The sequence below is a fragment of the Emydura macquarii genome, unplaced genomic scaffold (genome assembly GCF_026122565.2).
Source record: "Emydura macquarii macquarii isolate MOO-44397 ecotype Brisbane River unplaced genomic scaffold, CSIRO-AGI_Emac_v2 contig_75, whole genome shotgun sequence".
NCBI classification, from domain to species: domain Eukaryota; kingdom Metazoa; phylum Chordata; order Testudines; family Chelidae; genus Emydura; species Emydura macquarii.
Genome location: NW_027130212.1, coordinates 4493517 through 4637695, shown reverse-complemented (window position 1 = coordinate 4637695; position 144179 = coordinate 4493517). Strand labels below are relative to the sequence as shown.

The 144179-nt window shown below is 41.3% G+C and overlaps 1 protein-coding gene and 1 long non-coding RNA gene across 3 annotated transcripts; both read right to left on the bottom strand.

The window, feature by feature from the left end:
• Nucleotides 1–40254: 40254 nt before the first annotated feature.
• On the bottom strand, nucleotides 40255–71576 carry CUNH21orf91 (chromosome unknown C21orf91 homolog). Its single transcript, XM_067543133.1, has 5 exons — nucleotides 71270–71576; nucleotides 70273–70403; nucleotides 43509–44042; nucleotides 41858–41920; nucleotides 40255–41373 (listed from the first exon to the last, which is right to left on the bottom strand). Exons 2-5 carry the CDS (start codon nucleotides 70394–70396, stop codon nucleotides 41213–41215), a joined length of 882 nt encoding a protein of 293 aa, XP_067399234.1. The 5' UTR covers nucleotides 70397–70403; nucleotides 71270–71576; the 3' UTR covers nucleotides 40255–41212.
• Nucleotides 71577–79450: 7874 nt separating this feature from the next.
• On the bottom strand, nucleotides 79451–127710 carry LOC137149413 (uncharacterized). 2 transcript variants are annotated; one of them, XR_010918771.1, is made up of 5 exons: nucleotides 127645–127710; nucleotides 126585–126822; nucleotides 125021–125124; nucleotides 114695–114747; nucleotides 79451–79843 (listed from the first exon to the last, which is right to left on the bottom strand). It is a non-coding gene; the product is annotated as an uncharacterized lncRNA (long non-coding RNA). The 2 variants fall into 2 exon arrangements; XR_010918774.1 differs by lacking the exon at nucleotides 114695–114747.
• Nucleotides 127711–144179: the final 16469 nt, after the last annotated feature.

The following is a 144179-nucleotide window of genomic DNA, read 5'->3' as shown; positions in this document are numbered from 1 at the left end:
ATGTGAAGCTTTCATCTCAGGCAGTAGAGGCTTGTGCTTTAAGATCCTAATATCCACACTTTGGTTCCCACTGCTGATGACCCACCAAGGGGCATGGTATTACAAGTAGCGGACATACTGCACCACCTAATTGCTTGGCTTCTCCTTGTGTCTCACCACCCTTCATCTGTGTGTAGTTTGTTTAGTCTTTTATACTGCAAGCTGCTCTGTGCAGGTGGACACCTGTACCTGTATGTAGCTCCATTAACTTGAGTGGGACTGAGTCCATGGTGGTGCAGGCTTCTGCTCCTTCTAAAGAACTTGCAGGATCAGGGCCTTACAATGTGAACTTTCTGGGGCAGGGACCTTTTCTTACAAAACACTTGAGTGGAAGATCTGCTATTGTTAAGTAAGGGTGTGGGAGGTGGCTAGAGAATTTAGATAAATGCCCTTCACATAGTTGCAAGACTTCGGCTCAGTGGCGGCTGAGCAAAATGGAGGGCTGCCAGCTAGTTTCTGCACTGGTATATGGATGTAATGTTAAAATAAAGCAACATATTTGCTGAACATAGGCTCTCCTTGTAATAGTGTGAAGAGCAACGCAACACGTAGCATGCAATTGGCGCAAAATAAATCAGTAAATAATAATTATTCATTCTTAAATTTTAGAACTCTTAAGTATAAAGAGAGACTCCTCAATTATTGCACAAAGAATGTTATCATCAGTTTGGGTAACTATACAATTACTGAGGCCCAGATCCTGAAAAGTATTTGGGCACCTGGAAGTTAGGCACCCAAACACTTTTGAGGTTCTGGGTCATAGGCACTTCTGAAAATCAATCTGATGTCTGATATTTATTGTTGGAATTGTAGCTTGTAGCATGTTTCATATGTTTGAAACAGTTACATTTTCATTGTTTTTTATCACAGAATTGAAGCCATGCCAAATAATGAGAACAACTTCTTGCTTCAGTTCACTCTGAATGTCTATTTTTTTCTTTAATTCTGTTATTTGTTCAGTCTTGCGAACAGTACCAGTGTATAGTACTTTATATTGGTCAGTATAGAATTCCGCTTCATTGCTGTGATGAACTATGTTATTTTGGGATCATTAGTCAGATGCTGTATGTAATTTGTTTTAGTAAAAGATGCTATGATACATGCATCAGTTTCATCTTATGAGGTAACAAATATACACTTAAATCAAATCACTGTTAAAACCAATCATTTACCAATAAATCAAAAGATACACAGACTTCAGGAGGCCTAGGTTAAACAACTATGCCAACAGAGGTAATGGAAGGGTAAGCTAATCTGTCCAAGTAAAGTTGTGTGACAGAATGGGCTATGTCTATGTAAAATTGTGGCCTCCATTTTGTATTAGGCCCTTTTTGCGTTATGTGCTGAATTCATATTTAATCTTGCCCAAAGCAAGATTATGTTGTATTCCAATCAGCTACTCCGTGCAGAAAAGGTGCTTGACCCCTTTTTGAGGATTGATCTCTGAGTATCCATCAAAACCACAATGTAGTGCCCTTGAATCTGATTTTCTCTCAACTACTGGTCCATCCCTGTGGAACAATGGACTCTACACAGGAGTCCCAAGGGAGAAAGGGACAAGCATGTCAGTAGAGCACATGGCAAAAAGAGGCACAGACTGTATTTAAGAAAGAGGCATGACTACTGGCCAGGAGAAAGCGAGGAGGCAGGAGGGATCCGGTGTAGCTTGAAACACTGACAGACTCATACAGGCAGAACTCACGGAAGGGGTGAGATCAGACTAGAGACGGGGAGTGTCACAGAATTTTTATTACTTTGCAAAGATCTGGAATGCTCATGTTTTTTAAGAGTAAAATTTCTGTGATTAAGAAATTAGTTTCCTAAACCTGTGTCCCTTGTCCATCTTGCCACATTGTCCCCGAAGAGGTTAAACTAGAAGCCCAGGATTCCCAGAGCCTAAGTGGAGTATGCAAGCCACTGTGGGGCTTGGGAGCTCTGGGGTGGCTGGACTGCCGAGTCCCATGCCATAGAAATGACTCAGACAAGAGGGCCAAGCCTGGAAGTGCACACTAGAGATCCAGATGTAGGAAGAGTGACTAGACTCTGACCAGACCTAGATGGCTTAAAAGCACATGGGAACCAGCATTTGGGTTGACTGGTGACTGTCCAGAGGAGGACTGAGCCAGGTTGTAACAAGCTGTATTCATGGATCCACAGAATTTTTTTTTAAAATAGAAGATATTTTTAGATGATCTAATCTGACCTCCTTACTGGATGAAATTCTATGTTTTAGTTACTTCTGTATTGAGCCCAAGAACTTGTTTGACCACAGCATATCTTCCATATGATTTTGAATTTTCTGCCATATGACTAAATTTATTTGTTATACGAATCTGCTGTTGGTGCTTATAGAAGCATAATTGCATGAAGTCTGTCTTAAAAGTCAAAGAAGCATAAGGGACACTGGTTTCCAAAAATTTGGCCTGGGTTATTTCCTGCCACAAAACAACATCCATATTTAATAACCAGTGGAGGTAGTGTGCTAATGCAATATATAACATGACTAAACTATATATACTTTTGGGGAGTACTATGGAAATATGAACTCACAGGCACAGCTCATCCCTTGCCACAGGAGAAGGTTCAGTTGAAAGAAATTTTTGCAAGGAGTTCCTCATGGGTTCCTATCATCCCATCCAGGGATGCTCTCTCCGCTGCAGAAAAGACCTCTGGGACTGTCCTAAACCTCGTAAAACTCAAGGATCCAGGGCCATCTGTGTGGAGGCATGGTCTCTGCAGTGATTCTGGCTCCTGGCCTCCATCAGAGCTGTGTTACTAGGGACACACCCAGATGACAGAAGCCCTTTGTTCTCCCATGGCAAAATTTCGTGGAAAAGATCATACATTTTGGGGCTCAATTGTCTTCTATGAGGCATCTCTGTGGGCCTGAATGGGGAGATGATGTGCAATTCCTTGCTTTTCTTTTGACCTGGCCAGTCTCTGCTGTCTCTCAGTTTGGTGACCCTGCACCCTACAGAAATGGTGTGGCAGAGACAGATTGTGTAGAGGGTTCCCAGATCGGGGGGTGGGGTGGTGGTGGATGGGAGTGGGGAACAGACTGGACCATACTGTTTTGAATGCCCTCTCATGGTAAGTTAGTGTAAGAACACCTGTTTGACTACGCTACCCAGACTCCTTGATTGGCAGCTGGAGAAGGAGATAAACTGAGTACCTAACCTAACCTAACCTCATGGACATTCTTTTTGCTAACAGAAAAGCTACCACCAATATTCTACATTAGGAGATTTAAGCTGAAAGTATACACTGTGAGGGACTAGATTCTACTTACTTTACTCATGTGAGTAGTCTCATTCATTTCAAGGCACTCTTTGGGAAAGTAAGACAGATAGGATTTGACTGTGACTATCCTTTGTCAAATACTTTGAAATCTATGGGTGAAAACCTTTGCATCGGAACTAAATACTTGTACTCTTGTGTTACAATAAAATGTCTGGGCTAGGCAGACATTTTGGGCGTGTCAGCAGATATTTCCAGATATCCACACCCCATAAGTACACTGGGAAATGTAGACACAGTAATACAATATCTTGTAACAAGACTGTGCAGATGGATAGTGGTTGCTCATCCTTTGTGTGTTCCAAATGTATTCATTTGGCATTGCTCTTTCATGTAGAAGAGGATCATTTAGGAATAAGGATTAGGCTTTTCCATGTGTGAGGTGATTCATGTACACAAAATATACATTTTCAGGAAGGCTTATTTTCAAGAATAAATTACTGAAGGAAGGCTTGTAGCCAGAATGCTGTAATGCACAGAAATCTGAAGCACCCTAGAAATTGTGATTCATAGTGGTTAATGAAAGCCAGTGAAGATAGGTACCACTCACTGGGTTGAAAGCTGAAGCAATTCTGATTCATCGTCTAACCATTTGTGTTGAAGATATACCTCCTAATCTCCTTAAATATAAAAATAAAACGCTTATAAAGGCATATAGCATACAAAAAGTATTAAAAGAGAGACACGCTCTTTATATGTGATTTCTTTATGCATAATATTCAAATGCCCACTCCCTGCAGTGGTTTTCACATTTTTGTTGCATGATTTTGTTTTAGCAGTACAATGTAAAAACCTGCAATGATTGTATATTAGTAGTGACAGATTGGAGAGTCAAACCACTACTTCTAAAACTGGAAGTATCTAATGGAATGGCTAATGCTTAACAAAACTGAAGTCTTTTCCCATTTTGATCATTATAATATTTTTCTAAGGATGCTGATGTAACTTGATAATTAGTACAAATTCAGTCAAACAATGGGCGCCACAAGAAATTCTTGTTGCATTTGCAACTGTTGTACCTTATTTGGGTCCAGTGAAAATTTATAGTATGGAACAAGATTTGCATTTGTGTACATGTGATTTTTTTTAATGCATCTATTTACTGTGAAGGGAAGAGGAGAAATCATGATAAATGTGGTTTAAAATATTTCTTTTATGAATCAGAACTAATATATTCCATATTTGAACAAACTCTTCTAGGGTATGTTGATGCAAATGAAGTATTCAGTACAGAACTCATTATAAAGCACTTGGGACTAATCTGAAAGATTATTCAATTGATTGAACATTCCTAATTTTGCAAATGGGATGTTCTGTATGTAAATAGTAAATGGAAGTGTTCAGGGAATTTAACTCCAACATATACATTTAATTTTTCCCCAAAACTACTTATCAATATAAATATGTTCCTGGGAATCTTTATTCTATGGAAACAGTTATCCTGCTAGGATATCAACTTTCACCTGCATTGTTTGCAAGCTACACGTTGCAATATACTGCATGAGTCTCTAAAAATAAAATTTACAAGAAACAACTTTAGGCAAGCAATAAATTAAGGCACTAGACAGCTCGGAGGATTAGTAATTGACTAGTCTTCAGTCCATAGATTGTCAGTTTGAATTCAGCCCAAATTAATGATGACCATATGCTATTACTGACAGATGGCTGCATTGAGGCTTCTGTGAAATGAGTTGAATGTTCTCCTTTCAATTTCCAGTAGCCAAGTATCTTCCTCACAAGGATACCACAATCTCCTAACAGGACAGATCTCTCAATTTTGTCCTCACTTTGTAATTATAACTCAGTGAGAGTTCCAAGCATGGAGAGTGCTGCAGAGTGCTGTATAACTTTTGGTCATGGAACAGCAGGAGTCAGGGACTGATGAGAGGAGGTTTCTGGGGCAGGTAATTTTATGTGCTGAATAGGCCTATGTGTCTGCTGGGATTTTCATGGCTTTTTAGGTTGTGGAAATGTGGTAGTGGAATGCCTTGCATTCTTGTGTAATTAAACTAGCCAAAACAAAAACACTGTAATTTCAGGAGCAACTGTCCATCCGTTTATGTGTCAATGAGTTTTCTAGCTGGAAGTGGAATATGAATATGGTGTTCAATAAACAGCATATATTGAAGTATGTGGTTAGGATATCTGCCCATCTCGAAGGCGTGAGATGCCGTCCAAGGAATGTGGTTGTGCTTTTTAATAGCTTCACTTTTTGAAATGTTATTGTTTCTGTGAAATGAGGGTCATATGGCTAATGACTCAGGACCTGTGCAGGGATACCTGATAATTGCCTGATTAGAAGCACTCATTAGCCCATTACATGATGAGATAACCCTACTACATAGAACAACCAGAAGCTAGTCAAGAAGAATTGGCTGTGCAAAGCAATTGATATTATTTTCTTCATTTATATCCTAACTATCATAACAAGTATATGAAACAAAAACCCTTCTTAAATTAGGACAAATACTGCAATAGGAAATCTCATTTAGAATAACAGTTAATTTGTTTTTAATCTCTGCAAAGATACAGTTATTGGGCAAAATAGATTCTGAATTAAAGGAAGCAAAGACATTAAATGTGACTTAATTGCTGCTGAACTCAACAGAATATAGCTTTTTTATTGTTGTTGTCTCATTTGATCAAGTGGAACTGAACAACAAAAGCAATCCAAATCCAAAGGATTCATCTGCTCGGGCATCAGGCTGTAGTTGGGAATAAAAACTGTTGCTCCATTATGAATGCTATGAGAGATGAATGCTGGCGCTCTCGATGGGTATCAATGTTTCTCTGATTCTGAAACTGTCCTCAGGAGTGCTATGAAAAACATGCACTTCCGCAGAGTGAGAAATCCATCACACTCCATGTGGGTCTCTAGGAGGCTGTTAATTAAAGTCAAGGATTTATAGCAAGATGAATGTTAGATGGGGAAAAGAAAATGTTAATGGACTTCTTAAAAATGCCTATTATTTATTATGATATCACCTAGACACCCCAGTCATGGATCATCTTCCTGCTGTGCAAACTTGATATATATTACCCATTATATATATTTACCTATTCATTACTTAAAACTCCCTTTGAAACCTGAGAATATTTCTCCCCTCACCAGTCTTGTCCTCAATTTGTAATTCTCATTTGTACCATTTCTTCAAATGTAAGTAGAATTTCTTGGTTCTTTTCTATCTTCACTTATATGGAGCCAAATCATGCCATAAATTTTACCTATTTATTATTTTTCAATTTAAAAAGTCTGTTGATTCTAAAACCTAATATACAGAGGCATTTACACAGGATTGCCAGATCTTGCAATGGTATCATGTGTCTTGCCATAATTGGTGTTTTTTTGTTTTTGTTTTTTTTTAAGACCCCAGCTGCTAGAATTGAATGTGTGTGAGAATGGCAACTTTTATTTATTTTTTCTTTAAAAAGTCAACTTTTAGCCCTCATGAGGGTAAGGCAAAGAAAAAGAATCCAAAAAGTATTATTTAAAAAAAAAACTCATGGTTTTTAAGGCATTTTCATTATTTTGGGGGGGGGGCAACTCGTGATTTTTGAGCACTTGAAGTTTGCAATACTGTTTACATATACGTGCTGTGTAAGAGGAAGTATTTTCTAGCAGTAGGAGCAGGGAAGTAGAAGCAAGGAATCCTGAGTTTTGCTCCTGGATGCACTACTTGACTGACTTACTGCGTGGTCTTGCTCTAGTCATTGAGATTGGACTGAAGTCAATGGGCTTTGGGTAGGGCCTTAATTGTGCAAAGCAAACACAACTCCCTGTTAAACATCCATATTCTAGGGCTCTTTCTGTTTTGTTTGGAAGATTAGGAAGAGAAATACTGAAGTTTTCTGAGGCCATGTCTTGTCTACACTACAGAGTTAAGTCGACTCAAGGTACATCGACAATCAGAAACCCACTATACTTACATCGCTTGTGCATATTCACACAACACTCCTTGTGTCGGCAGAGTGTGTCCACAGTTGCTACTCTAGCATCAACAGAGAGAGAAGTGCACTGTAGGTAGCTATCCCACTGTGCAACTCGCTACCTTCAGCCACTAGGAGTTCTGGAAATGGCTCACAGTGCATCACGGGTGCGGGCTCACCATCCCATGATGCAGTTTCCTTGTCCCATCATTCCATGGGCTTCCAACTACATTTCATGCCATTTTTCAACAGCCCTTGTAAACTGTGCACCTGCCATCTCTATCTGAAAGCATGGATTCTGCATTATGAACACAATATGTCTGATCATGCAGTATTTCATGAGCTGTGAATCTGAAAATGAATCCTGGTGCCTGCCCTGGGATTGCCCATATTGCATTTGGCATTCACGGAGCAGTTGCATATGGTGGACCATTGCTACTGGGCTCAGGAAACAAGCACTGAGTGGTGGGATCACATCATTGTGCAGGTATGGGATGATTAACAGTAGCTGCAGAACTTTTGAATGTGCAAAACCATCTTCATGGATCTGTGTGTGGAGCTCACCCCTGCCCTGTGGTGCAAGAACACCAAAATGAGAGCTGCCCTCTCAATGGAGAAGCATGTGGTGATTGCTGCATGAAAGCTGGCAACTCCAGACTGCTACTGGTAAGTCGTTTATCAGTTTGGAGTTGGGAAGTCCACTCTAGGAGTTGCGGTCCCACAGGTGTGCAGGGCCATTAATCGCATCCTGCTACAAAGAACTGTGACTCTCTGGGCAATGTGCATGAAATAGTGGATGAGTTTGCAGCAAGAGGATTCCCTAACTGTGATCGGGCGATAGATGGCACGTATATCCCCATATTGGCCCCAGATCATCTTGCAATGGAGTACATCAGTAGAAAGGGGTACTGCTCTATGTTATTGCAGGTGGTTGTGGATCACTGTGGTTGTTTTAATGATATCAGTATGGGAGCATGACTCATGTATCTTTAGGAACACTGGCCTGTACAAAAAGCTGCAAGCAGGGACTTTCTTTCCAGACCAGAAAATTCCAATGGTGGATGTAGAAACGCCCATAGTGATCCTGGGAGACCCAGCCTATCCCTTACTCCTCTGGCTCATGAAGCCTGACACCAGAAACCTTGACAGCAGGAAAGAGCGCTTAAACAAGAGGCTCCTCAGGTGCAGAATTACCATTGAATGTGAATTTGGCAGATTAAAGGGTCGCTGGTGCTGCATTTTTGACAGGTCTGACCTAAATGAGGAAAATATTCCCATGGTCATAGCAGCCTTCTGTGCTCTGCATAACATTTGTGATGCTAAGGGGAAAAAGTTTCCACGGGGTGGTGCATTGAGGCAGGTCATCTGGCGGCTGATTTTGAGCAGCTAGATACCAGGGCTATTAGAGGGGCCCCTCTCAATGGGAGCTATTCGAATCAAGGAGGCTTTGAGACAGCATTTTAACAATAAGCCCTAGTAATGTGTCTTTCTGTAATGCATTCAGCCATGCTTTTACTTGCTGCCTGGAATGACCCTGGTAGTGATTGCTTCCTGAATTGTAGCTGCAACTGTGCCTATTGCCGCTGTGTATGAATTCCAGCAGCAACCACTGTGTGTAGGACACAAATAAAGACACATTTCCTTTCTATGAATACATTTTTATTAAACTGCAATAAGTGATACACAGAATTCAATTTCTTGCAAGGGACATGGCACTGAGGAGAACTCTTTTAACTGAGGCTCTTATAGTTGTGTCATTCTGGAACCTGTCCAAATGGGCAGAGTGCAAGGGGTACTGTGATGGGGCAGGAACATGCAAGGAATGTATGTGGGGGGGCAGTTTTGCGGAAGGCATGGCATGCAGTTCTGTATGGGCTGCAGGGGGAGGCGAGCAAGCATGTATTCTGCCTGCAGCTCAGTCAAGGACCTCAGCCTCTCTCTTTGGTCCTCCATCAGTTTTTTCATCTGCTCCTGGTCCTGTGATATACACTCTTGGCTCTGTTTCCTCTCCTGGCTATCGGTTTTTAATTTTTCATTAATTGTCTCCCTCCACACTCTGTGATCATTATCTGCAGCACTGTACCTCCCTAAACTGTACCTCCCTAAACATGTCCTCACTCTCCTGGTTTGCCCTCTTATCCAACGGAGGTGCTGTGCCAGAATGTAAGGCATTCTCCCAAGGGCGCATCTGCAGAAGCACAAGAAACAATAAACAGAGGCAGTATTGTGAGTGCACTCACAGCTTTGAATCATAATAGTTAAATACACCTTTTTCTCACTCTCCCTTGGCAAGCACACAGTTCAGCGAGTGCCCTAAACATGGTGAGTTTGGCATGGGGGCGGGGAAGGGACTGGGTGGCTTCCAAAGGGGATCACTGCAAGCACTTAGGGATACTGTTGTAAATTCTGGCACCATTTTCCACAGGCAAGGGTGATCGAAGCCAAAATCTCATTCCTGAGAGTGACCAAAGGTGCATCTCCTGCATGCATGCGGCTTCAGACCAGGACCGTATGCTGCTTGCCTGGGTGTTGTTTTGGTGCCTGCAGAAGTAATTGCCGATTGGCCCGGCAAAGTTCCCTACAGCAGGGGAAGAAACAAAGCAGCTCTGTCAAGGAACCTTCAGCAGAGGATTGGCGAGTACCTCTAGGAAAGTTTCCTAGAGATCTCTCTAGAGGATTCCTGTGAAATCTTGGTGTGCATTAACACACTTTTCCTCAGCGCTCCCCACTGTATATCTGCATAGGGGAATGGGAAGCGGACACAAACAGTGCTAATCTTCTAAATTTCTATCCCTTAACCCTGTGACTCTCAACCTTTCCAGACTACATACTCCTTTCAGGAGTCTGATTTGTCTTGCATACCCCAAGTTTCATGTCACTTAAAAACTACTTCCTTCTAAAATCAGACATAAAGATACAAGTGTCACAGCACACTATTAATGAAAAATTGCTTAGTCTTGCATTTTTACCATATTATTATGAAATAAATCAATTGGAATATAAAAAACGTACATTTCAGTGTATCATATGTACAGCAGTATAAACAAGTCATTGTTTTGAAATTTTAGTTTGTACTGACTTAGCTAGTGCTTTTAAATGTAGCCTGTTGTAAAACTAGGCAAATATCTAGATGAGTTGATGTACCTCCTGGAAGAACTCTGCATACCCCCTGCAGTACACGTACCCCTGGCTGAGAACCACTGCCTTAGCCCACTTCTAACGTAACAAAACAAAGGATAGTTCTACCTCAAGTAACCATGCAGTATCAAATTAAAATGAGCACTCACTGGAGCCCCCCTCTCCTGCATCATGGGCACCAGAACCGGAGTGCTATGATGGGCTTGATCCCTCTGGAGTCGAGAAGGGGTCCTGGCTTGCCATGCTACTGGACAAGCTTGTGCCACATCATCCTCCAACTCCACTTCCTCATCCACCACTTTGTCCGTGGGGTTGATTCCTCTATCTGCTGTCTCCAGCCCCCGCCAAAGTATCCGCAGGGCTCTTGGTGATGGAGGTGGGGTTGTGGCCGAGGATGGCATCCAGCTCCTTGTAGAAACAGCAGGTGCAGGGCAGCCTCCAGAGTGATGGTTCGCCTCCCTTGCCTTCTGGTACACCTGTCTCAGATACTTGATCTTCACACAGCACTGATGCATTTCCCATTCGTAGCCCTTCTCCAACATGCCATGAGCAATCTGCCCGTAGATATTGCAGTTCCTATGACTGAAGCAGAGCTGGGGCTGAACAGCCTCCTCTCCCCACAGACCCAGCAACTCTGGTGTACTCCAGGCAGGAGTGCATTTGCTGTGGGAAGCTGGCATGGTCAGCTGGGAAGATGCAATATGAGCTCTCCATGCCAAGCAAACAGGAAGAGGAATTTCAAAAATTCCCAGGCCTTTAAAGGGGAAGGATACATGCCTGTGTACCTGGCTGCAGGGCGACGGAGTTCAAACCGCTGACCAGAGTGGTTAGGATGGATGTTGTGGGATGATTCCTGGGGCCATTTATGGCAACATAAACAAGTGCAGTGTCTACACTGACACTACTGCACTCTAACGTTGTTGCAAAAAGCTTTATGCCTCTCGTGGAGGTGGTTTTATTTGTTGGCATAGCAGGAGAGTTACATCGGTGGGAGGAGGACTGTGCTGTGTACGCTTCCACTGTTTTGTCGATGAAAGCTAACTTTTGTCAACAAAAGTGTATAGTGTAGACAGGGCCTGAATCTCAAAGTGAGAAGATGAGTTATTCCCATCTCTTTTTGATGATGGACAAGAAATAAAAATTTAGTGGAATAGAACCATATACTTTTCTCTTTGAGGACCCAGTTCAGCTAAGCATTTAAACCTCTGCTTAACCTTAACATTTACTAATAATATTACAATTACCATTATTTCTGTTATGGTAGCGCCTAAAGGCGCCAGCTGAGACTGGGGTCCTGTTGTGCTATGTTTGGTACATACAGAATAAGAAAAAATCCGTGCTCTCTAGAATTTATAATCTAAATAAACAAGATTGACAAATGGCAGGAGAAAGGGAGTGAGTTCTATTATCCCCATTTTATGGATGGAGAACTGAGGTACAGGCAGATGAAGTGATTTGCCCAAGGTTGCAGAGAAAAGTCTGTGACAGAGCCAGGAGTTGACCGTAGATTGTCGAAGTCTCAGTCCAGTGCGCTTAACCACAAGTGCATCCTTCCTTCCTGATGTGGTGTGCTTTGTATACAGAAGAGGAAGAGAAAGGTATATGAAGAAATGTAGGCATCAGTTATACCAATGGACTGAATTATATAACTGAGTGGGGAGAGGAAGGAAACTGAAGCTTCATGAAGTGCAGGGCAGGATTATGGAATTGTAGCAACACTTTTAACCTATGAACTTTTCTTTCAGGACTGCCAAACTCTGCACTGAGAGGTGTTTATTATATTCTTTGGTTTAATTCCAAGGGAGAGTCTATAAATATGGTGTTGATGTCTCTTTGTTTGATTTAACCTGTGTTGTTGGAAAAAAAACAGTTGTAATCATTAGTTTCTGGAGATCAAAGTGTTTGTAGTGGAAAATAATGTACTGTGCCACTTTAGAACAATTCACAACAGCAGATATTTCCAGATGGTAAATTTCTGATCTGAAATTTGGATTAGAAGCAGGTACTTTGTATAACATAGCTTCAGTTTGAGCTGTCTGCTTATTTGCTATTTGAATATTTTTATTTAGAATCTTGTGTTCCTTCAGGAGTTGCCATTTGGTAGTTGATTTCACACACTAATTGAGACTATTTTGAGAGTATTTGTGGCTAGGCGACAGATTGTATGCTTTATAACCAAGCAACTGAAAATCAATAGCTAGTCTTAGGACTTGAAGTGGGAAGTAGCCCAATTTGTGATTTGGGTTTACAGTAGTTTTGTAGGTTTTTAAATACTTCTGCTATTTGGAAGTTACTGCATTGAATATCCATTGCAGTTTACATTGTCTTTTATCAGATGGTGAAAAAAGAATCTGATTCATTAATATGTCTCTGGCCAGTGTCCGTTACACTGGATCTTTCACTGTGAGCTATCTATGTGTTACCTGTATATGAAGAGGAGTTTTGTTACTGTAATTCTAGCAGTGCAGATTGCTAAATGAATCTGTGTCTACTTGGAAAGCATATGGTGGTGTTCCTGGCAGGGGGTTAGAAACACTATATATTCATATATGGTTGGTGTGTTCATTTTACTGGTCTAATGCCATTTAGATCATACCTATTGCTGTGGCACCAGGGGGTCATTATGCTACATATAAAAAACAAGTATCATTTGGGGCTAGCACTGTCTCATGAATAGCCCAGGATACATTGTGACCCTCCGAGCCATAATTCCTCCCTTACTTCCTCATTGTTTCCTGGGGGCAGTCATCTATTGCTACCTATATCAGCATTAAATTACTCCTCCAGCTCATGCTGGCTCAGGTACTCTGGCCATTGAATAGTGGAGATGAAGCCAAAACTCTACTCATTCTCTGGGGACTGTGCAGGTGAGCACTAGTGCCATTTAGTCCTAAGCACCCGGAACGAAGGTCTAAGTAGCTTGTGTAAGGAGGAATTAAAGACCCATGTTCACACTGTACTTTGAAAGTGTGGAGCTTTAAAGCTTCGGTGTAGAAGAGAGTGAGGCTCCCGGGGGAGTCTTAACTTTTGCAGCCTGTGTAGGATCCATGTGGTTTGAGAGCTGAATTTGGGCAGGAACGATGAAACTTGAAGATAGGCAAGAATTAAACCCCTGGATGCAAGCAGCCTTAAACTTAATGAAGTCCACATCTAAACTTCACTACTGGCCTTCCTCCAGAATGGGCTGACTCAAAATGTTGGGTACAAACATCCTTGCATTGTGGGCAAGCTTGAATCCAGGTAAAAACTTTGAGCCTAGGCCTGTTCTTTTTAAAATCCGTGATGATTGCCACTGAGTTCATCTGGAAGAATAATGGACTATTTGAAGCCTAGTCCCAAATTCAGTTAAAATGCAGTTGATTGTAGATTAAACTAATCTGCCTCTGAATCAAATGTACAAAAATTCTATGTCTCTTTTTCTGATGTCCCCAGCTAGAATGTGTTATCTGGGTTCTGCAGGAAGCTAATAATATATAAGAGGAAGAAAAGTACAGAATCAAGTTTAAAGCTATTATTGAAATAGGCAAAAAAATTGTTTCTCCATGTATGCTGTCCTAGGTGAAACATCCTTTTCAGCAATGAATAATGTAATATCAAAAGTGACAGGGAGACTTAGACCTCCAAATTGCTTAGATGGAATGAGGTCAAGTTTGGCAAAATGCATTAAAATCAATTGGGGAGGTCACTTTAAAAATAATCAATTATAATGTGCTACATGGTGTGTATTCTATCATTCCATTTTTGCAACCTTTACTAATGCCCTAACTCTAATTTGTATTTCTGATGCGATGACAGATACTGAGAGGTGTTTTCACTGTAGGCAATGTAAATATGTATTTTCACTCTCTCTATAATATAAACTCTGTGTGTTGTTACTGTCCAACAATTTGCTTCTCTTGGGAAGGTAGGGGGAATCAGTAATATTTTTGTCAAGAATGTAAAACAAAACCAGAGCATGAACATCAGCTTTTGTCTATTTTGGGTGCAGAAGGAGTTATACCCTTAAAGACATCAGAAAATGTGTTGGTGCAGGGCCTGATAAAAGGACGATGGGAGCCCAAGGCTATAGATATTTAGGGAGCCCTGAAATCCTAGCACACTACAGCTATATATTAAAAGTGAACTCCAGAGCTAGAATAAAAACTGAATTATTCACAGATTTGGTTTCCAAATGAGCCAGCCAGGCAGGCTCTATGTATGCACATGACACCTGGGCAGATATAAATAATCACCTGAACTTTTTTAAAACAAATTTTCTCTTCTTGAAATCCCCTGGCACTTTATGGTTTGCTAAAGACATCCTAAAATTGGCATGTGCAAATATTTGTAGAGAGCATCTAATAAATAATATAATGAATAACTTCCTTTATAAAGCCCTTTGGTCATCACTACTCCATTCCAAGGTGTTCAGGCACAGACCCAGGAAAGAACCTATGCACATACTGAACTTATGCATATGAGCAATTCCCCTGAAGTCACATGCTTAAAGTTAACCATGTGATTTGCTAGATCAGGTCTTGGTGTATTAGATAGACAAGTCAATTTAAACTATGCATGCAGCAGTACAAACAGAATGATTATATATATTCTATTTTCTGTGATAACTTATTGGGGCTATGATGAGTCCCTGAACTTGATTCAGTTTTGTACAGGATTCCAACCTCTCTGAGGCTCTTTGGAATTAGGTGTATCTTGACACACCAAAATGCACAATAGGATCATTTAAATTAACATGTGATTCTGCTTAGCACTGCACTCCCTTACATCATGGTTCACTACAGCTTGAAGACAGGAGGGTAAAGTGAATCTGGCCAACAGAATGCCTTATGGGGAGATGGTCATAGTATACATAGCATGTCTCCTGGTAGGGTTCATACATAATTGTATAATAGTCAACAAACATGCATGTACATACATGTGAGAGGACAATATTGATGTTCCAAGGCTTGGGTTGTGGCTTAGGAAAAAGGGGCTGATCCATAAAGGGACTTAGGCTGAGTGTTGCAACACCTAAAGTTTAGGCACCATGCTGCCTAGTGGAATTCACTGCCATGAGTTAGGTGCCCAGGCTCCCTATTCAATGCATGGGGAAAGATAGGTGCTTAAGAAAAGGATTCACAGAAGCCAGGCCGCTGAGCAGGGAGCTGCCTAAGATAGCCAACAGGAAATGCTGGGGAGAGACATGTGGCTTGGGCCCTACTCATCTCAGGGACTGAGGTGTCTATCTCTGCTTAGGATTCACAGCCATGAACCCTCTCCTGGTGTCTAAGCCAGGTCAGCCCTTTCACATGGAAAAACTGAGGAAGAAGCAGTGATGATGATGTGCTCCTACCCAACCCCTATGTGGTTAGACCGGTAACCTGGAACGTGGGAGACCAAGTAAGGTTCAAATCCCCACTCTGCCTGATTTGGAGCAGGAACTGGAACCTGGGTCTCCCAGATGAGTGTGCTAACCACTGGGCTATAGTCATTTTCTCTTTGGCCCAATGAGTATTTTATACACAGTGGAACATATCCAATGGGAGAGCCCCATCCCAGAAAACCTCATGGCCTAGGATGCTCAGCTGGGAGATGGGAGCCTTGGATTCAAATCCTAGTTCTCCTCAGACAGAATGGGTGCTTGAACCTGGGTCTCCCCCATCCTGGGTAAGTACTCCAGCACTCTATTATTGGTGATAAGGCACTGCCACCTTCAAGCAAAGCTTGGAACACCAAGTTTGGAGGTCTAATTGAGGCTTAGGCGTGAGTAAGGCACCAAGCTGCTCTGTGGCACCAGGACTTAGATCACAGAATCATAGAAGATTAGAGTTGGAAGGGACCTCAGGAGGTCATCTAGTCCAACTCCCTGTTCAAAGTAGGACCAACCTCAACTAAATCATCCCACCCAGGGCTTTGTCAAGCTACATCTTAAAAGCCTCTAAGGATGGAGATTTCATGACCTCCCTAGGTAACCCATTCCAGTGCTTCACCACTCTCCTAGGTCTCTTTGCACATGGCCATTGGCAGAAACATAGCTGCTTCCAGGGTTAGGCAATAGCTGAGTAGGGGCTTGGAGGGGCTAAATTTTGGATTTAAGTGACTAAAGTGGCAAGTAGGCACCTAAATCCTTTTGTGGGTCTAGCCCCAGCATGTTTTTGTAGTGTCATGCATTTGTGACGTTCAGTTAGGTAAAGCAGATGGTACGAAAGTATTTAATTATAATACATGGAAGGAAGGGAAGATAGATTTTCTTACGCATGATTACTAACTTCTATGTCACTATACACTACCATGGGAAATTTCCAGGGCTCCATTAAAATCAACAGAATGATGACAATTTGCTCCAGCGTCCCAGATCTTTAACTTCATCAGCTAGTTATGTGGCTCTGGCAGCCGTAGCTATGGATGGATCAGCAAACTCAGTTGGAAATCCTGATTTGATAGCTGCTCCAAACTCTATATTATGTGAAGCAAACCCAAGTAGTCTTTGGTCTTTAGCACTTTTTTGCTCCGAGCATCATCCTATAGAAGAAAATTTGGAAGACTGATATGTTGTTGTAATATATATATATATATATATATATATATATATATATAGTATTCCATGTGTCATTACTGTAGAAAACTTATTTCTTTAAAGGTGTGAGAAGGTTTCTGAAAGCCATGCTCCGACATATGTTAGTGCTTAATGTCTGCTCTGAACCAGTCAATAATGATAATCTATGGTCATCTTTTAGAAAATACTATTTTGAGTTGGCTACATCATAAATTTACAATGCTGCACTGCTTAACTGGTTAAAAATAAATTAAAACCCCCCAGTAAAATAAAATAAAATTGTAGTTACTGAAGTTTACCATTAGTGAGGGATTTTGCCCAAGTAAATGTTAATGGCTAAATGGCAAATATATCAAAAGGAAAGGTACAAAGAGAAGTGCTTACATTCTTCTGCTCTTATAAATATCAAATTGTGAGTTTAGGCAGTAGTTAAAATTGGATTTGGTCTTTATTATATTTATTCTACTTGTGATGATTGAATTGTTCTTCTTCAGATACCAAGAGGAAAATAATGCATTGAAATGTCAAGTGTTCATAACTGTAGAAAAAAATATAAGATTGAATCAAATCCTTTTTAATTGCACATAGTGTTGCTTCAAGGATAATTGTCAAGATAGTTTAGAAGATGGGCACAACTGAAATAAATTGGGGATAAACTATTCTACTGGGTAAATGACAGGAACCTAGTAAGGGCCAGATGCCGATAACCTTTAATTGAAGAGCAACTGACCCCACAGGTAGTCTTACTGGAGTCAATGGCGGTACTCATGGTGTAAGATGCTACTCACCATGGGCAGGGCTGTCAGAATGTGGCCCTACTGAACAGTGCACATCTCATCAATTGAGGCTGTATAAGATCAGGAGCTCTATGGCAGGGTTATAGACCTTTTTCTTTCCGAGGCCATCCCCCAGCATGCTATACAAATTCCAGGGCCCAGTGGGGGGTGGCTCTGGGCTTCAGCTATGTGTGTAAGGAGTGAGGGGGGCTGGGGTTCTGAACTTGAGCCATGGGGTGGAGGAGGGGGCTTGGGGCTTCAGTCCAGCGTGGTTTCAGGGCTCCAGGCTCCTGACTTTAGCCCCCTCAGGGTTGGGGGGGGGCTCAAGGGCTGCAGAGCCCGTGAAATGGCTGGTAGCCCCCGTGGGGGCAGGGGACCCCTGGTTGAGAACTGCTGTTCTATAGGGGATTACTAGGCCCAATTGATATTTCTTCTCCTCTCCATCAAGTGGCAAGTGGCACACTAACAAAAAATTGCTTAAATGCACAGCATTAGCCATCCTTCTTAGACTTCATTTAATTACCCAGGTCTCTGAAGGGTTGCTTAAACAAGAACTCACTTCCATACCTTGAGGCCTAGTTTTAAATTGACATAATACTAAGCATTTATAGATTCTGAAGATGGAACTGCACAGACTTCTTGTTTTGTTTTTCTTTGCCTAAAAATTTGGGGAGTGTCTGTAATATTTTTATATTTGATGCTTGTGTCCTTGAAATCATGCATCTGCTCTGCAGATTTCCAGTGGATGAGGAGGCCTGGTCCAGCAAATGCACAGGAATGCACCTTGGTTCATTTCTGTAGTCCCTTTGACTTCAGTGAAGAATACTCTTCTCAGAAGAATGCTTGGAAATTTGGAGTCAAATATGCTAGATCTCTGCTGATAAAAATGAAGGGATGAGTAGATGAAGCGAGCGTGGGAGGTCATTTTTCTAACATGGAGGCTATTATTTTAAACTATTTACTATGGAATAAATACATTCTACTGTGTAAAAACTGGGAGGTTTCCAGTCCTTTAGAGCCATTGGGCCTCATCCTGCCTTTCTTGCAAATTCAAAACTTCAGCAGAGTTTTGAACATACAAGGAATATAGATTCAGAGCCATAATGAAATCCTGCTCTAAATGTAGAGGTACACTAGTTAAACCCACTGCTATAATCTTCCCTAAATCCTCTGTCCTCAGATCTGAACTTCATAGTGTGTCCCATCCTGTTCGTCTGTCCTTTAGATAGTTCCCATGGCATAGACTGTCTTTAATACTGTGTATTTTGGAGCGCCCAGCACTAAACAAATCATTAACAGAAGAGCAATAACCTTGCCTTGGGAGCCACACCCATAGCACTTGTGACTTGGGCAGACTTCTGCACGAGTGCAGGTATCTGTGCCAGAGACTCCTAATGCGGAATCAGGCCATAAATTGTTTCAGTTCCTGAAAACAGCAATTCTGGAAACGTATCCCTTAAAATGTGTTTCAACAATACCTACATTTGGGAGCATTACATTAGCCATTGGGAGAGGGATTCGAGACCTATTATGACAGAAAATAGGGACCGACTTATTCACAGTTACGGATGATTGTTCAGATATATATTTGGTGCCAAGTACCCACAACTCCCATTGATTTCATCAGAGGTGGTAGATGCTTTGCATCTCTCAAGATTGTGCCACTAGAGAGATCCCTGAAAGGAGTCCAAATACTATGTGAAATAAAACTAGGCCCTACACTGTGAGAAGTTAAATGCCTCTGGCCAGAGGCTGCAGGTTTCTGTCTCCCATGCACTTCACATCGGATCAAGTCCTTTTATTTTTAAAGAACATTAAATAAATCTTTTCCCCTCTCTATGATATTCGCTTTATACTTTCCATGGTCTTTCCTCACCATTCTGATAATTGCTGGAATGTGTAAGACGGGTGGTGCAGAAGGCATTCTTTGCTTCTGTCATGCATTTCTCCGGAGTCATTCAGGACCCAGATCAGGAAAGCACTTAAGCACTTGCACCAGTTCATTTTTAGTCAGGAAAGTACCTCAAAATGTATTTATAACTTTGAGCATAGGCTAAGGCCTACTGACTTCAATGGGACTTGAGCACATGCTTAAAATTCCGCATGTGCTTATGTGTCAGAGGGCTGAGTGACTGCAATTTCTGCTTACAGGGTGAGTCAGTGCACTTGAGTGAGCAGCCCTGGTTTGGCTGCAGATTCGCCTCATGCAAGGTACGCTTTTCTGAAGCCTAAATGAACAAAGTGACATGTTTAAAAGGTTCAGGAGCCTGATTCTCCACCCATTTTCACTGTGACACTCAGGAGTTTTTTCATTGCTGTAAAACCAGGGTAAGTCAGAGGAGAATCAGATCCCAAATGCATATGAAGGCTCCAAATCTCAGGATGGCTTTTCAGTTATGCTTTCATTTCCTGACGCTTGAGAACTGTCTTCCATCAATTTCAACACTCTCCTCAGCATGGCACTCAGCCATTGTTTCACTATAATGTCAGAAAGGGCAGGGGAAGAAAGTGATGCACTAGAGCAGCTACTCTGCCCTCCCCAGTGACCGCTTTAAGGGATTACATTGGAAAATGCAGCTTTACAGTAAGTACCTTTAAAATGTTGGTTTTATTTCTCTGTTACTAATATTTTAAGACGGGGCTTCCCATTTCAGTGTTGTTAGTCCACAGCTTCCGCTAGGAAAAAAAGGAAGTTTGGATTCAAAGAAAGGCAGCTCAGTATAGGAGTGGTGTAAAGCTTGCTGTTTGCAAAATGTTTAGCTGGAATCCAATTCTGGGAGAAAGGTGTGAGTCTGAATTAAGTCTTTGCAGTGTCTGGAGCTTGAGGAAAGAGAATTCAAACCACAGATCAGAAATGGCCATGTCTCTCTTCTTAAAGCTGTGAACATCCATCCTGTTATGTGTGACAAGGCAGTCTCAGCTTCCCCTTCTGGCTTCTCTTCTGATTTGTCTCTCTGCCCCACCCTGGGCTCCACTCCCCTCCTACCCACCTCCATTTTCTGTACACATTGACTCCCGGCCTCAGTATCCTTCCCTGAACTTCTCATCCAGTCTGTGTTCCTTCCCTTCATGGCTTCTTGTTCCAGTCTCTTTGCCCAGCCATGCCTAGTTCTCTTCCTTGCACATCTGCTCCACACTATATCTGTCACTCCTCAACTCTTTCTCCCACCTTGCTGGGAGTCCAAGTCTCCTTACCCAGCCTGTCCAAGTCTCTACCTCTGGCTCCATATCTGTTCTCAGTCCCTACTGTTTCCTTTCCCAGCTTCCAGTCACTTTGCCCAGCCAGCTCCCTCAAACTCCCAGCCCCAGTTTCCCTCTCTCATCTCCCACCCTAGGATCCAATCCCAATTTGCTCCCCACTCAGCTTCTTGGGGTAGATCCACAAATGGACTTAGATGCCTAAGTCCAACATGAACGTGTTCTGAGACCATCAAAACCCTTGATCATCTGCCATCTAACCCTTGAGGTGCCTAAGATTCCAATGATAAAGCCCCAAAGGTGCCTACATTTCTGCTGGTGAACATGTACACAGTGACCTCAGTCCTGACGCTGCCGCTGCTTGGCACCTAGCTCACGCCTAAGTGCTGGCAACATTGTCAGACTAGATATCCCTCCACCTATCTTGCCAACATGGCTGGACCAAGTCGATGTGCTTAGAGCACACCTAATTGGCACAAATCACAGATGGTGGTGCCCACTTATACCCAATAGACCAGTGGTTAGACGCCTGGGCTGTAGGATGCTTAGGTTTGAATCCCCTGCTCTCACTTAGAGCAGGGACTTGGTCTGCCACCACACAGGTGAATGCCCTGTCACATGGTGGTTAGGGCATTCTGGAGTGAGTCTCTCTCAATCTCTCTTGTTGAAACTGCTGTTTTACTTGGTATAAAATAATTTACATCTTCATTGGAGCAGGGACCAGAACCCAGGTCTCCCAGGTGATTGCTGTAACCATGGGGCTGTGGAGTCAGTCTCGCACTCACTCTGCCCCTCTGACCACCAGCCCCAGTGTCTTTCTGGGTTAGACTTCTAACTCCAGGGGATGACTCATGGCTGTGAATCCTGACTGCAGGGAGACACCTAATTTCTCTTGAGGAGTGGGGCTTAGATCCCACCCCTTTCCTCAGCATTTCCTACTGGCTAATTTAGGCAGCTCCCTGATCTGCATACTGCCTTCTCAGAATGCCATTCCTCGATAGCTAACTCTCCCATGCATTGCATGGGGAGCCTGGGTGCCTATCTCAGGATTCCATTAGGTGGCCCGGTGCCTATTGTAACGATCTTGAGGGTTCATTAAAGACCATGCTATTGAATGAGTAAGGAATAGAACTTTAATAACACAGACAGGAGTGATTCCCAGGTGTGCAGCTGGGAGCAGCCATGTTAGATCTGATGCAGGGCACATCTCCCAACGCTGTCCCATGCTAGGGAGTGTGTCTAAATCACAATCTTCTACAAGCATATCTCTATACCTATGTCCCCTTGTGGATCTAGCCCCTTTGCCCAGTGTAATCCTTCTGCAGATCCAGCTCTTGTTTGATTTGAAAACAGAGGAAACAGCATCCTCTACCATGCTATGTGGTCCCAGCAAGGGGGTTGTTAAGAGCACAAGTGAGACAGGCTCTCTGCTTTCAGTTTCTGTATCTGGCCTGCAGCAGACCAGAGCTGCAATTGTAAGCAAAGTCCTGCTCAGTCCTCAGCTAGATGGAGCATGCTCAATGCAGACCAAATCTTTAGCAAATTTAGCTGCTAAAGCTTTAGAAGTCTCTGCTGAGCATGCATGAACTATGATTTTTCAAAGGCTTATAACTGGGCCAAATTTGAGTAGATTTTCATAGGAACAACAAAAGGCACATACCTGACACAAAGGCCACACCCCTTCCAAGTTTCAAGTTCCTGCTCCAAAACCCTGATGCGCCAGAGCTTTCAAAGAAAAGATCACTAGAATTTTTTTACATGGCCTTGTTTCTGGAAACAGCTGAACTGTTTTGGCTGAAATTTTCCAATCATAATTTATTATTATATTATTATTATTATCATCAGCCTAAAGCAGATACCCTAAGTGAAAAATTTCAAATGGTTAAAGTTTGACAAAGTTACAAGGAACTGAAAACAGCGTATTATAATGGGAGGTGTCCAGCAATCTTATTGATAGAGGCTACTAGCCCTGCTCATAAAATGTGTGTGAAATTTGGAGCTTGTATGGACTGATGTTGTTTAGCTAAAGGGAGCTAAAAGAAAATAAAAGTAAGATTGTTGAAGCCAAATTTTGAAAAGAGTATAATTTTAAATGTTTGCCTTGGAAAAGTTAGTAAAGTGTTGTTGCAAACAATATAGAAAATTCAATTTTCTTGTGAAGAGCTTGTGTGTTAAAATGAAGACTAAACTTAACCCTTAAAAGTTAGGCTGAGATTCGCACATAAAACAGAACTACAATCTATTATTTTACAATTTAAATACGGAGTCAGTAGGATTCGCCTCTGCAGTAACAATTTAAAGAATACTAAATGTGAGCAGATAAAAACAAGAGCTGACCTTCAGTATTAAGGCACAGTGAAACACAGGGCCTGATAGTGTCTTGTTAAAGATTAGTATGTACTGTGAATTCCTTGTTGCTATCAGCCTCTGCCACTACTGTAACATTTTTTAAAAGCAATTTTGGCTAATGAATACAGTTACTCTATGGCTGATGTCCATACTGCTTTATTCTATTCACATCCAAATGTTAACTATTAGTGAGTTTAAAATACTTTTTTTCTTAATGAGGTAGCAGAAGGTTTGTATCCCCTGTGTCTTATATAGTTTATGGCAGTAAGAGAAAAATCATATAATACAAAGCATAAAAAGAGTTGTGACTTCCATTTTGAAGAAAATGAATGTATAGGCTATATATGAACAAAGGAAACAAAATGAAATTAGATTAGCATATAATGTACCACTAGGCCCACACTGTTTATACCAAGAAGCACAAATTGTAGCTAAATTTTTGAAACCTTAGTAACCAATGTTAGGCAGCTAAATATTATATATGTAACATACAAAGGTATAACCAATTTCAGGACACAGCCAGACACAAAATCCAAGATTTCTGGCTACCACTCTTATGGTGCAACTGCTAAAAGACATACCATCAAGGTACTGGTACTGATGATGGGTAGGATTTTCATAAGCATCTAAGTGACTAAGGAGTACACATGCATTTGACTTTTAATGGGAGCTGTGCTCCAAAGTTACTTTGGCACTTTTGAAAATTCCACCTACTCTTCTGCTCTAACATGATTCCAGTTACCTACATGGATGTCCTTCTATTCAACAGACCAGTAAAACTTCTGCTACAAGAGTCTTTTCTGCATGGCAATATACCGGTGATCTGGAATTTGATATTATTTTCCTTTTGAATGAAACCTTTGCATAAATCATAAACCAAAACTCAACATCTTTTTAACTTTGATTTGTTCATTATTTTAACAAGTACAAAAATATATTCTTGGGTCTCACACAAAAATGAAATTTCTTTGAGTATCTGTCATAATGCAGGCAAAATGAGAATTGGCCCTGAACAATTGGGACAGTAGTCTCCATGGACAATCTAATGTGATTCAGCTGTTTCTTTGAACTGCTCAATTGTTGCATATTTGAGAGCTCAGATTCTGAGAGCTATTGTGTGGCTTTATTTTCACAGAAAAACATCTTTGTACATTGTAATCTATTTCTCCAGCCTTCCCCATGAGCAAATTCTTCAAAATGCAGCTAACGTTATTAGAGACCACACTTAAAGGAGATGAAAATTCTCTGTGTGCATGGCTCTCGCTTGGAAGGAATGTATGTATTTGTGTTTTTATTTTGAGACAATTGTTGTCAGGTATTGTGCAGGTTCTCTTTTTTTCTGTAGAGTTATTTCTTCTTAAGGTTATGTTTTCACTGCATAACAAGGTGTGTTTTACATCAGTATAGCTATCTCCATTTAAAATCCTATTGGAGACAAGGGACAGTAATTCTTTCCTTGATGTAGCTAGGAGAGGTCAACCCTACTCCCCCTACTTTCGGTTGACTGTGACAAGCTACATCAAGGTAAAACCTCTAAAGAGCTTTATCTCCATTAGGATTTGACATCAAAACAGCTATCTTGGGGTAAAAACACACTTTTTTTTTTTTTTTTTTGCCCTGAAGACACAAGTCTAACTGTTAAAAGAAGAGAGGGCTCTATCAAACTGTAGCTGAAGCCTCTTTTCTTTGCCTGTTACTACTGCACATGGCAGCTCAGAGCCTGCAGAATTGTAGCTGCCCTTTCTCTTTGGTTTTGGTTACTCAATGGGAATCAGTATTATGCACTAGGAGACAGGATTTCTCAAACTCCAGCACTCTGGCTAGAGCCGGTCAAAAAAACAGGAACATTTTACACAAAGCATTTCACACACAAAATATATATATATTTTATTCCCCAGCTCCACTGTGGACTCCTCAGTAATACAGGCTCTATGTTAATTCAAAAGCATCTTTTGGTGTCATTTATAAAATAAGTGGCCCCATATCATTCAGGCTGAGCATGAACTGCTGGACCTCAGCGTTGTCACATGCTGTAGGCAGCTTTGATTCTGCAGGACGACAGCTCAGCTATTTTAAAGCCTTTGCTTTTCGAATAACTAAGGGCATGTGACTTTCAAAGAGCTTGTCCATTATTCATATGGCTGTCGCTGTCAGCAGCCTGGAACAGTGAAAACTGGCAAGTCAGGAATATTCTTGGCTGTTGGAAATCGGGGTAGAATCTCTGCTCCAGCAGGCCAAACTGTGGGGAATTTGGTTGAGGACTGCAGCAGCTACTGAGAAGACTCAGCTACAGCCATCTCTTGTTAGATGACGGGGTTATCAAACAGATGGAACGTTCAGTTATTGCTTTATATTAGGGCATTTTCCAGATGTCATTGGGCGGGTTCTGACCTGAAGATCCAACAACATTGTTAAGACTAGTATTCTTTACCAAACTCCTCTAACTCTATGGGCCTGGGAATTTTGTATGTTCCAAGCTTAAGCACTAATTCAAACTGTTACACTGCTTTCCCTCATTGACAAAGATCTTGAAATTATTACCATCATTCCTAAGGCCCATCAGTAAAGCACTTAACCACAGGCAGAACTTTAAGCAATGGGACTGCTCATGTGCTTAAAGTTACACATATGTTTAACTGTTTTGCTAGATAAAGATGTGTTCAGTATTAGTCTCTGAAACCATCTTGACAAGGAAGTCTCGTATTTTTTTATTGCAGTCACTGCACAGCTATAAACACAGTAAATTGCACTCCATGCTGAACACTTTGATATTTGAATTCTAATTAAAATAGCTACTGGAGTCCCATAAACTGTTAGGAAAGAAATGCTAAAGCTGACTTTTAGTGAAAAATCTGATGTTCTGTACTAGACTTCTTATTTTAGCTAGACCAGATTAGTAAAAATAGCATAAAAGGTGGAAAAAATTGACTCTATTTCCCAAAAGTTTCTTCTTTCCTTAGAAGGAGGATTAAGAAATAGACTTATTTTATAAACTGATATTCACCTTTACAGTTTGTTTATTTTTTCTGCCGCATCAGAATGCTGGAGAAACGTTTTAAAATGAAATCATTATAGGGAGTGCTAGTCTGCAAAGGAATTTGTACTAAGCAAGAGTTACTAAAAGTAGAAGTTTGGCAAATAGCATCAACTCCTAGTCTGTTGAAATCCCAGATTAGCCACCTTTACTGCCAATATAATACAATATTTAATCCTTTGTAACTAAGTATCCTTTTAGGTGGCAATCACATATTAATTGTGCCCCTGGGAAGACAGCAGTATCAAGAATCGTTAGAAATATTGGCTTGCATATGTTCTTATTGGGACAACCCTCCAGATCCTGTAAGACATCAAAAACACTGAACTGTATGTTAATCTTGTGACTAAAATGGGGCGGGGGGAGGGAGCCTCACCTCACTCCAAACACATGGCTAAAAAGGGGAGGGAAGTGGCAACTATTAAAATAGTTTCAGAGTACTTCATTTAATAAAGAGGGTTCAGAAAGATATCTTTACTAGCTTGCTGTATTTTCTGGTATGCATGCACATATTTTCACATTGCTTATATATATATGCACACTCCTTCACATGCACACAAATATATTGGTAAGAGCCATGTATTAAAATATAGACCCCATAATCAGCACAAATTTAGCAGATGGCTCCAAAATTTATCATGCACCTTTACGGCATCATCTGCCTCTGTCCACTAATCTGTGTCCATGGGGCCTTCTTCTGGCATTCCACCACACCTTTGGAAAATAACAGCAACACCAAAACCGGGCAAAGGAATGATTCCTCTCTCCATCCCCCCTCCTAAATTCATAGGCCTGAGACCAAGGATGGGTAATATTAATTCTTACAACAATGTGTTCTTGACTGTGCCGGGCTTTGAACAAAAGCTTTCATGTAACTGGTGCAGAGTCTTGCTAGCTCTCTATTGCAGATCTGGCTCGTTAAACTCCATGATGGGTGTAAGGGATGTGGGAGAGGCTCTCTGCTCAGAGACACCTTGATCAGGAGCAGGGAGGATCTAAGGTGAACAGTCCTATCACCACACCTAGGAGCAGTCAACCTGGGGAGAAGGCTTGAACTTAATCTTATTGTAAACTTTTTTTTTTCATAATGAAACCAAACAATAGGAAGCGGGTGAGGTTTTTACTCTGCCAAAGTGCATGGATTGTATTTTAGAGGAGATTGGGAAGGGCTTCTGCTGACACGGCATCATTCAGGTTTTGGACCTGACCAGAAACCATGATCATGTGGGAAGAGTCGGATCTAAAGACTGCAAGTGGTTTGTATTCATGGTGCCCAGTGTGTGACCCATGTCTGGGATTAGTGTCTTTTGCTGTAGGTTATACAGGCAATTTTAAGGAAAGAAAAGCTTTCAGCAATACTTATCAGGAATATAAATTTGAGGTTCTCTAGCCTTATATTAACTCAGCTACAATTAACCTAGTATAGCAGTGATGCTGCTACTGTTGTAAGATTTCAAACTTTAAAATCAGCCTAAATTGAAACAGCATTAGTTCCTGTAATGTATATCTGTGATGGACTAAAGATCTGTAGACCAGATGCATTTTAGAGGATGACATCATGAGGTTGTCCAGGTAACCCAATAGGGTGCAAGTCTGTTGGGGTTTCAGCTGAAAGGCAGAAATCATTTGGAAACCAGGGATGTGGTAGGACTGTGTTTGGGGATCTAAAACTTGGAGCCTCTTGGGAGGACAAATGGAGTTCTACAGGGTGTTCTGTCAGGTGTAAGTCCAGAAGGTAGAGTCTGGGAGGAAAATAAAAACAGGTTATTAGGAGACAACCAAATTTTGCTCAGTGGTAATGTTAATACTAGTTTTCATTTTCCCGTCTAGATATATTGTCCTTGAGTTTAGCATTTTCTCTTATTGCTTACATCCATTACCACTAGTTGTAGTAGTTTATATAAAGTCTTTTCTTCAACATTGTGATCTGTTGCACTTAACTGAAAGGCAAGACGTAGCCTAACTTTGATGTGCCCTTGAAATCCTGCTCTGATTAAATTAGCTCAGAAGGATCAGGGCACTCCCATGATGCCCTGAATAAAATAACTACAAATTTAAGAGTCTGGATGAGGGCACCATGAACTATTATTCCTTTTAAACCTTCTTTTATTAAAAATGGCACAAGAGCTTTAAGGCTGAATGGTTAAATACTCAAAAGTTAGCAAATGTAAAAGTTAAGCTCCTACACTACACTCACTCTTCCCTCTTGTGGAACTAAGGACATTGCCTTTAATTATATGATCACATGCTATTGCAGATGAAACATCGTAATTTTTCTGCAGCCTTAGATGCATGAGTAATATCTTGTAATTTTTATTCTTATATATTTACACAGTTTTCATTATAATAGTCCAGTGTATCTCTGCGGATAGATTTTTGAAGTAATTTCACATCTAGGATATATAGTATATTCAACTATGAACTAATACACATTTTCTCACCAGTTAGCAGCACAGCCTTCCCTTTTTAGTTAACAGTCTCAACAGCAAATTTAGTGGCCCTGTATATTCCAACAAATTTTCATTACTCTTTGCTGTTATATGTAACCTGTAGTAGTATGCAGGTACTATTTACTGTTTGGCTGGCATATGGTAGCACCATTATTAGATGCTATGTATGGATCTGTAAGTCTTGTGGCCTGAAGCCCTTAGACAACAGGGAACTCACTATTGACAACTGTTGGGGAACAGGGAGAAGTGTGGCCCAGAGTGCCAGATGGACAGATGACATAGGTGAAGGAGCTCTCTGCTGGCATCTGTTGGTGAGCAAGGGGAAATGACTGAATGGGCCAGGCCTCATTTGTGTGATAGTTTGGGGCATTTTGGTCAAAATTCTGTTAACTTTTTTTAAGTTTGGAGGTAATAGAACATTTATTGTTCCTGTTGTGTAATGAAAGGGCACGAAACCTGCATCAACTGTGCTGGGGGAGAGGGGACACCTTGATCAAAACTACAATCTGGTATGGTTGAGTAGTGGTGGGTTTGTTCCTGCCTTGTGGTAGGAGTGCATCCCTAGTGGTAAAGGGTCCTATATGCCACTGCTCTCTGTCTGAAGGCTGCACAGAGGTGTTTTCATGAACAGGAGATGGGTAATGATGCAGAGGCAGCTTTTGCTGACTTTGCAGGGGGTTGCAGCTCAACTCTGGTGTGGGTCCCCCTACCCAGCAATCAAAGTTGTAACCACTTCAGTTGGGCTAGGCCCAGGCAGCACTTGGGGCTGGAAATGGACCTGCCTGAAATCTGGAGTCTCCTAACCCTGGACAACAAACAGTAAGTGGCAATGCAGCAGAGGAGGGAAGTGACTATTTCAGAAACATATTGCCTTATTGGGCACTTACAGCATGAGAGGAGGACTGAGTTTAAAACTATTGTCTAGACACCATGGGGGGGAGTCTCTCTTACTCAGTAATTTCCCCCAAGCTTATTCTGTGCTCCTTCCTCCCCAATAACATTTACTTTGTTTGTACAATGGCCTCAGTGCTTGCGCAGGGAAGTGTTCCTTTCAAGGGTATCCAGGTAGTATATAACTTCCCAGGCTTATGAATGGGGCCATGAGCCAGTGACTTTACAGATCATACAGAGGTACGAGGGGGCAGGGTTAAATGTTCCACATGCAAACTCAGTGGTAGCATTTCCTAACTTCTGAGTAGCTAACTATGCAAATATCAGGTTTTTAAACATGGAATTTCCTACATTTTTTCCCCCTCCAGCAAAGGGTGCAGGTAAAAAGCGAGTACCAGATGTATCAAACCCTTAGTTATTATGTTTAGGAATAAACATATTTAAAAAATAGGCTCTACACCTGGAAAATTAAAAATGTAATTTGGAAATTTGTCACATTCCAGAATGCAATCCAGACCAGTGAGAGTTGTGTCACCACTTGCACTGCAACCTTACGTGCCTTACAATGCTTTGCTGTGTAGCTCCCAACCCGGGCCTCTCACAAACAGCCAAAGAGCACACAAGTCACACCCTGAAGTATCTGTGTATAGCTGTGGCTCTGGTCCAGCAGATCAGACCCCAGTAGCCTGTCAGCAACAGGGTCCACTCACACTCTGGCTTCCATTAGCCTTGGTTACTACTTGCAGGGTGACTGCAACACACTCCTAAGCCCAAGCTTTTCCACAAACCTGTGTTTTGCACTGTCCATCCCTCCCCTGGACAGTTCAGATATTAAAGGTCTGTTGCCCCTGTAAGGAGTCAATATTCAACAGTTTGCTACTTCAACTGGAGTTACCAAACAGTTCAGTTTAAACACAACACTATATTAGTTTATATTAAAAATAAAACAAGCTTATTTAACTACAAAGAGAGATTTTAAATGAATATAAGTATAAGGTATTCAAATCAGAAATGGTTACAAGACAAAGAAAGATAAAACACTTCCTAGTAGCTAAAACTTAACAAGGTGGACTTGGTTTAAGGTAAAATTCTTATCACATATTCCAAGCAACATGGCTGATCAAATTCTCCCCCCAAAATCAAAGGACTGGTTTCTTTGTCTTCTTAGGTGAGAGAGAGAGAGAATTAGATTGTGGTATTTTTGCCCGTCAATTTTATAGTCCAGTCACTCTTTGAAAAGCATTTTTCTGAGGGTCACCCCAGAAAAAGTTCTTTCCAGTGGTGAGGACAGAGACATGGAAACTTGTGGTGAAAGAGGTTCCATGTTGTTGTTTGCTAACAAATGATTACTTATGTAACTGGTTCTTTGAGATGTGATGCAATGTATTCCTCTTATAGGTGTGTGCGCCAGAGCTGTTGGCATAGTTAATCCACCTCCTTGAGGTGGGAGTTAAATCAGTCTAACTATGTCGCTCATGGGTGTGCATTTTCACACTCGAGTAGATGCAGCCATGTATTCCATTTATGCATGTGTGCTCCCAGTGCAACTGGAGCCAGAGAATTTTGCCTAGCAGGAGCTGTAGGGGGTGGTGCTCATGCATTGTGGCCATTGCCCCTCCCCTAGTTGTATGAGGTGGTGGCTCCGCCATCCCAACCACCCTCAGTTCCTTCTTCCTGCCCATGGCTGGAATCCGAGCTCTGAGCGGTTTTCAACCTCACAATCCTCTACTCAGTGACTTTTTTTCTAGTTGCATATGGTTCATTAGTATCCCTCGTATGTTAATAAGACTTAGTGTTCCCTGGGGATGCCCTCACCAGGGTTTAAACATGGTCCCCACACACAGTGCTTGGTATGTCTAGGCAAAGCCCACATCAAGGAGCATTGTTCGATTTACATAGAATTCACAAAACAGACTCAGGTGGCGAGGAATCCTCCTCCAAAGCAGCACCTGCTTGAACAGGCCACACGGCCTGCTTCAGCACTGAGACCCTCGTCAGATGAGATGTTCTGAGAGTGCTGCCACTTTGCATACTGAAGCTGGCGCCTCTCTGAAGAGATGGAGCAGTCATTCCCCATTGAGTGAGCTAAGGAAAAGGTCTCATAAGACGAACCGAGGCTGCTCCCAGGCCCATGGGTACTCATCTCCCTCATCCAGAAGGACCATGGAGCGGCACGTGGGGAAAGAGGTGTACTGGATGGAATAGGTCCTGTCAATCACTCCCTGTCACTGTGCAAGGATGTCAGGGACCCCGTTACACTGACTATGGTTCCGACCCCAGGGCATCTGTTGAGTTCAGGACTGACGAGGGCAATGCTGGCACTGGCTGCTTCAGTGCCATCAGTATATCAGGTAGCAGTGGACCTCTTCTGCCTTTCTGTCCCACCTCTCCCTTGGTCCAGGATTTTGCCAGGGCTTTATAGCTCCGTTGGGCAACTGAGCCGACGGGTCCGTTGGTGCCGCACCCAAGTGTTTCCTTTCCACACTCAGGGAAAACGGGGTTGGTACCAGACTCAGCACAAAGGATCTCCTCTGCACTGGGAACATCTTTGATACCCCAATGGCTGATGCTGCCAATATTGCCATGGTGGCACTCACTGACCTCCTCTTTGGCACTGTTAGTTACTTTGGTACCAATGCTGACTTCAGTGTCAACACCTCTCTCGGCACTGGAAACAATCGAGGCGTACTCAGTTACGGCGGTACCATTTCCACTGTTGGTGCCAGCCCCCCATTGTTCTGGGCTATGGACGAGTTGGACTAGCTGCTCACACCCTCAGGACTGGCCCCACTGCTATCCCCCAAAGCCTCGGATTCCTCAAAGTCTGAGTCAGGATCATACTCTTCCCGTTCTCCATCACCTGAGGTAAGGCTGTTCATGGAGCGCTATGGGTGCCAGGACTGGACTCATCTCATGGTCAGGACAGGGGCCTATGGTCTGATGCCTATCAGTGGTCTCCCATGGAATCTGTGGTCCGCTCCTCAGTCGCGAAGATCCCACTTTTCATCTTGACTGAAGTGGAGATTGCTGGCCAGGTATGTGGTGGTGACCGCTGATCTTCCATAAAGGTACCAATGAACTTTACCCTCAAGGAGCTTCCAGATTCATCCTGCCTGGGCCCATCAGCCCTGGAATAGGATCCGGCTCTGGCATAGTTAACTGCCTCATCCTCAACCCTGGACAATTCCACGATGCTGAGCTCTTCCTTCCCTTTGGTACTGGAGGATTTCAAGGCATTCTAGGACCTGTTGTGGTGCGTGGCTGCTTCTCTAGGTATTCAAGCAGAGTTTCTGTAGAAAAACACCTAAAGCTAGTGGATATCCTGCAGCTGTCAGCCCCTGGGAGAGTTGCCTTCCATATTAACGATATGCTCTTTGAGACCTGCTAAGGTCCTCTGGAAACACACCAGCTTCAGTACTACCTGCAGCTAAGCGCATGGACAAGCACTATTTTGTTCCCATGCAGAGATTTGAGAGTTTTAATTCCTATCTGGCCCCAAATTCCTTGGTAGTAATCGTGACGAATGAGAGAGTCTGACAGGGGAGGTTCAAGACCACTCCCAAGGAGAAGGGACTGGACCTGATGGGCAGGAAGATTTACACCACCTCCTCTTTGCAGATGCGAATTGCTAATCAAAAGGCACTGCTGTCCAAGAATGACTTTGTCAACTTGATGGCTGGCTAAGGCCTGAGGCCTCAAGGGAGGAATTTCGGCCAATTATCCCTGAAGACTGATGGCTTAGACTTCTTTGCAGTCCATGCTGGATGTCACAGATACTTCAGTCAGAGGGATAGCCTCTGCAGTAACCATGAGGTAGTCTTCCTGGCTGCAGAATTTGAGCATTACTCCCAACAACCAGAAGGTCATGGATTTATCCTTTAATGGCCAGGCACTGTTCTCAAATAAAACAGACAAGATTCTGCACTTCAAGGACTCTTTGGTCTTTGGGGGTGCATACACCGGCATTGCTGGGGTGCATACACTGGCATTGCAGAGGTTCCACTATGGCACTGAACAGCAACAACCATTGCAGTACCATCCACCGTGCACATTTAAGCAGCCTTTCCCTCCCCCCAAGACTGCAGGACTACCCCAGAAAGGGGCATAGATCCTAAAGGAGAAAGCAGTCGGATTCGGGGTTCAGACAGCTCACGTGCCCTGCCACGGTGCCCCCCAAGCACCCATTTTGACTCCTTGGTACAGACCAGTGTTCTAGTTATCACTTGCTTTCTCCAACCCCCTCCATTTGAGAACAGATCGGCCCACTTTCACAATGCTTGGGGCCTGATCACCACTGACACCTGGATCCTAAGCATTGTCAGATCGGGCTATACCATCAAGTTCCTCTCCATCACTCTCACCCTTTCTCCCTGTACCTCTTCAGGGACTCTTCTCAGGAGATACTGCTCCTTGAGCAGATTCGCTCTCTGCTTGTGTTGGGAGCAGTGAAGGAGGTTCCATCGGATCATCAGGGTCAGGGTTTCTATTTCTGGTACTTTGTTGCCCAATTCCAAGGGAGGGGGAATGTCCATTCTCAACCTCTGCGGCTGCAACAAGTATGTCAGGTACATGAAGTTCCAAATGGTCACTCTCTCAACTATCCTCCCCATGTTGTCTCAGAAAGACTGGTTTGCTGCCCTGGACCTTCAGGAGGGCTACTTTCATGTGGTGACTGCCAAGCCACAGAAAATTCCTTGGATTTGTTTAATAACTGTATACAGTGCTTCTCTTTGGCCTCTCTTCTGCCCCTTGGGTTTTTACCAAATGCATGGCCGTCGTCATGGAATATCTCAGAACGAAAGGGATCCGCATCTGGATGACTGGTTACTGAGGGGTTGGAGATCCAGAGAGGAAGTCCTTTCTCACATCAACACCACACTGCGCTTGCCCAACCATCTGGGTCTCATCCTAAACACTGGGAAATCAACTTTGGTACACACTCAGAACATAGAGTTGACTAGGGACCTAAGAGACTCTATAAGTTCGAGAGCTTTTTTGCCAACCAGTTGTTTTCAGGCAATTCTCCACCTCTGCCTCAGTTTGCATCCTTCCACATCAGTTCAGATATGCCTGAGGTTCTTGGGCCACATGTCCGCTTGCATGTGGGTGGTCCAGTTTGCAAGGCTGCATATTCGCCTCCTCCAAATGTGACTCAGGACAGTTTACCATCTGACTTTTCACTCCATGGTCAGATTAATTCAATGTCTTCGACTCCTTACAGTGAGGGATGCTTCTCAAGAATGTTTTTCAGGGCGTTCCTTTTGTCCGGCCCTTACTGACCAGGACTACTATCACCGACACCTCCCTCATGGGCTGGGGAGCACAACTGCAATCTCTGAAAGTCCAAGATCTGTGGTTGGAGCAGAAATTCTCTCTGCATATCAACGTGCTGGAGCTTTGAGCCATTTACAATGCGAGCCATGCCTTTCGGGTCCATATCAGGGGCTCAGTGGTTCATATATTTACTGATAATCCCATGCCACTGTATTATATGAACAAGCAAGGAGGAGCACATTCCAGGATGTTCTGCCAAGAGGCAATCCGGTTGTGACAGTTTTGCATCAAGGAGCGTATCACTCCTATATCTGACCACTTGCTCAGGGTTCAGAATCACCTTGCCGATCCATCTCAGCAGGAATTTTTCATTGAGTCATGAATGGTCTTTAAAGACAAGCATCCTCCAAATATCTCCGCAATCTGGGGGAATTCTGATGATCAACCTCTTTGCTACAAGGAACAACAGGAAATATCATCTGTTCTGCTCTTGATGGGGCCTCAGTTCAAGTTCCCTGTGTGATGCTTTCCATCTCAACTGGTATCTCAGTTTTCTATGCCTTTCTCCTGATCCTGATCATTCTACAGGTCATCCTCAAGCTGAAGGCAGATCAGGCCAAGCTCATCCTCATTGCCCGAGTGTGGGCAAGGCAGTGCTGGTTCTTCGACTTGCTTGCATTGTCAATTCAGCATCCAACGCCGCTTCCTTTCCATCCCAACCTACTCACTCAGAATCATGACCACATCTTGCATCTCATGCTCTGTTCCCTGCCTCTCAAGGCATGGCTGTTGAATGGCTGAATGAGGAGGAAGAGCAGTATTCAGTGGCTGTTCCGCAGGTTCTACTCATCAGTAGAAAGCCTTCTACCAGGGTGGCCTATTCAGCAAAATGGAAACTTTTCCATGTGATCACTTGGGCCACAGAATTCAACTGATACTGACTTCAATGCTTAGGGAATACCTGCTGCACCTTCAGTCATAAATACTTGTGCTTAGTTCATTGAAAGTGCATCTGGCAGTGATATCAGCATTTCATCCCCTTATTGAAGGAAGATCAGTCTTTTCCAATCCCCTGGAGGTAAGATTGTTTAAAAAATCTTCTTCATTTACATCCTCTGGTCTGAGAGCTGGTTCCTCTGTGGGACCTCAACATGGTCCTAGCAGCGCACTGATGGGATGCCCCTAGAATCTTGTTCCTTTCTGCTCTTGGGTCAGAAAGCTGCTTTCTTGGTGGTGACAACATCCACAAGGAGAGTGTCAGTTGCAGGGTCTGATGGCAGGACTTCCTTATTCTACAATTCTCCAAAGAAAAGGTGACTTTGCAACCATCTCCAAAATTTTTATCTAAAGTGGTTTCATTTGAACCAGGTGGTATACTTACCTGTAATCTTTCCTAAGATCCAATCATCTCTGGAGGAGCAGCGTCTCCATGCATTAGACATTGTAGTGATAAACAGAAATTAATGTTTTTTATACATACATTATACAATAATATTAATGATCAATGTTTTGTTAGTTTTTAAATGATACCTCACAAGCCATACTTTGCAGAGACATTATTACAATAATGTGTAGGGTGTGAAAATAGGGGTGCTTTCAGTCATATAGATCTGATTGTTTTTCGTAATGGGAAAACCGAGTTACCAAACATGAGATTAAGACAGACCGGATCTTGAAATAAACATTCATGCACAATGCAATATAGAGGCTGATGGCTCCTGGATGTTCCTTGCTGGTTTCACATATCTGTGGTGATGCATTACTAGAAGGTACCCCAATGTGGCCATCAGCCCTCTCACTAACTATAGCAGTGGCTGTAAGTTGACATAAAACACGTTAACTCATTTGTTTTAGTGTAAATGTTTTATTGTTGCAAACTGAAGTGACTAGACGAATATGCTTTCACAGCCCACAAGCAAGCAGTGAACAAAAACTGTAATGTTTAAATTAATTTTTAGTTAATGGCTTTTTCATTTCTAGTCTTTATTAAATTTACTTGTTTTTGGTTCTTATGGTGATCTAATTTTGGTAACCTAAGATGCATCATTTTTATACATTTAAGACTTTCCCTTAGGGGAAAGGGGGGGTGGGGCGGGTCGGGGACTATGGTCTCATCTCAGTTTTATGCTATGGGAGCCTGGAGTTGATGCCCTTGCAGGAGCTACAGCTGTCCTGAACCACGACATGTACCATTCGAGCCGCTTCAAACACGTGACCAAACTATATGTGAGTGTGTGTCTATTTTGCTCCCCTTCCTACTTCTACCATGGTTCAGTGGGGACAGATTTGATTTTGTAAAGTCTTTGGGCGTGAGACATAATTGTTGGTCAAAATTTGCTTCTTTAAATTCTCATATCATGCGTGAGAGAGATTTATTGCCAGATCTGTGGTAATTCTTTGGCAGGAGGGTGGTCATTGGAAACTCATGTAGCATAGTTGCCCACTTAACTTGTCTCAACTTTGAGGAGTCCTGGTACTTCAGGAAGTAGTACCACCAGGCTGACTTCTGAGCATGTGATGGATTTGAAAAGTTGCAAGTCACAGGGTAGTTGGATAGAAGTTAATAATTAGCTATATAGCATACTGCACTCCAGCTAGTTTTTCTATATTATCATAAAGAAATAATCCAAGGCAACTCTAGTGAAGGCTTTTTCAGCAGTTAGGCCCAAATTCTTAGAGGTATTAATTCCCCTTGAATCAAAGGTGCCTAAGTCTCTTTGAGCATCTATCAATTATGTTACCAAAGGTTCCTCTCAGTTGTACAATATTGCAATTGTATTGATTTGATAAATTTGTCCTGATTTAGGTATATAAAACTCTTTCCTGTCTGAAAGCAAGAGATGCAGCAAGTCTTTGCATCACAATTTATCAGTGACCTGCGCCTGTAACTTATACTATTGATGGGTTGCCAAGATGTATGGCCACAAAGCCTCTTCAAGGAATTCATTAAAGGCTGCCAGAGGGGCTGTGTGTATCTGCTGTGTGTAATTATGAATAAAAAAAATCTGGAATTCTTCTGGTGTATGCATTTTTGGGGCATCATTACATATTAAGGGTATTTTACCTGTGGATTTTTAGCTTAAGCCGGTATAGGAGGTGTTTGCCCACCCTTTCCCCTGGCCTTCAAAAATCTTGTTTAGGTAAAGATAGAGCTATCAATCTGATTTCTAGCAGGATTTTGTCAAGAGGGGGGTTCTTTGGCACAGTTTTGGTTTAAATTTGTTTTTCAGGGGGTGTTTGTTAGAGGTGGGAGACATCTGGGAGAGTTGAACTTGGGTCTGCCACATTCCTGGAAACTACTCTAACCATAAGGCTAAAGGTTATGAAGAGGGCCTCTCCCCCCTCCCCCAACATTTTGGATGGCCTTTTACCACTCTTCTTGTAGGAAAGGGTTCAGGGCTGTGAATCCCAAGCATTTAAGTCCCAGTGAGGAGCAAATCTTAGGATACACATCTCTCTCATCACTACTTGCTGTTGTAGATGACTTCCTGCTGTGTATGTGGACTTTTGTGGACCTTATTCTCAGGCACCCATGTATTGTAGGGGGAGCCTGTTCACCCACCTCTGGGTTTGTGAATACAAATTAGGTGTTGCAACAACACCTAGCCCTCTAGAGAAAAGATATGCCATGGCAAAGTGTGATTGCAGCTTGAGTTGACACAGCTGAGCTAGCTTGTTCCCAGCAGTGAAGTTGGTTTAATGCATGCTTGCTCTGCACCTACTTACACAGGGTGCAAGGTTATGGTGTACTGCTCATCGAGCCACAGCTTCACTGTTCTGGAACCCAAGGTAGCGAAGCAAGCTTTTGGTCTATCTATCTATATCAACTCAATCAGTGAGGACATATCCTAAATATAAGCCTGACATCCCGTGGGTAGGATGGGGAGGCTGTAAGTGGTTGGAGGCATAAGGCTAGCCACTTGCAGCATTAAGAAAGATACTAAGTGTGAGAGAGGAAAGAGAGACAGTGCAGCAGCCATCAAAAGTTTCTGGCAGGTGTGGATATCTACTTCACCTATTACCAACTCATAAATGAGGCTATACGTTACACTGCAGATTAAAAAGCTGCTTGGCTTCTAAACCAAAGACAACTTTTGTATGTAGTACTTTACCAACCACCTGTCAACTACATCACTAGCAATAGCCTACTTTTACAGTGGATAGTGACTGTTTTTAAATCCTCTTCATTTAATTGTTGGATTTAGTCCACCCTAAAAGGATAAATATTCCAAAATACCATCAAGTTAAGTAACCAGATTCCTTTACCACCACATTCTTCCCCCCCCCCCCCTTTATTTAACACTCTATTCATGTTTGTAGTTCATGTGATACTACATTTAACAAGGTTTAAAAGGTAGTCTTGCCTAGTGAGAATCCATATTCCCTGGCAGTTTGATACTCATGGATTAGCTAATGCACCTTTGTACTTCTAGACCTCCTTTTGCTTGCAAGCAATTTGATGATGTAGATCTCTCTCCCTTCAAATCACAAAATACCCTAGTGACAACAGACCATACATAAATTCCAAATGTGTGCTGCTCAGATTTTCCAGTCGTTCCTTTTCAGAAGGTGAAGGCCTTTGAACTACATGTGACAGTCACATTAGTTAATGAACTACTGGAAGGTCAGAAACTATGCATACAATATAGAGTAACCTCTATAGAACAGAATTTACTTAGATTATTTCTAAACTGAGCTCAAATTAGTGTAGGTGTCCGTTTTAATTGAGCTGCATGTTGTGCTTAATCCAGGCCCCCTTTGTTAGAAGATCTTAACTGCAGACTGCATCTAACTATGGAAGTATAGTTTGTCTGTCACACCTGTATAGCCTAAACCAATGTTTCTCAACCTGGGGGTTTAGAGGGGTTGCAAGTGCAGAGCTGGTATTGGGGGTGGCAAGAAAGGCAATTGCCTGGAGCCACAGGGGCGCCATGAAACTAAGTTACATGCCTCAGCCCCGTGGGGGTGGGACTCAGGCTTCAGGGGTACAGTAGTTTGGAAAGGTTAAGAACCACTGGCCTGAACACTCCCACAGACTAAAATCTTTGGAAATTGTAAAGATGGTTTTGAAGCTGACACCTAGTATTCTAACCCTAGAAAACAATAGTGCCCCAGAGTTTGTTTAAGCATCATTCTCTCCCACCACCTTCCTTCACACCAGTAGATTACTTCTGACTATGAAAATCAACACCATGCCATTTTAATCGAGTTTCCATCAGCTTTGTTTATTAGTAAAGGCTGTTCCTGGGTCTAATAAATTTGCTCATTCTGTTAATGCTGCAAAAACCGACATGGTTACATTTCTCAGAAAAGGGGATCTGATATGTTAAGTTTAGGTAAAGGGCGGAGACTGTGCCTTTTTAATATTGGTAAGCACACAGAATTATTAGTGCTCCCAGCACTAGTTGCTCTCCAACAGGCTTCAGATATACTGATATACTACAACCGAGTCTCTTCAATTGCAATTCTATTTAAAACACTAGTTGAGAGAGTTAATGAGGTATTACAAGTTTATTTAGTTTCTTTGAAGCCATATAACTTTTATTAAGCATTGAAAAATATTTCACACATACAAATCCAACTCCAGTCTATACACTAAAACCAAAATATGGAATTATTTCAAAAAGGAGGTGCTGTGCTTAAGTTTATTCTACAAGAAGATACAATCCATGCCTCATGAAATCAACTTCTTCAATTATAAAGTTGCTAAAAAGTGATGTATCATCACAACTGGTTTAATGGGAAATAAAATTGCCTTTAGAAAACAAGTTTTTTTAAACTGCATCATGAAAGACTCTTACACAAGGCATAAATGTTACACAGTATCATTCAAACGTTTTATAAAGAGATCTGAAAAAGTACCTAAAATAGCAACTTTTGTTCAGTATAAAATTTCAGTAATAAAATATTGCTCATAATAAATAAGGAATTTCATGAATACTGCTCTCCTTTTAAAGCTCTCTTCGATGTTGTTTGATTTGGCAGATTTACAGGCATCAAGTCATTCTTTGTTATTGAACACACACTTCAGTTTCACTAAGACATGACACCTGCTTCGGGGAACACTGTCAATTGTGTATGAAAAACTACTTCCAGCGTGAACAAAAACAACTCCTCCCGCCCATAGATTAACATCTAAACACTTGCATTTGTTAAATAAAACAAGTTATATGCAACAGCTTTTGGATTCCAAGTTTAAAGAAAAAAAAAGTCACCATTTCCCCAAAAGCTCCTAGAAGTCTGTGCAGCTTTGCTTAACCAAACTGTTAAAGAAAAGTTAATACTAGTAAGAGCCTCATCCCATTTATATGGGGATATTTGATTTCATTCCTGCTCGTCCCACTTGTAGACATGGCAATTTGGAACAGTTCTTAAGCAGCTGCTCGATGGCAATGTGGCGGACATTGAGTTCTGAGGCCAAAGAATCCTTTTCTTGCACTTGTCGAGTCAGCTCCTCAAAAACATCTGCAAGAAGGTTAACAGCAGCTTAATCCCCAATTCAAATGGACAGTCAGGTTTAAAAGCCATTCCCTGAAAACGTAGTATTAAACTTGGTTTTGGAATATGCCATGTGACACACATGTACACTGGAGAGCACATGAACTAACCAATATTGTTAGCTGCAATACTCCCTGGTATGCAACCTCTATTAGTGAGGTGCTTAAGGAAATCCCATTTATCTGTAATTTTATTTAAAGTTAAACTAGATAGATATGCTACTTTAAAATATAGTTTAAACTCGTACACAAATACCTTACCAGCAAATGAGTAGCACATCTTCTAGGAGTTGAGCTTACCCCTTGATAAAAGGTTACATTGTAAAAGTGTGTCTTTCATTTCTCTGCTCTGGAATTCTCAAGCTTATGTAGATTTCAAAACTATCATTTAAGCCAACCCAGCATTTCCTGTCAAATTAGATTTTCTGCACTATTTAAAAATGATCTCTCACCTTGGATTTGCTTGAGGAGTTTTTCATTCAGTTGCTCTACCTCTTCCAGTGTCATCATACTCACTGCAACATGAACAAAATCCATCACCACCAGCAAAACGCAGGATAACAAAAAAGCATTAGTGAAGTTCCCTATTCTTCTAAATATTTATTTGAGCTTTAATGTTAATGTTACTTAGCAGTGATTTGTCAATGTTTGAGATCTTCCTTCTAGCATGATAATTATGTTATTAAGATAAGCATGTATTTCATACAAAAACACTTAGTTCAATCTTAAAAGTTGAAGAGTCAAGCATTCAGTGTTAGGAAGTATCTGAATTAAAGCTGCAAGAGTGGATAAACAGTCTTTACCCACATGATCACATTAATACTCCCCACCTTTGAAAAACATGATTTTCATACTTTAAGGGGCCTCCAAAACTGGATTTTGAGATTCACTTATTAATCAGCGGGCACGAAGAGAAGGAGCTATGAACTTTGTGACTGCATAGACCGCCTCTGGCCATGCCTCCTTCAGGGTAGATAGCATCTGTCAAATGCCATGCTGGCTATGATGTACACACAAATAGCCCAGTAACAATACTTTTCTGAATGTTGGGGAAAAAAAAACAAAAAACCAAACACAAAGCCAAGTTTTTCTTCCTCTTGTCCAAAACACTGAACACAACCCCCGTACCACCCTACAACCCTCTAAAGTGCCAGAAGATGCTCCAGAAGGTTGTCAGTTTCCTATTCCCTCCCAGCCTGCTTCAACTGCCAGTTCCATGATCGTATGTCTCTTCTTCCCTATGAAACTTGACTGCCCTCAGAGAGAGAGGGCACTGAAAATAAAGGAAAGGATTTTCAGAAGTGCTCGGTGGTGCCGAACTCTGCTCCAACTGAAGTAAATGGAAGTAGAGTTAAGTCAAAGCTTAGACTTTTTTTTTTCAGAAATGTACTATGTTGTCACAAGTGCCGGGGAGGGCAGAGCAGGCTGGGTAGCGTATACTGCTGCAGCTTAGATTTCCCAGGCAGCACAGTGAAAGTGACAATTCCTGTCATTAGCACAGATGCCCATATGATGCTGCCTAGCAGCAGCAAAAACTTGAAGATCTTTGTAAGTTTTTACTGTGCTGCAGCTTGGCATAAGTATCCCAATCTCAACTATTTTATTTTGCACATTATTTTGGTTCTATGCAAAGTTTTCACTAGTTTCCCCAAATTCATTCTACCATTCAAGGCAGTTTGGTCTCTGAATTGCACTCTCTCAGGAACAAGCATGAGAAACAATAAGGTCACTGTCAGGAATCTGCTAAACCTCCACTGGCAGGATTGTGTGTCATTGCCATGTCTGAAACATGAAGGATAAGCAAAGAACTCTCCTCATGAGTTTAGGAGACACATGCTATGTGATAGACTCAGACCTCTAAGGTCAAAATGTTTAGCAGGGACATAAAGTGAACACATCACATTAAATTCACTTGGCTGTATGGACTCCTGAAAGTTATTTTAAATCTATAAGAACTGTTTCCAGTAATTATTTCAGCAGCTTAGCCACTTTTATCTAATATGTGGGAGAATTTAACAGTTAAGAGACTACAGATGGTTTTACAGAATATACAAAGGATAGTGAGAAGTAGAAGTGTACCCACCTAATTCCCCCTCTACTTACATTCTTCCCTGCTGTAATGGGAATGTTGTCTTTGGACACTGGCATCTGAATCACTTTTAGCTTTTTCTGTCTTCGGTGCTTGTTTGCAGCTAGACCACAAAACACTCTTGCAACAAAATGTAGCTCCTGTTTCTTGCAACATATCAAGTCTGAAATTGTTGGATTCTCTTTGTTCCAAAATACTTTGTGAACAGTTTGAGATACTCCCAGAACTTCCATCTATCCATTTTGCAGAGTACCTGGGTACTTGAGAATCAAATTGTGGAAGCAGTTTTCTGTCCGTGTGATGTCTGAAGTTAAAGAGCTGGTGTTGAGATGTTTTTGTGCTGTCAGAATCAGAATCCAAATCCTTGTTTTGCGCATATTGTATAATCCAGTTAATTTTTTTGCTCAAGATACTTTTTACATCTGCATAGGTACTTTTGGAGAGTTTTGATCGTGGGCAGTCCTGATTTGCTATTAAATGGAATTTTTCAAAGCAGTCTCTGTGCCCCCTTAATGATCTTGTGTGTAGAAGATTGGACTTTGGTACTCCTGTAAAGACAAATAACAGTGACTCTGTAAATTGTGTGTTATTCCATAGTACTTTTATAACTTAAAGTAAATGCTTAGATTTTAGAAGTTAAATTTGTGTTTTTATATATTGTTTCCAGGACTCTCATACAAAATGTGATTGGGAGTTTTTCATTTAAGTGGATCTGAAAACAACTGAGGCTTCAATGAGCACAAAAAGGCGACAAGTATACGCTGCATCAACACTTAAGCATCATGGTATTAAACTTACTGTTTTTGTTTTGGAGAGACAAGGTGGGTGGCAGAATATCTTATCGGACCGATGTCTGTTGGTGAAAGAGTCAAGCTTTCACACCACAGAGAACTCTTCTTTAAATAGTTTTTACCACAAGGTGTGAGAGATCTTATTACCTGGTCATCTTTGATGAGTGGAAAGGCTGAGTGACCTACATTAACTTCTGCAGAAGCCGAGCTTTTACGAAGGGTACGTCTACACTGCTGCAGCAGCAGGAATCGATGCAGTGGCATCAATCGAGCAGGTCTATGTAAACCCACTCTGTTGATCGGAGAGCACTCTTCATCAACTCAATTAGTACACCTCCTGGAAAGGAGTAAGGCTGCATTGACGGGAGAGTCTCTCCCCTCAATACAGTGCTGTGAAGACCTAGTGGCACGTCAATGAGAGATATGCAACCTATGTAATGCCACCAGTGTAGACCAGTCTTAAGGTTCTAGCAGTTGCAAAAATAAAGATACCTTACAGTTGCAAAGATAACCAAACAAACATGAAACTCATGCAAAACAATGCAGTGGCTTCACCCCAAGTGCCTCTAGTGCCAATTAAGAGATTCCCATGATGCAGCAGAATTAAATTAACAAGACTCTGGATAGTTTTATTTCTGATTTTGAATTCCCTGGACAGCAGCAAAACTCAAGGGTGTCAGTTTCATGTTGTGGCTTGGGAAAGCACTGAGCACTGAAACTATTAATGAGGCGAGAGGAACTGAAGGAACAGAAAGTGAGGGAGAAAGAAGAGTAATGGAGACATCTTCTCCCTCTTCTCTTCGCAGCAGCCAGGAGAGTGTGATGGAGAAGGAAGGTGATAAATTCTTCAGGAGCTACATGGATTAAAATATCCTACTAGCCAGATACATATGAAAGACTGACCTTCCAAGTAAGGTCCAAGGACAGAACCCTCCCCAGAAGCTACAGGTAGGGCTTCTCACCAAAATGCTGCCTTAGCTCTTCACTGACACTTTTCCACCTCCGTGTTTCATATCTATCACTGCCTAGTATGTGGCAGGCAGGATTTTTTTGCGCTCTGGTTTACCTACACTATAGTTTCAAAGACTACTTTTTTAACGCTCTATCCACAAAAGACTTTCAAAGCAATCTACAGGGATAAATATATACACATTTCTAGTGTAAATCAGGGGAAGGCAAATCATTTCTCTTTTCATGACTTTCCAGTATAACTTAAATATAGTAAATCTGCTTAACTCAAGAGGCAAGAAGCCTTTGCTGCAAACCATTAGATCTTTAAGCCATCTGGGAATAGAAAGATCTGTAAATCAAAGCTACAGTGAACAAATTACTTAAAAGCCTCCACAGATTTTTTTAGATGGATTTTCTCAGTACCATCCCCCTCCCCTGCCTGTCTTTTCAGCATGAAATGAAATGCTGCTCATGTTATCGTTTTATGCTTATAAAAACATCAGGTCTCTCATATCTTTAAGTGAAAGTATTACACAAGTTACTGTATTTTAAGACTCTCTGTCTCCCAGCAGTGCTACGCAGAAAAAAAAGCTACTGACGCTTTGCACAGAAAGCAGCACGCCCAATGAAGTCTGTTGCCTTTGTTGGTTGGACAAAAACCAGTCCAATGCAGCAGTAACTAAGGATGCCTTGAAGGCCTTGTGCAAGAAAATGGGGAGGGAGGGCGGGCACAGAAAATGTTTCATCACTAAGTTCAGAATAAATGTAAGTTTCAGTATACAATGTCTCTAAAGTTCTTGCCTAGTACACATACATGATTACTATAACATGGAATATTTCAGTTTAAAAGTTATGCCAATACTTAAAATTTACTCATTTGTTTCCTCCCATGCAAAATGAGGAAGTCATTAATCGAGACAGGATGAATTTCGTGCCCCCCCCAAAGTTAGTTTCTCCACTATAGTTGTTCAGAGGGGTAGAGGGGAACGACAAGAATTTCAAACACACCTCTAAACTGATGTCTCAAATCTATTTAGATCAGTGGTTCCCTAACTTTTTAGGTTGCCCCCCTACCCCTAATAGACGCTGTGTGCCTCCACTCCCGGGGAGGGGTCGGGAGCAGGGCCGACGCTAGGGCTGGAGCTGCAGCTGGCGTCGCATGCAGAGCTATGTCTAGGGGGAGCTGAGCCCAGGGCCGGAGCTGCAGCTGGGGCCACAACCAGAGTCTTGCATCTTGGGCTGTGGCCAGGAGCGGAGCCACATTCGGGAATGGGGCTGGTGCTGCGTCCGAGAGCAGAAGGCCAGGTCTGCAGTCAGATTTGCGGCTGGGGGTAGAGCCGGTGTGGAGCTGGGGCCAGAGTGGGGCTCCCTCCTCAACCCCTCTGGGGGCTGGATCATACCCCACAGCACCCCCCCCCCGCCAAATGTTCCTGCACGCCCACCTGGGGCGGGGGGTGCCCCACCATTTGGGGACCACTGAATTAGATAATGCTTTTTAAAAAATAATCCCCCCCCCACACAAAATAATCTTATCCAGTCCACACGATGCTTGACAAAAGTCTACCAGACACCAACTAGCCAGAGGATTTTTGAACAGGGACATCAGCCTTGCAAAGTAGATGGTGTTGCACTCTCTCACACAATATATTCCAGATTAGGCAGCAGATTCCATCAATTTGCTCACAGCTGGACACCATCCAGAAAAAGCTACTCCTCAGAACTACTCAAATATCTAAGTGAAAGGCTTATGTCCATGACGCCCAGAAATCCTCACAAGAGGGCTAAGAAGGCTGACATGAGAGCAGTCAAACATCTGCTGCAAATAGGGACAGAGTCCCTCACTCAGAAAAACCCAGGGAATATACTATTTTCTTTTACAAATGACTTGGAAGAAGTGTGGAGGGGGTGTGTATGAAGGGTTTGGTGAGAAAAGATTCTGCTGTTCCTAATTAAATTAATCCAGAATTCAAAAATCAAGATAGAGCCCTTAAAAATCTATGTTGGCAGCTGCCATCTCCAAGGGTTCTGAAAGCCATTTCTACCATAGATTTAAAAATGAAACATTTTCATATTCCAATCTGATTTGTGCATTGCAGTTTCCTTTCTTTTTGGTACTGCTCAAAGGATTTTCCTACATTTCAGAATCATCTCCGCTCCAATGGTTTTTTACAAAAAATACTGGTGGTCCTGATCGCTGCACTGAGGCGGAAGCAACAAATCTGCAAATCAAAAACAGATACAAAATGAGAGGGCCCCAGCTATCCATGGGCAACACCCTTAAGCCACTTGGAAATGGGACATTGCTGGGAATCCACTGGGATGTTGTCCACAGACCTTTCTGAGGGCCACATCTTCCATATCAGTTGCTCGCTAGCGGATGCCTAATGAACTTGAGATCCTCAATCTCCTTTGATTACAGAAAAAGAGTGCAATGGGGAGGATGCCCTCTACTATAGTGCTTTCCTCAGTCTCCTGTCTTGATTTCACTTTGGGAAACAGTGAGTAACAGAAGAGACTTGGAGTTGTCTGAAAACTCAGGAAGGCAGTGTGATGCTGGCTGGATTAGGGGGACCCTTGTGGTGTATTCAGGAGCTCTGATTACTCCTTTCTACACCAATCTCATGTTGGGGGTGCCACGCTGGCTAGATTGGGGGAGAGGGCATTTATTATGTTAACATCAATATGTCAAAATCATAGTAATTCATGTGAGATATGCCATCTCAGGTACTGTTAGAAAGGCTATAATGTGCTAAGTAAGATGATAATGTTTACGTTCATGTGTTGTGTGTGTAACGGAAGTTATGGATATGTTTAATATATCTGTATTTCAAATTGTGCTGTGTCAGGGTGACACCTCACACAGGATGGCTGCAGCAACAGCCTTCTTCATGGCCCATTAAAAAATTAACAGGTACAATGGGCCAGGGTGAGAAGCCAGGGATATACCTGGTGAGTCACCAGGATTTACTCATATGACTCTGGCCTCCATTTTATTCCTGTAAATTTCCACAAGCAGCATGGCAAAGCCCAAAAGACATAAAAGGCAGCTGTCCCACATACATTTTGTCTTTAGTCTCCAGTCTACCTCTGGATCAACTCATCTACAACAACTGAACTGAACTGAAGCTGTGAAACAAAGGACTGAGACCCATCCAGGTACTGGATGTACACCAGAGGGACTATACAAGCCTGCAAACTCCACAATTCTACTAGAAATTAGATATATATAGACTTTCAAATCATTTGTATGTATCTGATTGCTTTAATCCTTTAACATTTCTCTCATAGTTTGTTTCTTTTTATAATAAACCTTTTGTTTTAGTTACTAAAGGACTGGCTGGCAACGTGGTATTTTGGGTAAGATCTAAACTTATTGATCTCGTACTGTGGCTGACCCTTTGGGGTCAGGAGGAACCTTTTTGGTAAAGAGCATAGAGTTTAAACAACTGGTCTTTTTACTGGATCCTAGTGGCTGATTAGGAGCCGGAGACTGAAATGCACTAAAGGGGGCTGTGTATATTTTTGTTTTGGCTTCTTGATAACTAGTGTGGAGATTCAGAAGCACTGTTTGTGGCTGGTTGGGAAGTCTGACTTCACTGTCACCTACCAGTGCTGGGAGAATCTGCTCTTCTTTTACAGCCTGCCCTGACCTTGGCATTTTCAGGTGGCTACCCTAGGCACAGACGGGTCACAGGCAGTTGTGCTGATTTATGATGGGTTTACATTGACAGTTATAATCATAAGGGTTAGCAACCTTTTTTTTTTTTTTTTTTTTTTTTTTTTTTAAAACAAACAAACAAAAAAAAAAACCCAACCTTTACATTCTCCAGAAGCTCATAGTCCTCAGTCAGAAAACATAACCTATGGTTTTCCCTATACCCACCACCAAACTGTGTGTTTCAAAACCAGACAACTAACAGTTATGTTATGCAGGAACATAACGAGCAAACACCTACGTTTAAAAAAATGAAATGATTGAGTGTTCATGAAGAAGTGCTGATGCTGCATTTAAAGAGGCACCTCCAATGCTGCAATTAGAAGCAGCTCTCCCCCAATGCTGCTGCTGGCAGATCTTAAGCATGGGGTCAACAAACTAAAGTTCCCATTTGTACACATGGCATCCCCCAGGACAAATTATATTAGAAAAGCCTGCAAAACAGTCTTAGAGGATTATAAAACTAGTTTAGAAGAGGTATTTACAGTAATAACCCTTCAGTTAAAAAGTGTTTTTGCCAGATTATTTTCATTACAATGCCCAATTCTGATGTTCCCTTCTCCAGAAGCCATCTTAGCTATATTAAAGCCAACATTTATTAATAAAGTATATTAAAACATTGACAGATCCTCTAAGAACTCTAGATTGATAAATAAGGGCCACGTTATGCCCTCAAATATATGGCCATTAAACCCACCAACTTCAATGGGAGTTCCATGCATCTGATCATAAGCAGAATGTGTCGGAGGGCCAAAAGGTACAATCATACATTTCTACTTGTAAAACTGAGGTTGTGAATTACGTATTCAACTCAATCAACAATGAATGCATGGAACACAGTAAAAACACAAAACAGAGGGACAAGGCAATGCTCAGTTTATTTTTGATTCAACTGATAAAAACAAGAATAAGTCTCTGCCAATATTTTAACTGGCAATTTTCTCTTTTTTGTAAAGGGTGAAGGATCTGCACAGTGATAGACAATAAGCATTGAGCAAAGTTTGAGGTTTACTACCATGCTATTAATATATATATATATTTTAATATATATTGGATAGTTAATTACAGCTTACAACAAGCACTATGAAGATGTGATTCAGAGCAATGGACATTCACTGCCCCATTTTAAATCTTGTTTCTAACCAAAAATGTATATTAAAAAAAAAAAAGTATGAAAACAAGTCACATATTAGTTAAAAAGAATCCTGGGCAAAGTATTTTTCAGACATGCTCTGAGGTAACATTTTAAAATCCTTAACTCATCTACAGACTTGAGAGCCCAGTAGCATCAAATTCAGTTGTGAAAAAGGTCTTTAAGTTTCTGAGGGTATGTCTATACTACAAACACTACAGCAATGGAAAGGTTCTTTCCTATTGCTGTAGGCAATCCACCGCCTTGAGAGACAGAAGACTTCTTCTATCAACCTAGCTGTGTCTACTGTGGGGGTTAGGTTGGCCCAACTACTAAATTGGGGTGGCCAAGCATACTTACTGACTTTCTGAGCCCGCATACAACAATCTGCATTAGTTTGAGAGCTGGGGGACGCACCTGCTGGGCCTTAGGGCTTCAGCCCTGTGATGTGTGCCTGCCAGGCGTCGGGGCTATTGCCCCATGGGGCGCGTCTGCTGAAGCTCTGAGACCCAGGAGGCACCTCCCATGGGGCAGAAGCCTTGAGACCTCCCTCCCTGCAGTGCAGAAGCCTTGGCAGGCGCAACCCATCGGGCAGAAGCCTTGAGTCCTGGCAGGTGCCTCCTGGGGTCAGAAGTCCCTAGCCCTACCACAGGGCTGAAGCTAGTAGGGCTTCCACAGCACATGTGTGTGCGTGTGTGGAGGGCTCTGCAAGCCTCACTTTAACTGTAAAAGAGCCACATGTGGCTCCCGAGTCACTGTTTGGCCACACCGAACTAAATCATATATGGGGCTACATTCATAAAGTAATTTAGACATGGTCACCACACCCAACTTTCAGATGCCCGAGATGCACAAAGCCTGAGTTTGGCAACTAGATTACCTATACAATGAAGGGGCAGAGATGGGTGCCTTACAATGGGATTCACTAAAACCTGCACACTCGGTGATTCCCCACTTAAACTAGCCAGTGGGAGATCTCAAGCCAAGTGTGTGCACTAAACCCTTGGCCTGTCTCAGAGATAGGTGCCTACATCCAGGCTGCAGGGAGGTGCCTCCACCTGCTTACAATTAATTCTCAGCTGCAAACCCACTGTTCACATTAAACTGTTTTTGTAAGAAGCCAGAGAGGAGGAGGACTTTCCTTAATCCCCAACAATTGTGGTAAGAGTTATTTGCCTGGAATGTGGGAAATCTCTGGTTCAAAACCCACCTTGGCCTGAGGGACAGACAGGATCTGAACAGGGCCCTGCCACCTCTCAGGTCAGTGCCCTAGCTATTGGGCTATGGGATATTTGGAGGTAAGGCTCCTTCAGACTCCCCTGATGAAGCTGTTCCACTGTAGATATATAATTAAAACATTCACTGGAGCAGGGTACCTGGTCCTGGGTCCTCCCACCTTCCAAGTGAGTGTTCAAGCTACCAGGCTACAGGCTCAGTTTATGCTTGCTCTTTTTTCCTGGCCCAAGTATTTACCCAGTGGAACAGCTTCAACATTGGGCCACAGAGAATGAGAAAGCATGAGAATGACCCTAGCCCCATCATTTTATGTAGTCAATGAGGTCAGGCTATTGCAGGCTGATAACTTTACTATTCCAACAAATACAATTCTATGCATTGTTGATTTTCTTGTTCTGAACTTAAAATAAGCATCACATGGACCAAAAGCGTCTATTCTGAATCAGGGTCTGATACTAGAAGTTGTGAACTTCAGAGACAATTGTTATACAAGCAGAAATTAAGCAGAAAAGAAGAATTTAGGAACATGATCAGCACTATGCCAGTTGTGCCACCACATAATTTTAAACCATTTGATCATTTATTTCTGTAATAAATCCCAGAACTGGTGGCTTCTCACAATCACAATGTTGTCGATGGAAAAGACAACCAACGTTTAAAATTTCTTGTCAGTTAAAAAAAATCTGCCTTTTTAAAAATGTGGAATTATTTGAAGTAGTCTTTATACAACAAAGCAGCAAAAAAGGGTACACAAATCATTTGCATGTCACCTTTAAGCTACCATAAATGCTTTGTAATCTAAGATTTCACACATTTGCACTCCCAATCTTACTACATGGTTTTGGTGTAACAGTTTCTAATGACCTTTTTTAATGAGTTAAGTGACAAGTAGTGCTTTTCTTCACAGCAGTTCTCTCTAACTTCCAGAACTTGGCATTTTTGGCCTGAAAACTCAGAACTTATGATTGCAAGTGTAACACAGGCTAATAAACTGACACTTACGATATCAGGGCTAAGGGGAAAAGTACTCTCCTTGCAATAGGTATTGTAATCCAAAACATTGACCATCTGCTTTATAAGGCAACTGGAAAGCCACTCTTGGCAACACTAATGCTCCACACAAATTCTTAAAGACATTTATTTCCCCCCTACTTCACTCGTATTTTATCAAAACCTTTTGCAAACTGAAGAATGCCTGGACCAGGCAGCTTAGTCAGTTTTCAATCAAGAAAACAGGTACTCAGTCCAGGTAGCAATTAAATTAGTTCTTTGTCCATCCTGTGGAAAGGGACAAATAAGTAAGTAAAGCAAGGCTCATCAAGATTATGGTAAATTACTGCATAAATTTATTTTACAATGAATGATACAATACTCACTAACCAGCTTTGAACCAGAACTTCCATGACTAAACTTGTCCTCAGGTTTCCTTATTTTATTGTTTAAAATACTGGTCCTTGTACCTCAAAATTCCCATTTGTCAGCCCGCTGCATCTGTGCTCTCACAGGCCTTGGTTAATTTGTCTCTTTTAATCTTCAGTAGCTAGGCTTCCATCAATAGTTGCTTTTACAAGTGTATGCATACACTTGCCTATTTGCCCTTTCCCCTGTTTTCTGGGAAGGATGGAATGTTGCAGCAATTAACACAAACAATACTAGTAGCCAAACCCTTTGCTATCGCACATGTGTAAATCATAAATTTGTGTGCTTAAAAAAGTAAAAAAGGCGGAGAATTTAAAACCCAGGCAGTAACAGATCACTAACTCCAGTGATGATTAAACCTGATGATATTCTAAACAAACTGAGCTCTCAGCCATGTTTGCTGATGTTTCCATTATTTCACATGTACTCAGAGATACTGGAGGCTTCAGAGTGATGTTTAGGGTTATTGTGTGGCTCTGTGCAGGTGACAGGTGGGACAAGTAATCCATCATCTGTGCAGTCTCCTTTGTACAACTAATTAAATAGTTTCATGCAAATTAGCTGTAGAGTAAGAGTGATGACTTATATCGCAGGACTCTTGCCATGTACACTGATGTAATTCATAAAGTCAAAATGGCTGAGAATTTAAAAATTGGATGATAAACTGTGAAACACCAGGTTGAGTTACCATCTGGATATTTTAAACAAAGAGCCCTCAGCCATGCTTGTAGCTGTTTTCATTGCTTCACACTGTCTCTACAAATGTAACAGGCTTCAGAGTAATATTCAGAGCGACAATCTTGGAAATCTTATTATGTATACTTTATTCATATCATAAGACAAAAAAACCCAAAACAAAAAAAGAACTGAATCTAAGGGGTGACAAAACCAAACCAAAAAGATCTAGTCTCCTTGACAGACCCTTAGTAACACCAACCTAAAAAGAAGACAGATGCCCAGCAAAGACTACTAGCACACACAGGCAAGCAGCATTCACAGATCATTCCCCAATTCCACCAAGCCTCAAGAAGACAGGACATAAATGGTTCTTAGGCATTTACAATCCTCTTCTCCCCACCTTCCACGAGTGCAGATCCACTATGAAAAATATGAAAATGGCACCATCTTATTCAGCAATATTTTCTGCATGCTTAACAGCTTCAAGTCAGGTCACTTATTTAGGAGCCTAAAATTTTAGGCATGCAGGTTTGAATATTTTGCTCTCAGTCTGTAAGCTGTAAGGCAGGAAATCTTCATTTATGTTTGTACAGCATCCAACACACTGAGGCCCCCTGATCCCAACCTGCTACCACAATATAAGTTAATATAATGGGTTTTATTAAGAGAAGGAGGTGCAAGTAGAAAAAGAATCCAACAGATCAGCCCCAGAATTGCAGAACCAAGTCTGCAGGAAGAAAATAGCATTGCACTGGTACTAATGACTAAATTTGGCCTGCAGTCTGTGTTTCTGGTCATGAGCAAGAAGAACTAACTAGATCATTAGGTCAGGTTTGCAAGGCTAGAGTTCAGAAGAAAAGTGTTTTATTATCTGAAATAATTCTATTACTTTTTTTTCCAACTCAATCTTTTCAACAATATTAGAGACCATCTGGAAACAAATGTCACTTACATGCCATCTAGAAGGTGAGATATCTACAAAAGCAAGCTCATATGCCAAAAATTAAACCAAATCAAAAGATGCTTAAAATGGATGGTGGAGTCACTAAATACTGTTAATGAGGTGTGTAAATTCCTACCATTTTTAATGAAAGATTTACAATGTGCTCACTTCTGTGGTTATAAGAGAGGACATTCTCTGATTATTTATCATGCGCTCAGGTAAGCTTGGTCCCAATTTAACACATTCCTCATTGGTTAGCACTTCTTCTCTACTAACTAAGCACAACTGTGGAGAACATTCAGGCACTTAATTGTTAAAACAATATACAACAGCGTTCAGTTCAGTGTTCCTAGTTGCTGAAATCATCAACTCCAACACCTAACAGCTTCACACTGCCCACTTAGAATACTACTGTAGTAAGAACCAGAAAGGCATATTCATGTTTACATAATTGAGCTTAAGCATGGATTATTTTTTAAGGGAGGATGAGGGGGAATAGTTAGTTAATATTCGAAGTACATAAGACTGAATCCGCTCAACAGGAGCAAATATTGAACACTAAACAGGGTGCTCTTGAAGGCTATTTTACATGCCTACATGACCAAGTTTCAGTGTTCAGAAATCTGCTTGTTTAACTCCTGTTGCCTTTCACTTGGTTAGGTAGCTGTTAAGACACTTGGTCTTTCCACCCTAACAATTTAAATTAATGTAACAGAATAATCTACAGCCATTATCTTCAGATCTCACCAAGCATCTAATGTGACTTCTCAGTTCTAATTGCTATTACACCTGTGAACATCAATTTAAAGTTTTTTCCTTTCCAGCTACTGATGAAATAGTCATAAAATGTACTTTTCAGATACCTGAATGCTATAAAGCTCACTAATCTGGTTAATGAAGGTCTGTATTGCAATGTTCCTTCATTAAAATGTTTACTATACGGCTATTAAATTTCACACCCACCTCCACTGAAAATCTAAATTTACAGGTATAAATTAAAACAGATAATCCAGTTAAAAATCAAATTTAAGGATGTCCACTACTTTAACGGAGTCTGTTTAAAAGCACCCTATTAGTTAAAGTGGTGCAATTTTGCATGTCGACCAGGTCTAATATTTAAAAAGCAGGGAAAGGGAGTACAATACTCTGCTATTTGGGTGTAGTGCTAGTGCCTGTCCTATCCACAACTTCCATTAAATCAGGATTTTAGGGTGGGGCTACGTAGGAAGGAAACTGTGTTCTATGGTCTTCTGGATACCTTGGGGCCGTGCTGTGACAGATCTGTATTACCATACTATAAATCCAGTACTTTAGAGCACCCAATTCTTCCTACGTGGCCTATTAGGTGGCTGTAGGAGCTCCTAGTGCTTTTCCTCTCTGTCCCACAGCTGCTGAGAAGCTTCACTCACTTAGAAACTGGTCTGCTTCCACCTTCTTTGGGAGCTCTAGCCCTAGCTAGGACATCTGAAAGGGAGTGCACCATGCCAACAGAATATTAGTCCCTAAATCTTCCTCCAAACTTACATGTTTATAATTTTATACACACCCACTCACCATTAGAAGCTATAATTTGATCCTGACCCTCATTTTTATCTAGAGTAAGGGTTAGGGAAAGACTTTTTAGTTGCACTCAAGACTTTATTCCTGCTTGTTCAAACAGATATTCCAGGCACTCCACTTCCATAAAGGGCACACTCAAGACTTTATTCCTGCTTGTTCAAACAGATATTCCAGAAGATGGAGCCTAGCCTGGCCCCAAAAATTCTAAAGGACACTTTCTTCCCTGAACAGTGTGTGCGCACATTCAATTTACTAGTCAACAATAGTTAAGGGCCTCAATGGCTTAAGGAGACTAAGGGGGGAGGGGAAGGAGGATATCACTGCCATCCTGTATTCCCAAAAGCAGGCTTATTGTGTAGAGTTGGACTATCTTTTTCACATGTGTAAAATAGATAGCAAGTGCAGATGAGCAGAGAAGCGTTTGCTAAATCAATTTTTTTTCCATATAGGTGACAAATTCAGAGCAACAAAATGTCTCCTATTGTGTGTGTTTCTCTATTAGTTGGTTTGTATTGTTCATTATAGGGCAAAGTCATCCAGAATCCTGGATAGGTGCTTTATGTTCTGTATAAATAGATTGTGATATATTTTAATTGGATTGGCACCTCTCAACCTATATTCCCATATAAACTTGACTGCACAGTTAAAACAGCTTCAACGGTGTCATGGTTGTAGTTAGTTACAGCTCATGTATTCCAAAGAATGATGCAGCAAGAGGGTAGAGTTCAAGTCTTCTACAGTCTTCCAATTAACATGTTCCTTGAAGACACTACTAAAGATAAGGATAGAAAGAATAAAAATGGCACCATATCCAATTGCATTTGGATGAGTTAACAGTTTAAAAGACTGGGAGATGCAGCATATAATACTTAATAGTTTCACAAGCCTATTCAAGTCTATGGGAATGACTCATTCATTCAATTTCTGGACTGCAGATGCCACTTTAAAACTGACTATGAATGTCAAAACAAGTTTTTACTAGAATCATGCAAGGTTAGATGTACACCCAACTCAGTAGTTTAATCCTACAAATTCACAGAATACATAGGTTGAATGCTGAAAGTTTATAGTATAGTCTAAGCCTAAAACAACTTGAACTAGCTATCACTTGACCTACTTTTCACATCTTAAAAGTAATGTAAAATATTTCAATAATTTATTTTTGCTTGCTGCTCCTGGCTTTGCACAGCTATTAGTAAGCTACCCTACATCAAGAGTCCTCTGACCTTATAGCAGTCCTGAAAATCTCCTCTCTCCTCAGTGCATCTTTCAACCCTGGAGGTCTAGATATGAGGCAATCTTTCTAACTAATGAACTGAGTCCTTACAGACACGGTGAACATCCAATTACAGTGGGTTTGTTTATTGCTGATGGCTTAGCATTGACAAATGTTAAAGTTAATAAAGTTGACTCATTTCCTACTATACCACTTGGCCAAAATACTGCCACGACATCTATATATTACAAGATGAGCTATGAAGTTTGAATTGCCAAAGTTATGGCAACTAGATGCGGTCCTTCCTTACAGGATAGCCTTGTTCACATCTGTGCAACGATTCGAGGCAGCTAAACTTACAATTCCAAGATAAGGAAGAACAGTGAAGAATCTTGTAAGTCTTCACTCCACTATCTTTTGTTTTATGAAAAGATCGCAATGCTGATGCTTAATAATTGATAGCATCTCTCTTCTCTCTCCACTATCTTTGTCCAAGTTGCTAGCAGTGGAGCCAGAACAGCCGAAAGTCACATTTGTATTCTATACAAATTCTTTTCCGAGGGTAATGGCAACCAAACTGGCTGATAGGCTATAAACTCTTATTGCTCCTGCCAACAGCACTGGGGAAGATCTAATGAGCAGGACTGTACAGTCATGGACTTCTCTGCAGGATTCTCCTATTTGGATTGAAAAAGTGATCTCTTGTCTGACAGATTAATACTAATCAACCATTCATAATTAATTTGGAGAGAGAAAATACTGCAATTGATAAATTGCATGTTAGCAGCAAAATTCTGAGGCTATAGAACTACTTGCCTTAACATGTACTCCTTTGAGCACTGTATATGGCTAGTTGTTTATATTTATACACTGAACGGTTTCTGGTTCTATGCCCCAAATTAAGTTTTTCAGCATGAAGCAGTTAAAGCCCATCAAAATGTACTGATACCAAAGAATGGCACGACATATGGTAAACTCTGTACCTGCAATATTTTGTTTTAAGTTTGCTATTTACAGCTTTAGTAAAGCTTTAAATCAACCTTTTAAAAGTTTTCATTTACTCATTAGATGAAGACTGCCAGATGTTAGATGCAAATATTGAAGCTTCAAGCATTAAATATGTTGCTTGACATTCCTGCCTAGCAATCCTTTCTTAACATCATGGTTATCTGTTTTTGCACTGGATTATCTGCTGATTGCCACTCTCTTTTGACTATTACTTTTCCCTGACACTTTATTTAAGCGAGAGAAATTCTCCTATGGCAGGTAACAGAAAGATATAGTATTCTGAATTTTGAGACCTTGGAGCTTTAAAAGTTAGCTAAATACCCTCCTAAGAAGTCTGGCAAGTAGATAAAGGGTTAAGTCATTCCCTCCATACACAAAAGAGCCTTGCATGTACCTTTCTTCTTCTACAAAGTGAGACATTCCAGTTTATAACATTACTATGCCTAAATGTGGAGGCGAAGAGGTATCCCACAATCTGTTTTGAGAATTGTCCAGAATGCCATGTGGCTGGAAGCACTACACTGGACACTGGGATACTGAATAACACTGAATACAAAATCAATGCAGCACTGCACTACGTGGACATAACACCTGAAATGTGACTTTGAAAGTACAATTTTGTGAATACACTACTATTTTACTTAAACTGGTTTAACTATATCTATGTAAATACATCATTTATCCCCATCTAGCTTAAACAAGACCTAATGTGTTGAGCCCACGAAAGCCAATCATTACTCATTCTCTATTTATAACTTTACCACCTGCCCAGGTAAATTAACCTGCATAAAATTATTTTAGGCATAAAAGGAGGACAATGACTACAATGTCATAAAAATGTGAGAGACTACCTAGCCTTGGCTACCAGTTCAGGTCAATAGTGACTGAACGCAGTTATTATCCAACAGCTGTTCAGTGCCCTATAGCAAGCTGGTTTATGTCTAGTTCCAGTGGAATAGCGTCCACAATGAAGACTACAATCAGAATGAGCCTCTGCAGTAAAGAAAGAAAAATGAATGGCAACTGAACTATTTTAACCCCAACATATAGTCTTCTCTAGCAGGAGAAAAAACTGGTAAGAATACATGATGGAAACTTTTACTGCATGCATTCTATGGCTAAGTAATGAATTTCAGCCTGAAGCAGTCAGTTTTTATATTTTATCTATGTAATATGATACAGTTTCTATTTTAAGACATTTAGATGTCTGTATTAACCAGATTTTAAGTTAGTATGTCTTGGAACAGTTATTTTCCCTTCCACCAAAATATATCCAGTGATATTAGCATACTATGGATTACCTTGCTTGTAAAAAGTAAAAGCTTTCTTCAATTACACAAGAACCAAAACACTCCTTGAGTTATTTTTATATTAAAATATATAAAAAAGAAACATCCAACTTTTGGAGGAAAAATGCTGGACGAGACTTTTAGTGCCAAATTTGAGCTCCTAATAAGCGCATGCAAATGTCTTAACCTTCTGATATTAGAAGGTTCCCACAAGCACCCTTCAGAGAGGCATAGCAGAGCTCAGTAACAAAGTCCAGTTTCCAAACTAGTTTATAGAGGATGTGTCTGTTTGGATGAAAGCAATTTAGATGATACAAAATCTCTGCTAAAATTAAAGATCTAGATTAGCTACTAGTAATACTGAAAACAATTAAGTTAGTCTCCCTCCCCACCACAGACTCAACACAAAAGTTAATGAAGGAAAACCCAAAAGTGTAGAACTGAGATACATCATGTGATTTCCTAGCTTACTTAAGCAATCTAACCTTATAAATTAGAAACAGGAAATACATTTTAAACTCAGTCCAATCTACAAATCTTCTAACCTTTCCTGTAGTTGTGGAAAAGCAACTAAACTGTGTGCCTGTGGTTGAGCTGCTGGTTTTTTCTTCTTTCAAAAGGCACACACAAGTTGAAAATTACATCCAATGCTCAGTGAGAATCTACATGAACAGAACTGACCTTCTAAAGATTTTCTCGACATTGTTCAGCACAACTCTAAAACTTTACATGGTTTAAGAAGTTATCAGATGCCTATTTTGGACTAAGTTTTAAAGGTATATCATCAGCTAGTTTAGGTACAAAATTCAGAGTTTGTAAAAAATGTTTAATTAAAAATGGTTTATATATAGCTAAATTCACCCCCTTTCCTTCAAAAAAGAGTTTAGGATACAAAGATTCCCTTACAGAGCACATTAACGCCTAAGAACTAGAAAGTGAATCTGACTATACTCAAACATAGTGAAGTGTAGGACATGTGAACAAATGGTGTATTCTCACTTTAATATAATAATGTTTGAAGTTTACCAATACTTTTGAACAAGTTTTAGCTGTGATTTAATCCAATTTTTTCTTTTAAGAACGATGGTTTATACCCCTTCGCCTCCCCCAAAAGAAATTATATAGGTAGGTAACAAGAAACAGAAGGAATCTTAAAGCTGCAACTGTAATATTTTGCATATGTTGTGTGTCTATTCCTGTGTCTTCTGTATTTTGGACCAATCATGCCAAGACCCCCAAGCAGGTGGATCATCACTGATTTAGACAGGAAGCTTTTCAGGAGTGTGACCATGGATGAAATCCTGGTTCCCCTGAAGTTGATGGCAATAGGCATTTTGCCAACATGTGTGTTTATACAGCACCTCGGTCAATGGTCTGAGCCTGACTCAGTCCTTCGGATATTAACGCAATACGAATATTGAGCAACTAAGTTTAGACAAAGCGGGCACTTATCTCACTTAAAGGATAAAATCACTACTAGTTCAAAGGAATTATTTAAAATGAGCAAAAATGACATTTAATATGAACAAGAACAGTGATGGGTCAGTAGGAAAAGGGGGCAACGTGTAACTTGTCTCCTCACTCACAAAAGACTGTGAATCAGACATTTAAAACCTGAGTACAGATATCCTTGTGGCCACGTACTGCCATCTGAGCTAATGTCCCAACATGCTAATGAACATTTAACTCCTAAGAACAGCCTCAGAAAAACAGGGTTTCGGTGCGTTTCAACTTCTAACACCAATTCAGAAAGTAACCTAGTAGTGAATTATTAAGACTCGGATGTTCTCAACCTCAGAGCTAGAAGAAAACAAACTACATTTTAAATTCTATTTAACTACGGCCCAAAAAATGCAGTCATTATCCACATAAATGGACTTCAATAGTAGTTTGGAATCCTACTGAAGTTAGAGGGGCTCTGCCTGGGTATAAACATGCATCTGCACTAATCCAACTGAAAGATCAAGGTTTATGGTTAACTAAAAAATCAGCCTAGCTATCTGTGCTTCCTGCAATATTTAATCTACATATATTTGAAGCTCTAAAAATTTTTCTGGTTTTCATATTGTTTTAAATCTTATGCCAAATTTTGCTTAAGATGTCTAGAATTGGTACAGGCAGTTCTAGGAAAACATATTGTTAAATACTCCCCATGGAGGAAACCAGAACTCTGACCTTAAATGAGACTAAGTCAAGACAGAAAGCTTAGGCCCTTTGTGAAATATGAGGGAAATGAAAGCTCATTTCCAGAAAGTGTTCAATGGAAGCAGACATAGGCTACCATGGGCACTGGAAATGATTATTACCTTGGAAAGATACCAAGCACAATTACATGTATTGAAAGTTTGTTTTAAAATATAAATGGCTTTTTTATTTTATTGAGGGGGAACAGTTTGTTTATACATAAACTGCCTGCCTATCTAAAAATAAATTCAGATTCATATCCAATGGTTAGAAAAAATCTCTCTTTCCAAGCTATCAACTGTTTTGATGTTCTTCAGAAAGTGCTTGCTTACTTCACATGCTGAACAGATAGCACTCAAACAAACAGTGGGGAGGGATGGGGGGAAGACACAACCAAACCTACATTTGCAAGTTTAACAATCTGAATGCCTGAAGTCATCCAGTTCAAATAAGAAGCAGCAACTACTAATTTTAAATAGTCATGACATTTCTGATAAATATCTCATAATTTGTAACTATTCAGTGCAAGAAAGTCAGTAATTACAACTGATTTCTTGCGCAAGAAGTGGCTGATAACAGAATGATAGAAATGTAAAACTAGTAAGAAAATTCCTGCTGCATTTTATTTTATACAAGTTTGTGGATTACCAAATTTGTACCTCTCCCAAGTCTTGAATAACTGCAGACCACTACTACTTATCTACATACCAAATGGTAAACTGTTCTGTAGTCAATGGCCTCGGTAGGAAGTAGTAGTGAAAGGAAATTACATATCAGTTCAGGAGTAGAAAAAATGATCTAGTGATCAAGGCACTGGGCTGGGACTCAGGATTCATTACCTGGCTCAGTCATAGACTTTCTGTGAGACTTCATAAAAATCACTTAGTCTTATTCGTGCCTCACTTCCCCCATGTGTAAACACTTACAGTACTTCTAAACAGGGTGGATAAAAATATTGGATTTTTTTTTTTTTTCAAATCATCAATAAAATACTAAATTTCTCTCATTTAAAAAATAACAGTTACAATTAAATCTCATCAGAAACATGCTAAATCTACACTTACATTTGATAAAAATGAATTAATGGCTCTAGTCTGTCCAGCCTAACTACCAGCTCTTGCTTCTTGAAAGTTCTGGGCTTTCAGTTTCTGTTTCTCAGCAGACTAAAGTTACATGTGCAAAGAAAGACATAGGCTCAATAGCATTGTTGTTGTTCTGTGCTTATGTGGTGGTGGAGCTGGGCCAAGCAAGGCAGAGGAGTTAGCTAAGACATTGTCTAAAAGACAGAGAGACAAAGGACGGAGGCAGAGTATTAAAGAAAAGTGGAATGGACTGGAAAGAAAAAGGAAAGACATTATTCAGTACACACACAGCCTCCTATTTCCCCCACACTTTTGACACAGAAAAACTGTCATGGCTTCTGGGCATGAGAGAGAGCCTAGATGGGAATATTTTGAAGAAATTCCTTCCCTGAGTAAAAAAGGAAAACGTGTCAAGTATAAGCAGTGCAAGAATGAGATGCAGGGCCTAGCTGCAAGAATGAAACATCATAATGAAAACTGCTTATTGGGAGAAAATGATGTGGATGAAGATGTGAATATGTCTGAAGAACAATGTGGATCAACTGGTTAGTAACTTAAATAATTCACTTTACAATGCATCGTTCTTCAAGACTCTCTCTATACCTTTTAGTATAAGTGTGATTTAATAAGTAAATTCCCAAGATGTTTGCTCTATGTTGGATGTTGCTAGAAAAAAAAAGTTTAGCTTGGCAAATCCTTATGGCTTGTTTAATTAACTAGGTTTAGAATCTATCACCCAAGTATATGGTGCAGAAAGCTGTAAGAGAAATCTACAGTTGCCACTGGGTATCATTTTCTTATTTTATATTACATAATACATACCCCTTATTTTGGACCATCATGGCCACAGACCATAATCGTGATGCCATAAGTCTATTCCTTATTTTACTTCAGCATAGCTCAGTTTTCCCAAGGGAATCCCATCCTATACTTGTTTTCTCAAAAAAAAGAAAGTACCAGTGAGTTCTATGGGGCTTACTCCAAAATTAAGTGCACTCTAAATGCAGTCAGTCTTAGCTTTTTTGGTAATTTGGAATTGGACCTGCATCCTTGCTGAAAAAATGTAAACAATTAACTGAATAATAGAATGAGAAGAACTGAGAAGAATGACTATTCAAAACCATTTTTGAATTTTGTTTCAGGATCCCATTTAAGCATAAGAGACTGACTGTGACTGTCTAACTGCAACAGCTTCAGAGTCACCTGTTGGTACTTTTAGCAGCAATGCTGCAACTAATGTATTTCAGACAACAAAATATCAGTAGCAAGCAAAATATTTCCATCATCCAGTAAAACCACTGGATGGGTTTGTAGTAAGGACTAGCAAATACCAGCAAGACACCATAGATGAAAAGATTGTTCGGTTCATTTATGCCACAAATTCTCCTTTTCACATTGTTAACAATAAACACTTAATTGACATGGTTGAGTCCATACGAACAGGCTACACTCCATCTGGTAGAGCAGACATTGGTGGTAGGTTGCTAGATACAGTGTATGAGAAGGAACTTGAACAGTGTGCAGGAAATACTGAGGGGAAATTTGCCAGTTTAAGCCTTGATGCGTGGAGCAACGTACACAATGATCCAGTAATATGTGCCTGTGTGACAACAGAAGATGGGGTTGCATATCTTTCAGAAACAATAGATACATCGGGAAATGCCCACACAACAGAATATTTAAAAGTGGCAGTGAATGCTGTAATAAACTGTGAACAAAAATGCAACCGTCATGTGCGCAGTTTTGTCACAGACAATGCTGCAAATGTGGCAAAGATAAGAAGATACTTAGAAGAAGAAACGGAAGGATGCTCCTTAACAACATATGGCTGTAATTCCCATTTAATGCATCTTTTAGCCAAAGACTTAAGTACGTCTTCTCCAGGGATAAAAGAAAATGTTGTTGAAGTTGCAAAATACTTCCGTAACAACCATTTTGCCTCAGCTTCACTGAAGAGAAGAGGAAGATCCAAACTAATTCTCCCTCAAGATGTTCGATGGAATTCTGTGTTTGATTGATTTGAACAATTTATTAAGAACTGGCCTATTCACATAAAACTTTGTGAAGAAAACCGTGATAAAATAGATGGAAGTATCTCATCCAAAGTATTGGATCATATTGGATTAAAGAGGACTGTAGAGGAGATGCTTAGTATACGGAAGCCCATATCCATAGCCTTAAACAAACTTCAGAGAAATTGTTACTGCATTGCTGATGCTGTCGAAATTTGGAAGACACTTCAAGAGACAATGAAGAAAGAAATACCTCACCAGAAAGTTAAACTGCAGGCAATAAAGAAGCGAATGGATCAAGCACTAACTCCACCTCATTTTCTTGTGAACATTCTCAACCCGATATAAAGGTAGATGCCTAACTTCTGAAGAACATGATGCTGCCGTGGCCTGGGCATCTCAAAATCACTCCTCAGTTACGCCAGTCATAATAAATTTCAGGGCTGGAGCGTAACCATTTAAACAGAACATGTTCAATGATGATGTTTTGAACAAAGTCACTCCCCTGAACTGGTGGAAATCATTAGCCTGGCACCCTGAGACAGAGTTCCTTCAGTTGCTAAGTGAACTTTTCACAGTAGTAGCTTCCTCTGCAGGCACAGAGAGAATATTTTCATCGTTTGGTATTATTCAAAGCGAAGCAATTGACTGGGAGTTGAAAAAGCAGGAAAACTCGTATTTCTGTTTGTCTATGAATAAAATGACAACGGGAGTGCGGAAGATGAGAGCAAGTTGTAAACGTTTTAAGGACAGCGTACATTTAGTGTTGTGATGACTTGTCTGTTACAGTTAATAAAATTTGAAAAATAAAAATAAAAAGTTTAAGGACAGCCGGCAACTCAGGAGACTGGTGCAAATGCAAAACATTTATGTAACATTTAAGATTTAGTTTAATAAAAATATAAGTGTTATTGTGTTTGTGTGTGTGTGATTTAGTTCTTACCATTTCTAATGTACTGCTGATGCATCTGCAGCTTGACACAGGTAATGAATACTATGTACTATTTCCTAAATTAATAAAAATCATGTTATCTAAAAATTACACAAGTATACCCTTCTAGATGTTTTAAAATGCTGTACTGAGTTGTAAATTAACGTTTTAGTGATCAGATTTGCACCATTGTTTAAGATATATGTGAAGAAGTATCAGTGGGAAATTTGATTTAAATCAATTATTTTCTCTTGGTTATTTAAATCACGATTTAAGTCACCTTGATTTAAATCAATCCATCCTGCTTACAAAATTTCAAGATGGATAAGTATTATATGAACCTAATCACAACGCATTTCCCTTAAACAAAAGATAGTTTTAAGTAGCTATTTCTTTGGGCTTGTTGAAAAACAAATCTTAAAAATAAAGTCTATAAAGCAAGATTCTCAGTATCTTTAATACTATTAAAAATTACCAGAATTAAATGCATTCTGTTGCAATCATATTACATTTGAGCTTTTTATAAAGCCATATTTATCCACTACTGTATCAGATTCCAAGCTTTGTTTTGAGCAGGTGGGAGCTTGAGAGACAAATACGCACAGTAATTTCACAATAAAAGGAGAAATATTTTTAGATAAGAAACCAATGTCTAAATGTCAAAGTCATTTATATTCACAAGTTATGCACAACCACTGTACTGCAACAAGAGCATTTAATAGCAAATAAAAGCATACTATTTGGTGGATTTGGGCACTGTGGTATTTGGTGTTTTAAATCTTAAAGTGTAGGTGGCAGCATTAAAATATAACTAGAAAGAGAAATCTGTAAGTCTATCAGTTATTTTAAAATTATGAAAAAACCAAGGTTTAAAGCATGCTGACAGTATCCCTTAATTGAAAGCAAGTGTCCAGTGTCCATCATCAAAAGATGAAGCTATAGTAGGAAGCCCATCCTACATAAAAAGGGAAGACAGATGGTGCAGTACTACTGAAGTACTAAACACAACTGCTGTTAAAAAAACATAGTATACATTTTAATCTATTGAATGAGTGACAAAGTGAAAGGCTGTTCTATTTTAATTTTTACCAAAATGAGTTAGAGAGTCAGCACATGACAGTGATTCAGACTGACCAACACATTTTCTGGCTTCTATGAGATAGGAATACAACCACCCTTCTTTAGTATTACGTATGCACTAAAACTTTCAGTTAGAACTGGAAACAGGAGCATATATATATATTACAGACAGCAAGTATTCACACTAGCTTCACCCTTCTGGCATTCAATAAAGTTTGAGGAACAACAAAGGCATGGAGACCTTGATGTAATTCTCAGTGATGCTCTTTGACCCCTCCCAAAAAACCCTCTTTGACCGAGCTTGTGAAGGCCTTAAACTGAATGATATTTCTTTGTAATGTGGTAACTTTTGAATGTGGCAGCTGATCAATACCAACATTTCAGGGAATGGCCTATGCATAAATGGCCAGACTGATTTGGGGTAAACTGGAACACCAATGGGGAACACATAAAGCTGTTGCCAGCTCTTTGGTAAATCCTCAATCACCTCTGCAATTGTCTACATCAAAAAACTGAATCACAGCATCTATTTTCTTCCACTATAAAAATACCCTATCTCATCTATGCTTATCATCCTAACAGTTTTTAAACACACTGATACCATGAATGACTTATCACCCAGATAGAAATAAGAATGGTAGGAGGGAGGGGAATGGGTATGTGAACACAGTCCTTTACATAGGTGGAGAATGGGGACCCAGGTATGTGGCAGCAGAAAGCAACTCTCGCATGGAGGTAAGAGGGAAATAAGCATTTATTACATAAAGCACTTGCTATCTGAGGATGAGGAAATAGGAAACAAAACATCTGCCATGGTAGGGAGAATGGAGAACACACAGAACTCCTGGTAGAGGAAGGAACTGGGAGAGATGCAGGGAGTCCCTGAAAGAGTACAGGAGTGTGGCACACAGGGTTTTTTGCCTACACAAGCTACGAAGTTTACGACCCTCCATCCCTTCTGCATGCTAAATAATATTAGTTAGTTTTTTCCTATATCTGAAAGGAAGATAATGGTTACTACCTACACCAGCAGAAAGGGCACACTAACTTCAAACACTGCATATTATAGAACTTGTTCCCTTTCAGTCGCCCATGGTCAGCATAGGCCAGGTCTACATTCCAGACTTCTGCTGGCATAGCTATATTGGTCATTGATGTGGAGTGCTATGATCCCTGAGTGCCAGCAAAAGCCCACACTGCAGAAGCAGCTATATTGGCAAAGTTGGACTTTTTCAGATGCAACGTATTTCACACTCTCAGAGCGGTTTTATTATACCCGTACTGAGCACACCCTTGCCAGCATAGCTGCATCCACACCAGAAGCAATTTGCCAATATAGTATAATATACTGGTATTCCTTTACCAGTAAAGCACCTAATGTAGACGTAGCCTGGGATCACTCCCACTACACAAATCCATCTGGGGATGGGTAGATCTATCCATTATATAATCAGACTGGATTACTTTTGTTCTCTGAGTCTGGCAGCAGTGTGATGCTACAAAGCATTTATGCTGCATCAAAATGGAAAAGTTCTTATTTGCAGCACTCCCTTGTGAGGTGCAATTTAATTCACACACAGAAAAAGAGCAAGGTAAAGTAAAACTGACTTTAAAAACAAGGCCGTTTAATCCCACAAAAAGATCCAAATGGATGGACCCTTGAAGCTGCAGGCATTGCCTCTGCCCTCAATATTGTTTAGATTATTCCTCTGAAAACTGATGTTTTAACCTGACAGAGTATCAGGAAATGTGCTGTGCTTACACTTTACAATCTGATAATTATGTAAGTAAGTTAGTTCATTTGTAAACTCTTGGGGCAGAGATATCCTTTTGAAGTAAGCTTCTGTACAGTACCTAAGGGCATATCTACGCTACAAACTTAGATCAACCTATGTATGTTAAGTCAATTTAGAGCCACTGTGGTAATTACTGTGGCAATTCAAGTCCACACTACCCTTCTTCTGTCAATAGTGTGCATCCCCAACAGAAGAACTTCCACCAACTTAAGAGGGGCAGCTCCACACACAGCTCCTCCCAGGAGCCCAACTGCACCGAGACTCCCCGCTCCTGGCATGCAGCACAGATGCAGTCCTGGCTCCCCATTCCTGCTGTCATTCTTGTCAATTTCACAGCTGCCTCCTGGGCTCTTGGCTCCTCCAATCCCGCTGGGAGCATGGCATCTGCCTGGGAGCTCCCCGCTGGCAGTTCAGCTACAAGGAGGCTCCCTCTCCCAGGGCTCCCCAATCCCACTGTCACTCTTGTCAATTACACAACTTCATGCTGGAGCACTGAAACTAATAAGAAAGCAGGGGTGGGTGGGGGGCTTCAGCTAGAGCCCCCCTGCAAGGATACTCTGGGCTCCCCAGGAGCAGGGGCTTCCGAAATGGCTGTGAAATTGACAGCCAACAGCCGATGTAAGCAACCAGCAGTGTGTACACAGACCGTGCATCGCCCTAACTACATAAACATAAGCCCCACATCTCTCGTGCAGGTGGAGTTATTATGTCTGTGAGTGCCCTACTATACTTCGGCTGGACCAAGTCTGCAGTGTGTACACTGACATAATTAGGTCGATGTAAGGTGCCTTATGTTGACTTAACTCTGTAGTGTAGACCAAGCCTAACACAGAAGGTTGAAGAAATACTATTGCGATAGTTTGGACACCTGTCAGCAATGAACTTAGAAACGATAACATACATGGTGACCACATACCAGAGAGCAAGGAACTAGAAATAGAGGAAGACCAAAGATGTGTTGGATAGACATGGTGACCGATATAGAACAAAAAGGTTTAAAGAGGAAGAAAGCTGTGACGCCAACAAGACAGAGAAGTGGTGGAAAGACTTAGTTCAGACGATCATTACCGATCGGCCAGGAACCAAAGAAAATCAAAGAAAGGATGGTGCCTAGCATAAGGTGGCCACCTCTCTCTGACTGGGAACTTTAGGTACTACCATAGTAAAAATATACTTTCCCAAAATAAATACAAAAACATCCATTGCAGTTTCTTTTGGTATTCTGAAAAGCATTTCTTGTAATTAGATGTTATTCACCACTAGAAGTATACAACAGTTTTTGGAAAAGGTAATTGTCTACTCTTTTGTAAAATTCTGTTTAAACAAAAAAAACTCAGCCAAGGTGATTTTTATAGTACCTAAAAGGAAACAAACTGAAACATGCAAGACAAATTATATTAACTCCTAAAGACAAAGGGTTAGAATGGAAGTCATCTAGCCAGGAAGAAGTCAATATGATATTTAGAATGGCAAAACTAATTTAAATATTCAGTTGTTTTTAAACCTTGAGGAAGAACGTCCATACAATTACCACAGTTACTTAGAAATAGTGTTAAAATTATGTATTACAGTGACAAAATTGTTAATATAACTATTTGTGCACCAAGGGATACAGAGTTTGTCTCTTGCTGGCTTCAAGTCACTAAGTCAGTTTCTTTTTTAAATTTTGGTTTTAGAAGCTTCTTTTTTTCTTTAACTCAATGCAAGGCATTCTGTGATATTTTGAATGAAGTCCACTATCGAACTATTTCTTACCTTCAATGTTTAGCTCAAAACAGATGTGGCAAAATGAAAGTGTTTCTTTTTCTGTTCCCAGTTTACACACACTGCAAACATTATCATCATTCAAGTCAATGTTAACAAACTGCTCTTCATTCATAGTGCCCCTAGGAGAAAGGCAAAGGTAATAATATTATTGTATAACCCGATATTATCCCTGCTGTCAATACGAAGAAGTAACAAATGTATCCTGCATTTCTTGACAAGGTAACAAAACCCAATATTCAGCCAACATGCATCCACATTTACTAGAGACTGGCAACAAGGGTGTGCTTCTTCAAAGTGGTTTGAGTTCTCAACACAGAGGCACTGAAGAAAATAAGCCTACAGACTCATGTATGCATTATGCTTCTTTCATTCAACAGAGTGTATTTCTGAAGGCAATACCAGCAATCAGATGCTGATCCCCGATCCCTTTTTATATCTCGTGTTCACGTAACGGAAGCAACACAGACACACTGGAAGGATTAAAGCGGCGTCCCTATTTGACAGCTCTGGTAACTCCATCGCACGAACGTCTCAACGGAGCTAGGAAAGTTTGCCTGCACCACGTCCCGCTTTGCCACGCTCCAGTCGGACGCTAGACGAGACAAAGCAGCATTTCTGACCCGCTCACGCTGCTATCCGCCCCCCCCCCCCAGCGGACAACTGGCCAGGAACATGCCAGGAGCGGGGCCGGGACTTGCACAAGCCCCGTCTCGGAAACTTCCCCGAGATTCCCAGCCGGGAAAAACCCGACACGACGCGCACGTGACGACTGAGGGCGAGAAGCGCTGGCGGGGAACTCGCTCGGGGCAGCCTCCGCGGGCCTGACGGGAGTGAAGCGACCCCCCCACCGCGCGCAGTGGGTACCGGGCGCGCGCTAACTGCCGCCCGGCCAGACAGACAGACAGACGGACGGACACCAACCGCAACCCGCCGCCCCGCACGGATCGTGCCCGTGACCCCGCCCCGGCAGGCAGAACCCCCTCACCGCTACGTCGCTTCCTCGCGTCCCTCGGCGGCTCCCAGTCCCCAGCCCCAGCGGCCCCCCGCTTCCCTATTGTTAGCGGCGGCGGCGCCACTGGGCTCCCCGAGGCCCCGCCCGCGCGCTTCCGGACGAGACCATCGCTCCACAGAGAACGGGGAGGAGAGGGGAGGGGAAAGGTGGGAAGGTTCGTTAACCCTGCTCCCTGCCCTCTACTCGGCTCTCGTCATGCCCGCCCCGTGCGGGGGCCCGCGGAGATTCGGACTCAGTGAGAGGACAGATTGAGAACTCCGCTCCCTCGCCCTCCCGCACACGCTGGTCAGGTGGAATGTGGAATAAATCTTCCCCCATGTGCAGCAGTTGGACTCGCCCAGCGCATTGTGACGTTGCTTCCCGCGCATGGGAGAAACCACGGCGAAGGGGAGCGCAGACTGTACCATGGCCGTGGGTGGGAGTGCCATGATAGCTCAGTATAACCTTAACTCTGCCCACCAGTGCACATTGGTCAGTGGTCACATGCCTCCCATTTCCAGGGCTGGCAGCATTTTGGTCCCAGAGTTGCCTATGTACCACACCACAGCCATCCAGCCTCCCTTCACTTCAGTGATTGGATGTTGTTTACATCAGAACTAGCCACTGGTGAAGTTGAAGTTGCAAGAAAAGGACCACTCCCACAGCCTTCTCAGCTTCCTACATGTTTTGTGTCCCTCGTTCTGGAGTTTTGTCACATACTGTGTTTCACATTTGGGCCCTAGCAGGTTTAGCATTGGCAAGACAAAGTGGCTGAGATATTATCTTTTATTAGGCCAACTTCTATCTGTGAAAGAGAGAACACGGCTACAACATCACTGCAAACAGTGCATTGGGGTCATTCTTCTATAGTCTGAAATTACATAGTCATGTCTTATTTCCAGGGGACACAGTGTGCCCAGTGAACAGGTTGGATGGTGATTCGAATGGGGCCAGAATCCATATAATTTATGTCTCCAGTGGGGCCTAACTCCATATGCAATTACCAAAGTCTAAATTTGCATTTGGCTTATGGAAATCACTGCTATTATTCCAATGATACACCAGGATAACTGAGAGCACATTTGGGGCTTGCATTGACTAGCTTGCATTGACTAGGTTGTGTAGTAAATACAGCTGTTGTATGCAGGGAATGATGCAAGGGTCAACTTGTTGAACCGTGAGAAGAAAAATAAATAGAGCTCAGCTGCCTGTTTGTGAAATTGGCACCTACGTGCTTTATGCACGAGTTGTCCCATTGACTCCACTGAAGTCAACAATACTACTCACTTACTTAAATTTAGACATCTGTTAAGTGCTTTGGTGGATCAGGGGCAGTGTGCCCTACCACTTGCAGGATGAAGTTTGCTGAGAGCAAAATTTGATCCTTAACAGAGCTGTTATTTTCAACACAGCACCTCATGAAGTTAAGGAAGAGAGTTTCTACTAAAGAGGGATACAATTGATGTTTTTGCAGAACATGAAAAAGTGAGACAGAACAGAGAGGACAGTAAGGGTGAGAGAGAGTAGGAGGGTTAGATAAGTGTGTGTGTGAGTGTGACAGAGTGGAAAATGCCAAATGTGGGTTGTGAGCGTAATCCAAATAGAAAGGAAAACCACGACTGCTCTGTGATTGTACGTAATGTAAACGGTGAATAGTAGATTATATCTTTCTGAAGTTTCTGCAGTTCAGAAAAGCTATATACGTCACTGTGCCTGTATGTCAAAGGGGGATTTCCTTGGCACTCATAAGAGGCTTTTAAAAAAATTATTACAGGAAGAGATTTGCTGCCTCATACTTCCTCTGTAGAAACACTTGTTTCTACAGTACAGTACAGTATTATGTTCTATGTTTCTACAGTACAGTATTATGTTTATTATATTTTTTAACTGCATTTTTTGTGGGAAATCTGAGTCAATGCTGTCCAGAAATTTTTTTTACAAGGAACCTAAATACATACTGCCACATTAGATTATAATAGTAAAAGTTTTTTTAAAATGTCATTTATTTTATTGTATGTATAATTGGTAGTGTCACTGATAGTTGCTTATCACTTTCCACTATAAAACCCTGTATTCAGTTTCTCCTAACTTTGCTAATCTTAACCTGTTTTGGGACAAAATTTTCCTTGTAAATTGCCTGCCACAGGCTGAATTTTTCTTTTTTGTAAAGTTTTAGCAAAAACTTCATCTTAGCTGTTTGCAAGAATAAGGTTAAGGAACAATTGCCTATGTTAAATTCTTACAAGTGTTTTAGTGAAGTGCTCTAGCAACTCCATGTTTTGGAGCACACACTTGAAATTTGGTAGGGAGTTCACACTGCTGTCAGGAATGTGCTTTTTGCTGTTCCTGTGAACATCTACTCAATTTTGGTCATGTTATGAGCTCTGAAAAATTAGTTCATAGCTAATCAGTAGAGGTTAGTTAGAGGCTTGAGTATTATTCTTCAAAGATTTACTAAGTACACAGCATGCACCATCCCCTCACATCTCCTATGCACTAGCCAAACTTCACATGCACTAACCCCACAGTGTATGCTCCAGCCAAGGCCTGTAGCGAGTAAGCAGGACTTTTTTTATAATTGCTTTGCCTAGCTGGTAGGGGCTACTGTGGTTGCAGGCACTGGAACAGAGAAGGGAGACTGTCTCTCGGATGCTTTCAATCAATGTTCCTCTTGCTGACACCCATATAGCATGGTGGAAGAGGAGGAATTGCCTGGCTTGCATGCAAAGGGGATAGGACCAGAGGGGGACAGATATATTATCCAGGAGTGGGTGGGTGTAGGGGAGTTGAGAATGAGGGAATAGGCTGGGGAGAAAGGTGCAGAAGGGTCTATGAGTACTAGAGCATGTTCCACTCCAGAACCTGAAATAGGAAATAGGAACTAGGCTTCCACAGTCTCACCATTCCATGGGCATAGTGGCTCAACAGCTGTGAACTCTATTGGCAAAATATGTTTCTCTTCCACTGCTAGGTGCTGGTCCACATAGAGCAGCAGTTCCCAGCCTCTACCACATTTCATACCACCAACATAAAACACCACTACCTGTAGGGGCGGGAGGGGAGAGTGGTCACCGTGCTGCTTGGGTGTGGGACCAGTGCTGGAGCAGCTCCTGGCCAGCCACTTTGTATCCAGGAATAAGGGGAGCAGAACTGCTGGGCTGTCTTGCTGCTTGGGGGCGGGGCCAGTGTTCTGGGCAGCCCCCCCCCAGCAGCAGGTGGCCTGCGTACGACTGGGAGGTGGCCTGCGTACCACCCGTGGTACACGTACCACAGTTTGGGAACCACTGACCATATTGGATAGCAGTCTATTGTTGCAACCAGCTGCTCAGTTAGCTCAAACTGTAGGTGTGTTTCTGCTCTGGCTCTAAAGGATCAAACCCTCCTGATGAACCATGTGGGGGTCAATATGGTTGTGCATGATGTAATTTTTTTTTTCAGTTTTCTTTATTAAAAAAAATAGGAAATTACATTAAAAACTATTAGAAAGACAGGATGTGTGAGGTAGTGTCTTTTATTGGACCAACTTCTGTTGGTGAGATAGACAAGCTTTCAAGCCCCACAGAGCTCTTCTTTAGGTCTGGGAAAGGTACTCGGAGCATTACAGCTAAATACAAGGTGGAACAGATTGTTTAGCATAAGTAGTTAGCACATACTCAGAGGGACCATTCAAGATAGAATGGCCCATTAATAACTCTGCAGTCTTGGGACAAAAAGAGAGTTAGTAGGTTGTTGTAATAAGCTATAGTCCAGTGTCTCTGTTCAGTTCATGATTTTTAGTGTCCAGCAGAGTTATGAATTTAAGCTCCCAGGCTCATGTTTTGAAAGTGTTGTGTAGGTTTCCTTTGAGGATGAGGATTGATATAGGTCGGTCATAGAGTGATCGCTTTGTGAAAAGTGTTCCCTCTTTCTCAGATCTGAAGAAGAGTTCTGTGTGGCTCGAAAGCTTGTCTCTATCACCAATAGAAGTAGGTCCAATAAAAGATACTACCTCAGCCAACCTGTCTCTTTAATATCCTGGTACAAACATGACTACAACTACACTGCATTAAAAAACTATGTTAAAATAAAATTAAGATTACGAAGTCAAGCACTCAGAAGTTAGGAAATGCCAGAATTAAAGAAGACCATGCAACCTTAATTTAGCCTCCTGGTGTATATGCATTATAATATAGTCTTTAATGATCACATACTGTTTTTTCCATAGGACCCCTGCTTCATTCACTGCACCATGTTCTGTCTGCCTTATTCATTTCACTCAGCTTGGACAGTGATAGTAATAATACACTAGTCCGTTTCATCTTTGTTTCTATTCAGTTTCTCTTGAACGCTTGGGTTGCAAACACTGGAGGGAACTCTTTAAATGCAAATGTATGTGTTTGGTCACTGACATTTAAAATAAAATCATGAAAATTTGTATTATTAGGTTTTGTAACCTCCCCTCACACTTGTTAAAAACCAAACAACCTAAAAGTTGGGCAGAAAACACTTGTCAATCTCCCTTTAAAGGAGTATTATTATCAGATATAGCAAGCAGAGATATAGTAGTAATTTTTGAAGTAGTAGAGCTAAAGATGTCCTTAATGGAATATACAGTATTAATTGCAATATTGTGGTAGCTGTGTTGTTCCCAGGATATTAGTGAAACAAAGCGGATGAGAAAGTATCTTTTAAAGGATCAACTTCTATTGGTGAAAGAGAGAAGTTCAAAGCTTGTCTCCTTCACCAACAGATTTTAGTCCAATAAAGATATAACCTCACTTACCTTTTCTTTCTATACAATATTAAACAAGAGTTCAGGGAGAATGGGGGTTGAAGGCTGCTTGGGCCTTATCAGAATCTAGCAGCAAATAGCTGGTGGAGATTTATGAGCAGCATCAGCACCTTGACTGATTCCAAATGAAATTGGAGGAGGGAGGCAGGAAAGGAAATATGGTAAGGGAAGAAGTGGAATTTACTAGTGGATTTTAAACTCTTAATTTAGGCAAGGTCTCTCCCATGGAAATACTTGAAAAGCTGATGTGATGTAAAGTGGAAGCAATATAATTCCAAATAAGTGTAACACCTTTATTTTCCTACTTTCTTATTTTAACTTTGTCTGTCCCCCTCATTCCCCAATTGTAGATCAGGTGAATGGGCTCTTTTCTGTTGTTTTTGAAGTTCCCAATATTTTTGAGGCAGTACCTTCTGTCTTTGACTGGCAAACCGTAACAGATTTCCTTCAGCTGTCCCTTTTCTTTCCCCTCTGCCCTATTACCCTACCTGGTTCATCTTGTCTTTCATCCCTCTATTCACCCTCCTTCATTTCTTTTCTTTGTCACCTGCCATTTGTCTTTTTATTCTCCTCCCACCAATCTCATTCATTTTTCATCTGTTCCCTTGTCTGCAACTTGTTTTATATCCCCTCCACCTACAACCTTCCTCTTTGCTATCAGTATTATCCCCTTTATCCAGTCTTTTTGCTTTTTTACGCCCTCTTTTCCTTCCTTTTTCTTTCTCTGTTCTTATAGTCCCCTTTTTTTCTTGCCTTCTGCAGTCCCTTTCCTCCATGTTCCTCCTCTCCTCCTATACACACACACAAACACACGAATCCATGCAATTTCCCCTTCCCTTAGTCTTTAGATTCCAATCCCTATCCATGGTGTAGGAGTTCTCATGGTGCTGCCACACCAGGTCTGCTTCTATAGTGCCGCCTTTGCCACTTCATGCACTGGTTGAAACCTCAAGTCCTCATTAAACTGACGTCCCTCTCCTACCTTCAGATCAGTCTTTGTTCAGTGATAATCAACAAGGGCAAACCTGCCCTCCCTTCCTGGTCATTGCTAAATTCTGTAATGAACTGGAGGGACATTACAAAGGGAGAAATTAGCAGTTAACCTCATTGCCATTGACCTTATTGACAGGGTCATCATCTTGATATTATATACAAAATTTTAGGAGCAGAGATAGCTGAATGTCAGGGTTGGTTTTTTTTTGTTTGTTTTTTACTTTAGGATTGCATATGAATTTCAATATCCAGCTAGATTTAAAAAAATGTGTGTGGTAGCCTGGAAACAGATATTGTCTTGAGGCAAGAAGTGAATCCATAAACTTGTACAATACAGAAGTGAGGTAGCTGAGCCAATCTGCAATTACTCCTCTGAGTCATACAGGACCAGGGTGGAGCAGCAGCTACTCCATTGTGTCACAGTTGTGAGGGGGTAGCAACCAACAAGCAGCAGGTATTACAGTGGATTAGAGACATGATAAAGCAAAGTGGAATTATGGCTCCTCCAGCAGTTTAGCGGATGTGAGGCAGAGGAGTGAAATGATTCCACTTCCTTCCAAGTTCTGGTAAAATGTTGTTCCAGTAACCTAATTAATCTTTACTAGTTTATCCCGATTCTTTGTTTCCCAGGACACACTTAGAAAATTCCCGATTCCTATGAATAAGGTCCCAATATTTAATAATAATGATAAAAAGAGTCTTAGCTCTTAAGCAGTGCTTATGCAACTTTTTTCATCCATATATCTTAACGCCTTTTAAAAAGCCACTGCCTCTTCAATTACCATGCCATTTCCTTTCCCCTTCAAATGAATTGGATTTGTTGTCTACAACTGCTGCCTGGAGTTTCTCACTTCCAGCTCCATCCTTGACCCTCAACAATCTAGTTTCCACTCTGTCCAAAATAATGAAACTGCTTTTACTAAGGTCCAATGACCTTCTCCTGGCCAAATTCCAGGGCTTCTATTTTATCCTCATCCTCTTTGACCTTTTGGTAACTTTTGACATGATCAGCCACTCTCTGTTTCTTAAAACTATGTCCTCATATTGGCTTTTGTGACTGTGCTCTCCTGATTCACCTCTGACCTCTTGCCTATCTCTGCTTCAGCATCTGGTTTAGTGGGTCTTCCACCTCCTCAGTCCCTTTTTCAGTGTGCATTCTCTCAAAACTCTCTCCTCAGCCCTCTCTTCACCTCACTCTGTATCCTATTTGTAGATGCTCTTATCCATGAATTTGGCGCTGACTATTATCTTTATTCCAATGATTCACAAATCTTCCTCTCTACTGCTGATCTGTCTCCTCCAATCCAGCATTTCAGCCTGTCTTTCTGACATCTCCTAGTCATCCACTTAAATTTAGCTTGGCCATAAATAAGCTCCTATTCTTGCCCCCAGCAGCCTTCCCCATCACCATTTTCATTATCATTATGGATACCACTTCAACCTCCTAAACACTCAGGTCTGTGATCTGGTTATCATCTTCAGTTTGGTTCTCTCTCTAGATCTGCACATTCAAGCAGTATCTGAATCATGCTGCTTCTTCCTACATAACATTTCAAAGATCCAGCCTTCTCTGACTATCCAGAATGCCAAAACTTTTGTCCAGACCATCTTTTTTCATGCCTCCTGCTAACCATGATTATTGCAATTTTCCTAAAGATCATTCAAAATACTGCTGATAGGATCATCTTCTTAGCTTGTCATTCTCCTTCATCTTTGTGGCTTCTCTTGACAGACTTCTTCTTCTCCACAGCATCCAACACAAACTTGTCTTCTTCTTTAAGGCCCTTCATCATTCGGTTCTACCCTACCTATCAGCTTTATTGTTTTATTAAGCCATCAACTCCCATTTTCTCTCTGCCAGTAATGTTGGTCTTTACTCTGCTTCTCCCACAATCATCTTTGTGCTTTCTACTAGCCTGCTTCTTCCATATGGGAAAAACTGTAAAGCTATTTTTGTCCTCTTTAAATCCTTCCCTAAGTCTCATTTCTGCAATGCTGCCTACAGAACACTGTCAGCTGATGACTGGGCAATAGTGACCTGAAACTACTGCTTAGTCTGACATGCTAATTTTACTCTTACCTTGACCTCTCATGCACCCATTTGTCCATTTCATCGACCTGTTTTGTCTTATTGTAAACCTGCATTGCAAGCTCGAGTCTTTTTATCACTTGTGTATACAGAGCTTAGCACAATGGATCCCTGATCTCTGATTGGGAGCCTCTAACTGCTGTTGTAATACAAATTGATTATAACAACAACAGCAACAACAAGGTAGGGCTAAATTAAAATGTCACAGTCTTTCATTTCCAGCATTATGAAACTGCAGTGGCCTTTCAGAGATCCAAAAGAATTATGTGAACCAAATGCAAATCTTCTCCCTTCAGCCTGAAAATGCAAAACTAGATTCATATCCATTTTAATGAGCAAAGAGGTTTAATGACATATTCGTGTTTTTCCATGAGAAACATCTGAAAGCCTTTTTTTCTTTTATGTGCAGAATTCCCCTGAAACCACACACAAGTTTGAAAGAGCATTCAGACAGATGTGCCACTGCTGAAGTATGTGGGTGTCTAGGCTCTTAGCAAATGCTCTACACTTACCTAGAAAACTGATAACAAAAGCTGCACCAACGGAATATGAAGTAGACTGTGGCTGTATTTAGGGTACTGCCTCATGTGACAGGTTTCAAAGTTTGAATGTAGTTCTGATGTTAGTGTGCTCCCAGCTCCTTGTGTGCACACGTGCACATTGACATGGTATCAGCAGGAGTTGATCTGTTCCATTGTAATTATTTCATCTTTTCCTAAAGACAAAAAATCAGACAAGTCAACAATCCAAACAAATCTTAATACTTATTAACAATGTTTTAATTTGTTTACCCTGCAGAAAGAGAGAACCACATCCTCCGTGTGTCCTTATCTGAACTAGTGCTATTCTACACCCTTGACATCACACCAATAGTTAAGTTATTCTGACCCTCCAGTGTATCTCATGTTGAGGGGCCGGAGGTCACTGTGATGCTAGTACTGGCATCATGGTACATGTGCATGAGTCAACGTGCACTGATAGATCCTGTGGCACTGGTTCTGACTGCTAGCATCATGGCTTTTTGTTTATATATGTGCAGTCATCCTGTAGCACCAGCAGTCAGCACTTGTGCCATATCACAGTGTGACAGCCTGACAATATCCTGTAATATCCTGGACAAACCTTATGGATAAACTTTATTCAATTCAATTAAACCTTATTGAATTAGGGTTAATACCTTTGGTGGTCCATTGCATTAAAAATATTATTGTGTATGTGTTGTTGTGGAATTATATGTACTTTCTCCAGGAGGAGAGGAATGTTAATGTACTTCTCTGTTCCCAGTCCTTTGAAGATATCTCCTGGAGTGATGCACACATACTGGTTCAAAGTGGATTCTCCAGGGACCAACAGACAAAGAAAGGATTTTTTAATAAATAGCCAGGTTTTAAACTGGGTCAGGGTGTTCTTCCTGATACAGCAAATGAACAGGAGTTCTCATCGCCGGAAATCCCCAATCCTCAGGGAAGGATTGGAACATCTTGACCTGCTGAGGCCCCATGAGACTCTGTGCTTGTTCTGAGCTGGAGTGGTGATGGATTTGTGAGCACAAAGGAAACCCTGTAGGTGATGTATTAAAGGACTAGTCCTGCCAGAGCCCCTATTAGCATTGGAATGGGAAGCTTCTTAGCAATAAAAGAGCTTATTAGGCTCTTTTATTGTTTTAACACCTTTTCTCTTACCTTACAAATAAATTAGACTTGCATGGAAAGAATTGTGTGGTAACTTACAACTGTTGACAATCACTGTGTTATCAGTCTCTGAAGAGAAACAAGCCGGTGTGCTTAAGAAGCCTGTCTCTCCTGGGAATATCACAGTAAAGGCAGGGAACTGTGCAGCCCTGGAAATATCCTGATCAGAAGGAAAAGGGATGAGGGTCTGCTCCCAAGAAAGGCAACAGTTGGGGAACTGGAAGCCTGAGAGTGGGTGCCTTTGCTGGACAACTGAGGGTGAAATAAAGGAGCAGTTGCCCTGAGACAGTATTACCAGATGCCACTGTGAAGAAGCACAGTTTAGATGCTGAGTTGCAGTCGGCAATGGAGATTGAGAGAGAGAGATGCCTCATGAAGATGGACAGTTCCTATAAAATATGTTGGCTTGTTGACCTTGGGAACCCAAAGGGGCACAGAGATGATTTGTCTAAATACATACTGCAACCTTTCTAAATAAACACATGCTCGATTTCTAGCCATCTTCATATAGAACCAATTTTTCAGTCTGTAAAAGCCGCAGACAGTGCCATGTTCAGCTGTCAGATACACGTGTTTTCTATATTGAACTAAATGAAAAGTAAAGACTGTGTTTAGCTCTGCTTTTTACTTAATTAAAGCTAAAATGACACATCAATGTACGTGTAGGCTGAGCCTTAATCTTTAAAGACTGTCAACGAGTATTAGGCTTATTGTTGACAATGGCCTAGTTTCCACTGATGGGTTCATTAAAAGTTTTAGTCAGTAGAGTCAGGAAAAAGTAGTGACTGACAGTCCTGAATTCAATTCAGAAAGAGCCACCCTGTTTTTTTAATTCATTCCAGGTACTTAAAAACAACTCAGCAGGATGGGGAACTAATCCCATTTCATTTCAAATGCCTGCTGGTTCCATTTAATAAGCATCATGTCAGGTTTTTTTTTAACCCTAAATAACGTATCACTTTTAAAAAAATACTTTGAGTGACTTTTTTTGGAAAGTGAAAGTCTGACCTCTGGAGATACTTAGGGCCTGAATGTCACCTCCATTAGTGGAGGGGTCCCAAAGAAAGTGCAAAAGGGACATGTAGTGGGAGGGGAGAAACAAATAGTCTCCCCTTCTCCAGATCCTGTGGAAGCTCTGCTGCCAATACATTGTGGAGTTGGGGTTCTGCACTTTAGAATGGAGGCTGTGACTGAGTGAGGTATACAGGGAGATGACTGCTCTTCTCAGCATTACCCCACTTCATAGCAGAGGAGAATTTATCAGGTGGATTAATGCCGACTCTCATGTTGTTTATACCTTTGAACATTAGAATGCCCTCAGATGGAAAAAGAAGGCCGCAGCAGTTGTTGGCATGGAGCCCATCTCCTGAGGGAGCCATGCGGTCATGATGGGAGAGGGGTCCAGAGATGAAGCGGAGGCTGTTCACCTCTGTACAGATACTCTTGTCTCCCCTGGGAGATCTATGAAACTTCCTTTTGGGTCTCAGAACATATGAGGAATAGGTGGGTCACATCCTGCCAGTTCTAGAGGGCCCAAACCCCAGGCTCTTGTGACAGAGCAATCTGAAGGGACCTCTACATGTTTCACTGTGCTAAGTTTCACACAGTTTTCCTACAAAGCAGGTGATGGAGCCCTTAGGATGTCTCGTATTCTCCAGTCGATAAGGATTGAGGAAATCACAATAGATACCACAGTGAACTCAGTCTTGAGTTGAAGGGTGGGAAAGTCATAAGATACTACCACAAAGGCCAAACTTGGAAAAAAACAACATTAATAGGAAATGTAATAGTGTAGTCAGTATTTTCCTGTTAGCTTTGCAAGTATCAAAATTATTTGTGCTCCATTAAGTTCTCCCTCAATCATATTCCAGCCAACAGTGATGTCACAGTCTAGTGAGTGACATCATGATGCTATGGAAATTATTGTGAAGTCTCCATTTGAACATGATCTCTCTATAGGATCACCTAAGACAAAAAAAGGTGTTAAAAGAGAGAAAAATGTTCTTTAAAGACCAGAGACCAGATCTTTTAGTGTGGTAGTTATGATTACAAACCATGGTTGAAGCACTAAAGTATGCTGCACTGATTTTCCCCATTCATCTGGACAGCTCAGCAGACTGAGCGCTAAAAACATTACGGGCCCAATTCTACATTGCTCTGTCCCAAGTGTTGTCATTTATACCAGTGCACAGTGGGTGCAAATTACTACCATTCTGCTCTGGCAGTATTTTACACCTGTTTTGCACTGGTGCTGATGAATACACACAGCACAGAGAAATGAAGACTCAGGCCCCATTGCTATTCACATTAGTTTGCAAGAGAAGCTGCACCTGACCCTCACAGTGCAAGGGCTGGTCCTGCCCCAGAAACATCCTGGGATCCTGCCATTCCAGATCATATGCATCAAGATAGCAAATGAAAAGGACAGAGTCTCACATGCATGCCCAGCCCTGTCCTGCGACCCAGGGGCAAGCAGGCTCATCCCAGCAGTATCCAAGTGTGGAGTTGCTTAGTATGGAGGGATTCAGCTGTGGAGTGAGAGGGTTCTATGTGGGGCAATCTGGGTGTGGGCAGCTTGGTGGGGGATCTGGATGCAAAGGGTCATGTTGGGAGGTCCTGGGTGCAGGGGGAATGGGAATCTGCAGAGGGCTCCAGATGAAGGTGGTTAGCGCTCAGCAGGGGGATCTGGCCATGGGAAGGATGGGGCTCAGCAGGGGGGTCTGAATGTGGGGGTTTCAAGTGCTGGGAGACTGGGTCTTGGTTGGGGGGCGGGGTCCAGGTGCAGCTGGTTTTGTCTCAGTAGGATGGGGGTCTGGGTGCATGGGGCTTGTCAGGGTGGTCCAGTTGCAGAGAGATGGGGATCATCAGGGTGGGGGCTCAAGTGCAGGAGGCTTAATGGGGGTGGTCTGGGTGCAGGGGTGGGGATTGAGGTGGGGCTCTGCAGGGGTGTTGGAGTGCAGGGGGAGTCTGAATGCAGGGGGCAAGGATTGGCAGGGTGGGTGTTCGGTTGTGGGGGGTTTGGTGGGAGGGCATGAGGGGTGGTGAGGCCTGGCCGGGAGGGGGTGGGGTCTGTGTATGGGAGGGTCTGGCTACATGGGGGTTGGGAGTACTGGGGGACAGCTCCCCATACAGTGAACCCTTCCCCCCATAGTTGTGGAGAAAGGGGAAGCAAATAAATCTGTGGAGGACATGAATTCTGTGTAGGCGCAGTGGCACAAAACTCCCCTAGACGTACCTATTGCATACAGGTCTGTATGCCATTTGGCAGTGTAAATTCTACAAAAATCACATCAACTACGAAGAAAAGATGAAAGTTCTTACTCCAGACATAACATCACACTATTACTTATTGCATATCCATATTCATAAATAATAACAGATGGTTCAAATAATTAAGACATCAAATTTCTGATGTGCAAACCAAAAACATTCAAGCCATTACAGCAATCTACACCACTAACACACATATAGTATAACAGTCTGTTATGCCAGGCACCGCTGCTCACAGCTGCCTGCAGGTTCCGGATACCAGGTGAGGAATAAAAACGCCCACACCAGTTAGGTACACAGTTAGGTACTACAAACAGCAGAGGGAGACTCTAGCAAGCAACTCTGTGAAGCGGGCTGCAGGGGATTGGTGACACACAATCCAAGTGGATTCATGACCGAGTCTCCCTCTGCTATTTGGAGCGTAAACTGTGATTAAAGATAAGTGTACCTAACTGGTGTGGGCATGTTTTTATTCCTCACCTGGTATCCGGAACCTGCAGGCAGCTGTGAGCAGCGGTGCCTGGCATAACAATTGGCGTCACGAACAGGATACCGGGGAAGGAAGCATGCCCTTGTTTGGGACAAAGACACAAGAGGGGGTCGTGTCAGCCACGTCCCCGGGTGTCCCAGTTCTGGAATGTGGTCACCCGTGGCTGAACAGGTCGGTCGGTGGGCTGCGCTGACCGCATGGCCGGAGCTCGAGAGTTATGCCGGTTGGGCTGGCAAAGGCCATGGATGAGCTCCGGCTGGAAAAAAAAGGGTGGGCGAAGCGGAAGGCGGTGGGGGGGTGGCTCCTACTGATCGTGCTCCGTGCCCTAGAGGACCGACTCCGTGAAATGGAGAAGGGGGTGCAGGCACTCCGGGATGATCTGGACGCCACAAGGGAAAACCCTGGCTAATCACAGCCATTGTGAATTCCTGATTAAAGGGTTAAAGAATGTGGTGCTGTCAGCCTGGAATTTGAAATGATTTTTCAAGGTTAATTGGTTGCCCCCCCACACACACACACTTGCACTTCCGTTTTTTTGAGTTTGTTAACAGAAGGAATTTTGGATACATTTCAAATGTTAAAATTTATGGCAGCCAAGAATAATGTAATGAAGTTTAAGTATAGTAAATGAAAGGCAAAAAACTAAGTGATTCAAAAGAAAGAGAAGAGTTTAAAAAGTAGTTTTGGTAGAAGCTAATACTACAAAAGTTGAAGGGAATTAAACAGTTAAGAGATGTGGAAATGTTTAAAGGTAACAGTTGTGGAACTATTCAGAGGGTGATAGTGTTATCAAAAGAAAGTTCTTGGTTTAATTATTTGGTTTTGTGAGTAAATTAACTCTTTGGGTAATTCCATGCTTCATAAAATGCAATAGCTTTTAAAAACCAAAGTTATGGCTGTGAAAAAATCAGCCGGACACAGAAAAATATGGAGATAATTCCTTTGTTTTGCCTGTAATTAGTAAGAAAATTTGTAAAAGAAAGAGGTGTTTTAAGCAATGATTTGCCACCCCCAAAGGGGGGGTAAACTTCTTTTTTTTTTTTTTTTTTTTTTTTGTATTTTAGGATTTTAGGAAATGTGGGCAACCCAATGTGGTGCTGTTAGAATGCTAGAAAGAATTGAAGCAAAAAAAAAAAAAGGGGTGGGGGAGACGGGGACAGAGGAGGGGGAATCTACACCATTGGCCCTGCCCCCCGATGAGCCTAAGCAATTCTTGTACCCGGAGTTGACTTAATGAAAGATCCTGAGCCCACTGGCATGAAGGGGTGGCGGGTCCCCCCTCAGGCACTGCGGTATGAGCTTACATCATAGGGGACCAGCACCCTTACATACTGCTGATTATTTATTGGAAAAAAGGGAGAATCCCCCAGTGGGTGATGGCCCTCATGGACATGGGGCCCGAAATGATGCTGGTCCACGGGAACCCCAGCTGGTTCCCGGGGGCGCAGGTTGCAGTAGATGGATATGGGGGAACCCAGATGGAGGCTAAGACAGTTTGACTGTGGCTGGCCATAGGTGGTGGGCCCCCCCCTTGTTGGCTGTTGTTCTAGTGTTTACGATCCCAGAATATATTGTAGGAATAGATCTCCTGTTTGGAAGAGACGTGGATATAGATTTGGGGGGGGGGGGGGGGTGTTAGTTTTGGGCGGCCCATGGGCATCAGGGCTGTGAAGGTGGTCCTGAGGGGGCACGCCAAATGGACAATTCAGGGACGGCCAGTCTGGGGGTGGGGGGAGAGCTTTGGGAAGGACTGCGGCAAGCAGCACAAAAGAAACAGATTTTTATTGGACATGTCGACACCCACCAAAAGGGGGGCCGGTCAGCCCACCTGGCTAATCAAGAAGCTGATCAGCTGGCAGCAGTGAGGATGCTTGAGCCAGTTGCGGAAGCTCTGGCCCGCTGGGCACATGAACAAGGAGGCCACGCAGAGGGCCCATCAGCGAGGCATCCCAACAACCCGGGATGTGATTCAGACAGTGCTGGAGAACTGCCCAGTGTGCACAACTGTGCGAGTACAACCTTGGACGAAGCACCCCTCTGGGTCCCTAAAGCGAGGGACCCATCCGGGCCAAGTGTGGCAAGTGGAGTTCATCGGACCACTACCAGTGGAAAATCGGAAACAGTATGTGCCTTGACCATGGTAGACACCTTCTCAGGAGTCCTGCAAGTACATCCAGTGGCAAGGGCCGCCCAGCAAAGCATCATAGATGGCAGGAGCCAGTTGATTAAGATGAATGGAACCCCAGAGGAGGTACAAAGTGACCAAGGCTCCCATTTTATTGGACAGACAATACAACAGTGGGCTGAAGATTTGAAAATCCGGTGGGTGCAGCACATACCGTATCACCCCCAAGCAGCGGGCCTGATCGAGCGATACAACAGCCTACTGAAGGAGCAAATAAAGAAGTTGACTCCAGCCCACTCCTTGAAGGGGTGGACAAAAGTTCTTGATGAAGCAGTGTTTCTTTTGAATAATCGGCTGGTGCAGGGCACCACACCTTACTAAAGACATGTGAACCCACCCACAGTGCCCAAAGTGCATGCACTGTGGGTGTGGCATGTGTCCCCCATGGCAACTTCGTCCATTTGAGTAACAGAGGGCAGTGTAAGATTGGATTTAAGGAGCCCATTGCCGGAGATTTCGTTAACTCCAGGCTCGAGACACCTAATCCCCACTGGGTTGGATATGGAACTCCCCCATGGGTGCTATGGGCGCATAAGCACCCTGTTCAAGTTTGGCACTACAGGGTATTGTGGTGTTGGGTGGGGTGATTGACCCCGATTACAAGGGGGAAGTAAAGGTACTCTTACACAACCTCGGTCCCGTGACAGTTACCGTTCGCCAGGGGGACTGAATAGCCCAGTTGATTTGTGAGCGTGCCCTGACCCGAGGTACTGGTGAGTGAATGTCCAGGGCCCCCTACCAGAAGGGGACTCGGCGGCTTTGGGAGTATGGGGCGAAAGGTATGGGTTCATACCGCAGGGAATGCCCCAACAGAGGGGGAGATATTTGCTGAGGGCCCAGAGGATACAGTTGCAATTTTGTTGAAAAATGATAACCAGCCTGTTTATGTCCCTACCACCAGATTATTCTCACGAGCATGAACTGGGGAGAAACCCGCTCGTGGCAACAATGGTCAGCCTGCCAGCAGGATCCGCATCCCATCTATGCCATGTGCAGCCTGACGGCCTCCCATCTGAATGGTACAACAAACCCATGTGTCAACTGGACCACAATTTAAGGGGGCCACCGGGACTGGGGCATGTTGGTGGCAAACATCACCATGAACTGTAACAGGGACCACCAGATGGAACCAGGGGCATATTTGGGTGGTGGGTGGAGCGTAAACACTTCTGGTGCCAGCTCCACCTGTGCCAGGCCTGTCTGCACGTGGCAATTCTGTGGCGAGATGATATTTGGTGTCCAATTTTTATGCTTCCCACTCAGATGGGAGCAAGGTTTTTGGCTTCCCAAGTAGATTCCCGCATGATTGATTCACAGGATTTTACGGTAAACATGGCCCGTTGCACCCTTTGGCAGCGAGGCTGGGTGTGCCCCCTATCCGAACGAGAATTGACCCTGTGTCTTCACCCTGTGCCTGGAGAATGTATGTGGCATCAATATGTCATAAATGGCAGCGATGTCTATCAACGCAGCCCATTTTTGACCTGCGTGGTTACAGCCAGCACGGTGTGGTGGTCATCTGGGCCAATTTATGTTGGGCCAGGGGTAGACTGCAGGGACGAGGTTATCTCCCTGATGGATTTTGACACTGGGCGGAGCTATATGCTCACTGCTTATGAGACCCAGGTACAGAACCTAAAGGTTACCCAACCACACCCATGGCTTCAGGAATATCATATATTTCTTCCTCGAGCCCACGAACTATAATTAGAAGGGTGACCAGTGCAGCACCTGTTTGTCCAGCTGAGGCTTTGGCCGGGGTAGCAATAGTCAGGATGACGATTGACAGCCAAGGGGTGGTTCGCTCAGCATACCATGTCCAACAGTTAACAGTACATCATTGGTATGTTACATCCAATTGTACTCACGTGAGTGGTAATTGTATTGGTTAGTATAAGGTACAGAAGTGTTTTGTATTTGCAGTGCATCACTTACGGTCAGACCATACCCGCCTCGCCAAGGGGTGGATTGTAGGCTGCGGAAGATATTTGTGACGCGTTGGACAGAGATAGGGGCTTGACGGGTCTGGTCAGAACTGGTTTGATAAGGAGCGCTGCCTAGCTCGGAAAACAAGGTGCAGAGCTGGTTTTGCAAGCCGCTGTGTCGCTTGCTTTCTGTGCCAAAAAAGGGAGGAAAGTTAGGAAGCAAGGTCAGGTGCTGTAAATTTGCCAGTGCTAGCTGTTCCCTAGAATAAATATGTTATGCTGTAGATAAAAGCTTGTAATGCAAGTGTGCAATGAGACTCAGCCATGAATCCACTTGAATTGTGTGTCACCGATCCCCCGCAGCCCACTTCGCAGTGTTGCTTGCTAGAGTCTCTCTCTGCTGTTTGGAGCGTAAGCTGTGATTAAAGATAAGTGTACCTAACTGGTGTGGGCATGTTTTTATTCCTCACCTGGTATCTGAAACCTGCAGGCAGCTGTGAGCAGCAGTGCCTGGCATAAAACAGTCAGAAAAAAATCCAAAGCCTGTAAATACTGTCATATCATGGTTATCAAAACTATTTTCTCAAATGTAAACCAGATAGAAGAAAGGAAGACAGAATTCCAGCAGATTACTTCCCCAGTAGCAGATTGCAAACATATGTAATTTTAACATTAGCTTTCAGGAAACAAATACATAAAAACATGAATCTCCTGCTACTAAATTCCTTTTGAGTTAAAAAGTAAGGTACTCCCCCAATAAATGCATAATCTGAAATTTAAAATAAAAATGACCATATACCTGGTTTTGCAATTCAATTATTACGTACCATTAGATTTAACTACATCCAATGAGGCCACCTTTTATGAACCACAGAATGATGCTGTGACAAATGCTATATAATCATGGGATATTCAGACCTTATATTAACTTTATAAATGTTATATGTATCTGTAAGAGCTTGTTAGTGATGGTACTTCTGGTTAAAATGAGTAAGATAAACAATGCTTCCTGCAGGAACTAAAGACAATGGGTGTAATTAATGCAAATCCCCAATACTGGAACAATGCAAGTAACAAGTCTTTTTAAGTTTTAACCCCTTCCCTTTTCCCTCTCCCACGTTGCCTTCGGGGAAAAAGCACAGAGAATGCTTTGGTCTGGTTCAAAGAACTAAGGAAACAAAGGATTTCATGTTGTATAAAATGACAGCCTGGATCTGGGAGAGAGACTGTCTGAGAACGTATAGGCATGAAACAACGACCAATAGAAGCAGGCCCTATGGAAGGAACTGAAATATTTTAGGCCTGCCTGGGTCATCATGTGGCAGATGGGTAACCACTTTGATAAGCAGGTCATGCATATAAACCCTTTGTTGTTTTAAGACATGTTTCTCCGCAATTAAAATTCCTTCCTGGTATAAAGCACAGGAACAGTGATATCTGAGATTATTCTGTACTTTTCAGACATCTGCCAGACTTTGGGGAAATTTGGATCTTCATCTAGATCTGAACTTTGTGACTTTGGCTAATCTCTTAACGTTAGGTTATAATTCAGGCTTGGGTCCATCTCATTTTAAGGCTCTAATTGCAAATGTCTATGAAAATTGCATTTTCTACAGCCTTGTTACTGAACTTGAGGTCCTCTAAAGACCAAGTTCAGCAAGTGTAGTACTAACATAAAGCAGAGGCTGCACTGAATACTGAATGTTAATGAAACTGTGAGTTGTGTCATATTATCCTCATTTGCTTCCCATATATTTACTCTCATTTCCCCCTCAGAAGCAACAACTCCACATTTCACCTTCATTTGTATACCCCAAAATGCAACCAGCTTAATTACCAATTATAACGTTACTCATTTAAAAACTAAATCAACTGGAAACAACTCCAAAAAGCATCTCCCTTAAGGGGAACTAAAGACTTTGTGTTAATTTTCTTTGCATATTTTGATTCGTATAAAGCACTGCGTATCTTAGAAGTTCATCTCCCCAAATGGTGTTAATTTTTAAATCAAGGTGAAACATTCATCCTTCTAGGAAGATAGTGAGATCAACACTACCGCCTTCTCCTCCTCCACCTTTTCCTGATGTGAAAACACATTTCTCCACAGGACACTGAAAGAGCAGCATTATTGTAACCTGCTCAGCAGGCAGTCTTACTTATTTCTACCATTTGTTGACTTATTCCTTTCCTGCATGACCTTGGTTATTTCTTCAGGTTTAGAAGTCCCTGCAAATAGGATGCAATTTCTCCATCCTTTGTGAAACATGAGCTCCAGGGGAAGGAGAACTGGACTCTGTCAAATAATAGAAGGCATATTAGCTATTGGGTTTGATATATTTGAGACCTCCACAAAGCATTTTTCCACTAGTGCAAGTGAATTTTACAAAACATACCTAGTTCCTGGATGATTTTATACTGAGCTGTTCATAGTGAAGTTCTCTATTGCCATAATAAGGGCCAAAGTAAACAAAAGGTACTGAACAACAGACAGTCTGGACAGCTGCCATCATTTGTGATTTTCCTTTAATACATAATTTCTCAACCTTTGCGATTCTGGTCTGTGCTGCTTTTAGTGTAGGACCCTCTTCTGTAGAAGGTGTCATATCAATGATCATGATATGCTTCTTTCAAATCACAATTATTTAGGTTTTCAGAGGCTTTTTTCTTAATATTTCATTGTAAGTAATGAGAATGAATACAAGAGACTTGTGAGAGTGTATTATGTCATTTCTTTAACCACCCTATAAGCAAATAAAATTCCCCATTGTTCTGAACAGAATACAAACACACTCATTGTATATAGCTCAAATGTGATGAGGTGGGGTTTCAGTGATGACTCTTAACAATAACAAAACATAATCCTAAATCTAAAATTGCTGCATCTAAACTCTGTTTCTAGGGTAACCATGTAAGACCTCCTCTGGCCCCACCCCTTAGCTCCCTCTGAGAAAGAAAGTATCCAATCCTTCTTATATCCTGTTTAAAATGCTAACAAGGAGCACTTGTGACTCTGTCAGCTGGTGTGACTCATTCAGGTTCAAGCTTATGACTCAGCACAGGAATACTGGATCCCTGGTCTGAGTTTTAGAGTATGTTACACTTTCCCTGCCATATACGTATAAATTACTAAACATGACCTTACTGCATTATCAGAGCTATTTTTCTTTTTGGTTATTGAACTCTTTGAGTACACTAGTGGACCACTTGTCTGACCATGCAAGTGGACCACGAGGAAAATCCTGGCCCCATTGAAGTCAATGGATGTCTTTCTTACTTAGATTTCAATATGGCAGAATTTCACCCTATATTTATAGCTTTCCATCAATCATAATGGGTCTTCCTAAAACAATATTGGTAGCTGAGATTGTGACATTCAGAGTTACATACATTTAAAATATCCCCATCTTTTTCTTGACAATTTGTAAATTTCTCTCATATTTAAAAATATAAAAAGTGAGTTGTCTCAGAAACACCACATGTGATTAAACCAAGAACCTTATGTTAAAGTAACCTTTGATTTAAACCCTCAGAATGTAAGGAAATTCAGAGCTGAAGTTTAAGCCTACCAATACAATTTATTTATTAATCTTACTTTTGCCACAAGTGATAAATTCATATTAAATAACATGAGTAAAAGGCAAATAGACCCAGTAAAACAGATTTACTGCACAGTATAATAATTAAAAACAATGTACAAAAAAAGCAATCATTGTCAGGATCAGTCATTAATTTACAGTTCATGAGCATCCATCACACATCATACTGTAAATTATAGAAGCATCTGGAACAATCCCCATCACCATTTTACCTTCTAAATTGGGGTGTGGTCTAGTGAATAGAGATTGGGATTGAGAGACAAGAGGCCCAAAATCCTGTTCTGATTCATTGTGTGACCTTGGGCAAGACATCAAACCACTTTCCACCTCATCTTCCCCACCTGTAAAACAGGGATTTATGGGCCAAAGCATAGCCAAAGTACAAAGGACTTTGGGGATATGTTGGATGTGTAGCCAATCTGCTCCCTACACAGATGGCTGAGACCAGGCAATGGTGAAACCTTTATGCCAGTTCAAAAGAGCCAAGGAAGGTCCTCTCTGCAGGGGTTGTTGGCATGGGGGCCAATTCCTCCTTTGGGGATGCCACAGCATCATAAAGAGGTTTTAATATAAGTGAAAGTCAGGCCTACTTTTTCAAGCTGTCTCTTTCCAGAGGAAGGAGAATCAACACTTCATCCATTAATACTTGGTTCACAGTTTGAAGTCTTCACTGTCATAAGGGCTAGAAACTTAATTTCTTTTAGATGAAAGCTTAGATGCTGAGTCATGATTCTGTAGTAGGGAGTGAAGGCTTCAATAAACGTCATTGCTGCTGAATGATAGGAAATCTGGGGTCCTGTCTTTTTAAACAAAGGCTCAATCTGTTCTCCCCTGCCTCCCAATGGCAATGTAAAATTTATATTTCAGCAACTAATGAACTAGACCTTCCAGCTGACCCTTACCGTAGGGACTCCTTTTCATAGCTCCAGTGGTACTATTCCTTCCATCTGCTCAACATGGAGCTTGGATAAGCTATTCTTTGTATCTTAAGCAGATAGCCCTTTCTTGGAAGCAAATGCACTTATTTTCTGTTTCAAACAGGAAAGATTTTATTACTAGATAGAGAAGTCCAGGGACAGATGCTGGAATTTAAATTTTTGCTTTTGGAGGGGCATGTTCTGTGCCCCACCGCAGCCCCAGGGCTGGAAGAGCTCGATCTCCCTGCCCTGTCCTTGGGTCCAGAGGAGTGTTGGACTATTGGAAGGAGGGGGCCCATGTCCCTGCTTTCCCCTTCTGGTGCACACCCCTGCATCTGTCCTATCTTTTTGACTAGCAGTATCATTACTGTTACTTTTAACTGGCAGTTTATTAGTTTCCAAAATCAAATCAGGATTGTTGTGGTCTATGGACCCAGAGGAAGTTAGTTCCTGTTTCAGTTAGACCTTCTGAAGGTACTGTAGTCTTAGAAAAGGGTATTCACATTTCAGAAAAGCCCCTGAAAAGCACAAGATGGACTATCTTGCAATTAAAAATGGCTGCATGGTCAATTTTTTTTTATTTTAACAGCTACATTTATTTCCCGTTTCTCAGTTCATAAATACATTCCTAGTAGAGCATGAAATAAAACATCCAAGAGACATGTATTCTTTTTCTCACCCAGAGAGCTCCCCTAACTCAATCCCCCAGACTCCAGCAACATAAAGAATGTGTACAACATTCTTCAACTCTGTAAAACATTAGGATGACACCTTTATTAAAGGCTGTAACAGATCGCCCCTCCTCTTGGGGAAATAGGGTGGGTAAGAAATCAATGGCCTACAGCTGCATTGTCTGCTCAGGCTCAGAGGCCTCTCCAAGGTCCTGGGGATCCACAAGCAGGGAGGTGGCAGGAGCGGATACTACAGTGGAGGTGATCCTGACTGGGGCCTGTTAGCCCAAAGAAAATAAGTGATGAAATAGGTTGCAGTGATTCTTCATGCTTTGACACAAAGTCTTATAGCTCTTTGTTCTCTTTTAGAGAGGACACTTCCTTTTTAGGCCCATCCTAACCTTCCACCCACACTAGCATTAACTCATTTCTCTTACTGTAAATTACTTCTTTAAAATGCAGCATCATGGACCTGTGTGTGCAGAAAGTATGATTCACACAAAAGAAGTTTAATCCCCCCTTTTCATTTTTATATTCCTAGGAACCTACAAGGTTTACATACTGTATGCATTCAATGAGCCTGATCCAAAACCCATTCAAAGGGAGTTTTTCTAATGACTTGAGTGGGCTTTTAATCAGGTCATATGTAGGCAAGAAGCTTAAAGTTCATCATCACAAGATAGCACTTTCATTTACAAAACAGACTGCACTGATCAAATGTTGAATAGAAAATTATTTTCTATTTGCATTAAGGGCAAAAGTCCACTGAAATCAATGGGAGTCTGCCCAGTAACTTCAGTGGATTCTGGATCAGGCCCTAATTGCTTGTATGAGATTGGTCTTTTTATCCTGAAATATGAAAACAGTTCTGTGATTTTTAAATATAAATGTAGTGGCAACTAATGAGACATTGCAGCAAGGATGGATGTTGAGGAAAAGACATTTCATCCGAAGTGCTGGTGAGTGCTCCACTTACTATAATTTTTGTCATATTTGTTCCCCTTTTGAAACTGAAGTGGGAAGGGGAAAACCGAGAGCAAGGTTAAAACTCTTTCCTTATATCTACCACCTGATCCCATTGCCACAGTTTGGAGCTGAGGGGAGCATTTTACTCCAGAACTGGAAATGACACTGGAAACATGCATAGCATTATGCTACTGTAGATGGAAATGGAAGACACCTAATAGAAATCTTAGGCACGGGTACCTATCAGCAGTCAGTTGCAAGATCAGGGCCTGAGTGTATAACTTTCTGCAAGGGCAGGATAATGGGCCTGATTTTGCCAAGGATTTCAATAGCAGCAGGTCTAAGCTCATAGGGCCTCTGCAGAAATAGGTATTTCTATTGTTATCTCAGCCAAACAGCCTCATTAGTTTCTGATAGGGATAATATTTCATTCCAGAAAGGTTGTTGCATGAATACAAATATTTCTCCATGATATTTTAGTGGGGGAAAGCTTAATGATACATACAAAACTTCATTAATCTGTTTTTTTAAATAATAATTTAGCATAAGTGGTCTGCGTCTACTCTCACCTGTACTGGTGTAAATCAGGAGTTACACTATTGCAAAATTGCTATAAATGAGAGGTTGGATTTGATTCGCCTATTTACGGAATTATTTTACATAAAGCAGTGTATTTATAGTGTAATTATCATATTACTGAGCTGTAGGGTGCAATGTTATTCACCTGCTGCTGTTATAAAAGTTTGCCCTATCAGTTACTCAGGGTCATTATATCTGCACTGTAGGCTGTCATCCAGTAATGTAGTGAAGCTAATAATAACTAAAAACTTTACAATCTGGGGATTAATGTGCACTCTCTCTAAAAGGCATGGAGGATTGCGCAGTTGTTAAAAACAAATAGCTTTCTTACCAATAATAAGGGGATATGAGACAGCCTGTAGGGTCCCAAATTGCATTGGGCCTGACTCCTGTCTTGTGTGCCTATATAATTATTAATCTGTGGCACTATTGATAGAAATGGGCAGGAAGAAGCAGTTATAAAATTATGATATATTTACATCTAATTGTGTTCTTTGGATATTTCAGTTGAAAATGAACTTTGTATTTTTACGCTTGTGCCTACAGACCCCAGCCAAGGTTAAAGTCCCATTGTGATAAGTGCTGTAGAAACATAGGAGACTGTCCCTTCCCCAAAGAGTTTACAACCTAGACATGCAAGAGAGACATGGGAGGGTGAAAAGGGATGTATCTTCTTTGATACCATGGAGATCCACAGCATCTGCACACTGGAAGTGAAATCCTGAGCCTACTGAATGGCAAAACTCTTATTGGCTTCAGTGGTGTCAGTATTTCACCTCAGAAGCAGAAAGCCAGAGGAACATTGAAGAAAACTGAATATCCATTCTGGAGCAAGTGTAATTACACCAATGCAGGCTGGTTAGGCCATTGCTTACCTTGCACTGAAGCGGATATATTTGAAAATTTACCCACTGTACGTTGGGTCTGAATTCTTGTTGCTGTGTCATTTTTGGCCTGTCTATTTGCATATGTCACCAAGAATACTGTGTTCAGTGCTAGTCACCTCATCAAAAAACAAAAAAACTCAACAACACAGCCGAGATAGAAAGGTACCAAAAGAAATGATCAGAGGCATGATGGACACTAAAAAGATGGTTCACTTTACAGGGAAAATGAATTTGAGAGGTCAGAAAAGAGCTATATGAAATAATAATGCACAGTACAGAGAAAGTAAATCAGGCACGGCGATCTCTCCCTCTCAGAATTCAAGAAAGAGGGGACGATCAACTACATGCAAAGGCAAGAAATGTAAAACTAATAGAGGGAAATATGCCTCTCACACAATGCATAATTAACTTGTGAAACTCATTGCCGTAAGACAATTGTGGCCAAGAGCTTACCGGGATTCAACAAAGGAACAGACATTTACGTGAATTATGAGGAGAGCTACAGTGACACTGGCTAGGATGAAAAAAAAGCCCTTTCTATATGAGATATAAAAGCTCATGCTTCAGTGCTTAAACTACCACTAACTGCCTGGAGTTAGGAAGAAACTGCCCTTATGGAGAAGTTACTCATAACTGTCCATTACAGGGATTTCTCTGAAGTCTGTGGTACCAAGCACTATCAGAGAGAGGTCATTATACTAGATGGACACTAATCTGATCTAGGATGGCAGCTCTTATGTACCTGCAGCTAAGCACTGACGTTGTGATAAGACGCCTGTGAGGATTTTCGTTGGCTGTTTTGATGAAAGCGACAGCTTTGGATATGCCAGAGTGCACACTGAGTATTAGAAAACCAATCTTTGACATCTTTATGGACTAATTAAAAAGGCTCTTTACTCCTTAAGCTATGCTTGTTGCATTTCCCACTGTCAATGTACCTTCAAATGTTGTTGTCCAAACTAAGAAATATGTGTTGCCTCGATCTGGCTTTCTGCTTGTGAATGAAGATTCTTGTCAATGGATGGATGAGTTCTCCATATTCCAATTGAAGGTAATGATGATTTTATTCAAGGTCCAGCTGAATTATCAAGGTGCTGGAATTCTGCAGAATTTCTGACTCTTTTGGACATGACACTTTGAAAGTGACGTTAAGACCTGTACTGTGCAGGCCACACTTCAGTGCTGGGCTGGAATATGCTTTAAAAGTGGTAAATAAAACAAAGACCTTCAGCAGACATAAAAACCTTGGGGACTCTCTGTTTGCCATAAAGACAAAGAAATTCTGTCCTGGACTGTACTGAAACACTACAACCTAACAGAGTCCTGGATTGTAATTATAGTATAATAAGGGCATCTGAAAGCCCACAGCTCCTTTTCATTTACAGCTCCTCTATCCATTCCAGTCCACTCCACACTCACTTTAGAAGCATATTCTTGATACAGAACAATACTTCACTAGCAGCATTTGCTTTACTGTACACTTCCTGAGAAATGAGGTGTTTGGTAAAAGTGTGAAAAGTGAGGTATCAGTCTCTTCATGAAGAGGATTTCAGTACTGTAAAGTCTTTGCGATTCACAAGAGTGTGAGCTTCCTTTATACATTGGTATGGATGAGAGAGAACAATGCTTAAAAGCTGACCTTGCCACACTAAGGAATAGCCCACCACATCACAACCGAGCACAGTACATGATATTGTAATGAATTCTCCATTAAATGATACTACATAAAAACATAGTTATGTACAGTAGATGTTCACTAGAAGTTTGAACTGAATACATACAAATAAGAAAATATTAGACAGGCATGGGATTAAGTATATGGATTTAGACTAGAACCTTTTATAAGCCTGGAGAGGTGAAACTCTCAGCTGTGTTAACAATTAAGGAATGAGTTGTAAAGCAAATGCTAACAGATTGGAATTTATGCTGGGATTTTCAACTGACCATAAGGGAGTTAGACACCCAGCTCCCCGTCATTTTTAATTGGAGTTGTGCTTGTAAATCCCTTATGTGCTTTGGAAAATCTCCACACTATTGTCTGTAGCCTGCTTTCATCAGGGTGAATGCCCCTGCTGGCACAGCAGCCCCCCATAGCATGGGGTGAATCAGGCTCTGTGAGTTTAAACATTTTACTCAGACTTGAAGGTCACTACATTCTCGTTCTATTTATGAGAGGCTGGGGAAAAAAAAGACGAGGAAGAGAGGAGAGAAAAACGGACATGAAAAATAAAATCTAGTATATTTACTGTATACCAGGGTTTATTTATATCAGACTAGTTTTTTGGGAGGAAACATTTGGTTTGTTGCACCTAATTTGGAATATTTATTTTAGGATTGATTTTACATTAAACTGCATTTACCTGAGCTGTTGCAACCCCTCACTGAAGTTATAGTTCGGGTGTGTTGTGCTCCCATTGTCCTCTGTGGACTGTCCTCTGTCCTAGCTACATTACATCTCCTATGGTGTACCATGGTCTCTCCCCTGTGCTCAAAACCAGATGACGCCTCATGGGAGAAGTAGCTGAAGTGCTCAGCCCCTAGAAGAGAATGAGGACCTAATACATCTGAACTACAATTCCTAGGACCAGATGGTATTCATTCAAGAGTTCTGAAGGAATTCAAATGTGAAATGGCAGAACTCCTAACTGTGGTATGTAATCTATCATTTAAATCAGCTTCTGTACTAGATGACTGGAGGATAGGCTAATGTGACACTAATTTTTTAAAAAGCCTCCAGAGGCAATCCCAGCAATTACAGGTCAGTAAACCTAACTTCAGTACCAGGTAAACTGGTTGAAACTATAGTAAAAAGCAGAATTATCAGACACATAGATTAACACAACTTTTTGGGGGAAGAATCAACATGGTTTTTGTAAAGGGAAATCATGTCTCGCCAATTTACCAGAATTCTTTGAGGGGGGTCTACAAGCATGTGGACAAGGATGATCCAGTGGATATAGTGTACTTAGATTTTCAGAAAGCCTTTGATAAGGTTCCTCACCAAAGGCTCTTAAGAAAAGTGAGCTTTTGTGGGGTAAGAGAGAAGGTCCTTGCCTGGTTTAGTAACTGATTAAAGGATCAGAAACAAAGGGTAGGAATAAAAGGTTAACATTCATAATGGAGAGAGGTAATAGTGGTGTCCCCCTGGGGTACAGTACTGCTCAACATATTCTTAAATGATCTGGAAAAAGGGGTAAACAGTGAAGCAGCAAAATTTGCAGATGATGAAAACTACTTAAGGTAGTTAAGTCCAAAGCAACTGTGAAGAGTTACAAAAAGATCTCACAAGACTGGGTGACTGGGCAACAAAATGGCAGATGAAATTCATTGTTGATAAATGCAAAGTAATGCACATTGGAAAACATAATCCCAACTATACATATAAAATGATAGGATCTAACCTAGCTATTACCACACAAGAAAGAGATCTTGGAGTCACTGTGGATAGTTCTCTGAAAACATCCACTCAATATGCAGTGGCAGTCAAAAAAGTTAACAGAACGTTGGGAATCTTTAGGAAAGGGATAGATAATAAGACAGAAAATATCATATTGCATCTTTATAAATCCGTGGTACATCCACATCTTGAGTACTGTGTGCAGATCTACTCATCCCAAAAAGGTTATATTGGAATTGGAAGGGTACAGAAAAGGGCAACAAAAATTATTAGGGGTATGGAACAGCTTTCATATGAGGAGAGATTAATAAGACTGGCACTTTTCAGCTTGGAAAAGAGACGACCTGGGGGGAATAGGATAGAAGTCTATAAAATCCTGACTGGTGTGGAGAAAGTAAATAGGAAAGTGTTATTTACTCCTTCTCATAACACAAGAACTAGAGTTTGTTGGAGGCCTAAAATGGCTCGAGTTGCCTGATCACTGTTTGAAGCCTAGTCTCAGCAGCCTGACTGCTTTTTACATTTGGCAGAGACCAACAGAGTTCTGAGTAACCTTGTGATATCTCAGTTTCTGCACACCACAGCAAATAGTTTGTTAGTTTACAGTTGCACATAGATAAAGATGAACGAGGACAAGAGTTTATACATTTTACACTAAGGTGCATTCTTTCGCACTGCCTCTCCCACAATCAGATGTTGTTTTGACCAAATTATCATGGTGAGAACATAACGTAGATAATGAAGTATATAGAAATTAAAAAATAAGGGAACGTCACCCAAGATGAATGAATGAAAGGATGCTGTGCACAAAAGAGTATAGAAAGTCACTACCCAAGCAAGAGGGTGTGCTTCGTCACTGCCTGATTCTGCAGGAGATGCTGTTGGCTTAATCCTTGAAATAAGCCGTTCCTGTATACAGCCTCTTATGTGAACACATAAGTCTTTGGATCTAGTGAGTATGATATGTTGTACTTAATTTTTAGCTTTGTATTGAAGTAACTATCTAAGAAATCCTTACACATTAAACCTTACTGATCTGCAAATCAGGCATACCATGTCTCACTGGTAACTTCACACTGATCATAAAGAATGCCCGCAAAAAGGGTGAAATGAAATTAATAGGCAGCAGGTTTAAAATGAACATAAGGAAGGGTTTCTTCACACAACACACAGTCAACGTGTGGAACTCTTTGTCAGAGGATGTTGTGAAGGCCAAGACTATAACAGGGTTCAAAGAAGAACTAGATAAATTCATAGAGATAGATCCATAGATGACTATTAGCCAGGACAGGCAGGGATGCAAAACCCTAACCCTAGCCTCGGTTTGCCAGAAGCTGTGAATGGGAGACAGTGGATGGATCACTTGATGATTACCTGTTCTGTTCATTCCAGCTGAAAGCACCTGGCATTGGCCACTGTTGGAAGACAGGACACTGGGCTAGATGGACCATTGATCTGACCCAGTATGGCTGTTCTTATGGTCTATCTATATCATGATGGCTGCTTAAGGGGACCGTGCTAGGGTGTGCTCCCCACACTTGCCTGGAAAGGGTTAAAGTAGTTCAGCTGTGCCAATTAACCTATTAGGCTACAAACCAGGAGTATTTAAGCTGAGAGGAGAGCCCTAATTAAAAGAAGCTCACTTGTGTAGGAACAGGTGGGGCTTCTATAAAACCAGGGAGCAGAAAGTGGGCTGCAGTTATCTCCCTGGGACAAGGGAGAGAAAGGGTTTGGACCCAAGTGGAAGGGTTTGTCTAGCAGCCCCTAGGATAGCGAATGAGAGCCTGGGAGAGGCAACGTAGGAAACAGTCCAGGGGAATGGCAGAAAAGTGCATGGTAGTACAGACCTTCACGGCTAAAGATAGGGTCCCAGGCTGGAACCCAGTGTAGGGGGTGGGCCTGGATTCCCCTACCAGCTACTGAATGAGGGATATGATCTGGGCAGTGAAGTGGAAACTAGCTGGGACCATTTATTCTAGTCACTGAGGGACTGGCTCAGCCATGGCAATGGAATTAAGGACTGCCTGGGACAACGTGGAAGACTTTGACAATACTGCAGAAGGAGAGAGCTATTGTGAACAGGCTGGAGAGCTAATCCAGAAAAATTAGGTGCGGCAGCTACTGAGGAGCAAAAGAGGGGCTCCAGAGTGAGACGACAGGCTGAGGAACCATGAGGAGAAGGCATCAAGCTGGCAGAGCTAATACCCAGACCCGGCCAGGAGGCACTCCAGCAGTGAGTAGAGGACCCCATATCAGGGACAAAGATTAATGTTGAACCAAGACAAAATGAAATATTTCAACATTTCCAAACCAAACATTTTCCAGTTTCCATTCTGCAAAAAATGCCAATATTTCCAAATTTCAGTACTTTTCACTCTGATTTGAGCTCAGAGGGGGGTTGTGAAGTTATGTTTATAAAGTACTTTGAGAACTCCATATGAAAAGCAGTATAGAAATGCAAAGCTGGAAGTTGGGCCAAGTTGGTGGTCTTGTAGCAACACATTGCACTATGAGAGGCAGGCCTTAGCTCCTTGACTAGTAGGAGGTAGCAAGTAAAGCTCTGGGATGAAGGGAGTGCCTTAAAACTGCATTTTGGGGGCAGCACAGATGGATGCTGTAGGAGTTATTTTCAGTTCTCTTTTGCTGTCTTCATGACAGAGGATGGATGAGTGAATAAAAATACCTATACAGAAGGGGATCTGTAGAGCTCAGAAAGGAGATTGGAACACTTGTCACATCATCTCATCACCAATGGATGAAAGAAGAAAGCAAAAAAGCTGAAAGTTATGGGCCAAAACTAATAAAAACCAGAAAAATCAAATCCAGTTAAAGTGTTTACCACAAACAATATATCCTTGTTGTGAATAATCATTAATAATTATTTTTATGTAAACAATGAAGCACTTAACTCCCCAACCCTAATCTCCCATCCCCCAAAACCACATCCCTACATTTATTTCTCACCTTCCTTCGTGATACATCATGACAGGCAGCATCAATCACATTGTATTGCATTATGCAATGAGACAGGAATATCACATAACTGAATGATCTGTCGTAAAGTCTCACATCGCTACACAAGGCAGAACCTATGAAATTGAGAAGATTTTCCACAAAATTGTGATCATCCTCCCGCCCATGGAATAATAAGGAAGAGTTTCAAAAGGATCTAAGGGGTTTAGGAGTACAAGTCCCCCTAAAAGTCAATGCAACCTGTTCCCTAAATTTTTTGTGTGCTTTTGAGTCTCTCTTTCAAAGGGACATATTCTCAGCTGGTGTAAGTCAGAGATGACGCGTACATCTTGATGGGGGGAGGACACAATTTAAAGGTTGGGGGGCACATGACTGCCCCACACATCGCCTCTGGGTTCGAGGGAGATGTGGGGAAAGCTGAAACTTGCCCGTTGACTTTGGCTGGCTTTTTTCTGGCAGCCAGAGCAGAGCCATTCACAGGTGAGAAGCCCGGTCCCACGGAGTGCCAGCCATTGGGCTGGCAGGGAAAGCAGAAAGGCTGAGGTCAGGAGCTGTTTTGCCTGCAGGTGAGAGTTTAGGAATGGCAGTGGAAAAGGGCCTGGCCTGGGGAGCGAGGGGAAGAGGAGGGGAGCTCAGCGCCGACAGCGGTCCCATTAGACTGGCTGCTTCATGTCCTGGTAGAGAACGCAGAGGCAGGGGAAGGTGCTGATTTGTTAGAAGTCAAGTGTAAGTGAGCCCACCTAGCCCACTGTACCAAGAAGGGGCAGGGGACTCGGTGAGCTCTGACTTGCTACATCAGCACTTCAGGGAGCGGGGCGAAATGGGAGGCAGAAATCTAGGGGGTCGCATGACCCCACGTGCCCCATCCCACGCATCTCCTCTGGTGGAAGTTGATGTAGCTGCACTGAAGACAATGAAGCTACATCAGCTTAAATTAGCTGAAGATCTGGCCCAAGAACTTTAATGATCTGTTTTTAACAGAGATGGACCTGACATTAACCTAGGATCTGCACGGTTCCAAGGTGAAATTTGGATCCCATTGAAGTCCATGGGAATTTTATCATGGACTTCAGTGGGGCCAAGATTTCACCCCGATCTTTTGAAGTTCAGATCTAGAGCCCAACTGACTGATCCCTAGCACTGTATTGGGCTGATCCAAAGCTCAAGATCCAAACACCCAAATTCCAGAGAAGCTCAGCTCTGAAGCGTGTGGCTTGGGTTCATTTCTAGCATATAAAGACGCTTCTCTTTCTGGGGCTTCCTACGCAAGCAACAATACATACTCAATTGAGAAATGAGTGAACTCACAAGCTGTGGAGCAAAATAGAGTCATAAATGGGTGAGTCAGTATTATCTCAGACTTTCGTGCTGCATTAAAATCAAGTGCCATTCTTACCGGAGTTTCTCAGATATTTAATTGGGAGCCCACATACCCCATAAACATACCAAACTTTGTAAGGAAGATGAAAGAGAGATTTCCTATAATAGAGATAATAATGTGCAGCAAAGTCATTCTCTGGCTATTTTGGATGCCTAAAAGGATGGGATGCTACTTTCAGCCAAAAAGACACCTAAGGCAAAGGGACTACACTCAGGTGCTTAAAGTTAAGCTCATGCTTCAGAGCTTTGCTGGATCAGGGCTAGAGCATTCAGGACCTCACAGGAACAAGTCTATAAAGAGCCCGGTAAAGAAAAAAAGTATGCTGCTTGTAGATAATTAATTTGTCAAGTTAGTTGCTGTGTATTATTTTCCCAGCTGCAATATTTAGTGCACCCTTCTTCCTAAAGAGTTTAGAGATCCTCTGATGAAAGGTGTAATATCCTTAGACATTTTCTTAGTTACTATATAATGCCAATGCTGAGAATGGCATTTTAAGGATTGTCTACATAGTGCGTTAGTGAGCACAGGTAGGGTGTAAGTTCTAGTCTGCCCTAGCATGGTGTGCACTAACTGGGCTGTGTGCACAATGACATAGTACTGTTTTAGATTATGTTAACGTGCAGTAGGGAACTTCTTGTGTGCTCCAACAGGTTCCACAAGAGCCAGTAAGTGCACAACATGCTAGTGTGGACTAGAATTCAGACCCCACCGATATGGACTAATATTTTAAGTAGACAAGACCCTAGAGACAGGCAAGAAAACAAGGTTCCTGACTTCAGGAATTTTTCCATTGACTTTAGTGAGAGTTAGATTGGGATCCAGACAGAGTACCATACACATACAAAGAAATCACGGAGGCGGAGATAGGAGAATACAGCAAATAAGAGATAAGGAAAAACTGCACTTGGGTTTATGTTTGTCCCAAAGAATTAAGGTCAGGTATTGCATTAGAGTTTGATGGCTTTTCTGGGAGGGATTTTTTGCTTCGTATTTAGTAACTGGTCACTGTTGTTTCTCCTAAAAAAAAAATCAAGCATGTTTTTGGTCCTAAGGATTTCTTTAAAAAACAATTTTAAATACTATAACTCTATAGGACCACAAATTAACTGAAGCTGATCAGAAAAGAACATTAGAAAAAGACATGAGATGATCAATTGAATAGTTAAACACAGCCACTTGCACTCAAATTCATTCACTGTTGAGTGTGAGCCTTCATTTAATCTGATCAATATTTCTGCAACCAAATCACTGGTATTTAAAATAACACAGCTTCCTTCCCTCTTTCATTTCAATCCATTGTGGTCATTTTAAGCACACATCTGGCAGTTCAGTAAATGGCTAAAGTAGACTGTCATGTAGTTATTAAAGGGACAAAATTCTGAATGAGATAAGAGAGACCCAAACCCACAATAATGACCGCAACTAAATGTTGCAGGATTCACACATGGTTGGTTATTGCAGTTATGAGCCTTACCATAGGCTCTGCAAGCCGTGCTGTGCCCTCTGGTGGTTGCATGGGTAACAAGTACAGTTCATTATTTCACTCAAGCTAGAGTAAAAAAATTGATCCAATAGTTGTAGGTACTATAGCCGTTCACTTTCTGTAAAATTGAGATAAGTTCTTTCCATTTGATTCAGTCAACACAATAGTTTAGCAAACCTCTTGACATGAGATATTAATGACAAATTAACATTAGTGTTTAATATTTCTATTGTCGAGGTACTCTGTATTGGGTTCCTGTTGTGCCGACACCACACAAACACACAATCCCTGGCCTTTACAGTGTAAAGGCCCAATCTTTACACAGGTGAGTAAGTTTATCTAGCTAAGGTACTTATTTGGCCCCCATTACCATGTGACTGCCTCACAATCTCCAGTATAGTTATCCTCACAGTACCCCCGAGAGATGGGGAATTATTGTTATTTCCTTTTGCAGATGGGGAAATGAGCAACAGAGAGGCTAAGTGACTTGACTAACACCACACAGGAAATCTGTGGCAGAGCAAAGAATTGAACCCAGGTCTCAGGCTATCCCCTAGTTACTGGATCATCTTTCCTCTTTAGCCCAATGAAAACTATTAATAGATTCCCAGATTCCAAAGCCAGAAGGGACCATTGTTATTTAGCTTGATCTCCTGTATAACATATACCATAGAACTTCCCCAAAATAATTCCTAGAGCATCTCTTTAAAAAAAAAAAAAAATCCAATCTTGATTTAAAACTTGTCAGAGATGGAGACTTCACCATAACCCTTGGTAAACTGTTGCAACAGTTAATTCCTCTAATCATCAAAAAATTATGCCTTATTTCCATAAATTCACATACATAAAGTTACTCATTTGTTTGCAAGATTGGCCTCTTAGGTATCAAGTGGCACACTAAAGGTGCAGAGGAGGGATGAAATCAGATCTGTATATCTGTAACTTTTATTTTAAAAAAATAATGGACTAACCCCATCTGGCCCTTGGGCTATTGTCACTAGGCACACATCTTACAGGCATCACAGCAGGGACCAGTCAATTAATGCAGATTCACTGCAAATAGACAGAAGTTTTAGAGCTTCTGGGCTGATTCACAACTGTAATGGTGGTATAACTCCATGAAGTTCAGTGTTCAGATAAGCTTGGAACAGTTTCATTACTTATCCAGACATCTTTGGTGTGGAAGTCTCCTGAGAACAAAGTTATCTTGTGAGGTTTCCAGTGCCCAGCTCAAGATTATCAAGAGAACGGTTTCTCATGGTATTTCAGTATTGGTCCCACTTGGAGCCAGGAAACACAGAGGCACATGAACATTGAAAAAAAAGAAAAATGGAATTTTTCTGAGCCACCAACAATGTTGAAGTTTGAGTCTTACTTTATCTGCACTAGTTTTCCAACTTTTAGGATCTTCTTCAGAGCAGTAATCGGATTAGATATCTGGGCATGTGTTTTCCACACCATGGGGCAATCTCTACAGTCTATTCAGGCCAGATGCTTATTGAAGTCTGTGAAACTTCTGCCTGAGCAAGGCCTGTAGAATCAGATACCATGTCATTTAGAAGGACACCATTAGGATAACAATAGTTGTTACAGGAGAATATTTAACATTTGTTTTGTTATTAATATAATTAAATTGTCTTTTAATCATTATCCCAAATCACGTGTTAGCCCTGCAAATGTTCCAGGCTGTCTCACAATCTAGGATTACTATTAAAATGTGGCTTTCAGCTAAACTTAAATAACGGCCCAAACTAGAGAACTACCATAGAAAAATTTTAAGCATTGAAAATTTGCAGACAGGACCTAGAAGAGCGGGTCCTGGTCTATACTGACTTGTGCTAAAACTTCCATATGAAAATCTATTTGTTTTTTAAAGTGATGTTCTATGTAAGAATACATTTTTTTTTTTAAAAAGATACTTAAATACAGAAAACAGATCCCTCTGTTTCCTCTGTGTGGGGCATTACCAAACCCACTCATTAATTCATAGAGCTGAAAGAAATGATGTACTGCAGTAATGCCTATTTGTCACAAGAGGGTAGCAAGACTGCATATTTAGCTATAAAAGCTGTTAAAAATCACAGTCATTTGTAGTGGATCAAAAGTGTGTTTAATGATCTAGGGCCAGAGCCTTAGCTGGTGTGAATCAGCTTTCATTAACGCCATAGAATACATTAATGTACGCTAGTAAAGGATATTGCCCCTAATATTCTGAACTCATGGGGCAGTTATATTTTCAAAGTTTGGTGTGTACTCAGAAACTCAATTACTGCACACAGAGAGTGGTTAGTTAGGCACCTAAATGGCTGTGTGTATGTAGTTAATCTGCATGAACACCTGGGGTATTTGCACATGTAAATTAGGCATACACAGAAGTCTGCAATTGCACACATATAACTGCAAATCTGGCCCTAACTATCTGCAAACCCTGTATTTAAAAAAGTGTCAAGTTATTGCTATTGTAGCTTTAAAAGAATGCTTTCAAAGGGAAACTCTCTTAATGACCATAAACATTTTGGAAGGGATCATATTAAATCTCATGCTTCAGGTTTTCAGCCAATCTCAAATTAGCATAGACCAGGATGAGACCTGGATAGGGAGCAGATTATCCCACATCTGCCTCCTGCAGGGTTCTAACACCAGCCTCTGAAGTCTCTGGCCACTGTCAGGGTATATCTTCACTGCACAATTAAATCAGGTGATCCGCACTCAGGTAAACCTAGCCCAAGTATGAATATCCCCACTGCAAAGCTCTGCTCGCATTACCGTGTCCTTTTGGTTTCTGCACTTGCCCATGTGTAACCAGGGGCACATTGCATCGTTCTTTGTACTGAGCTACTTTATGATTCTTTCCTAGTCAATGTGTCAAGTGCGGGAGAACTTGTCTGTCCTTTGGGGGGAGTTGTCGGAAGAGGACCAGAGGACTATCAGCACTTGAGTGATTGTGCTTGTATCCTCATGGCGGGTGGGTTCTAGCTGAATTAAAGCAGAGCCTGGGTTCTAACCTGTGTACCCAGCCAGGTAGACTAGCTCAGGTTTTCAAGAGCTCCCAATCCAGCTCCAGTTTCAACAGCTCCAAACCCAGATCATTGGTTTTCCTGTGTGGATGGTGGGAGGGGGAATGAGAGTGGGGGAAGTGGTGGGATTATGCTACGATCTGGGTAAGAGCCTGGATTAACTATGCAATAAAGACATCCCCTTAGAGGCAGGATACTGGACTAGATGGATCTTGGGTCTGATCCTGTATGGCAGTCCCTATGTGTCTGTGTTCCATTACTGTGTTATACACTGATTTACAACACTGCTGCAGTGTAGGGGAACATAGACCATGCCAAGGTTTTGAAAAGCAGTCTGTAGTATGGCTCACTCCTGTCTGGGGAAACTGTAAGCAACCTGTTTAAATAGTGCTTCTGGCTAATACAGTTGCTGAGTTAGTTACTGGAGAGAACACTGGAGTGCATCAGCTCTCATGCTGGAATGATGGTGTGATGCTGTGTATAAGAACGGTGTCCATTTCTACCACCGTTACTTGTGCAACACTTATGGAAATTGCGTATCAATAGTAAAGTTATGGTAAGTAAGGTATCAATAGTGAAGTTATGATTTGCTAAATAGGATTATCCTGCTTATATGTATGTATCGACTTTGTATCTGAAGTTATAAATATTGGCAATGTACTTGTGTCTTAAATGTGTTGTATTACTGGGTGACACCCCCCCCCAGATAGATTTACATCAGGGCTAGACAGCTATGTTTTGATGGCCCATTAAGGACACTTAGCTCACACAACAGGCCATTGAAGAATCTCATCTGCTCAGTAGGTCTTCCTGCAGATGTCACAGACAGTAAGGAGCCAATGGCCATCCTCTGTGATTCAGCAAAACATGTAGGAGCCTGTGATATGCTCATGTGACCCTGGATTCCATCTTGGGCCAGTAACTTTCCATACACCGGGGCTGTGGGCATTTTTTGGGACAGTAAATTTCCATGCATATGGCAAAGGATATAAAAGATACCTGAGATATTTCCATTTTTGCCTCTTTCCTGCTTCAAATTATCTGGACTGTGGATTTACAACTGAAGGGAGTATCTTGAACTATGGACTGAGGACTTTCCAATCTTTCCGAAGTTACCAGAGAGACTTTTGCAAGCTAGCAGTCTGTTCCATCACTGCTACACAACTGATATAAGGACTTTGCAATCATTGTATGCATATGATCTATTACCAATTTATAACCCTCTTCTTTATTAATAAATCTTTAGTTAGTTTACTAAGGATTGACTGACAGCATGATATTTGGGTAAGATCTGAGATACATATTGACCTGGTGTGTCTGATCCCTTGGGATTAGTAAAATCCTCACATATGGTAAATTAGGTTTTCAATAACCCTTCACTATACTAGTCCTGTTTCTTCAGATGGGAGCCAATGGCTGGAATGCCTAAAGGGACCTGTGTTTGGCTTCTGATTAATCAGTGTAGTACTGCAGAAGCTCTTTTGTTACTGGCTTTGTGAATCTAATCATAGAATAAACCACCAATTTTTGGGTATTGTCCGCCCTATTTCTTGCAGTTTGCCCTGAATGTGGCATTCTCACTGTGGTCCACCTAGGCACAGATAGGACAGTGGAGTTCTTCTGCTCACATGCTGGAATAATGGATTACATGCCTCTTGTTTAAGAGACCAATATTCAAGCTGAAGGGAAGGCTGGGGTGATTTTGATGCCTTTGGTAGAGTTCACCTCCTTCTTATCATACCACCAAATCATTTTTCTCAGAGCTGATTTCTTGCCAGAGCTCATTTAAATACTTCCAAAGAGTATATTTTTGGTCTTTGGAAAGGATCAAATTGCATCAAATGGCAGGTATTTGAAATGTGATCCACTGTTACTCTGTGTGGTTTTTTTTAAAATGCACGCAAAGTCATAGAGTCTAAGGCTAGAAAGGACCAACAGATCATCTAGTCTAACCTCCTGTATCTCATAGCCCACTGAAACCAGCCTGTACCTGCACACTGAAGTGAACAACTGAAACAAGACCAAAATATAACAGCGCACAGGAGACTAAACTATTACGTGCCACAGTGAGAGAACAGTAGGGAATGAGGTGTACCAATGGCTGAGTCTTTTTACAATGTCAGGGAAATGATTAAGTGAGATATTTCCAGATAAGCCCGGCAAGTGATCCACACCCACATGCTCCAGAGGAATGCAAACACCCCGTAACCCCCCCCCCCCCCCATACACACAAGGTCACTGCTAATCTGACACAGGGGGAAATTCCTTCTCAACCCCACATATGGTGATCAGTTAGACCCAGCCAGCCAAGCACCTGAGAAAGAGAACACTGCATACCACCTCAGAGCCCTTGCCCACCCTTTCCAGTGTGCCATCTCCAATTGCATTTATCCCTAATGTTTCAAAGGAAATCAAACAAACACAACAGAATACATGGGAGGAGGTGGTGGGGGTTGAGAAATCCCTTCCTCACCCCTGCAAGTGGCTGGCTAAAGCCCTGGAGCATGATCTTAGGAACATAAACATAAACTGGAAGTGAGTGCCCAAGCTGTTGAACCCTGCCCCTTACCATCACAAGCAATACTGTCATATAATTGCACTCATACATTTTTCCAATGCTCTCTTAAAACTTAATGAATTGGTTTCCCCCACAACTACTATTGGGAGGCTGTTCCAGAACCACACCTCTCTGATGGTTAGAAACCTTCTAATTTCTAGCCTGAATTTATTCATGACCATTTGTATCCATTTGTTCTTGCACCAACATTGCCCATTAGCTCAAAGAGATTTTCACCCTCCCTGATATTTACCCCCTTATTCTATTTATGGAAAGCAATCATATGCCCTCTCTGCCTTCTTTTTGCTAAGCTAAACAAACCAAGCTCTTCCAGTGTCCTCTTATAAGATAGGTCCTCCATTTCTCTGATCTCCATTTCTAGTAGCTCTTTTCTACACCTGTTCCGATTTGAATGAATCTTTCTTGGACATGGGCGACCAGAATTGTGCACAATATTTCAGATGAGGTTTCACCAGTGCTTGTACAAGGCATTAATAATTCACTATATCTATTGGAAATGACTCACCTGAAACATCTTAATATTACATTTGCCTTTTTCACAGTTGCATCATGTTGGTGGGTCATTGTCATCCTGTGATCAACCCATATCCCCAGGTCTCTCTCCTCATCTGTCACTTCCAAGTGATGATCCCCCAGCTTGTGGCAGAAAATCTTATTATTGGAGCCAAAGCACATGACCTTGCACTTTGTACTATTGAATTTCATCCCATTTCTGTCACTCCAGTCTTCAAGCTCATCCAGATCTTCCTGTATAATATTCCTATCATCTTCTATATTGATGATGCCTCCCAACTTTGTATCATTAGCAACTTTCATTACACATTCCTACTTTTTATGTCAAGGTCATTAATAAAAATATTGAAAAAGATTGGTCCCAAGACCAATTCTTGAGGAACTCCACTGGTAACCTCCCTTTAGACCGATAGTTCAACTTCCAGCACAACCTGTTGCCTGTCCACCTTGCAGTTCTTGAACACATTGGACAAGGTTTTATCTCATCAGTGGATTCAGTGCATTTACCAGGGAAAAAAGTCTGAAGGCTTCCAGCAAGTATACACCATATCTCTTTGATTCTCAAGTGGTGCTGTAATCTGATTTTCAATGTGTGTCATGTGGTCCTCTCTACCTGAACCACAGAGGATAGGAGTCTATAACAGCTCCTCACCATGGGACTGAGTCTTTTAGTTCAATCTGTAGAGGCTCATGCTTTTAACAGTGGAGGTCTGCAGTTTAGTCCCCATTCATGACCAAGATAGCTGTCGTCACAGTGCTGACTTCTCTCATTGCTTATGCATTTTTGGCTAAATAGCATTTGGCTAAATAGGAAACCAGTTGAATAGATTCCTCAATCCCTTAGACTACCTATGTACTCATAAGTCCCTCATCACCACAGTATCTGAGCACCAACTTCCTCTGAAATCCTTCTTACTGCCAGCACACTCACCACAGGTGACAACAGTGATAGAATGAGAGGGAACCCCTCATTAGAATGTTGACAGCCCATCACTGCAATGGAGCCATTTCAAATCAGTACTGAACTTATTGCAGGAACAGACCTGTACAAAGGATTGTTTTTTACTGCAAGCTTATGTTTTTACAAGGTTTCTACATACATATTTATAGAAATAATTTAATGATTAAATGGATAAGTCCCATAACTCACAAGTTCCCAACCCAGATTTAATTTAAACTCACACTGTTTTTATATTTCATCCTTGATGAAATGGATCTGCTTTTAAAATTCTTTTTCGCACATCCTTCTTGTGAGAGCACAAAACCAAAATGGAAAAAAAAAAGGAAGCATGCATAGCAACAACTGTTATTTCATACACAGGGTTGGTGGAAAGGTACCTTTCTAATGAGCTGTGATTAGAATGGGAGTTTGTGGTGTGAAAGAGCATTTGGGAGAGACGGCAATGGAAAGTCAATTTCATTAGTTGCTAAATAGCTCTCTAGTTTTTCTTCCCCTTTGCTCTCTCCAGATTTTCACTGGAGATTGTTTTTCTGAATGTGTTTCCAAATTCTTATTCCCTTGTAAACTAGAAAAAAATTGTATGAAAAAGCCTTAAATTAGCATTTAATGAGATGATAATGTCATTTAAAAAACCTCTTCATGCTAGAAGGGGAGGGCTATAGTTTGCCATAGGTGGATCCGTCTTTGTATTTATACTGGAACTTGCTATCTTAAGGAGTAAGATTGAGAGACACTGGGTAAGATTGGAGTCCCAAAAAATCACTCTTCAACATGAAACACATTTCTCAAAATAACTGGGGATGTATAGAGTAATCCTGTATATACTTTTTGTATACACGGATAGCAGATTAAAAATAAAAAAATAGATGGATCCCTGAAAACCACAGCAAATTATCTGTCCAATTGAATGAATTGAGAAGAGGCTGTTAAAGCCAGGTAACACAGAAAAGGCTTCTGAAAACTCGTATATTTTGAGTTTCCTTCAAGCAGCCTATGTATGGGATTTTGGGAGCATCATCATAATCTTAGGGAAAATTCCTCCTCTCATGTCTGCTGGGCAGATCTGATTTGAATGACAGAAAAAATCTTAGCGTGAGCATAAAATTATTTCTCTCAATTCTTCATAGCAATAAATATGGATTTGTGACACATGCACATCACATCAAGTGTTGACCTCAATAGATTTCCTAAAGAGGGCAAGATTTGGTCAAAAAGGGTCACTTTTACTCCATAGCACAATTTAGTTTGGTTTCAAATCGATTTTAATTCATAGCAAAATAGGCCAGATCAGGTGCAAGATATGTTCTTCTGTTCCGAGGTAGAAACATGACACATAACAGCCTCCACAGATGTGGAGTCACTAAGGCAAAGAGTAAACATTTTCATAAAGAAAATCATATTGATGCTCAGCCTTCACAGCGAGTTGACACCTGTAAATATCTTTCCACATAGCTCATGCCAAACTACAGGAAACTTTTAACTTGACTGTCTTACTCAGACCAGTGCATGGAAGGTTGAAAAGATTCATCTTCAGGCATTCAATGAACCCCAGAAACACAGCTCCAGATTATATGGATTTACCTGTTAAAAATGTAGACCTTGTTGAACAGTCAAATGGGGACAAGTTTCTATTGACCCACTGTCCAGAGTCTTCTGTGAGCAAACATACCATAAACATAAATTCCTTGCAAACTATCAGATTGTTCTTAAACAAATGGGGGATGCAGGATGCTTCTGAAGGAAGTGAAAAGAATGACACTACTGGCTTGTGGTTTCCCACAGTCAACAATACATGGATACCTTGTTTCATGACACCGGCTGGTTAATATATCACAAACATAACTCAGGTATCCTGTTACCTCGCCGACATGGAAGTAACATATATCAATTCCCATGAAAATACTGTTGCTGAAAATATTGTATTGCTCTTTTGGCAGGTTTTTTTTTTTTGTTTTGACAGGTTCAGGTGACAATAATTATACATTCCATTTGTGATGTCTGAGAATACTTCCTAAGTCAAATGGGTTGAGTCTTCTACAAAAACACTAAAAACATGCTCTAAAAATAAAAGAGAAAGTGGGCTTACCAATTTGAGATGTTTCCCCCTTGGGAAGGGAAAGATATTGCCTCACTTGTAATCTGGAATAAAATCAGAAGGTATTTCTCTGAATGAGTTTAATAGAAGACAAGAAAAGTAAGGGCAAACAGACAAGATCTGTGTCAAGTGAACAGTAGGTGATGACAAGAAAGCCCACACACTAACATTCAGTGCCTACATATCACAGCGACTGATGTTTCGTAATATCTCAGATAACAGATAGCAAATGGGATCAGAGCAAAGGATGTATTTCACAGGCAATCTTTACGCTTGGTCCAACTGGATAGTAAAGATTCATGTGCCTGGGACAAAGGGAAAAGTCACTTCTAACAAACAATGGCGCTGACGTTGGACGAGTGATCTGGCAAACTAATTTCTGAAATTATGTAATTGCTAATCTCAGTCCATTGCTTGTTCACTTAACTAATCTCTATCTAAATAACAGGGAAAATATATTCCCATTGTGGCACAGTTGGGTTTTGGAGGGGTTGGTGACAAGAATTGCAGTGTGGGGACAGTAGAATTTTTGCCTCAGATGAATCAGTTGGGGCAGGCTCTGTCCTACTCTATATGTTCCTTGCACTCTCACTCTCCTTCTGGAAGGACACTAAGGCTCATAACCTCCAAGGGAGTTATGTGCCTGAATACCTTTTTGGATCTTGGCCCAAGACAGGACATCAAATCTACCTCAGCCCTCTCTAGGTCCTTTAACAGAAAGCAGAGCTGGGTTTCCCTCTCTGCTCCTCTTCCCCTGACCACATGGGAAGTCAATCAGGAGCTGATTGCTTCTGCAGTGCAACAGGTAGAAATGAGTGTTGTGATGAACTGGAAAATAGTAGTGTTATTTTTTATGAATATTGTGCCTACACATGTGGCATTATGATGATTTGCTATAGGGTGAGATCAGAAGGGAGTGTTAGAGGAACCAAACAGGAAAGGCAAAACAAAGACCTCGATCAGAGGATCCCGACAAACACTCAAACACAATAGCCACATTATTAGCTGTAAGGAAGCTATCTGCTCGGTGCCAGCAAAGTACACAGCTCTATTTCCAGAGCTGAGAAGAGAGAGATCAAAAGATACTGGCAAGTTAGAGGATTCACCCTGCAGAAAGGGAAGGGCAGAAAAGGTCAGCAGACTGAGCCTGACACAAACACAGAGACAGGGTCTGCAGAGATGCAAAGTATCCCTCACACTCAGAAGGAGTGGGAGGGGGTCTCAAGTAAGCTGGACCTACCTGGGCTATCGATAGGGAGGTTAAGCTTAGAAAAGGCAAGATGTGTAAGACTGTTGTTTTAACCCATTTTCCTAAACGTTGTATTCACTTTGACAAATAAATAATACTTTGTCCTAAAGAAGCTGTTTCTGTGTCACTTATTTTGTCATAGGCCCCCCAGAGTTAAAGGGCTCACCAATGCTAAACATGGCTGGGAGTGCTGAGTCAACGCTATTGGTAAATTGGGGGCTGCAACCCAGAGAACCAGTCTAAGAGTGGTTGGACCCTCGGGTTCCACCCAGAGTGAGGTGCAGGAAGACAGGTCTGTCACCTCAGAAACGTACTTGAGAGGGACTGAAAGTAGGGTGATCAGATGTCCCGATTTTATAGGGACAGTCCTGATATTCGGGGCTTTTTCTTATATAGGTGCCTATTACCTCCCACTCCATGTTCTGATTTTTCATACTTGCTATCTGGTCACCCTAAGTAAAAGGGCATCTAAAGTGCATCTTGCCTGGGAAATTATGACAAGTGGCTTAGGTTACATCATAAAATATGAGAAATTTTTACATGATGGCAGTGTATTTAACATTGCTATCCATATTTTGTAATAGTTTTATGCACGATCCATGTATGTAGATGTGTCAACACATTTTTACCAAGAAGTCGGTTTGTGCAAATATTTCAAAATATTATGCTTTTACACGAGCAGGGCATATTTATTTTATTGTTTTGTGGCAAGATATTCCGGTTATTTAGAAGGTGTTTAGAAATTTAGAACCAGATCTTTAGCTGGTACAAAATAGCACAGGTCCATTGACGTTCATAAAGCTACTCAGTTTACATCTGTTGAGGATCTGACCAATGAAGATTTGTTTTATCCTGCATTACTTTCATTTTTCAGTTAGAGGGCAACAGGCTGTAATTGTCACACTGGACTCTCAGGTTAATACTAATTATGTTTCTGATTGAAGATCATTACCATTCATTTATTTTAATGAGATCTTTCAGAGGAAAAATTACAATGGTGATTTTGTTAATTACTTACTTTGAATATCTTTCTTTGAAAAACATTTCAGCAATTTTTTTTTTAAATTTCCCTACTATCTCACTGTTCCATTGCCTTTTTAGAGTATTAGGTTATCAATTTAACAGTAGTAGCTATAAACATAAGAAGTTAGTACCTGATCTTGCCCCATTCAAGTCAGTGGGAGTTTTACCATTGACTTCAATGGGCACAGAATCAAGTCCTTAATGGGCACATGCTAATCAAGGAAGGACAAAGCAAGAAAAAACTAGGATCTGGATACTCAAAATTCCAACAGAAAAAGTCCAGATAATTATAACCCCTTCCTCTTCACTGAAAAGTATCTTGGGATCCCAGAAGATGGCCAGGCAGTCTCTGCTAGTGCAGCTGTACGTCTTGCACATTTTGGGGCTGGGGTGGGGTGGGAGAAGGATATGAATTCTGAAGCCTCTTTGACCCATGGCTTGTCTATGGCCCTTAAGTTGAGCTTTAGTTGAGATGCACAGAAAAGGTACTGCAGCTCACTTCTTTAAAAGGTGTATGCACCTCTAAACAGAGATTTGTTTTTCTATGCTTGCCCACAATAAATTCAGGACCAGGGCTTTCTTCAGCCACATCCCTACAGGAGGCTTCTTTCACCCTGGTCCAAGTGAGCACGAACAGAGGAGAGGCTTTCTTCAGTCTGGTGCACAAACAACCTACAACATCCAGGAGTGTATGCCTCAGGGATGCCAGTGCAAGGCTCCATACACCTGATAGGGAGCAAAAGCAGTCATTCAACACCTTTCTATTCCCTTTCTCGGCTCATCAGGGCAGCCGGGAACTGTTTTGGTTCCCAGTGCAACGTATAACAGCCCTAAGGCTGCTCTCAGTTGCTTCAGCTTGTAATGTGTATGTGTTTCCTCAGCATGCTCAGTGAGGCCAGGGTTGGGGTCTGGTCATGTGGGGCATAGGGCTAGCTATGCCCATGCTGAGGAAATCTTCATTGCCCACTTAGCACAGCTTTAAGCCCCTTTGCATCATCAGAGTGGCACCGAGGGTGCTTGATGAGCAGCAGTATTTGGCCCATTATGTCTGTTTACAAAATAATCATCTCTGAATATCTGTAAAGGAACCCATCCTGCAAGCTCCTAACACACAGAATTCCCATTGTCCTGACTCAGTAATAAAATCATTTAATTTCTTGCATTACTATGGCAATTTCCCCTTCTTTTGCAGGTGTTTTCATTACATTTTTCATTGTTTGGAGTTCAGTCTGTCCTTCAGGGAGGGACAGGAATGTTGGGATACATCATGCTGGGTTCTATAAAATTGTGACTGCTTCTCAGAGTGTCTGCTGCTGCTGTTGTTTTTAAACTACAGTACAAAACACTGAACTAATATAATTAATCTGAGTTGTCTGTTGACCTTGTGAGAAATATATGTTGGTTTTCTTTTCTAACTGTATGTACTACTGATTTTCAATCAGAGAGAGGCAAATCTACTGCATCAATTTTCCACCGCCTTTTTCACCTGACTGGGAGGGAAAAAAGAAAAAAAAAAAGAGTGGTGGGGAGACAGTTGTTTTAAAGTTATAGATGGTGAATACAGTTCATATTGCTCTGAAGAATGTATATGAACAATGATAGGCTTCTGTTTACAATTATATTTGAAAGGACTATTTGTGTGTCCCCTCTATTTCCCTGATGGACAATGGTTCACTGTTCTTTAACCTAAAGATGTTTCAATCAGACAGAACATTAGAAAAGGATAAGATTTTTTGCCAAGGTGTAAGAATTAGGTCACTATTTCATTTCAGCCCATGAGACTAGAGAAATACAAAATTGTTTTTCATGCTTTTTCAATTGCACTGAACTGGTGAAAATAATGACCTGGTGAGAATTACTCTCTTGTTTCCATCTGGAAAGCTTAGGATGTGATTTAATTTAAGGAACTTACTGATATTATTTTTGTTCTTTCCTTCCTTCCTTCTATATTGGCTATGTTGCTTATTACTATACAATATTTTATAGAGCCTGGATTTGAAGTTAAAGTAATAGTTTACAGATGCTTACGTTTGAAATTAAGATACCAGATAAGGTATAGGAACCAATTAACTTTTAAAAATGTATTGCTGCTTTATAATATGGCATGAAGTGAGAAACAACTTCATTAATTTTCAATGTTTCCATTAGCTGTTCTATGCAAGGACAGCCACATGTGATGAGAAAGGGATGATTGGCATTCTCTGACCCTGACTTGAAGCATGTGCTGAATATGACCATTGAGCTCATTATACCAAGACATTTGGCCCAGTGAGGGAGTAGGTCCCTGGGATGGTCCGCAGTCTCTCTCTGGATAACACAGTAGGTTCTCATGCATTTCAGTAGACCACTCCTAGTGTGGAGGGAGATTCTAGGAGAATCCTTTTCCAGAGATGATAGGGGACCATCAGGCAGAGACTTGGTTCTCCATAAAGTTAGTTGATATGGTGTAAAAAATGCCAGTGGCCACAAGAGGCTGTTTTACAATGGACTCAAATCCCAGTGGTACAGCTACTTTGGTGTAAGCAAGTTAGGGACTTTTTTTAGGGGGAAAAGAATCACATATTGGTGTGGACAGAGTCTTAGGGTGTGTCTACACTTCAAGCTTGGGGTGTGATACTCAGCTCAAGGGGACATACCCAGGTAGCTCTGATCAAGCTAGCGTGCTAAAAACAGAGTGTAGACGCAGCAGCACGAGTGCCAGGAGAGGCTAGTAGCCCCAAATACACATCTCTGGTCTCAGATGCGATTGTACTCTGGGCAACTGGCCCCTCCCATTGCTCGCCTTGCTGCATCTACACTTTATTTTTAGCCTGCTAGCTCCATCAGAGCTAGCGTGACTATGTCTCCTCAAGCCTGGTATCACATTGTCAGCTCCAAGTGTAGACATACCCTTAGACTCAGGCTCAGTTGGCCCAATTCAGAGGTGATGTGTAAGGGATAGAAAATGACATAATAAGTGAACGTGAGATAAAAGGAGCTACAGTAAGTCAAAGGCTTGTCTAGATGAGGAAAGTTTCACTGATTTCACTAAATCCATTTAAAATTAGTCTAGTTACACTAGTTAAAACCCCTAGAGTTTATAACACATTTATATGGGGATTAACATTTGCTTACATCAGTTTACCTCATATTGGCAAATTACCAGATTAAGATTGATTTCAGCAAGGATGAAATCAGTTTAAATGCATCTACATTAGGGGTTGCACTGGTGTAATTAGATTGATTTCAAATAGATCTTGTTAAACCAGTGTAACTTCCCTCATGCAGCTTTGCCTCATCTGATGTTTAGGATGACGACAGGGCCAGAAGAAGGTATAAATTATACCATTTCAGATTTCCTCTAGCTCTAAACTTCCCTCTGAGTGTGGACACAGGAATCTGCTTTATCCTAAAACAAGCAAATACTGTTAATGATGGATTCCCATCAGTGGCTAGTATGTTTAAAAAAAATAAAATCTGGAAAAAAATAAGACTGGAGAAAATTATTCTGAATAATTGTGAAGCTGCTTATTTAAAACTGCCCTGCACTATGTCAACTGACTTCCATTTCCATGGAAACTGGAATGACAGAAGAGTCATCAGAATGTGTAAATTGAGCTCTGTAAGTACCAATTTTTTAAAAGATGTTAAGAGCCAATAAGAAAGTCTGTGGTATGATCCCTTTGCAGATAGGAAGGGGAAAAAAAGGGAAAATTAGGTCCATTAACTGACCGGTGCAGAAATGATCCCCAGTAACATTGAATCACTATGAAATATTCATAAATGCCTGATATCCCATCTGAATACATACCTTTGCTGGCATGGTCTAGCCTTATCTATTATAAACTAATTAATCCATTTACTCTTCACTCAATGGTTTTATTGACAAGAGTTGCCAGGTCTCTTAAATACCTTCCTTTCCCATTCCCTTTTGTTTATTCCCATCCCCATTTCTCCATCTTTACCTATGAAACATATTAGGCCTACTAAGTCCCATTTTAAAGGCTCACATAAACCCTATATGGTGCATTGACTAACCCTGGTGCTAACTCTCTACACTGGGGTGAATTTCACTTTCTGTGGGTACCTGGTTCAATTAAATGTAAGATCTCCTTACCCTGAGGAAACATACTGCCCTAGAATATTAAAAAAGCTGTATTGTCTTGCTACCTGAGCATCCTCTGTTTGTTTTTACTGACTTTGCCTCATAACCAGAAAATCCTTTATACAGAGATGTCTGTTAACACTTTAGGGTGTTATTTTCACAATTTCTGATTTTCTGCATAACTGAATCAGAGACCATTTTCTTTGTATTTCTGTATTTTCATTTTCATTTCATATCTTCTTGTATCTAAATACCTATGTTAGTATTTGCCTCTATTTGCGAACAAATATCCCAACATTTGAAAAAAATAGCCTGGGTGCTATCTTTCTTTTGAAAATATGTTAAAAAAAAAAATCTTGACCCAAAGCTTTAAGACATTTCAGGGAGCACAGTTAGAGTTGGTACCCACACTTGCTGGGTCTTTGAAGCTGCTTGGCTGCTAATGCTACACATGAGACATGCCACAGTCTAATACAGATGCACATTGAGGGGGACTAATTCAGTCCTGGTATTAGGAGGTCCACTGAAATCACCATGGCTGAATTTGTACCATGTTGTTGCTTACACATGGAGCAAATTGTGGGAAATAACTTTAGACCATAAACAACACCGCTGGTCTCTAAAAATTGCCACACCAACAGTAATGTCCAAAGAACAAATCATTCTCACGTTGATGATATGACTATCCTCATCGAAGGCCTTGGAGGTGCAGAAAAATGAAAATTAATAAAATATGTCAGTCAATATTTTCTGAACTTCAGAAAAGTTCAGCTCAGATTCAGATTCAAGTTTAAAGATTTTGTGCATGTGTGTAAGAAAGAGAGAGCAAGCAAGCACACAGGCACTACAGGATGAGGAACAAGTGTGTGTGTGAAAGGGGTTATTTTATCCCAAACAATTCACTCATCTTCAGATGTAGTAAAAGTGGCTAGCCTCTAGAATTTGTCAACACCACACCAGGCTTCTGGGTTTGGGCAGTGTTGGTACCAAGGAAGGAGCTTCCTTTCCCCAGATGGGGCTGATCATATTGCCTTTTCCAAAGTTGTTTTGATGATCTAGAAAAGAAATATTTGGGAATTTCTGTTCCACCTGAAATTCTGAAATTTCTACTTTTTGTCCTGATTCCAGATTAAAAGAAATTTTTGAAGTGTCAGAAATTCCTGCAGGATGGAAATTCCATTTTCTGACCAACTCTAAATAATATTCCTTATGGAGTTAGACCTATTTTTTCCACAAACCAGTCTTGCTTTCTGCAAATACCAGTTATTTCTAAGTATTCTAAAAAGCAGCTTCAACAAATAATTTTCAGCCTTTAGATTGTTCATAAACTTCTTGGTTCTACTATTTATTATGTGCGTTGTATGAATGATCACCAGTATCATATCTGCTTCTAGATTGGAGGACTAATATTTGTAAACAGTGAAACAGCAAATCACAACACAAATTCCTACTTTCCTTCAGGTGAGAATTTTCAAACATTTTTACTAAAATTCTTCATAACAATAGGGGATGAAGGAGGATGTTGTAGTTATGGCACTGGACTGAGATCAGGGCTGCTTTTTACACTAAGTTTTGCACTAATTTAACTAAACCAGTTGAAAACCCAAGCAAACTGAGCCCTGGTCTACACTTACCTGGAGATTCGGCGGCAGTCGACAGGAGTTACGCAAACTACGCAGAGAAGCTTGCGTAACTCACGTCGACTGCTCTGCTTCCCTTCTGCGCGCTGTCTACACTGTGCTGTGCCGACGGAAACAATGTTCCCGTCGACGCAGTACTACACTACTTGAGGGGGTGGTTTACCAGCGTCGATTTCCTGATTGATTGAGCAGGTCTACGCTAACCGCTCAATCGATCCAGAAAGATTGATCTGGCGGTGGCGAATTTGCCACCGTCAGTATAGGCATGGCCTGAGTATAGACAAGCCCTGAGGATATCTGGATTTAAATCACAGTTCTACCACAAACTTCATTGGTGACCTGGGCAAGTCACTCAGTATCAGGTTCTTATTCCCTTATTCATGCTGAATAGTCCCTAACTGCAGGAATAGTTCCATTGAAGTTAACGGGAGCACTTGTGGAGGAAGGTGTTATCCTAGATGAATAAAACTATTAGAAGCTGGCCTTAATCTCTCTCTTACTCAGTTCTCCAATTATAAAATGGGAATAAGTAATATTTACTTTCTTCTGCCCTTTGTCTGTCTTGCCTAGTTAGGGGGAAATTTTCAAAGCCTGATTGGAGGAAGGATGACCCAGTGGCTAAGGCACTAGTCGATGATTTTAGAAAACCAAGTTCAATTCCCTGCTCTACCACAAACTCCCTTTATGACCTTGGGCAATCACTTCATCTTTCTGTGCCACACTTCCCCATTTCCTGACAGGAGTGTTGTGAGGATGAATATACTTAAAAAGATGGCGAGGTGTTGCTATATTATGGCATTAGAAGACATATAAGTATCTTAGGATAGATAAAGTCACAAATAGCAGTTAGGAGCCTCACTGTCATTTGTGCCTTTGAAAATCAACACCCCCCTCTCGCAAGCTCTTTGAGGCAAGGACTGTTTCTCATTGTTAGAAATAATTAAACAGGTTGTCTCGGGGGTAGATTGGGGAGATGGAACCCTTTATTGCCTGCTCGTTCCACCTCCATACTGGGAATGAGCAACGAGGCGGTTACTTTACAATTATTTTATCCACAACAGTATGTAAATGTATACATTTCTAGCAACTCCCCATAAACCCTTATTTGGTTACACTGACATCTCTAAAATGAATATTAACAACTACATAATGGATATAATTATACCTGCCCCTGTTTGTTGTTTGCAGGATTATCATACAGAGGTCAGGCACATCACCTTAAAACCTATACATTTTACACTAAGGCATACCAGGAGAGAAGGAAGATAATACTTTTTTCCCACCAAAGCCTTACTTAGAAGTGATGATAATGATTTTATTAGCCTTATTCCCAGCACAGATAGCCAGGAAGGGAGGAAAAGAAGAAAAAGATAACAGACTCTAACTAAAATTCATACCAATTAACAGAAACAAGATTTTGCCCTAGCCTTGACCCCGTTCCCTGTAATTTAGGCCTAACTACTTGTCAAGCCTTTAACTCTTTTCTCTCCTACAATTGTGTGTTTGAACAGTGCCCCAATCTCAGTCAGTGCTACTACTGCTATTAACTTTTGGGATTTAGGAACATTTTCAGTAATATTCAGTGGCTATTCACAAACACTACCACCAATACAGGACTCAGAGTCATAGTGAATTTGACTCAATATTTTTAGCTGAGAAAATAGTTACTTTTTTTTTTTTTTTACTCCTTTACCTGTTCTGGCCTTTGTTCTGGCTGTATAAATGACAAAGAGAGCAAGCAAAGCAAACAACTGCACCCTTTGCTCATAAAACATATTCCCCAAGCTGTTCCAAACAGATAGTACAACTACAACTTGCTCTGCAACATCTGTTTTTTAATTCAGTAACCATAACTCACTGCCATTATACAGTAGATAACATTTTTAACATACATGAGTTCAGTTTAATTAATGTTCGTTTAGCTTTTTGAAGTTGTAAAACACTAGACATGTCTTAAAAATGATCAATAATCATCCTTGGTAACGGCTATCAATGTGCTTTCATTATTTTCTTTGGTGTATGTGGAAACTTACGTGCTTTCCAAAGGCATGCCTATTAAACTTCACTGATGGTGGCCAGCACAGAAGAATATATACTTATGATACTACATGGCAGTGTGTTCTTATTGGCTGTACTATGCCATTTCCTTAAGATATGAGAGATTCATTGATATGGGGGATTCATTCAAGATATGAGGGATTCATCACAGAACCTACATAGCCCATTTCCCATTTGTAAAACAAAACTTTGTTTGAGTCACCTTCAGCTGCATTACAAAGGTTATTGGTTCTGTTTCTGATTTAGAAAGGTGTATTTCTTACCAGCTAACTTCTTTCCTTGCGGTAGCAATTTCCTGAAGCCCCAGTCCTCATGAGTGAGTTGTCTTCCTCTGTTAGGATACCAGACGTAGGCTATAGCTTTCAAGCTTGGACAGAATCAGAAAGATTAAGACACAAATTGAGTTACACATAGCAAGCGACATAAAAAACAAAAAGAAGAGGTTCTATAAATACATTAGGAGCATGGGAAAGATGAAGAAAAATGTAAGTCTACTATTTTCCAGAGCAGAAGAGCTAGTAACTGATGACATCAAGAAGGCTGAGATGTTTAATGTCTATTTTGCTTCAGTTTACACTAAACAGCTTAATGGTGATCAGATACTCAACATAATTAGTATTAACAACAAGGGAGAAGAAACACAAGCCAAAATAGGAAAAGAACGTGCTAAGGAATATCTAGATAATTTAGATGTATTCAAGTTGTCAGTGCCTGATGAAATTTACCCTAGGGTGCTTAGGGAACTAGCAGAGGCAATCTCATAATGGTTAGCAATTATCTTTGAGAATTCATTTGAGGTCCCAGAGGAGTGGAGAAGGACAAACATAGTACCTATCTTAAAAAGGGAAATAAAGTGGGTTTAGGGATTTTTAGACCAGTCAGTCTAACTTCTATACCTGGAAAGATACTGGAACAAATTATTAAACAAGTGATTTGTAAGCACCTATAGATTATAGGGTAATAAGTAATAGTCAACATGGATTTGTCAAGAACAAATCATGCTAAACCTACTTAATTTCCTTCTTTGACAGGGTTACTAGCCTAGTGGAGGGAGGAAAGCTGTAGAGGTGACATCTTGATTTTAATAAGGCTTTTGATAGTCTTAAATTAAGGAAATGTGGCTTAGATGAAATTACAATATGGTGGTCACATAACTGGTTGAAAGACTACACTCAAAGAGTAGTTATCAATAGTTTGCTATCAAATAAGTGGATGTAATCTAGTGGGTCCCCACAGGAGTCAGTCCACCATTCGGTACTTTTCAATGTTTTCATTAATGATAAAGGAGTGGAGAGTATGCTTATAAAATTTGCAGAAGACACCAAGCTGGAAGAAATCGTAAACACTATGGAGGACAGGATTAGAATTCAAAATGACCTTGATAAATTGATAAACCAACAACATGATGCAGTTCCGAAAGTGGCTAGTATCATTCTTGGGTGTATTGACAGGAGTGTTGTCTGTAAAAGATGGGAGGTAAGTGTCCTGCTCTACTCCTCCTCACTGATGAGGTCTGAGCTGGAGAATTGTGTCCAGTCCTGGACACCACACTTTAAGAAGTATGTGGACAGACTGGAGAGAGTCCAGAAGAGAGCAACACAAATAATGAAAGGTTTAGAAAACATGATTTACAAGGAAAAGTTAAAAAAATAGGCATGTTTAGTCTTCAGAAAAGATGTTTGATCTAATAACAACCTTCACAGGGTGGCTGGCCTCAGTAAATGAAATTAGTCCAGCTCCCCTGTGCCAAAGCAGGTGCTCTCATTTGGCCAGTTAAATGGGGGGAAGGGGGGAACCCGTAGGGACTACAAAACCTCAGAGTGAGACCTGGTGATTGGGTGAGTCCCCATGAGTCAGAGTAGACTGGTTCAGTCAGGAAGGCCAGGTGAGAGTTGCCAGAGATCAGGGGACTGGAGAAGTTCCAGAAGGAAGCAGAACGTGGTTCCTGGGAGAAAGCTGAAGGCAGGAGAACAGCAAGAAAGATTTACTGCCTGGCGTCCCCATTACAGAGAGCCAGGACTGAAGGCAGGAGGAGCAGCAGAAGACGTTCCCTGCCAGCTCTAAACTGGGAAAAAAAAATATGTCAAGAATCAGAATTGAATTAAAAATGACTATTTCCCCCCAAAAGCTAATTGAATAAATTTTAAATCTGTAATCATTAAAAGGAGGTCAGACAAAAGTCATAAATCTATCTTACTTTAAATAAACTCACTGGAAATACATCAGAACTGTATAAAACTGTGTTCTGTTTTTAATAACCTGATCAAAATCATTAAGGTTCATTATTTTATTATAAATTATATTCATAAGCTACCCTACCACTACTTAAGTAACATAGGTAAATGAATTTTTAAAGGAAATAAGAATTTACTTTTATTCTTTAACAGAGGGGTCAAAGATCCTTGTCAATATTTATTGGCATAACTTATTCATCCTGTAATACACTTAGGGATTTTGGCTAAGTAATTGGTCCAACAGCATTCAAAGAAGTGCAGAAAAAAAACCAATGTGACTTTTATGATTGCTAAAGGAGTAGAAATGTGCTCATGTTTGCATTCGTAGCAAACACTATGTTAAAAGCAATATTAAGAGTCTCATTGCAAATGACAAGTACATAGAAATTCAGAGTTAAAGTTGAAACTTAAACCTATTTTTCTGCCATTTCTCTTAGATGCTGTACTAATCAAAAAAAAAAAAAAAAAAAAAAAGATGCTGTATTTAGCCAAAATGGGGTGAGTTAAGACATGAGGCTGGCTCCTACAGTTCTCCCTCAGACAAAACTCCCATTGAAATCAGTCTCTTTTTTCCCCATAGTTGAGAGCAAGATTGTCACTGACAATTGTGTTCATGCAGGGGAGTAAGAAGGCTTGAGTCCCTCTCCACTCACCTTTGCAACGTGCATGGATTGTTTCTCCAGGTTCGTGGATGGAGGGGAGAGCAGCTTTGGGGCTATTGCTCCCTGTATAAGCAAAAGAGTGAGTAATGAATGGAGTGGGCAGGCACTTTGCTCCATCCTCTCTAAGGTGCTAGTCAGTAGATTTGAGCTGCCATGAAGGGTGTGGTAGCCTGCACCCACTAAAGGGCTGTAGTAACTTACTTCACCCAGAGAATTAGGAGCAGCCAACTCTGAGGCTGTGTCTACACTGCCGCTGGAATTTGACTTTGTTTAATTCGACTTTCAGCAGCTGATTTTTAGAAATAGCAGCAGAGTGTACACACTACACTGTTTGCGCTGGTCTCTTGCGTTCGCATTGGCCAGCCTTAATTCGAATTAGAAAGCAGCGCAATGTGGGTAGCTATCCCACAGTGCAACTAGCCATGGTGGCTGTTAGGACGAGTGTCATCGTCCCATGATGCAACGTTGCTTGCCCCCCCTTTTCTCTCCCCCAAACAAACAGAAAAAGGATTTTCACACCTTTTTTTACTCCCAGCAATCACCACTGCTGCAGAGAAATGGAGCCAGCTCAACTCTGCACTATAATTGTGAGCGTGACAAATACATCGCGGCTTATCATGGAGTACTTTAGAAATAGAGCAAGAAGGCGAAGCAGATACTACACCTATGACACCAAGGCTGCCCTGCTACAAGACATCCAGCAGAACAATTCCTGATTGATGCAGGCTATAATGTGTCATCTGCAGTCCGTGGAGCGCAGGTTCTGGTGCAGGAAACAAGCACAGACTGGTGGGACCGCATTGTTATGCAGCTGTGGGATGATGATCAGTGGCTGCAAATCTTTTGTATGCGAAAGGAAACTTTCCTCGAACTGTGCTCGGAGCTGGCACTCTCCCTGAAGCGCGTGAACACTCACTTGAGACAAGCTATGATGGTGGAGAAGAGAGTCGCCATCGCTCTGTGGAAGCTGGCAACCCCCGACTGTTACCGCTCGGTTGGGAATCAGTTTGGAGTTGGTAAATCTACAGTGGGCATAGCCGTGAATCAAGTATGCAGTGCCATAAATAGACCTGCTATGAAGAGTAGTGACTTTGGGAAATGTGCAGGACATAGTGGAGGGGTTTGCCATGATGGGCTTCCCAAACTGCGGGGGGGCCATTGATGGGATGCACACCCTTATCTTAGCGCCTGCACACCTGGCGACCGAGTACACAAACCGCAAGAGGTACTTTTCCATGGTTCTGCAGGGGTTTGTGGATCACAGAGGTCATTTCACCGAAATCTATATGGGGTGGTCTGGGAAGGTGCATGATGCTTGTGTATTTCATAACTCGGGGCTATTCTTTAAGATGCAGGCAGGAACTTTCTTCCCCGACCAAAAAATTCAGATTGGGTGTGTGGAAATGCCCATAGTGATCCTGGGGGATCCTGCTTACCCCTTGCTCCCTTGGCTAATGAAGCCATACACCAGCCACCTCGATAGTGACAAGGAGTGTTTTAATAGGAGGTTAAGCAGTTGCAGAATGGTTGTAGACTGTGCCTCTGGGCGTTTAAAGGGTAGATGGAGGAGTCTGCTCACTAGGCTGGACATGAGTGAGAAGAACTTCCCTTCTGTGATATCTGCTTGCTGTGTTCTTCATAATGTGTGTGAAACGAAGGGGGAAAGGTCTCCCCAGGGTTGGGCTGTGGAGGCAAAAAGACAGGCCGCCAATTATGAGCGGCCAGATGCCAGCACTACGCTGAGAGCTAACCGTGGAACACTTTGTATTAGGGAAGCTTTGAAAACCAGGTTCTGCAATGAGATGCAAGAGTGATTTCTGTTCCTGTTGTTTGCCTTCGATGATCCCTCACCCCCCTGTATGTTGTTTGCCTTTGATGATTTTAAGCTGCGGCTTGACAAAACCCTCGCTGGGATTATTTAGCTGAGGTTAGTCCTGCTTTGAGCAGGGGGTTGGACTAGATGACCTCCTGAGGTCCCTTCCAACTCTATGATTCTATGATCCCCCCATCCCCACCCCCCTGTATGTTGTTTGCCTTTGATGATACCCCCACCTCCTGCCCCCCCCCCCCCTTCAATATCTGTGCCCGACAAATCCCTCCTGGACAAGATATGATTTAATAAAGAAAGGTTTTGGAATGATGCAAAGCTTTATTTTTTTACATTCAAGTCATGGGGGAACGGGGGATGGTGGTGAGGGTTCATTCACTGTCTCCAGGGTGGTAGCTTGCTGGCTAGCAGTCAGTGTGGCCACCGCAGCTTTCTGCGGATATCGTGGAGGGGAGGGGAGACGATGCTTAAAACATATGAAGCCATGATTCTGGCTACCTTGATTGCAGAGAAGAATCCTACCATGGAGGGAGGAACAAGGCAGCCCTCCCCTGAAAAGTTTTTCGAGGGATAACAGATTACATACAATAAATTTTCCATGTGATATCAACTGATGATAAATGTAGCATTTCTCATCACATAAAAAAAACTGATCCTTGGGTGACCACCCAGTACAGTCAACGAAACGCCCAAGATCTCCTTCGGGCCCCCCACACCCAATGTACAAGGACAGAAATGCTAATAAGCAAGAAAAAACTCACCAGATGTGCCTTCCCCGGGATCATTTGTGCTGTCCTGTGTGCTGGTGGACTGCTCGGGGGTCAGGAATAAGTCCTGACTTTCTGGGAGAACGGACTCCCCGCTGTCCTGCATCCTGCTCTCCACAGCTTCCTCCTCCCTCCTTCTCGTCCACGGAGTCACCCTCATTGATCATGGACTGAGACCTAGCAGAGGTATCGATGCTGTGGGGAGGCACCGTGGCACCACCGAGAATTGCATGCACCTCATCATAGAACCTGCATTTTTGGGGAAAGGAGCCAGAATGGCTGTTAGCTTCCCTGGCTTTCCGATAGGATTGGCGCAGTTCCTTGATCTTCACTCGTCACTGCTGAGTATTCCTGTGGTGTCCCTTCTCCAGCATGCCCTGGGATATCTTCCCATAAATGTCCAGATTCCTTTTGCTGGCTCTGAGCTGAGCCAGCATGGACTCCTCGCCCCATTGCCCCATGAGGTCTAAGACCTCTGGTTGACTCCCTGCTGGAGCGCGTTTGGACTTTGCAGTAGCCATGTGGAGAACAGTGGCAAAGCTCTCTCCATGCTGGCAGCAAGCACAGGAAATGACAATTCAAATCTTCCCGGCACTTGAGGGGCGGGGACTTTTCCTGCTAGCGGACCACAGAGCAGCACAGCACAACTGTCCAGAGCGGTCAAAATGGGGCATTGTGGGATACATTCCAGAAGTCAATTAATTTGATTTAAGTCCTGTTACATCTACACTGACGCTAAATCGATTTAACAAATTTAAATTAGGCGCTACGCCACTTGCAGAGGTGGTCTTATTAAGTCGATTTTACAGGCACCTTAATTCGAATTAACAGTGGCACCAGTGTAGATGCAGGTGTAAATAAATTGAATTAAGGGAGTTTAAGTCAACCTAAGTCGCCAGTGTAGACCAGGCCTGAGTCACAGCTAGTTCTCAGGACTACTCCTAGGGCAGCATAGCTACATGCCACTCCTTAGGGAGGGCTAGAACCTATAGGCCTAATTACCAATTTTTCAAAAGAGCTCAGCTCCCATTTAGGCACCAAAACAAGGGCTCGTCAATAATTTTTTGTCAAGGTCCAAATTTCTTGGTCAAGGTATAGTCCAGACTCAGACTCAAGAGCACATAAAATAAAATAAAGAAAACAGTAATGATGTAAGTAAATAAAATGATGTCAGGGTTCGTTTAAAAGCATCTGGTGGTTCAGATCTGGCCTGCAGTCCACCTATTGACTATCCCTGGGGTAGATTTTCAAGAATGCTCAGCTTCCAACAGATCTCACTCAGAAAGAAACTCCTGCCACTTTTCTAAATACTTAAATGGGAGCTGCTTAGTACTGAGCTTTTTTGGCGATTCAGTCTGTCCTGTTTTGCATCTTTGTGTTAATGCAGCATGTCACTTTAGGGGGTGCTAGAGGATCAGAAAAATATACAGTGGCCTTTTCATTTGCCCAACCTGAATGAGTTGCTGCTTGAGTGTAGGGGCCTTGATTGAAAGGGAGGATGTTGGGCACTATTGTAACACAAATTATAAATAATAATACAGCAAGTGAAACATTAGTGGTTATGATCAATAATTTTCTTTTGTCCAACACTGAGCTTCGATAAGGGACTTCACTTGGATAAGCCCCCCCCCCGCATCTGAGTCCCTCCCATTGAGTACCTACTGTGTACGTTTGTGGAATAGATCTAATTACGGAGCCCCTGAGTCTTTTAACACAACTGTGATATGACGTGAATGATATTGTGTCATTAAATAAAATCATCCAGGCAGATTTTTTAATAGACTGGTTATGTCAGTGAGTCTCTCTAGATTAATGATTATTTAATTACAGTAAATACATTAACCTCAAAAAGGTTATTAGGAATAAGCAGAGAGTCATTACGGAATGGAAAAAGGGGATGATCAGCAAAGAAAGGTAGATTGTGGAGGTTAGAAAATGTAGGAATAAAGTGAAAATTGCTAAAAGTGAAGCTGAATTAGCTCTTGCCAAGGGAATTAAAATTAATAAGTGGGTTTTTTTCTTTTTACTTAAAAGTAAAAAAGAATAAGGAAGAATGAGGTTGGGCTGCTGTGCAATGTGGATGGAAAGGAGATTAAAAATAACCCAGGAATGGCCCAAAACGTAAATGATCATTTTGCCTCAGTTTTCAACAACAATGCTAATATGGAACATGTACATGAAGGCAGGATGGCTGATAGAAATGAAGGTCTAGAAATGGAAATTACTACATCTGAGATGAAAGCAAAACTTAGAACTTAATGTGCTCAAATCAGAGTGTCTAGATAATTTCCATCCCAGAATACTGAAATAAATGGCACATAAGATTGCTAGTCTGGTAGCAAAGATTTTTAATAAATCTGTTTGCTGATGATACAAAGTTGGGAGGCATCAAATACAGAAGAGGATCGGAAGAATATTATACAGCAAGATCTGGATGACCTTGCAGACTGGAGACACAGAAATGTGACGAAATTCAATAGTACAATGTGCAAGGTCATGCACTTAAAGGTTCAATCTTAAGAATTTCTGCTACGAGATGTGGGATTACAGTCGAAAGCAATAAAGAAGGAGAGAGAGACCTGAGTGTATGGGTCAACTACAGGATGACAATGAATCACCAATGTGATACAGCTGTGAAAGAGGCAAATGCAATCCTAGGGTGTATTAGGCGAAGCATTTCCTGTAGAGATAGAGAAATAATTAATGATATTGTACATGGCACTGGTAGGACCTTATCTGGAAAAGTGTGCACAATCCTGGTCACCAATGTTCAAGAAAGATGAATTCAAATGGGAAGAGGTGTGGAGAAGACCTATTTTATGATAGGAGACTGGAAAAGCTTAACTTCTTTAGCTTAGCAAAAAGAAGGCTGAGAGGGGATGTGATTACTCTCTATAAATACATTAGGGTGATAAGGGAGAGTGAATAGCTATTTAAGCTCATGGACAATGCTTGCACAAGAACAAATGGTTAAAAACTGGCCATGAATAAATTCAGGCTAAAAATTAGAAGATTTCTAACCATCAGAAGAGTTCTAACCATCAGAGGTTCTGGAACAGCATCCTGCTAGAAGTTGTGAAGGAAAACAACTTAATTAGTTTTAAGAGAGCTCTGCACAAATTTACGAGTGCAATTGTGTGACAAGGTTGCTCGTGATCAACAGCCTTGGGGCTCACATCTGGTTTATGTTCCTAAAGATCATGCTTCAGGGACTCAGTTAGTCAATTGCAAGGGTAAGGAAGGGATTCCCTCCTGCCTCAATGTATTCTGGCAGGGTTTTTAAATCTCCTTCTCCTGATGCTTCAGAGATGGCACATTAGGTGTGATGGACCAGGGCTATGAGGTGGCACTGAGCATTCTCTCCCTTAGGTCCGTGGCTTGCTCAGGGTCTAACTCAGGGGTTCCCAAATTTTGCCTTCATGATCCCATTTTGAGACTTACTGTTTTCTGTGACCTCAGTCAGCAACAAAGCAACACAGTGACCAAGGAATCCAAAGAATTTACAAATTAAGTATGTTATTTAATGCTTTCTAATATGCCATATGGGCTTGCGTACTGTGATACAGCTTCTTGAAGACAAGTGGTGTGGTAGAAATTGCACATCTAATCTCTGATATGACATCAATGGTAGATCAATACAAGATTTGATAACACAAGTGCACTGAATCCAGCTTCACTCAAATACATGCTCGCGAATGACACCATCAGTTTCAAGGCATGTTTTGAGAGTACAGGATATTTATTCTTAACAGAGAACCAGAACTCTGGGAGAGAAAGTTATGCATATGTTCCTTGCAAGAACTGATGGTAGGAAATTTCAATGAGCTGCATGGCAACAAGTTTGCACTGACAGGGGTTTCACACCCAATCATATTTTGTCATGTCCAAATTGGGAGGAAAAAGATGCAAATTGTTTTTCCATCTGGCTGAGATGCTCTGCCATCACCTGTGTGGGAGGCTGAATAATTTCATTGTCAGCCAGGAACTTGCAAAGCTGTGGGAAGGATACATAGTTTGTCTTCAATAGATTATTCTTCCAGAAAAAAATTTTATTCATGAATCCTGTGATTAAGATCATTCAGCTAAAAGATGTGGGTGTTCTTTCCTCGCAGACCCATATTCAGTTCATTCAGTTTCCCAAAAATGTTTGTGACCTAGGCAAGAAAGCACATCTTCCTTTGGTCATATAGAAAAATCAATGAATTCACTGTTTTTGCAGTCCATTGCATAGGCACACAGCTCATCTCGCAGTTCAAAAAATTATCCCAGTACTTTTCCTCTCAAGAGCCAATGAGCTTCAGTTCAGTGTGGAACACCACCACATCATGATCAGACTGCATGTCTTCACACAGTTCTGCAAACAAACTTGCACAAAGAGGTTGAGTCTTGATATAGTTCAGTAGATGAAACCTGATGCAAAATTTCATCTAGCTCTGGACTCCGAGCTTTAGATGCCAGTTGTTCTCTGTGAATCACGCAGTGAGTCCACAGAGCAGATGGAGCACTCTCCCTTACCAATGTATACACATCTGCTTTGTGGCCTGCCCTAGACAGAGCTCCATGTGTACAAAAGCCCACCATGTGATCACTTGGGATATTTTTGTCTTGTGCTACATGGCTACGTACATCAAATATTCCTTGTGCCGTTTTGGGTCTGGGAAGAGGGAGAAAGAACAATATGTCCTTGAATGCTGCACCATCCCATGTGTATTCACAAAAGCCAGGAAACATGCTTCATAACCATCAATTGCTCCTATTAACTTGAAGAGCAAAAACATCCATGTTTTTCAGATGTTCCATCTGTGTGTTTTCCTGATCTGCTGCTATCACCTCAATCCTTCACTTCACTGTGTTGCTGGAGAGGGGTATGGTTTTGAGTTTGTTTGCCTAAGTTTCCCCACACATTATCTTCACCATATTGATTGCAGCTGGCAAAATCAGAGAGGCTCTCCAGATGTGTGGGGCTTCTTGGCCAAAGTGATGTTGTAGCTTACCTCAAATGATGCCTTTTGAGCCTGATCAGAGATGGACATGTAGACCTGAAAGTTCTTTCCAGTGCTAGAAAAATGACTGATTTTCCTGTGTGTTCCTTGTGAAGGGTTTTCAATGCCATTTAAGTTTATTAGGCTTTATGCTTTTTCTAGATAGCACTTTCTGAGACAGCAGGCATTTTGGCCTTTCTTTGTTCTTGACAAAAACACTGGTGAAACTATATTCAAAGTCTTATCATATTTGAGTACATGTTTCTTGCATTCATTTTTCATTCATAACTGCATCACTGTCACTGATGTGTTACTGATGGAGGTTGAAGCAGATGCATAAAAATGTGTGCATTGTGCTGTTTATCACAAATCAGAAAGGGGAATTTATGCCAGTTTACGTAAATGTAAAGGCTGTTGTTGATAAGACTGCTGCCTACAGATAAGGATCTTCTGGATTCAGGTCTCTCAGCTGGATGCTTGTGCAACTAGATGGTGCAAATAGCAATATGATGTCCACATAGTCACCTCTACACAGCCAACACGTCTGGAACTGCTCCACAAACGCTGTGCCAGCAGGCTGCCATTTTAAAAAATGGTGGCCTCCGCACAGCATGTCATTGCATACACTGAACAAAGTCAGACTGTGTGTAGATCAAATTGGCAGCCTCCTGGTGCGATGTTAGTGGAGCAGGTCTAGACACATTTGGGGCAGATATCATTGTCTCACAGGCTGCATCTGGCCCTTTGGACTTGCAATCCATCTGCTGATGTTGCAACCCCATTGGGGGGTTAACCCAGTCTTTGGAAAATGCTGATCTAACTGATTGCTGTATATGGGGTCGGGAAGGAATTTTCCCAGGTCATATTGGCAGTGACTTTGGGGATTTTTGCTTTCCTGTGCAGTGTGTGAGTGAAGGTCATGTGCCAGGATTATCTGGGTATATCTCATTTCATCATTTTCTTGCCATTGCAGGGGCCTCAATCACTTGTATACCTCAGTTTTTCCTATTCTCTCTCTGTGGCACATAATTGTCTAGTCTCATATGGATTGTAATACTTTGGTCTCATTTTGGTTGTTGGGTTTAGTATGCAGGTGCTGGGTGGTATTGATGGCCTGTGATATGCAGCAGTTGAGACTAGATAATGAAGTCGTTACTTCTGGCCTTGAACTTTATGATTTTAGATGATAGCAACAAACTGTGAGGCAGAAAGAATAATTGATAAAAGGGGAAATGGAGAGTAAAAAGTAGACTTTTTAAATGAAAGAGTGAGGTTAAAACATATCCCATATCCTCAAAATGAAATGGTGTTCCTTCTCTTATTGACCCTTTGCATTTTATGCAAGAAAATCTGTCTTCTTGACTGATTACCACTAACCAATGTAATCCTTCCTTCTTATCAATAATGACTGTCCTCAGACCTCTATCTTATCCCGGTTTACATTCAATTGATCAGCAGTAGTAATTTCTTAGAATGATTTATTACGGCTCTGACTAGTTTTTCCTCAAATTCCTCCTTTTTATTCAGCTGGATCACTTGTTTCCTACTTTTCCTAACTTCTCCTCCTTTCTTTAAAACTGTCTTTATTTAGGAAGTTTTAACAAGTTGACAAATCTTAGCTATATAAGTATCAAAGACAATTAAAAAAATCATTACAGCAGTGAGCTTTTGTTTAGGGAAATATTATACAGCAATATAATAATCACACCTTTCCAATTCTTGTTTTTCTTACCTGTAAGTGACAGTTAGAGATGGGCAAATAATTGACAGCAAATAACACACTCAGGGGATTTAGCACCTTTTCCTACTTGCAAAATGTCCCCAGAAAGATCGGTTTTTCTCCAATTTACTCATTAGTCAAAATTAAAACACACATTTTTAACTCTATGGATTGATCTCAGGTACTTTGCAGTAAATGTTCAATATCTGAAATATGAGTTGTGTTGATTAACTGTGCAACCCTTCTTTCAGGTGTCGGAGCAACAAGGGTCAGGTTCAAATATCTGGGATCCATCTTAAAACTAGGAAATACCATCAGCTTGAGTTCCCCCTAGAATTTCTGGGATCACTAAATACTTTCCCTGGGCACCCTCACCAGGCAATACTTCCACACTCACAAGTCTGTTTATGAAATAAAGGAAACATTAGGGGAACAGAGAGCACAGCATCATTGTGAGAAAACACAGCAACAACCTACCTATATGAATGATTAATAAAACACTCCCCACTGGTAACTTTGGTAATTATCTGTTGAATGTGTCCCACACCCAAGTTATGCAAATGAGGCTCTCTGTAGCCATATTTCCCCTTGCTCACCAATAGATGGAGGAAGAGAGCTCCTTCATTTGTGGAGCTTCTGTTCATCTGGAGTTATGGGTAAGTAGTTTATGCAGATGGAGCCCTGTTCACCAACAGATTGGAGCAGAGGTTGAATAATCCCTTGGACTTCAAATCTTTTGGAGCTGGTCTACACACAAACCTACACTGAAATAAGCACATTGTTTTTAAATTACACAGTTATTTTATTGCATGTACATGTGCAGTTGTGACTTTAGAATAAGTTTCCTACTTTGATTTTGTTTAAGTCAGTAACCACATATAGACTTACACTAAAGCAACAAAAGATGTGAATTAAAACCAATGTATTTATTTTAGTGCAAATGTGTGCGTAGACCAGACCTCAAAAAGAGGTGGCATTTTAGGAACGGGTAGCAAAGAAGAGGGCTTAGGAAAATTGTTTTTCATGTCTCAGTCACACAGGACTTGTCTGAAGCATCATTCTTAGAAAAAAATTAGGCTAAATGTAAAATTCACTGGCAGGGTGTACAGAATTTAAATTTAATTTTTTTTTCACACTCAAAGTAATGTACATACATGAATGGGCCTGTCTGCAAAAGGATGAGATTGATTGTAGCTAGCTGATCTAGTTCCCTCCTATGTCAGCACTCTGGGGGGTTTGGGATTCCCATCACACTGCTGTAGTAATAATAAAAGTGTCCCAGTTCCCTATAAAATAAACTAAGCACCGCTGGTTATTTCATACAATTAACCAACACATCAAATATCCACATATGGGAACTTAAAATACACTTGGTGAGCATTAGTGGAGTAAAATTCATATCACTGAGCTGTTTGTGGAAAGTCAGCATGGAAGGGGTGCAAGAACAGCCCAAGCAAATGCATTTGTAGATTGACTTGCATTCTTATCAGAAATATTTTGCTGTAACCATCCAAGTTTAATCACAGCTGAGACCAAGTATAAAAGATTTCACCTAAATCCTCTCTTTCCATGGCAAATTCCCATCATTTATGTGTCTTCTTTTTCAGGATTTCAATCACTGGGAAAAATGGTCTTTAGAAAAGATTAAAAATTATTTCATTTCCTACAAAGATTTCTCATAGCTAGGCCCTATTTTTTTTCAGGTATTTGCAACAGGCCTCCTCTTAATGGTAGTTTATGCGAGTTGGGGTGGTCCCTTGAAGAAGGGCATGGGAATGGAAAAGTTCTGTGGCTAAAGGTCAGTGAGCTGGAAGACTGAATCTCAGAGGAGACAGTGTGAATATGTACATCAAATCTATTTTTCACAGCATAGACACTAAATTTACACTGGAAAAAAGACCACAGTAGGTGGCAGTAGAAAATTCTCTTACAGAACTGCTTTGGCAGCATTGCAGTCTGCAGTTTTCTCCTCCAGCTCCCTTTGTGCATAAGGAGTTGGCCAGAAATTCAGATACGGCTCCAACTGCACTGTCCAGCTTTGTCTACACTAGACTTTTCCCCTAATATTTCCCCCCATTGCTATCAGTAGCACAGCTTTGTTAGTTGTTGCAATGGCAGGTAGAAAAAATGGGAGGGGGGGGCAGAGGGGCAAAATTATGTCAGCATATAGAACTATGTGATTATATTATACCCTGGAAAGTTGAGGGCAGTAGAAGCAGCGCTTATAGACCTATGAAAAGTTGTTGGGGATGGGGTTGGCAAACCAAGAAGTGGAGGCAACTCCCCCTCTTGCCCCATAGCAAATTACTCTATTGATGGCAGAAGAGCTAATGTAATCGGTAGTATTTTAACCACCATGTTGTACAATCCAGCACTAAGGAGGGTAAAACATGGTGCTTAAAACATAGGCAACTGATCTATGTTACTGCTCTCACCTTTGCTACCACTACTGGAGTTCCTTGTATTATCAGTGGAAAATGTTAAGAAAAACATTTAGTTTTCCGACATGTAGTTTAAACATTTAGAGAGTTTAAACACTAAACACATTTTTACAAGACTATCACCAATCTTGAACAACATTAACATACAGGTGAGCTGGTCTTGTTTCCAGCTATGAACTGGTCAGTGCTCAGCTGACACCTACTGTTTTGGCAAAATCTGGCACCTGGTCTGCCAGCATCACATAGCCAACAGGACATTTGCCAGGTTGACTGTTAGTCCTGCTGCCCTCAGGGACTGTAGTATTGCCCCAACCCCCTGAAGATGTTCCAAAAAGGTGGCCATGTAAATCACCACATTGTTAAGGTAGGTTGTGGAATTTGATTAGTGATGTAAAAGTAAACTGTTAATTAACTGTTGAAACATGGCTAGGGCTTCATGCAGCCAAAGAAAAAGATCTGAAATTGGTACAGTCCAAAATGAGCAGCAAATGCTATTTGCGACGATATGAAGAACCCCTGGGGTACTGCATGGTAGCTGGAGTACCACGGAATCTTCTGTTTGACCAGCTTGGGCTCCTTCTTACCCTGCGATGCTGTGAAAAGCCACACACCTCTGACATGTATTGACTTACCCAGCCCTCCACAGGCAGAGACCACTCCTAGTTTAGTTCAGTGAATGCTTTCCAGTCACTCACGAACCAACATCAGAGAAACTCCAGTTGGCTCCTCAGGACTATACTGTCTACCCTGATATAGCCTGGGCAGTGGAGATTATTATCCAGTCTGCCTCTCCCTCATAGTGGAAGGAATGTGCATCAACTTTTGTTAGTGAGCAGTTTGTCTAAACACTTCACTCTATTTATTATTATAAATGGCAAGTGTAAAGAGATTAAAAGTAGTTACTAAACGAAACAAACAAACATAAGATCTCAGTCTAAATTCTACACACTGACAAGCAGAGTCTTAAATGTAGGCTGGTCAACCTTCCCTGCCTGGGACTCCCGTCCCACCTTTCAAAGTACTTTTGTCTTCCAGATGATCCTTCAAGCGTTCAGTTGGGGGGGAGAGAGAGAAGCCTAATGATGATGTCACACTCCCTCTTTTATAGTCTGTTTCAGCTTGCTAGAACAATTGGACTTGTGGGGTCCTCCTCATTGGTCACTCAAGCCCCATTGTGAATATGCTTCCTACAGTAAAGCCTTCACTGTAAACAATTCCTGTTAGTGGAATCTATTCTTGAATGGGTGAGAGCTAGCCATTAATGCTGTCTGGCCCACTCCTTTGTTGTGCCTGAAAGGTTGTTTGTGGGAGTTCCCCATCTTGAACATGTTCTAATAGCATGTTCAACAATGTTTCATAACTTCACATACTATGATATCACATAAACATTAATATCTTGATGGATTGTAACTGATCAAGACTAAAAATAATACCGAACAAGGCATGCTTTGTACAGAACATATCATAATTATATGACATTGGTGAATATGGGGTTTTTGGGGTGTTGTTTTCAAGCACAGGGTGTCACATTATTTTGTCCCTAGACTCCTGTGCTAAGTGTATTTACCCTATGGTGAGGTCCCAAGGTAGTTTTTTGTTTGGCCTTAGTTTACCCACATGTTGTCCAGTCAGGACATGGGATAAGCATCAAACTTAGATATGGCAATAACCTTTTTGAAGTCAATGCAGAATTATCATTCTGTGAAAAATTTTGAAATCAAAACAAAAATTGAAATGTCAGTTTCTCACAGAACAGAAACTCTGAATTTTGCTCAGCTCACTCACTGAGCAAATAATTGATTTTTCTGTTCAGAAGCTGAACTGAGGGAGGGGGAAGAAGAAGGAAATCACTTAGTTTTAAACCAGAACTGATCTGCCCCCCCCCCCCCACCCCGCCCCCATTCCCAGTTTCTCACTGGAGTGAAAAAACTGAAAAAAATCATTTGGGTCAAAACAAAACATTCCAAATGTCAGTTTGAATCTACATTTAGAGAATATCCTTTCAAATTTATTCAAAACATCAATTTGACATTTCTGAATTTTTTGCAGTGTTTTTCAGCTTACACTATTTGCCAGATTCGACCCAAATTGTTTCAGTGCCTTGAAAAATGCATTTTTCAGCAAATTTGCCATTTGTTGAAAAAATTGCTCAGCTTCACTGGATATATGAAACCTGATCTTGCAACCTTTATACTCACATGAGCAGTCTCTTTGACTTCACTGGGCTTGCTTGTGTGACTAAAGAATGCAGGACAGAGCTCATGGTATAGAGATTAAGCAACATGTTCTCACATTTTGAAAATCAAATATGGAAAGCTGTGCATTTGATATGATGATTATGCTGAAAAGTAGGATACAGTCTTTCATGTTTTAGCTGACTAGTCATTTTTAAAAAATCATTTCAGAGTGATAGATGATTTAAAGATGTATTAGTTTTCCTACACATTAATTCCTTAATGAACTATTATGTACTAGAATATTCAGGTTCTGAGAACAGTCAGAAGAAATAATTGAGTGCTTCCAATGACTTTATAACTCTATATTATCACACAAAAACAGAGCTAAAATGATGGCTAGTGCAAGGTAGTGACTTTATTTGACAATATAATCAACTGTTCTGTTACAAGTACTAGTATCCATACTAAAGCTGCATTCCTGCTGAGTGGTAAGTTACTTTGCCAGAACTGGTTGAGAATTTCATTCATATTTCAGAGTCACATAATAAGCTTTATTTGGGATTCCTTACACAAAGGGATTCCAGCACTGGGCCCAATATTTATTTGTCCTATTCACTTATTAAAAATAAAAAATGCAGTGTAACAGATTATTAATAAATTGAAATAATAAGCATAACAAGGAATCTACATCAGTGACTTAAGCGGCAGAGGTACCTTAAAGCCAATAAAATGGATTGGCAAGGTTTTGTAGTTGAAGTGAATTTAATCTCTGCTGTTGATCACTGCACAACTTCAGCCTATGTTCATTAAACTAATTGATGACAGATGTGTGATGAGATGCTATCCCCACTTTGTAGCAGGGTTATTCGAAAATATGCCTTTTTTTCTCCATTAGGAGTATTGGAAATGCAGAAAATACACTGGATTAGAAAAGAAGCCTTTCTTGCTTGGCTAATGCACTGTAATTTTTTCTTACTATAATTATAAGGATTTAATTTATTTTCATCCAGTTTGCAAAAGTTTAATATGTTTTTATATTTACGAAAATAATAGATTTTATCATTACATTTCTGGCATTGATTTTAGATATTTAATTCTGAAAAAAAAAGTGATTAGATGTTGAGTGTGTCTAATGAGTTGGTAAAAACATGGTACAGAACATCTGTTTCAAAACATTTCACACATCAAGAGAGACGAGCTGGAAAAGAGTAGAATCATAGAAAGACACGATCATGACTACTCTTGTTAATCCTAGAAAGCAGTTTGCATTATAATCCCTCCTTTCTGAAACACTGACATTCTAGGTTGAGATTTTCCATGTTTGGTCTTTACACAAGGCAATTTATTTTTGATCAGTATTGCTCAAGCTGTTTCTGAGATATGGAAGAAAGAAATCAAATGTACTGTAGAAAATTTTAACCACAATATTTGAAGAGGGTGATAATGGAAACATGTAGCCAAGCCTCTCAGCTCCAGAGAGCCTCTATGTATTCAAGTATGGTGTTGCAGGGCTTTTTCCAGTTTAGAGCCCCTTCATCCACCACTGCTCCGACTACTCAATCTGACTGCCTGTGTACCAGTCCAGGACATAAGAACGCTGTGTATACATTTTCTGTGGCCTAGCCTTGCAGCCAGGATAGTATTCAGTCCATTCCCATTTCAGGGTAAACAGAAAAGTCCCCAAATAGGAAGTTCAAAATCTAATGGCCTTCAAACCTATCTCCCAACATGTATCTGGAACTATTTATTCTTGGCCTCTTTTACTCTTAACACCTGTGCTCCCCTTCTTGGTCTGGCAGTGAGGTAGGGGAACCCAGATCCGCTCACTCTTTCCTCTTGGTTCCAGCTCAAAGATTGTTTAGTCAGGTAATCTCTCCGCCATTTTCCTGGGCTACTCCTACCTTTGGCCCACTTGTCAAAGTCCTTCCCCAGATCTCTGGATTCCACTCTCCCCATCTAGACCCTGTGGTTCCTCACCTCTTCTTCTTTGCTAGCTACAGAGGTACCTCCTCAAAACTGCTCCCAGTCTCTCTCGCAGTTGCTGGGCTGTGACGAGTAAATCCACTGTCTCTTGCCTTAAGAGTCAGTCTCTCTCTCCTCTAAGCAGCTGAACATGCGCTCCCAGAGTGATGCTGTGACTAAAAGGACAAGAATTTTATCCTTGGATGTATAAAGAGAAGAATATTGAATGGAAGTAGGGAGCTTATATTACCTCTGTGTTGGCACTGAAGTGATCACTACAGGAATACTGTGCCCCATTTTGGTGTCCATACTTCATGGATGTAGAAAATTTAGAGAAGAGCTACAAGAATGATTAACTGATTGGAAAACATACCTTATAGAGACAGTCTCAAGCTTATCAAAGAGAAGGGCAACGGGTGACGGTCTATGCTATAAGTACCTTCAAGAGGAACAGAAATTTGATAATAAAGGGCTTTTCATTCTAGAAGACAAAGATATAACATGATTTAATGCTGGAAATTGAAGCTAGACAAATTCAGACTAGAAATAAGATGTAATTTTTAATAGGGAATGCAATTAACTATTAGAACTGCTTACCAAGGATTGTGATGGATTACCTGTGCAACCTCAGTTTGGCTCCTGTTGTGTA

Bases quoted from the DNA above. Each gene is read 5' to 3' on its own strand.
- CUNH21orf91 (XM_067543133.1), bottom strand. From the start codon at position 70,396: ATGAATGAAGAGCAGTTTGTTAACATTGACTTGAATGATGATAATGTT. The intron at 44,043-70,272 runs GTAAGAAATAGT...TTGTCTTTACAG, and splicing joins TTTTGAGCTAAACATTGAAG to GAGTACCAAAGTCCAATCTT. The intron at 41,921-43,508 runs GTAAGTAGAGGG...TTCATGTTGCAG, and splicing joins CCATTACAGCAGGGAAGAAT to TGAGTATGATGACACTGGAA.